Consider the following 135,829-nt stretch of genomic DNA (forward strand, 5'->3'; position numbering starts at 1 on the left):
GCCCCCGCCCCTGCCCCTGCCCCCTGCTCTAGCTCTGGAAGCGGCCCTGCTGCCCCCGCCGGCGTCAGCCCTCACCTCCCTCTCCTCCCTCTCTTCTCTCTGTCCCTCTGTGTCTCTGTCTCTCTGTCTGTGTCTCTGTCTCTCTGTCTCTCTGTCCCTCTCTGTCTCCCTCTGTGTCTCTGTTTCTCTCTGTGTCTGTCTCTGTCTGTGTCTCTGTCTCTCTGTCCCTCTCTGTCTCCCTCTGTGTCTCTGCCGCTTTCTGCTTCTCTGGCTCTCTCCTCCTGGGGGTCTCTGGCCCCGGCCCCCGCCACCCACCATGGACCACCTCCCTGTGCATCTCGGTTCCGGGCTGGCGTCCCGCTTCCCGCGCTCACCCGCAGCCATGGGTGAGCCCTTCTCCTCTGCTCTTCCTCCATCTGCCCTGGTCCCCCCGCAGCCCCTCTTGGTCCCTGACCCCCATCTTCTGAGCGTGCCCCAGGTCAGCGATTGTCCACGTGGCCGCAGCTGTCCCCAGCACTGAGAGTCCCCAGTGCCCTGGCCGTGGGGCCCTGTGGGGCATCCGGATGGGCAGTGGGCGGCAGCCGCCAGCAGGAACGGTCCTGCCCCCGGGCCCCCTGCGCGTGGATGGAAGCCGCAGCATCCCGAGAGGACAGCGCTCCCGCGCCCTCTGCATGGGTGTGTCCGTGCCACCCCCCTCAGCGTGGTGTCTGGACCTACGTTTGCACACTGCGTGTCCTCGGGTGTGCCCTGCTCTTGGCATTGGGGATGCAGAGGAGAAGACGGGGTCAAGCCCTGCCACGTGGGGCCAGCGCGATGGTGCGAGTGCACGAGTGTGAGCACCTGTGAGTGTGGGTGCATTTGAGTGAGTGCGCGTACAGACGTGCTCCTGCTGCTGCGGGTGTGTAGTTGTGCCTGGAACGTGCGGTGGATCTGCGTGCACACGTGTGTGTATGGGCCGGTTTCACGGCCTGCATGGGGTGGCTTCTCTTGCTTCTGGGGAGAGCAAAGACGCTGGCTGACCACGCCTGGCGAGATGGGCCCCCACTGGGTGCGGGAGGGAACCCTGAACCGCAGTGGCCGCCAGAAGTCTGGGCGTGGTCCTCGCCTCCAGCACCACGTCAGTAAAACGTCTCTCTGGACAGGCGCTCCTGCCCCCGGAAGGAGCCTGATTCCAGGTGTGGACGGAGTGATACCTTCCAACATTCATGATAGGCTTTAAATGCAGCCGCCAAGGACAATAGAAGCGTCTATTGGATGTAGAACTTCCAAGGCAGCATCAAGACAGAAAAGGGGAGTTCCCGTCGTGGCGCAGTGGTTAACCAACCCGACTAGGAACCATGAGGTTGCGGGTTTCATCCCTAGCCTTGCTCAGTGGATTAAGGATCTGGCCTGGCTGTGGCTGTGGTGTAGGCTGGTGGCTACCGCTCCAATTCGACCCCTAGCCTCCATATGCTGCGAGTGTGCCCCCCCCCAAAAAAAAACACAGAAAAAGGAACAACGAAAAGTCAATACAGTGAAAGGCTGGTAGGGGGAGAGGAGACAGTAAAAACCACAGGAAATAAGAAATACAAGACAGCCAGATAAGGAGTTCCTGTCGTGGCGCAGTGGTTAACGGATCCAGCTAGGAACCAGGAGGTTGTGGGTTCGATCCCTGGCCTTGCTCAGTGGGTTAAGCATCCAGCGTTGCCATGAGCTGTGGTGTAGGTTGCAGATGTGGCTCAGGTCCTGCATTGCTGTGGCTGTGGTGTAGGCCGGTGGCTATAGCTCCAATTAGACCTCTAGCCTGGGAACCTCCATATGCCGTGGGAGTGGCCCAAGAAGTGGCAAAAAGCCAAAAAAAAAACCAAACAAATCTGGAGGGAGGGATAGAGATTGAAGCAGCTGTGCCCACAGCAAACACCCGTGCCTCTGTGAAAATTAAAAACTGAAAGCCTTAAACTGGAAAAAGAAGAAGACTTTTGAAAAATAGTTTACAGATTTTTTTTTTTTTTTTTTTTTTTTTTTTGGTTTTTGGTTTTTGGCCATGCCCATGACCTGTGGAACTTCCTAGGCCCAGGGATCGAACCTGCGCCACAGCAGTGACCCGAGCCATTACAGTGACAACACCAGATCCTTAACCCACTGCACCACAAGGGAACTCCAAGAGGAAGAGTTTATATTGACTAAAGGGATAAAATCCCCCAAAAGGCGTCACAGGTATGAGCTGTGCTGCTAAATGCCCAGCTTTGGAAATTTTAGGGGAACCCTCCCTGACGGTGGGAGACCAGAGACCCTTTCCAGGAGCCAATGAGGTGGAAGGTGGGGCTGGAGTCACCCAGTCCGGGGGCCAGCTGAGCGTGGGGCCACCGTAACAGAGGAGACGGGGACAGGGAGGCCTGGCCTCACTCCGCGCCACGCAGAGGGGCCCCAATAACACGTGGCCTCCCTCCCTGGGACCTTTGGAGAGCCCCTCCTAAACAACATTCTGGTGAAAGAGGAGCTGCGGTCAGGGCGTGTCCCGGAGAACGGGGGTGCGGAGGCTGGGGGGCCAGGAGCTGATAAAACAGGATATTGATGAGACACCACCCACCCCGCCGAGAAACCCAGAGCCGGACTTTGGACAAACGGATGGATGTTAAAGAGAAAGGACAGCGTGTGTGGAGCCAAAAGCCTGAAGAATTAAAAGGGCTCTCGGCACAGGTTTCCCCCCAGCACGCCGGAGGTCTCTGCAGAACGGGTGCTTTTCCAGGAAATCTGAAGAGAAATGGACTCGTTTGCTCATCCTCCGATATTTGGGGGTGTCCCCTGTGAGCCAAGGACAGGGACACCTGCCCTGGGAGCCCCGACTCTCGAGGGGACCCACAGAGGCAGAAACCAGACCATGACGGCGGAGGCGTCGTGGTGGCCACATGCCGGCCAGTGACACTGGGGAGACCCGGGGGCCGGTCTGAAGGGCAGGCAGTGCCTCCCTCCGTGGTGCGGTCCCCACACGCAGCGGCCTCCCCTGTAGCCCCCACGTGTTTACACACTCACCATCACACCCACTCAGGAACACACGCAGACACACCAAGTACAGGGTCATGCACAGTCACACACACAGGCACACTCGGTAACACACTCGTCACACAGACACTGGCAATAGGCACAGACACACAAATACATGGCCTCGCACAATCATACCTGTAGACACACACAGGAATACACACAGCACACACCCAAACGCATGGCTGTGCACCATCACACACGGGCACACCCAGTAATATGCACGGATGTAAAACCACGGGCACCCACAACCAGACGTGCACACACAAGTGGTAATATGCACAGATGCACAAAAAATCCCGAGTCTTACAGACACACAAAGGGAAAAAGAACGTGAAGGAGAGAAGCACGGGGTCGCCCTGCGCGTCTCCATCTCACTGCCTCAGCTGCTCACGCCCCGCGGCAGGGCACCCGGCATCCGGCACCCGGCACAGCACACGGCGCGGCGCGGGCAGGGCCCGTGGGCCCCAGGCCTTCCCCGCCAGAGCTCGGCGCCCGCCCAAGTGGAGGTAGAGGTGTTCCCAGCTTGCACACAAAACACCAGCAAACGGAAGTAGGGGGGCAGGGTGAGGTGGGGCCGGGGGTCAAGAGTCTCCCCTGGAAGAAGGAACCTCCTCTCCACCCGCGAGGGTGCATCCCCGCCAGGGTGGCCATGACACCATTCCGTTCCTTACACGCTCACAAGCCACGGTGCCCTGTGGCTCAGTGGGTTAGGGATCCAGTGTTGTCACTGCGGTGGCTCAGGTCGCTGCCGTGGCGCAGGTTCAAGTCCTGGCCGGGGAACTTCCGCATGCAGCAGGCGTGGCCGAGAAAAGCGGGTAAGAGCTTGGAGCACAAACAAACACCCTTAAGGTCTTGGAGCTGGCGACCTGCAGCAGCTGTCCTCTTTCTTCCTTTTTTTCCCTTTTACCGCCGCACCTGCGGCACATGGAGGTTCCAGGCCAGGGGTCGAATCAGAGCCGCAGCTGCGGCAGTGCCAGATCCTTACCCCACTGAACAAGGCCAGGGACTGAACCCTCGTCCTCACAGAGGCAACGCTGGGCCCTTCACCCGCTGAGCCACGGCGGGAACTCCGAACCCAGTTTACTTCTCCAACATCAGAACCGTTCCGTGAAGCTCTGGTGGGAAAACACTGGGCGCAAATCTGGGGAACAGGACCGGGTCTTACAGTCCGTAAATACGTACAGTCCCCATTTTCAGTGATCTTTGAAGTCCCTCGAAATGTCATGATTTTCGCCCTCGTGGTCTCACACATCTTCTGTTAGAGTCACAGTTCTCTGACGCGCTTTTTTTTTTTTTTTTTTTTTGCCTTTTTGCTATTTCTTGGGCCGCTCCCGCGGCATATGGAGGTTCCCAGGCTAGGGGTCGAATGGAGCTGTAGCCACCAGCCTACACCAGAGCCACAGCAACGGGGGATCTGAGCCGCATCTGTGACCTACACCTCAGCTCACGGCAACGCTGGATCCTTAACCCACGGAGCGAGGCCAGGGATCGAACCTGCAACCTCGTGGTTCCTAGTCGGGTTCGTTAACCACTGCACCATGACAGGAAGTCCTTCTTTGATACTTTTGATGCTTATTATAAATAGCAGGTTCCAAATTTTACTTTCAACAGTTTGCCATAGGCATGTAAACAACTGATTTCTGTGTATCGACTTTTTTTTTACTGTGGTAAAATACACATCACAGAAAATACACATCACGTACCACTTCCATCGTTTCCAAGGGAAGCGTTCGGCGTCGTGAAGCACTGTTGTGCCCCCATCACCACCGTCATCTCCAGAACCCGTTTGTCCCCCAGATAGAAACTGTGTATATACCCTGAGTATTGACTTTGCATCAGTCAGTCCAGGAAGTATTACTTTGCCAGGACTGCCCCTCAAAAGGCCCACAGCCGGGGCAGCCCAGATAGCAGGCACTCACGGTCCCCAGGCCTGGAGGCTGAGGTCTGAGCCCCAGGGGCGGGCAGGGCTGGTCCCTCCGGAGACCGCTCTCCTGGGCGTGTGGACGCCCGTCTGCCCCCCGTGTCCTCGCAGGGCCATCCCTCTGTGCGTGTCTGTGTCCCGACCTCCTCTGCCTCTGAGGACCCCAGTCCTGTGGGATTAGGGCCTGTCCCCGGTACCTGGTCATTTTATGCTAATTGTCCCCTTAAAGGCCCCGTCTCCAAACCCAGTCCCGTTCTGAGCTGCTGGGGTTTGGGCTTCAGTCTAGGGACACAGTCCGGGCCGTGGCAGGGAGGAGGTCAGTGCCACACTGAGCCCTTTCCTGTCCCCGAGCTGCGATCGTTTCGTGACCTGGGCAGGGGCTGCTGCCCTGGCGGGGGTGGGCGCCCAGCCTCGCTCAGGCCAGCCCTCCTGGGGAGAAGCCCGCCTCTGTCGCCCAGGCCGGTCCCGAGACCGCGCTGCTCACAGGGCGGCAGCTCCTCCAACCCCCTCAATTGCTCATTCACAGAGGGGCCCAAGCCGGTGAGAGAAGGGCCAGGGTCCTGTCGGGAGGGACTGGGGCACAGCGTGGGATGGCACCTGGGAACTCGGTCGGTGTGGGCTCTTCACCTGGGGAGAGGGTGTTGTGGCCAGGAGACGGGATCAGAGACCTCCCAACACCGCAAGAGTGAGGGGGGCAGGTGGCTGAAGGGGAGCCATGAGGACACAGACAAAGGGAGAGAGCGGGGGGACAGGGGCCACGGGGCCAGCAGCGGGATGGGGTGGGAGCCCTGAGCCCAGGGAGGGCTGCGTGGGGTCAAGGCTGCCCAGAGGTGCAGCAGGTGTTGGGGCTGCCGGCCTTGGCAACGGGCAGCTCCCTGGGGTCGGGGAGGGGCTGACCGCTCTGGAGGGGGGGGGTCGCGGATCTTCAGCTGCCCCATGGTGGCCGCCTCACGTGACCGAACCGACCAGCAAATGCACACGGAGGGGATGGAAGACTCAGCCTGGCACCAGCTGGCCCCACAAAGGCGTCTCCCCCACCCGTGCCCCTGCAGCGCCCTGGGTCCCCTCCTCCCTCGGCTTAGAGCTGGGGCCCCTCCTGGGATGGGCAGGCTTGACCCGCTTCTGTCCAGCCACTGCGCTGCTGAGGCCCAGCCACACCAGAGTCGCATCCCTCGGGACGTGGCATCTGGTACTTCACAGGGGTCTCCAACTGCTGCGCCCAACCATGAAAGGCTCTACGCCCAGGGCCCCGAAGAGAGTTCCGGATCCTAACCGTGGTCCGAGACCCTCCTGGGCTCCCACCGCAGTGAGCCGCTCTGGGGAAGCCGGCCCCAGGCCGTGGCTTCTGGGAGTTCCACCCCTCTGAGCCGGGGGAGGGGCCGAGGACCAGGCGGGGCCAGGGACATGCAAAGCACCAGCCACAGGCAGGACTTGGGAAGCGGGTCGGGTCAAGACCAAAGGGAGGGGTCTTTAAAAACAAGGAGAGAAATCACACACTAAAGAGCCATTTCCCGGGAACCCGGGAACCCGGAACGTTGCAAAGAGGCGAATCCGTAAGCCATTCATGTGTGGAGAGCGATGGCCAGGCCCACCTTGTGACGAAAGAGGCAAACGCCAAGAAATATGGGCTCAATCCCCTGAGTTACAACTTTAACTATTAACATTCAACATAATTATTAGGTACTTGTCTCCTGTTCGCAGCCGAGCAAAGCCCTTTGCCTGCAGGTTGGAGACACGTGACTGGATACTGGGGACAAGACGATGTTTGATGTACTTCTCGAAGCCAATAACAACAATAATAAAAACCAAATTGAAAACATAAATAAATGGTCTCATTCCCTATGAGCCAGGAGCAGGCAGACCGCGAAGCCAGGCTGCGGCCCCTCGGTGCCCCCGCAGGGCTTCCGGGACTGGGGACGTCATTGAACAAGCAAATGCAAAGACAGGCTTATGGAAAATGCACCGAATACTAAGCCTCGATCCGCCGGAGTCTAAGCGTCATTATGACCTAATAAGCCCGTGATCAGTCGGGGGGTGGGGGGAGCCTCTGCGCGTGGAGCGGTTTCTGCCCTGGCGTTTCTTCCTACGTCACCTCTTTGGGGCCAGCTCGGGAGGACCTGGCGCACACCCCCGGCAACTTCGGCACCTGCATTCATTGCCTGAGAAGTGTCATTTCCCGCGCGGCCGGCTACCTCCTTCCTCCCTGGTGGCGCAGGGCGCGTGGGCTCCTGCACACTCCGCTCCGCTTCCCCCGCCTGGACGGAGGAGGGGGCGTGCGGCGGGGCTGTCTCTTGAGGAATGGGATTAATGCTCCAAATATAGAGAGAGCCGGCTTGGAAACAATGCCCTCCGTCCCACCTCCGTCCCCTCTCCCTCCGCCCTGCGCCCAGCGCCCGCGTGGAGCGTGGGGCCGGGCTCCCAGGCTTCCTGCACTGTCCCCGCGCCGGCACCTGGGGTGTCCCAGCGGCTGCAAGCTGCCCACACCACTCCCAAGTCCCCCGGAGGTGGAAGGAACAAAAGCCCAGCTTTTAAGAATAAGGCTCCCATCTTTTCTCAGCCTTAAAAAAAATTTTTTTTAATTGTGGTTAAAAATATGCATAAAATTTAATCTCTTAAGCATTTTTAAGCGCAGTTCCGCAGGGTTAAGAACGTGCTGCTCCAACAGCCTGTGTGTTTTAACTCCTTGTTTGCTGAGGGAAATACACGCCTGGGGCAAAGGGAGTCTGTGCACACTTTCACCCCCTTCCCACCCCAGCCAGGGAGCAGGGCCAGGACCTGGCAGCACTCTCCCACCAGCATGGGACCCCCGCCTCCCCAGACCAAGCTGGGGGCGGGCTCAGAACCTCCTGGGACCCAGGGTCGCCTACTTCCAAATTCCTCTGAATTACAGGAAAGTCCTTCTGGGTCCTTGGGCCAGATCCTTGTCCCTGGAATCTGTGCCCTTTGGTCTTGGGGGTCACTCGGAAACAGGGCTCCCCATTTTCCCCAGTCAGCCCTCGCTGATCAGAGGCACACGGACTCCTGAGCCCTCTTCACTCCCCAGAGTCCCTTTTCTGCTGTTCTCAGGTGCTGGAAGGCTGGAGGGGGCTTCATGCAGCAGGAGGCTGGACAGGGCCTGGAGAAGCCGCTGTCCTGGGGCAGCGAGGGCATGGCCCCTCCCCCAGCAGGCAGAGGTATGGGGGCAGGGCTGCATGGAGGAATTGTCACTGAGACCCCAGGGTCTCCACTTTGCTGGGACGGTAAAGGGTAAGATTCCAGGACCTGGGGACCCAGCGTGCCAGAGGGGAATGGCCCAGAGGAAGTGTGGCATGGGCCACACGGCTGGCACCTGCTGGGGAGGAGGAGACAGCAAGCAGGCGAGAGGGATGTGGCTGGGTCTCGTGGAGAAACGGACTGGTACGGGCTGAATTGTGTCCCCAAACTCACATGTTTGTCCCAGCACCTCAGAGTGTGCCTGCGTCTTTAGAGAGGTCGGTAAGGCAGTGACGCCACTAAGGTGGGCCCCACCCCACAGGAAGAGGAGATGAGGACACAGACCCAGGCAGACGGACCTCCCTGTGAGGACACGGGGAGGAGACTGCCGTCTGCACCCCAGGAGAGCGGCCTCAGCCCCGCCCACACCTAGGTCTTGGATTCCAGCCCCCAGGACCCGGAGTCAGCCGCCCCACATGTGGCACTTGTTATGGGCACCCTGGCAAAAGAGTAACCTGAGGCTTGATGAAAACCTTGCAAGCCCTTCCAGGCAGAGTGAAGGCGGGGGGTGCCTGGCACCCAGGGCCAGGGAGGAGATGGGTGGCTGGAGCTCTGTGGGGCAGGCCGGCGGATGGGAGAGGGGCCCAGAGACATGGGGCAGGGAGCCCACCTCGGCTTCCACACGGGGTGAGACGGACCCACGGAAGGGGGTGAGCAGAGGAGGGGTGGGATCTGATCGACTGTCTCAGAGGATCGCTTGATGCTGGTTTACCTGTGAGAGGTCGAGCGGAAAACCAGAGACGGCCAAGGACTCGACTCTGAATACACGTGTACCCCACAGACTGGGTCATGCCGGTGAGATGGACAAATTCCTGGAAAGACACAAATGGCCAAAACTGACACCAGAAGAAATAGAAAATCTGAATAGACGTGTAACAAGTAAAAAAGATTGAACGGGTAATTTAGATTCCCACAAGGACAAACCCTCGTCCAGACGGCTTCTCTGGTGAATTCTCCCAAACGCTGATGAAGAATCCATACCAAATCTTTCACAAACCCTTCCAGGGAGGGCACTTCCCAACTCGTTCTATGAGGCCAGCACCACGTTGATAGCAAAACCAAAGACAGCACAAGAAAACACACCAACATATCCCGTGAATGTAGACACGAAAGCCCTCGGCAAAATGGTAGCCAACTGGGCCCATCAACATGGTACCCCAGGACCAAGTGGGATGGGTCCCAGGGACGCGACGTTGGCTTAGTGTCAGAAAATCCATTAATAGAATACACCGCATCAATTGTATTTTTAAAAGCCGTACTGTCTCGGTAGACCTGAGGAAAGCATCTGACAAAAGACGACAACTCTGCATGAATAAAACATTTAACAGCTTAGGAGTTGAAGTGAATTTCTTCCATCTCACAAAGAGCGGTTCCAAAAAACCTGCCGCGGATCCCTTATTAACGGTGGAAGACCAGCGGCTTTCCTCCCGACGTCGGGAGCAAGACAAGGATGTCCCCTCTTTGCCATTCCTGGTCAACACTGTACTGGAGGTCCAGGACAGGGTCACGAGGCAAGAAGAAGAAACACAGTCGTCCAGACGGTAAAGGAAAAAGGAAACCGATCTTTACACGCAGACGGCATGAGCTCGAAAACTTAAGGAATCTCCTACATCTGCCAGAACTAGTACGCTTAGCAGATTCTCAGGACACAATGTGAAAACCATGTGTATTTATATACGCTAGCAAGAGCAAGCTAAAAGTGAAATTAAAGAACACTTATATTGGAGTTCCTGCTGTGGTTCAGCAGGTTAGGGTTCTGGCATTGTTGCTGTGCAGGTACCGGGTTTGATGCCCCACCCAGCATAGTGGGTTTAAGGATCCGGCACTGCTGCAGCTGCGGCGCGGATTCGCTCTCTGGCCTGGGAGTTTCCATATGCCATGGCTGTGGCTGAAAAAAAGAAAAAAGCATAAAAATAAGCTGTGTTTGTAAGAGCGTCCTAAAGAATAAAATACTCAGAAATAAATTGAGCTAAAGCATGCACTTGTAATGGAAAAACGCTCGCCAAGAGCACACATGGCTTGCCAATTAGGAGTCAGATAAGCAGCATTTTCCCAAGAGAGCCTTTCAAATGTCCTTGTCCCAGGCCTCCCTGCAAAGCTCCTCCTCCTCCTCCTCCTGCGCCCCCCTGCCCCGCCCCTCCCATCCTGGGTCCACAGAGCCCCTCCTGCCTTCTCGGCAGGCCCCCCCCTCAGACCGTGCGGTCCCTCCCTGTCCCTCTGGCCTGTCTTCTCAGCTGCACACCCTCCTGACACCCAGGGTCACCTCCCTCCCTGGGAGGGGCTACGCCAGCAGGTGCCGCCTCTGCTGAAGGGCGGGGCGATGGCCTCTCCTGACGAGTCAGAGGAGAGGCTGCAGGGATGGGGCCGACGCCTGCAGAGCACGTGGGCCTGACGCGCCCCAGGCCCTCCATCCCCTTGGCCTTTCCAAGGGTCCGAAGCTGGCTGCCTCCTTCCAAGGCTTCCTGGCCATTCGTGCACCGTGCCCCGTGCAGACACAGCGTTCTCGCCATACTGGCCCCTGCTCCCTTCGCCCACACACAAACGGCCACCGGAAAAGGATCCTCCAGGTGCTCGGACTGCCCCCAGCCCTCCGGTCCGGCCTCTCCCATGGGCTCCCAGGCCCCCACCCGGACGCCAGAGCAGAAGGCAGGATGCCCCAGGCCACCACAGGGGGCAGGAGAGCGAAGCTGGACCTGCGGGGCCAGTGGGCGGTGAGAGGAGCAGGAGCGTTGCCCGCCTCCCCCGCCCGAAAGCCTGTCCTCCTCAGCCTGAGACGCCCTCCGACAGGCTCGGGTAGGGACGGCGTTGAGCAGCTAATGTCCTCCCAGGGCGACAGGTGCTGCTCTCCACCAGGCGGGCTGGGGCGTGGGCTGCACAGGGGCCGCACGGCTGGGCCCAGAGACCCCTGCCCACTCACCGACCAGCCCCTGATGGGCAGCAGAGAGGGTGCTGTAGACCATGGCGGAGGGCGTCGTGTCCAGAACTGCCCCCTTCCAGGCTGAAGCTGACGTGTGGGTCAGGCCAGCTGTTTTCCAACAGCAGATGTGGGCCGGGTGGCGGTGGGGGGTGGGGCATCGGGAAGAGGAGGCGAGAACACACAGGAAGGAGGAGAGAGGCAGAGGGTGGCAGGGGGCCAGCCTGGGGGGCCCATCTCGCTCCCCAGGGGCCAGAGGTGGGGGGGGGCAGCATCAGAGACCCCAGCAGAGACACCTGGTTCAGCTGACACCCCCCCATTACCTTCTCCCCAGTTCATTGCGCAAGCTGAAGCTGTGGCTGTGGGTGGGCTGGCCCAGGGCCCCCAACCCAGCTCTTCCTTGGCTCTGAGCTCCCTTATGCCATCCACCCACGTAATCATGTAATCGTCTGTGTGATTCTCCGTCCAGGGCAGAGGGTGGGCAGCTGGGGGCGGGGGGTGGCCGCGCTGTCTTTAATCCCCAGTGCCCTGAAGCTCAGGTACCGCAGAAGGAGGGAAGACTCCGCCCATCCTCGGCCTCCGAAAACATGTGCAGGTGCAGGAGCCAGAACGGTTGCTCCTGGGCCTGGGATGCCAGTGGAGTGGGGGACGGTGGGAGCAGGGAGAGAACTCCTGCCGCCAGATGCAGCGCGAGGCGCCCAGAGCCCCTCCCCTGCCCTCTGGCCTGGCCTTGTGGTGTGGTGCGAGCCTTCTCTTTCCAGCACGGCCTCCGCAGGGCCAGGGCCTGGGCGCTGGGAACCCGCAGCATCGGCCCTGCCCCGGGAAACGTGGGGCTGCGGTGGAGATTCGACTCCGCTCCCTTCACTTTCTTTCTCTGCTCCCATCACGGCTCAGTGGTTAACGAACCCGACTAGTATCACTGAGGACGTGGATTCGATCCCTGGCCTTGCTCAGTGGGTCAAGGATCCAGCGTTGCCGTGAGCTGTGGTGTAGGTTGCAGACGCAGCTCAGATCCCGCATGGCTGTGGCGCAGGCCAGCAGCTGTAGCTCCGATTGGACCCCTAGCCTGGGAACCTCCATAAGCTGCAGGTGCAGCCCTAAAGAGACAAAAAAAGAAGAAAAAAAAAAAGCCAAAACATTTTGATAATGTCCAATATATTATTCTTTAAATTTTATGGTTTCTGCTTTTCACGTCGCATTTTAATAAATCTTTGCATCCCCAAGGACACAGAGAGGTTCTCCTAGACGTTTTATATTTATAGTGGGTGCATTTATGTCTGTATTATTGCTGATTAATGTTAATAAATATTATGCGTAGACCTACTAAGTGAAGTTAGACTGTGAAAGACAAACATCTCATGAGACTCTAGAAAAGGATGCAAATGAACTTACTTGCAGAACCAAAACAGACTCATGAACTTTGAAAACAAACTTATGGTTACCGAAGGGGACAGGCGGGGTTTGGGGTCTGGCATATGCGCAGCGAGGTGTCTGGAGTGACTGGCCACCTGGGACCGGCCGCACAGCACCGACACCTCTGCCCGGTGTTCCGTGACCATCTCCAGGGGCGAAGAACCCGAGAGAGAGTTGGCTGCACGGCCCCGTATCACCGACTCACGTGTGGTCCCGCAGGAATGATCGCAACCGCTAAATCCCCTCGGCTTCAACGAAACATGCAAAAAATGCAAAAATGTTCCCGAATAGTAATAATGTAGTTGCTATCTGCAGATAGCGCAAGGTAAGCTTTGAGGTTCTCTGTGAGCACGCGGATGGCCAATTATTTCAGTACCTTTGCTGGAGTGACTGTCTCTCTCCACGGCTTTACCTCTGCACCTCTGTTGAAAACCTGTTGTCATAAACGTAAGGATTGATTTCTGAACTATGGCCTCATTCTTTGACTTCTGTGTCTACCTTAAAGCCAACACCGTTCTGTCTTGACTCTGTAGCTTCGTAAGACTTGAAATCAGGGAACAAGAGCCTCCCAGGTTCTTTCTTCTTTGTTTGGACGAAACTTCGTCCTTTGTATTTCTTCACATATTTTAGAATCAGCTTGTCAATTTCTTTAAAAAAATCCTGAGTGGTTCTGTATGAGATTGCATTGAATTTATAGATCAGTTTGGGGAGAATCATCATTTTAATATTGAATCTTGGAATCAGTGAGCATGAAACCAAGTGGGACCCTGCAGGGGCTTCAGGGACAGGTCCCCTCCCCACGTGCCCCACCTCCTGTCTGTAGCAAGGCCTTCCCCAAGTTCCAAAGAGCAGACTGAATCAGAGAAGTGAGAAAATGCAGAAACAAAGGACGAGGGTCAAGCAAGACGCTGTCACAACTGCTGAGCCATCAGACAAAGCTGAGGACCTGGTCCCTCCTCCAGGGCCATAGGGCACTGCCGAGCCGTGGCCTTGGGCTGTTTTGCACAGACAGACGCCCCCACCTGGTGGAAGCCGTTGACTGCATGCTGACCCCCAGCCGGGAGACCCCAGACCAGCTGGAACCAGAAGGGGAGGACCGAGAGTCTCAAAACACCACCTGTGACCTCACCACCAACCAATCGGAGATTGGGCGCGAGCTGATCACCCCCCCACCCCACCTCACACGGTCTGTAGAGACCCCTCCTGGAAGCCGTGGGGGAGTTCGGGGCTGAACAGGAGCTGCCCGCGTGCCTTGCTTGATCCTGCCATAACCTGCACGTTTCTTCACCACAACCCAGTGGCAGTAGATGGGCAAACCCAAGTTGGGTTTGGAAGCCAATATGGAATGACTCTCCATTTATTCAGATCTCTTCATTTTGTTTTTTTAAAGTAAAGTATAGTTGATTTACAATGTGGTATCAATTTCTGCTCTACAGCCAAGATCCAGTCATATATTCGTATATATATGTGTATTAGGTATATACATATGACTTTTCCTTTTCTCACGTTCCTTTTATTACACCCTCGTCCGCCATGGTCTGTCACGAGAGCCTGCACAGGGTTCCCTGTGCTGTGCAGCATGACCTCATTGCTTGCCCATCCCCCGTGGATAGTTTGCACCTACCAACCCCAACTCCACGTCCGTCCCACCCCCCCTCCCCCCGCCTGGCAACCACAAGTTATTTAGGTCTGTTTAAGTCTCGGTGTTTTATAGTTTTCTGGGCACAGAGCTCTCATATGTTCCATTAAGTGTTCCTCTAAGTAATTCATGGTTTTTGATTATATCTTTGAATTGTAGTGTTTTTATAATTTCCATGTCTAATGGCCCACCGTTAGGACGCAGAGGTAGGATTTTTATCTTTGGGCTTTGTATCCTGTGATTTTGCCGAGCTCACTTGTTAGTTCTACTAGTGGGTGGCTGTAGACCCCTCTTACCCACAACCTTTAAAGAAACGAGCAGGAAGCAAGCACGGAACCCGCAAGGGCTCCGGGAGCCCTGTTTTGAGGTCGGGCTCCCTTTCCTGAGCTGAATAGGGGAGAAGGAACTGCAAACAGCCCCTCCCAGAAAGGGAAGGGGTGCGGGACGAGCTGGGAGTTTCCAGAGGTCACCCCCCATCCACGCCAGGCTGGGCAGGAGCAGAGGATTATGGGAGAGAGCTGGCTGTGGAGCCCCAGGAGGCTGCAGAAACCCTGCAGGTGAAAGTTAGCCGCCCCAGACCTGGCGGCAGACGCTGTGCCGCCTCAAGACACCCAGTGGCTCAAAGGGTGTGGGACGCCCCCACCTGCAGGGTTGGGGGCTCCCTGCTCTGGGCCCTCACCTCTCTTCTCCCACCGTTCTCTCCAGCACTAGCTTAAGGCAGCAAGCGTCTTTTCCGCAATAAACAGGGGCCCTCGAGGTCCAGCTGCCTCTGCAGACTCCTCCCGGGAGCCGTCGGTGGGCGCACCCTCCGCGTAAGCGTCCGGCCCAGAAGAGAGGCCCGCACAAAGGCCCGCTGTGTGACCTTGACTGAGTGCCTAACCCCGCTATGCCGGTCACCGTTATGCACACGGGAAAGCGGAGGAGGACAGCATCCTGGGCACAGCCTCGGGACACGCAAGGTCACGGCGGGGCCACAAGCCTGCAGCGCTCCCCCGAGGAAGGGGTGGGGAGGAGCTCGGAACTCCTCCCCACCCCTGGTGGTCGCAGCCAGCAGGGACCGTGCCGGGAGCCAGGGCGGCAGCCTACCCACTCCCACGGCCCGCTGCCGGCACTGTCCCGGGATGCGCTTTAAGGGAGGGCCGTGTGGCACCCGCAGCTCTGCGGCCGGGCGGGGCCGGCGGGCCGGGACTGCGGGCGGAGGGCCGGAGACGCCCGGGCCTCGACCTGCCCCGCCCCCCGGCCCGGCCCTGCCCGGCCTCGCCTGGACCCCGCCCGGACGCCTCCCAGGCCTCTCCTCGGGAGACCAACTCCCCCGAGCACGCGCCGCGGCGGGGCGGGGCGGGGCGGGATGGGGGAGGGTAGAGGGCGCCGCTGATTGGCCGGTAGCGCTGATTGGCTGGCGCGAGAGCCATTCGCTGCCGCCGCTGCGTCCGGCTGCGCTCGTCTGGGCTCGGCTGGCAGCTCGGCTGGGCTCGGCGGCTCGGCTCGGCTCGGCTGGGCTCGGCGGCTCGGCTCGATTCGGCTCGGCTCGGCTCAGCGGCTCGGCTCGGCTCGGCTGCGTGGCCGCGGACTGACTGACGGGCGTGCGTTGGGGGCGCGGGGCGCGGGCCTCGGCGGCGGCGGCGGCGGCGGCGGCGGCGGCGGCGGAAGCCTGGTGCCCCCGCCCGCCCGGTCCTCTCGGAGAGGCGGAGGCAGCGCAGGCGGGCGGCATCCGAGCGAGCGCAGGCGCGGGGGCGGCGGCGCGGGGGAGGCGCGGGGGCGCGGAGCGAGCGCGGCCCGCCGGGCGCCGCCGACCCGGCCCAGCGGACGGACGGACGGACGCGGACGGACGCGGCCCCTCCCTGCCGCCGCCCGCCCGCCCGGGGCGCCCACCTCGCCGGCGCCGGGCCCGGGAGCGATGACATCGACGGGGAAGGACGGCGGCGGGGCGCAGCACGCGCAGTATGTGGGGCCCTACCGGCTGGAGAAGACGCTGGGCAAGGGGCAGACAGGTGCGTGCGGGCCGGCGGGGGCTGGGGCCGAGGGGACCCGGCACATGGAGGGGCCAGGGGACCGGGGACACCGGTGGGAACTGGGGGCGTCAGGGGACCGGGAAGCACCGGGTGCGAACGGTCACGCCGCTGCGGAGGCTGGCGCTGGCGCGCCAAGCCGGGGCCCGGGACGGAGGCCGCCCCGAGCGGTGTGCTGCAGGCCCAGCCCGCCGCCCCGGCCCGCGGCCGCGAACAATGGGCGGCCAGGCGCCGGTTCCAGCCGCGGAGCCCCGCGAGGCGCGCGGCTGCGGTCCGCCGGGCGCGGCCCAAGGACACGCGGCGCGGACGGGGGCGCACGGGCCGGGCCAGCGCCCCTCGGCCGGGCTGCAGGTGCGCAGCCCCGGCCGCATTGTGCGCCCGAGCGGCGGGGCCCATTGTGCCGCGGGAGGAGGGGGCTGAGCGGGCGCCCATCTGCCGTCTGCCGCGGCCGTGCTAATAGGCGTGCTGCCCGAGCAGCTGCGCCCCGAGCCGCGCGCCCCCGGCCGCGACCCCCGAGTCCCGCGGCCTGCGGACCGAGAGGCCGCGCCGCGCGTCCTGCGGGGTAGCGGGCCGCTCTGGCCGGGCCGGGACCTCCCTCCACTGTGGGAGTGGGAGAGTGCCCGGGCCACCGAGAGGGCTGGACAGCGCCTCTCTCCTCCCAGCCATTGCTCGGAATGTCTGCGACACCGCACTCCCCCAGGGGAGGGAGAGGGAGGCTGCCCTGGGCCCAACCGCGGATCGCCTGCCGCGGATCCCACAGCGGCGGTGCGGCGGACCCCTGGCCGGCGGGAGGAGAGGGCTCCGGTTGGTCCTGGGCGACTGTCTTTCTGGCGAGCCCGTTAGATTGCAGCCCCTGCCAGCGCTCTCATCTGGCTGGCCAGGCGTGCCCAGAGTCGCTTTGTGGGAGGCTAGGCTCAGCCATTTTCTTTCTTCTCTCCGGATGGGCCGCTCTCGGCAGCCCAGAGGTCCGATCGCCACTGGCTCCTCGTCCCTGTGCAGCAGGGGACCTTCCTTCGACCTAGGGCAGCAGGGGAGCGGAGGCAGGGAGGAGGAGGGCTGGGCCGAAGGGCTGGGTCCTTCCCCTGGTGCAGGGTCGGGGCCGGGGGGGGGGGGGGGGTGCTTGAGCCTGGGATGCAGCAGGCCCTCCCCCAAGAGCCCCCAGGTGGGCCCAGAGGCGGAGCCTGGAGGTGGCAGAAAAGTGGGCCAAGCCTGGGGCTGGGGGGGTGGTGGGGGTGGCGGGCAGTGGCTGTGATGTAACTGAAGCCGGAACTCCTGAAGGGGTCTGGGCTGGAGGCCGTGGAAGCTCCCCTGCACCCCTTGCTGGGTCGACAGCCCTTGTGCCAACTGCTGAGGCACCCACGGGCCCTGGGCAGTGGTGCAGTGCCCTTGGGAGTGGGGGCGGCAGGGCCTGGGTTCGAGGAGGAGGTGGCAGACAGTGTGTGGCCACCTGAGTTCTAAGTACTCCTATTTCCTGGGAGAAGCAGCTGTAGTTGGTGGCGTCCTCAACGGGGGAGGAGGGGCTCGGGCGGCAGAAAGCGGGCGGCAGTGCAATAATCTCATCACCTTGCCAGGAAGATGTCATAAGGAAAGCCTGGCGTGTAAGTGGTGGCAGCAGTGAATTCTAGGAGCCGGTCTCCGTGGGCAGGGCCGGTCTCCCTACTCTTCATTGAGTCAGACTGTCGTGCACTTAATTACGGAGGTTTCACTGGGATTAACAGTCGTGAGCACAAAAGGATGTGGGCTGGGGGGCGACCTGCTGCCCTGGGAGGCTTAGAAGCAGCTCGGGGGGCCCCTCCCTTTGGAGTGGAACGGGCTCTCCGTCACGTCGAGGCCTCTCTGGGGGTCTGTCCGCCCTCTGTTCCTTCTGGCCTCACGGGTGAGCTGCCCCCCCACCCCAGATTCTGGCGGCGGGAGCGCTGCTTCCCGGGAAGGCTGGGGGGTGTCCCTTCCGCTGAGGGACCTTGTGGAGTCTGGTGGACGTGGGGCCTCCTGGTGTGTGCGCTGGGCCCGGCCACTTGGCCGGCCGGCCGGCCTTGGGCTCCAAATGCCAAGAAAGCTGTCATTTCCCAGGCCTGTCCCTTTGCTCCTGAGATAAACGTCGGACCTTACGTGGGGCTCGGCTCTCTGCCAGGCATCTTGGGGGAAGAATGTGCTGGCGCCACCCTCCTGGGCTGTCGGCTGCGGGCCACTGGCCTGGAGTGGTGCAGCCTCCAGGCCCGCGGCCTGGTGGGGCCCGTGGTTGACCCTCCTCGTCCCAGGGACACCTCTGTCCTCCCTGCTGTTGTCCCCCACCTCCGGTCCTGTAAAGGATTGCTGAGGGCAGCAGGCGTCTGTGGCTTTGGGCCACTTGGGGCAGTGGGGCCCGGGCACCCTGGCTGGCATGCTCCCAGCGGGGGGGCCTGCTGCTCTCCCCAGACGCTGCCTCTGGGGGATCCGACGCGGGGTGGGGGTGCTCCAAGGGTGGAGTGCAGCTGGGCAGGGCTGCCCCTTCTGGGGGCCCACAGGGGCCAGTTTGCGTTTCTGTTGCATCTTTTTAGCCACTGGCTGTTCGGCGTCGGGCTCAGGAAGCGGGTCCGTCACTTCTGCTGGTGTTGGCCCCACGTCGGGCCTGGCAAGGCTGTGATCAGAAGTCATCTCCTCTGCCCGGCTGTCCTTGGCGGCCTGGCGTCACCTCTGCAGGCAGCCCGGGGGAGGTGGTTTCTGGTCGGGGACGGGCCTTCTGGGCCTGCTGGGGGCCGGTGTCGCTGTGTGGGGTGGCGTTCACTGCCGAGGCTCCGCCTGGCCTCTCCTTGATCTGGGAGAGGCCTCTTCAGGTGGGGAGGGGCCCCTCTGGCGGGTCCAGTTGTGTAGGCTGTGCCATCTGCACCCCTCCAGCCCTCAGGAGAAGGAGCAGCGCAAACCAGGGCGTGGCCAACTTGGGGCCAGGAAGACCCCGCGGGAGGAGGGGGATGGGGAGCCGCGTCCCCCTCCTGGTGGGTGGCAGGTGGGGGGGGCCGAGGTGGGGCTTGCAGGCGAGGGGTCAGCTGAGGAGAGAAGGTGCGGGTCGGGGCCTCCCTGCCGCTTACCGGGCTGGGCTCGCAGACCGGTGGGAGGGCCGGGCGAGGAGCCCCTCCAGGCTCTCTCTTGGGAGAATAATGTGGGTGCTGGTGCAGGCAGGCTGGAGAGGCCTCCTAGGGAAGATGCGGCAGGTGAGAGAGGGAGGGACAGGTGAGCGGGGAGCAGAGGCAGGTGTGAGCAGAGAGAAGCAGGTGAGCTGGAGGGAGAGTCTGGCAGACCCTGGCATGACCCTTGGCTGGAGCTGGAGCAGGACGCAGAGCCGGAGGTGGAGGCGGGAGGCAGCCCCTGGGCATGGAGGACCAGGTCAGTTCAAGAAAGGTGAACGGGAGTTCCCGCCATGGCGCAGTGGTTACCGAACCCGACTGGGAACCATGAGGTTGCTCCCCGGCCTCGCTCAGTGGATTAAGGATCCGGTGTTGCCGTGAGCTGTGGGGTAGGTTGCAGATGCAGCTCGGATACCACGTTGCTGTGGCTCTGGTGTAGGCTGGGGGCTACAGCTCCAATTTGACCCCTAGTCTGGGACCTTCCATGTGTCGTGGGAGTGGCCCAGGAAAAGGCAAGAAGACAAAAAAAAAAAAAAAGTAAGTTGAACTGGAGGCAGCTTTCGAGCCAGTCAATGGCTACAGCTTGTGAGCCCTGGGATGGGGCGGGGGCAGGGGCTGGCCCAGGACCCGGCCTGAGGTGCCTGGGGTGCTGAGGCCTGGAGCAGGGGCCTCCCTGTGTGGCTGGAGGCATTGGACTTGGGTGCGCGGGGAAGGTGGACAGAGCAGGGTGGATGGGGCCAGGGCCACGCGTGGGCCACGCGTGGGCCACCTGTCGTGCAGTGAGCAGGGCACGCTGCCCTTGCTGTGAGCCCAGGGCCTGCCGCTCTGTGCCGCAGGGCAGCCTCTGTCTCCCTAACCTGTTGCGTAAGCGAGGAAGCGGGCTCAGAACTCGGGCTTTGGTCAAGGGTACCGGCTCCTGGGTTCAGTGGGGAAGCCCAGAGATGCTCGCTGCACCGGCCTGGTTAAAAGTTGGACCTTGTTCTTGAATAGCCTAGGGGCGTCCCCCCCGCCGCCCCGTCTCCCTGCCCCCTGGAGTGGCGGGACACCCCGTCAGTGGCTCTGAGAGGGACAGGTGCCCTGCGGCCGTCCTCCCGAGGCTTAGCCTCCCCCCCCAGGAAGCCCCCCGCCTGGCTGAGAGCCGGCCCTGGGTGGGCCGTGCATGGTGAGGGACCACAGCTCTGTGTGGGAGTCCCGGGGTCTCGCCACAAGGGCCGGGCCGTTTCGCGGAGGTAGGGATGGGGGGTCGGGGGTGGACAGAGACCTCGGACTCTGCTCCCAGAGTGGTCTCTGTGGCTCTGAGCACTTCAGGTTCCCTGTGTCCCACCTGCCTCTCCACTGGCCATGGCAGTGGGCGCTGTGGGGCTGGGGGAGCAGCTCTGTACCAGGGAGGCCCTGCAAGCAGGGGGCACGGCCCAGGCCAACCTGCCCGGGAGAGGAATGCCCTTGGCAGAGCTGGATGCTGCCTGATGCGGCTGCGGCCATGGGTTCCTCCACACTGGAGTTCCTCGCAGGGGTCGTTGAGGCCGGCGGCTCCCCACCCCCAGGGTCCCCAGCACAATGGAGGAAGAGGCATCTGTGGCCGGCCTCTGCCCACCGCGTGCCAGGGTGCAGAGGTGCCTCCAGAGCATGTGCTGGGAGTGCGGGTCTGGCTCTTTCCCTGGGAAGCCAGGCCGACGCTGGCCATGGCCCCGAGGGTACACCCTGCTGGACAGGGCAGAGGAGCAGAGGGGCCTCGGGGTCCGGGCGCTCCAGGCCCCCCACCCCGGCCTCTAGAGGGTGGCAAGGGGTACCTCAGGCCTCACGGGTGACCTCAGGCTTGGCTGGACAGGTTGGGGCGTGTGCAGACTGGGGCCTCCAGGGCTAGCTCCTTGTGCTCCCCCTGCCCCCCGGCCGTCCACAGCCAGTTGCCTTGTGGGATGCCGGGTGCCCTGCTGCCCAGCTGGCAGCCAGCACTGCCCTGAGCCTGCACCTTCCCCGGTTTCATCGCTGGGCTCATCTGTGGGGTGACCCCTGGGCCTGAGAATGTCAGAGCTGGGGGAGCAGCTGCTGGGGGGCTGTGCGGGGGGGGGAGGCTGGCGGCAGCGCCACCCGTGTCCTCTCCACCCGAGCTCAGGCCTGCTCGGTGCTGGCACCTTCTGCGGGTCTGGAGCAGACAGGCCGGCCCGGGCAGAGGCCCAGGCTGAGGATGGCCTGTGTCGCCGAGCTCCCCGCGTCAGCGGTGCTGTGGGAGGGCCTGTGGCAGGCGCTCACGAGGGCAACTTCGTGTCACTGGCACCTGCTTTGGAGAGTACCTGTGCCTTTGAGGCCAGTTTCTTCGGGGACTCGGAAGGGCCAGGCAGCTCTGAAGTTGGTGCCCAATTGGTGCCAAGAAGAGGCTGTGCCTGGAGCCCCGGGCCTGGGGCCCTTCCTGCCTGTGTCCACCCGCACCGTGTGGCCTCTAGGAGGGGCCACGCTTGTGCTCCCTGGAGGCCCCCTGTCACACACGGCATGAGTGTTGTCAGACCACCCGCGTGGTGGGAGCTCAAGGTCAGAGAGAGGCCTTGCCACCTGCCTGTGGCCCTGGGAGCTGGCCTCTCCGGTCATGCGGCTTGCACCCCAGGCCCTCGGGGCCACCTGGAGCTCTGTGCCGCTGTCCGGGGGCACATCCCAGGGACGGCCCGCCTGGGCTCTGGTGCCCAGCGGCTCAGGCTGCCGAGCGGCGTTTCCCAAGTTTCCGGGCGGCTCTGAGGCTGGGAAGAGCGTCGGGGCCCATCTGCGGTGCACGGAGTCCAGCAGGAGGACAGCAGGCCAGCGCCTGTCGGGCCATCCAGGGTCTCGGCGGGGAAGGACCCCCTTCATCCCTGCGAGTGGTCCCTTGTGCTGCCCTGCCTTTCGCAGGACGTGCTTCCGGGTTCGGGGGCGAGCTGGTGCCGCCGGACGACCTCTCCCGTGGAGCCCTCTCCGGTGCCAGGCCCGGCCCACCCTGATGGCCCCTGTGGGCCGGCTGACGTGCCCAGGCCACACGGCACTGGGGGGTGGGCCTCCCCGAGCCCCAGGTCCTGGCCAAGGGTGGCCGAGCTTCCCAGAGGCCTGCCCGAGGCTTCACCCCAGGGTGCCGGCCGGCCGAGCGGGGCTGCCCCCGGCCAGCTGCCCGGGCCTGGCCAAGGTGGAGGCTGGGCTGGGCAGAGGCCGCGGGGACAAAGCAGGGATTGTGTGGGCTGGGCCCTGAGAGGCGGCCTGGGCCTTGTTCCGCGGCCTCTGAGAGGCCAGTGTTCTGGAGCTGGGCAGCTGGGAGCCCCCGCCCAGCAGAAGGAGGCTCCCGTGGGCCCAGCGAGCTTGAGAACTCGGCCCTTGTCTTCCGGTGGCTTCTTCCTGTTCCTCTGCTTCCGTCCCTCGGGGCCCAGGGCCGCGGTTTCTTCTCTGTGCCCTGGGGTGATAGCACCTCTGGCTGCATTTCAGAGGTCGCTGAGGTCATGTGTGCGGAGTGCTGGCAGGTGTCCTGGGTCCACACCCTGGGGGTGCTCGCCCTTGAGGGCAGAGCCGTGTCCCCAGGTGGCTGCCACATCCTCGCCCACACAGGGGCTGGGGGCTGCACCCCCCGGGCTCCTGCAGGCCCTGCTCACGGGCCTGGCTGAGGGTGTGACTCTGGGCTGGCAGGGGAGGGAGGCCCAGGGCACTTGGGCCGTTGCTGCCCACCCTGGGCTCAGCAGGGCACCTGGCTCCCAGAGAGCAGGGCTGTCCTTCCCAGCCTCAGGGCAGAGGTGGGAGGGCAGCGTGAACCCCCGTGGCCTGAGTGACGTGGCTGGGGCAGGGGACGTGTCAGGTTGCCGCTCCATCTCGGGGCCGTGGGCGGGTTTTGGGGGCAGCAGGAGGCTGAACGGCCAGGAATGTGGCATCTGTGATGAGTGGCTTGGCCAGGGTACTCCCGGGCAACTCCGCGTTGCTGGCAGCTGCTAGCCTGGGTGGAAGGCCAGGATGAGTGGGGGCTGAGGAGGGAGCGCCTGGTTAGCCTTGGGGGCTGGAGGGGGCCCCCGGGCGCCCTCTGGGCCCCCCACCTGTGATTGACTTCGGCCTGGACCACAGGCCACAAGGCCCGAGTAGTCCCAGGGCGGGCTGGGTGCTTCCCTCACTGGACACTGCCAGTGTGTGTGTCCAGCCTCCTTGGGGTCGATGCTGCCCTGCACTAGGGCAGGGGGGCAGGGGGCCCAGGTCTACAGAGGCTGGGAGCAGCCTCTGCCTGGCAGGAACCGCGAGCTCTGCCACCCCCGTTGACCCAGAAGGCCTGCAGCTGAGCCCGGGTGGCCTTGAGGAGCAGGTCCCCTCCCCAGCAGGTGAGGGGCTGGTGCTTGGCTGGGCCCCGCAGGCACGTGAGGGTCCCCAGAGACCGAGTGTGGCTCTGATGCTTGCGGAGGGAGTGCACCTGCACTCCCCAGCCCCTGGCAGTCAGTGTGGGGGCGCTTGGCGTGTGTGCACCCCTGGTCCCATGGCGTCAGGACGGAGCTGGGCAAGCCGCCCGTCCCAGGGCCACTCCCGCCGCCCCAGGAGTCAGCTGGAAGGCACAGGGCACCCGGGGTCTCTGGGGTCAGCCCGTGGGCAGGGCCCCCAGTCCAGACTCGGTGGTGGGAGTGTCACGTGTCTCCGGGCGTCGGTCTCCCTGTTCTGCCTCGGGTGTGAGAGTGGGGGGCTCCTCCACGAGGGGGCTTGCTGGCCTGGGGCCGAGCACGGGCCCGGCACAGCTGCTGCAGCCGGTGGAACCCTTGGGCTGCGTGCCTGAGAGTGGGCTTGGGCTGGGCGGGGAGAAGCGAGGACGAGGCTGGACAGATGGACGTCGTGCGTGCTGATCCCTCTGAGGTGGTATTTCGGGCAGCGCTGGTTTGGGGGCAGCGAGTGGGCAGAGTGGATGGGGGGACCGTGGCAAAGCTGGCCGGCCAGCTGGGCCAGGCCGAGGGGCTTGTCTCGTTCCTTCCCTCTGCCCCGTGGCGCCCGCGAGGTAGCCTGCCCTGCTGTGTCCCCACCCCGCTGACCTCTTGTGCTCAGCCTGCTGCCATCTGGCTGGCAGATGCCCTGTCCTGGGGGTCCCCCCCGGGGTGCGGGCCCCACGTTCCTGGGCTGCCGTGGGCACCGCTTGTCTGCATACAGGCAATTCCAGACAGAGAAGTAGAGAAAGGAGTGCCCTGGACCCCGCGAGCCCACCCCAGCCTCAGTGACTAGTCTTTGCTTCACCCCCCACCCGACATCTTCTCTCTGTAAATATTTTAGCGCTGTGTCTGGAGAAGAGGGGCTCTTAAAAGGCACACACCCGTGGCACCCTGGGAAGGTGACACTCTTTTTCCGTGCTGGCAGAAATCCAGCCAGGGGCTGCGTTTGTAACATTTAAGGGCTGTTTCTTGGAGCCCGCGTCCCCGCCGTGGCCCCGCCCCCGGGGCTCCCCCACTTCCAGGGTCCTCATCTCAGCATCACCACTCAGCAGGTCTGTGGGGGTGCTGCTACCGGCAGGGGCTCCCCTGGGAGAGGACACTGCACCATGTGTGCCCGTCCCACCCTCTTTCCCACCCCTGCCCTTGGCGGGTGGCGGCAGGGAAGTAGGGACCTGGCCCTGTGGGGGTGGGGAGGGTGTGGCTCTGCCCAGCCTGGGAGCTTCACTCCTGCCGGCACGCAGAGTGCAGGCCCGTGATGGTTCATACCTGCAGGGAGCACCCTTTGGGCTCCATTGTGCGGGGTTGTGCGGGGCGTGGGCTTATGGCAGGTGAGGGTGGTGGCCCGTCATTCAGGGGTTGCTCCCCTGAGCTGCAGCCCTGGGCGGGTATGGGTAAGGACAGGCGCAGAGCTGGGGCCGCCCGGGGGGCATGGACCAGCTTCCCATGGACGTCTGGTCCCTCTGCCGTACTTTGGCTCCATGCACAGCCTCACCCTCGGCCCTGGCGGCCCTTTCTCTGGGGGCCCGTTTGAGTGCTCACTGCCCAAGGGAGGACGGCAGGTGCTCGAGGCAGTCAGCGCCCAGGTGGGGCAGCAGCGGCGGCCCTGCCCTCCTGCCACCCAGCCTTGGACTCTTCCTCCCTGAACGCCTGCGCCAGCAGCCTGGCCTGTGGCTCCCACAGCTGACCTCACGGGAGCAGCTGAGCTGGCCCCCTTGTGCAGGCTGTGCTTTGGGGTTTCCTGCTTCCGGCAGTGCCTTCCCCGGCGTGCCTGCTTCCTTGGGGGCCAAAGTGACCTAGAAGGGGTCTCCCAGCCAGCAGATCCGCACACGTCCAGGGCCAGCAGTGTCCAGGCGCCGGGGACCCTGCCCCCTGCGCTGCTCTCACCTCCTGTCTCCGCTCCACCCCCCAGGGTTGTGCGGTGGCAGGGGCAGCTCTCCAGCCCCGCCCCCAGCAGAGAGCACCCTGGGTCCCCTTCCAGTTCCAGGAGGGCTCGCGTGCGGCGCCCTGCAGCCTGGGGCCCGGCCTGGTCCTGGGGAGGCTGCGGGCGGGGAGCTGTCCGGCGCGGCAGTGCTGAAGTCTGCAGCTTCTGAGCCTCGGGAGGGCTGCGGTCGGCGGCTTGTCCTCAAACCTCCCCCGCGGCGCCAAGCAGACCTGCGGGAAGGGCTCGGCGTCTTGCAGACCTGCGGGAAGGGCTCGGCGTCTTTCCGAGTTCCCTCGCCTCCGGGTGCGGGCCGTGCTTCTGTGCTGAGGGGCAGGTGGAAGCTGCCTGGTGCTGCACGTGCGCAGTGGAGGCCCGAGCCCCCCAGCCCCCGCTGGTGTGCCCCCGCTGGAGACCCCAGCCCCCCGGTCCCCTCCTGGGGCAGAAGGGGCTGGTGGCCAGTTCTGGGGGTGCCACTGACCCGCTGGGGCGCGGGGCGGGCCAGGGCCCACAGAGCAGGACGTAGAGCTGCTCATGCCCTGGGGCTGCCGGCACCTCCTCTGGCTCGGGGTGACTCGAGGCGACGCCCCAGGGCAGGCCCTGGTGCCGCTGATGCTGGCTGGGTGTCTCCCGGTGGCAGGAGCTGCTGCAGTGAACCCTCCCGTCCAGAATCCCTGTGTGGCTGCTTTGGGGCACAGAGCAGCCCGGGAGGCATCGGCCACCAGCCCCATACCCTGCAGGCTGTGGGGGCGGTGCCGTCCAGGCTCACGGGGTGGGCAGGTGCACCGTGAGGGGGTCTGTGCCACACCTGCGGGTGCCTCCCCTGCCTCCTTATTTCGAGGTCTTCTGGCCCAGGGTGGATGAAAAGCTGGAGGGACCGCTGACCGCTGGGCATCAGTGATGGCCTTAGGAGGCGGAGGGGAAGGCCCGCTGACCCTCTGCGCCAGAGGCTGGCCTGCCTGGGCTCCTCGGGGGGCAGCGAGGTGGGCGTGAAGCACAGGTGTTACCCTCCCTCTGTGACACCTCCGGCCGACCCCCGGAACTGTCCGCATGCACAGGGTGGGTCCCCTGGGCCTCCGTCCATGCCTGCGGACCCCTCCCCAGGCCTGGGGCCCTGGAGGGAATTGGGCCTGGACTCAGGAAGCCGGGCGCCCCCAGCTCCAACCCCCAGGAACCCCCCATCTGAAGCACCGTCTTGGGCTGGCTGGGCGGGGGGCCTGCGGCAGGGCCGAGCCATGGGGGTGGAGGGACGTTTCCTGGGCGTGGGGGGCGGTGCTGGGCAGGGTCAGAGGCTGGCTTATCTCTGGAAGCAAGGGCCTGTCTCAGATTGGAGGCTTGCTGACTCTAAACCCCAAATCCCATGGGATTTATGACTAATCACGAAGTGGCACAGATAGGCCATTCTCCAGCAGATGCCACGGGGCCGCAGAGGGCATCTGTACACAGGCATGGGCCACGTCGGCAGGGCAGCCACGTTGGGGTCCGGGCGAGGGCTGCGGGGGGCACCTCGGGGTAACGCCCTGTGGCCCGCGGTCTATGGGCTGGGTTCCCAGAGTCACTTCAGCTTTGCTGCTGGCCCTGGGAGGGCACACGATGTCCTCAGGGTCCCAGAGAGCTTGGCCGTGCCGCCGCACATCCGTGCCTCCCCTCCTGGGTCCCTCTGCCTGAGAGGTGCTCAGACCCCTGTTCCACAGCCCGCCTTTGGGGACAGCTGGCCGTGGGGCCTCTGACTTGGGCCCTGCCTCACGCCGCCCCCTCTTCCGTGCACACCCTCCTCTGGGCATCTGTGCGCTGCCTTGTGCACGACGGCCTGGGGGCACCCCCTCTGTCGGGGGTAGGGCTGAAGGCCACGTCTGGGTGAGCACCTACGGGAGGAGCCTGCACCGGTCAGGGCTGTGAGGTCCAGAGAGGCTCGGGGCCTCTGCCCGCACGGTCTCACTCTGTCCTTTCTGTCCAGGGGGCTGTGCCATCCCGAGGCGCCCCAGGTGGGGGCTTCTGGGTGACAGTCCCGCCCAGCTGGTGCTGAGAGGGTCCCGTGCTGACCGAGGCCTAGAGGCAGCCGTCTTGGTGCTGCCGGGGGAGGCTCTGGTCTCCTGGCTGGTGAATGCCTGGGCCACCTCTGGGAAGCTGGCCGGCTCTGCTGGGGACAGTCCTGACCTGGGCCGAGAGACCCAATGGGCAGTGTCCAGGCTGGGTCTGTGGCCCCCTCCACCAGCCTGTGGCAGGAGCGCCCTGAGTGGGCCTTGGGGAGGAAGGAGGCCCCTCAGGAGCCTGCCTTGCCCTGTGCAGGACTGCGGGGCGGCAGGGGGTTCATTGGTGCTGTGGGCACGTGCCCGGGCACCATCTCGGGGCCCTGCAATTCCTTGCTGGGCCTCAGGAGTTCATCCCTGGGGTGGGCCCTGCTGAGCCTGGGGCTGCAGGCGAGGGTGTCCCCACGGAGCTGGCTCTGCTCTTGGATGCTCACGCTGGGGCAGCGTGGCGGGGGCCCTGCTCGGCAGGCTCGGAGCATCTGTCAGCGCCCTGCCCTTCTTTTCTCCCTGCTTGGGGTCCAGGGCGGGCGGCGGCAGGCCTGTTGGCAGGGTCAGCAGAGCAAGAGCCCGGGGGCCCCGTGCCGGCAGGATGATGTGGGGCTCCCTGGGGTGCGGCCTTCCCAAGCACTGGGTCTGGGACTTCACAAGCCAGGCCTGTGCCCTGTGGCCGGTGCTGATGCCAACTGCAGATCTGCAGGTGGGAGGGTGTGTGTGCGAGATCCAAGCTGCCTGTCCGTCCCTGGGGGTCGGGGGGCTGTGGGACAGGCTCCACTGCCCGGGTGGGAGGTCGAGGGTCAGGGATCAGGACTGTTTCCCGGGGAGAGCTGAGCACACGGGCTGGGCACCTGTCCTGAGACCTGTGCCCATTTGCACCGTAGGGTGGCAGGTTCCACTGCCCGGCCCTTCCAGCTGCTCTCCGCTGGCGCCGCAGGCTGGGCGTGCATCTGTATGTCTGTGTCTGAGACACCGGGCAGGGGATTTGCCTGGTACCTCAGCCAGGCCCTCCTGAATCGGGTGGGAGCGGCCTGCACACGGCCTGCCTGGCCCAGCGCCTTGGTGTCCCTCTCGTGTGCGGTGCCGGCTGGGCCCCTGGCCGGCCCCAGCAGCCAGCTCAGCCCCCAGCTCCCCCACGTGCTCCACGGTCAGGGCCAGCGCCTTCGTGGCCTGCCCCGGACCCCTGACCCAGGGACTTGGGGTGCTGGTCTCCTGGGAAAGTCCAGCACGGGCCTCCAGCTCCCCACCTGGTGAGCAGGCGTGGGCACAGGCTTGTCAGCCCGGGGAGGGCAGGACACAGGACCCTGTCTGAGAAACCGAGTCAGCAGACAGGTTTGGAAGTGCGAGATCCAAATTTGACCGTGCAGAGCCGTCCTGCGCCCCACTCCCCTCCCACGTGGGGACAGGAGGTGTCGGCCACGGGCCAGGAACGCGTGTCCGCCCCGCAGCTGTCCCTCCATCCCGCCCTCCTGTTCCCCTACGTGGCTTTTCCAGGCTGACCCTGACAGCCCTGCTAGTGTGCCTGGCAAAGGGCTGCTGGGTGGCCTGGTGCCCGCAGCTGGGGGTACTGTGCCTTCCTCTACTTGACCTCAGGCTGGCCGCCGGCAGATGGCGAGGGGGCAGGGGCTCCCCTGCACGAGGCCTCACCCTGTCCTGTGCGGGGACGGGGGCACAGCCAGGGTGCTGGGGGCAGCGGGGAAGCAGGACGGTCACTGGCGGCTCCTGGCCCTGGTTGGGGAGGCCTCCCACATCTGGCTTAGCTGCGCGCGCTGCTCCGGGCCTGGCTCCCTGCCGGAGGGTCCCCCATGCCTGGCAGGTGTGCATGGAGCTGCATGGGGTTGCGTCTGCTGCCAGAGGGGCTGCGGGTGTGTCTTGCTGTGTCTGTCTGGGGGTGTGGTGACAGGCGGGATCCCTTGGGGCTCCCGGGGCAGGCTTCCCCCGCCTCGTCACCACGGCAACCCTGTCACCATTCCTGGGGCCAGCGGGGGTGGAGCTGGAAAGAGGAGGGTCTGGGCAGATGGGCGGGGGTCCCTGTCTGCTGCCGAAGCCCCCTGAGGCCGGCCTGTAGGCCGCCTGCCTCCTCCTGGTGACCCCCTCCTTCCCCCACCAGGCCCTGGGTCGCTGACCCCGAATCCGTCCTGCCGGTCACCCCTGCTCCGTCTGTCCATACCCCCGGAGGCCTGCCAGCTGCCGGCCAGGACGCTGCCGCTGGCCGTGCCTGCTTCGGGTCGTACCACGGTGTCCACGCTGCGGGCGGGACCCTGGCCTCCTGGAGTGCAGCCTCCCCGTACAGGGGGCTCCTTGCGTGGTGCCCACGCCTGCTCCCCACGCGCCTCTGACCCTGCTCGTCCGGGGCCCCTCAGGCCAGCGCCCTTCTTCGTCCAGGCGCTTGGCAGCAGCCGCAGCCTCAGCCCCAGGCCTGAGACTGCCGAGACCAGGGCGCCCGCTCACAGAAAACAGGTGAACAGACTGAATTACTGAGCAGTCACTGAATTCAATCAGAATGTCTCATTGGACTAACTTTACAGTATTGAATTGATGAAACAGTTAATAAAAAAGCTAACGTGGTCACCTGCCACATTTGGAACTGGGCACGTGGTGCCCGCTGCCCGGCCCTGGGAAGACCTGCTCTCCCGAAGGGTTTCCCAGTGCCGGTAGGTGGGAGTTCCGGGCGGGGAGGGCAGAGAGAGGCCCAGCCAGCTGCTTGCTGTCTTTACCCAGTGCACCCCAGCACTGATGGATTCACAGTGCTTGTGCCGCCCCGACAAGGCCTCGGGGTCCCCTCGGGCACCCTGCCTTGTGTCTGCCTATGGCTGTGCCCAGAGAGCCGTGGGGTCCGTCTTGCTGGCCTCTGCCTCTGCCCCGCCCACAGGGGGCCGTGGCTCCCAGGTCGGGCCTCCGGGCGGCTGGGGGTCTTGCTTTTAGGAAGTGGGTGCTGCTGAGGCTGGGGGCGGTTCTTCGGGGTCAGAGGAGGCCTGCCCTGCCCCCTGCCAGTGTCCGGCTGGCTGGGCCCCTCCGCCCCAGAAGGAGGGATCTGGGCTTTCCCTGGCCTGTCCTGGCAGCCTGTGTGCGCCCCATACTCCGCCCACCTTGACCCCCGCCTCCCAGACCCACTGGGGAGCTGGCCCTCCGAGGTGGGGCCATAGGGCAGCCAGAGCAGGACCAGCACGCCTTGCTCCTTGGCCCCCACAACTCCGCCTCGAGCCTAGCCTGGCTCCCCTGCTCCCAGGCCCTGTGCCTGAGCCTGGGGGCTGTGGCTGCCCTGGGGTGGACGGTCCCAGCTGCGCTCTGTCGGCTCAGCCCCCGCGGCCTGGCTGCGCTGGGCGTTGCTGCTCCTGAGAACTGCCGTGGGCGGGTTTGCGGAGCTGTCAGAGCTCCAGTCGAGGGTGGGCTCTCCCCGCCTTTCCTCTGGGGGGTGGGCTGCTCTGAGTTGCCCTGGTTGCGGTTCTGCCAGTGACTCCGTGGACTCAGAGTCCCAGGGGAGGCGACCTGGAGGCGGGGCGGGGGGCATCGAGTCCCCGTCACGCTGCCCAGGGTGCAGCTGTCCAGCTCTTTAAATCTGAGTGTCGCTCCACCTCCCCGGAGCTGTGAGAAGCGGCCAGACAGGGAAGCAGGTTTTAGGGAGCAAACCAGGGCCCAAAACTCGAGAGGGCCCAAAACTCGGGCCGTGTGTGGCTCCTGAGCCTGGGGCCCTTGGGAGCAGGGCAGTCCTGGTGTCTGTCTGGCAGGGGTGCGAGAGCTGCCAGTGGTGGCCTGATGGCTGTCACCTCTGGGTGTCCTCGCCAGCCTGGCCGCAGAAAGTGCTGGGCTCTTTCATTCGGGTGCCTCTTTGGTCTGTTGGGGTTTGGGGGGCGGTGCGTGTGGGGGGGTGCTGCCTGCTGTCTCAGGGCCTGGTCACCTGTTGGGCACTTGCCCCTAGGTAGTCGGGACTGCTGGAGCTCTGGGGGAGGGGGGAGGGCTGACCTCCTTGGGGGGGGCACGGCGGGGGAGGTGGGTCAGGGGCCAGGCCGGTCACCAGCCGTGCCCAGCACCAGACAGGCCCTGCCCTGGGCGGGGCGGCATCGAGGTAGGGTCGGGGCGGAGGGGGCCCGGCCTTTTGTGCGGGAGGCAGTGTTAGCGGGGCGGGGCCAGGCCCGCTGGCTGGACAGCCGGGCTCTGCGGCCGGGGGGCCCAGCGGAAGGGCGCGGGGGAGGGGGAAGGGGGGTGGGGAGAGCGCTCAGGGCCCCAGCCCGGCTGCTCCCGTCGTCGTCATGGCGACAGATGGCGGCTTGGCAGCCGAGAGGAGGGGGAGGGCTTTGTATGAGGAGGCGCCGTTTTGGGAGACCAGCTGGGATCCTTCAGGGATGGGGTGGGGGCGCTGGCCAGGGTGAGCAGGCTCTTCCCCAGGGCCCCCAGAGCAGCCCCGGTTCCCCAGGGCAGGTTTTCGACACAAACCCACGACTGAGCTTCCCTTCTCCTGCGCGCCAGCCCCACCCTGCTCACATGATGGGGGGGGGGGCGGCTGCTCACCCCTCCCTCCCTCCTCTGGCTCCTGGGCTAGACCACACATTGGAGAGAGGCCGTGCCCCGCCCCGGACCCCCCCCAAGCCCAGGTCAGTGGGCAGAGTGGGTACCACAGCTGGGCAGTGCTGGGGCAGGCACCCCAGAGAGAAGGCCCAGGAGGAGCACAGCGGCCTCACCCCTGAACAGCCAGCGATGGCTGCGGCGCCCGCCATGGGGCACCATGCAGGATGCCCATGTCCAGCCAGTCTGGGGCCGCGGCCCCGCCTCTCTGGCCTGACGGGAGGTGGGAGGAGGAGGGCCCGGCTTTCCAGGTGATCAGCGGGCCTGCCCCCACCCCTGCAGGCCCCGCTCCCTCGCTCCCACCACACCTGCTGCCTCCTCGGTCTGGCTGGCCCTGCCCTGCATCCCCGTGCACAGGTGTGAGTCTGTGTGCCCGTGTGTGAGCCGAGAGGCGGGGGAAGGGCCCTGTGCACGCCTGTCCGTCAGCAACCACTAAGCCCCGCTGCGGGCTCCAGGTGGGAAGGGCCCACCCGCTGAACAAGGGACCCCCGCCTGGGCCACAGCAAGGGTAGGCTCACCTGCCAGTCTGGCATCCAGGGCCCTGAGTTGCACCCCCCAGTCCCCCAGCATGGCTCAGGATGGAGGGGGGCTCTGCCCTGCCCGTCCTCCTGTACCCCCCATGGCGCACCCACGACTCTGGCCCAACACGCTGGTGTCAAGGGCCAACCTGGTGTTGTGGCCGCGCCCAGGACGAGCCCGCCCTGCCCAGCCTGGTGGGGAAAGTTGGCCGGAGGGCGCTGGGGCTGGCGTCCTGTGACACCTCACAGCCCCCAGGGCTCTGGCCTGAGCCAGGGTCCCCAGCCAGAGCAGGTGGCAGGGCAGGGTCTGTGCCGAGTCGCTGGGCTGGCTCATCACCAGCCTGGCCTCGCTCTCCCACGCCTTCCACTCGACATCCTGTGGGAGCTTCCCCTGCGGTTGTGCCCTGACCCCCGACCCGCTCTCATCAGCCCTGCCCCTTCCTCCCTGCAGTCCCCGGCCCAGGGCTGGTCCCCAGAGAGAGACCCTCCGGGGGCACTTTTTCAGGATGGGATTCCCCGTTAGGGGCCTGGGTCGGTGCTGGCGGGGTGGCGCTGACCCCCTGGGAGGCCTGGGTTCCCACAGGTCAGGGCAGCTGGAGGCTGGGGGCCTGGGACGGGTCCCCTCACTGCAGAGGGTCTGGGGCCCAGGCTGCAGGCCAGCTCTCGAGCTTTCTGTGAAAATAAGGTGTTAGGTGTGTGGTGATGGGCAGGACATCAGCCACACGTGCACGCGCGCGTGCGCGCATGCGTGTGTGTGTGTGTGTGTGTGTGTGTGTGTGTGTCCTGCCCCCCTGACCAGCACTAAGCCAAAGGGGGCGGGGGGGAGGGGCAGCAGAGCTGGAGTGCGTGGTGGGCTTGGCCCCTGCCCAGCAGCCCAGGCAGCTTCTGGGCAGATGGCCCTACATGCGTGACCTGTCCCCAGGGTGGGGTGCTGGGAGCGCCTGCAGGCAGGCCCTTCTCTGCCTGGTGCCTGTTCCCGAGGCTGGGGTCCTGGGGTGGGGAGTGGTTGCCAGCCCATGGGCGGGGTCGGTGTGGCCGGAGGTGGGATGAGAGTGTGCCCCTGGCACTGCCCCCCACAGGCCTCAGGGGAGGTGGGGTAGGCGGAGCGGCCCCTGGGTCAGCCCCGGCCCTGGCAGGGGTGCAGCTTGCCAGCACTTCCCCGGTGTCCCCAGAGTCTGGGCAGCATGTGTGATGCTCCCGCCCCTGGAAAGTGGTCGGAGGTGAAGGGCAGCTGCTCGGCCAGAGCGGAAGCACCCCCTCTTCTGGGAGGACTTAATTGGGCTGTTTTCATTCAAGAAAGCTGCTCCCGGCCGGGCTGGGGGCGCAGAGCCAGCACAGCCCAGAGTTTGGGGTGAGGCCACTGTAGCCAGTGCATGACGAGTCACTGGGCAGCCGGGCTTGGGGGGTGCCTGGTGGGTGTGGTGGCGGGGCAAGCACTCCCCCCACCCTCCACACCCTCTCCTCCAGGCCCCCCACCTCTGTCCCCAGCCCAGCGTGCGGTCCCCACTCCCAGCTCCCAAACAGAGACCCCTGGGGTCAGCAGGGGCATGAGTGCAGGCGTCTGGGGCCTGTTGTGCCAGAAGCTGAGCCCTGTCTTGTGGGTCCCCGCACTGCCTGCCATCCCGTCCCCTGAGCCCACGAGCCAAGTGGGGGCCTTTCTGGGCAGGGCAGGTGAGGGCCGGGGCGGGGGTGGGGGGCGCCAGTGGGATCTGCTGGCTCCTTGCTCCCCCAGCCCCTCACACCGTCCTTGGGGACACCAGCGATCAGCGGGCAGCTGCGACCCTGGGAAGGCACAGGGACGCCCTGCCGGGCGCCTTTGCCGCAGGCCGGGAGAAGGATGTGACCGCCTGGGCTGGGCTTAGGGAGGGAGGCCCAGGCCAAGGGAGGCTGCAGGCTGAGGACCAGGGCCACCCTCGGGGCCAGAGGCTGGGATGTGGATGGGGCTGCCCCTGTCAGCTGTGCCTGGCCACCTGTGGGGACACATGGCAAGCCTGCCCCACCCCTGCTGGACCCCCTTGGACGACGCCCCCCTCCCCGGGGACCGGGCGCCCACCTCACATCCCGACTCTCAGAGCAGCCGCCGCCGAACAGGTCTCGGGACAGAAATGTGTGTGATAGAAACTGCCTTCTTGTTCTGTCCTTTAGATCAGTTCTCGCCGATTCCGTTCCTTTTGAAAGAAGACTTTGGGCGCTCCTGCTGTGGTGCCGCAGCAGCAAACCCGAGCAGGATCCACGCGGATGCGGGTTCCGTCCCTGGCCTCGCTCAGTGGGTTAAGGTCCGGCGTTGCCATCAGCTGCGGGGCAAGTCGCAGACGCAACTCAGACCCCGCGTGGCTGTGGCTGTGGCTGTGGTGTAGGCTGGCAGCTGTAGCTCTGATGTGACCCCTAGTCTGGGAGCCTCCATGTGCCGCAGGAGCAGGCCTAAAAGGGGAAAAAAAAAATAAAGATGCACGGAACAGAAAATGAGCCGTTTGAAAGCGTGCGCGCCGCAGTGTTCAGTGGGTTCCAGTCGCCGCCTCTGACTGGTTCCAGAACAGCCTCATCCGCAGAGGGACTCGGTGCCAGCGCCCCCCCGACCCTCCGCAGCCCTGGCTCCCGGCCCCTGGGGGTTTGTCTATCCCTGCGGCTGTTTGGTAGTGAAGGAATCACACGTGTGGCCTTCGGCGCCCATCTCCCACGGAGCAGCAGAGCCCCAGGGTTCGTCCAGATTGTGGGGGGTCAGAACTGCCCTCGTTTTTAAGGCTGAGTGATAACCCTTTGGGGGAACCACCTCTTTTATCCGCCCATCCGTCCGGGGCCCGTGGCTCGTCTCCGCCTTTGGCTGCTGTGGACACCGTGTGGACGTGCTTCAGTTCCTGCTTTTGCTTCTCAGGGGCGGCACCTCTGGTGCGCTGTTCAGTGTTTTGCAGGTGGCCCAGCGGCTTCACGGCCAGCCCAGTTTTAGTCTATTTTTGCTGTCAGGTCTTAGACAGGGCGTCCCTGCCCCTTGGGCTGGCCCCCCGCGCCCGCTTCCTCCTCTGCAGGGTCACCGGCTCCGCGAGGGGCTGACTCGCCCACGTCCGTGCGAGCTCATAGGTGGTCCTGGTCCCAGCAGGGGCTTCGGCCGCTGTCGCCTGGGAAAGCAGCTTGTGGGAGCCCCAGGTGCCCAACCTTGGGCTCTTGGCGGCTCTGTGTCTTGGTTTTTACAGATGTGGGCAATCGAGTTTTGAGGTCGTCGCCGTTGGGACCCAGAACAGTCTGGGCAGAGTTCAGCCCTGATTCCCGTGGCAGCTCTGGGCCTCGTCCCGTCCACAGGGCAGCTCCCATGGACGGGGCTTCGTGGCCCTGAGGGAGGGGGTGGCCGGGAAGCCCGGCTGCGGGGCTTGGGCGCTCCGTGCCGGAGAGCTGCGTGCTGGCGGGGCGGGCGGGGGCAGACGCTCGTCTTTGGCCGTGGGCGTGAAGTCCAACGAAGTCAGCGGGAGGACAAGCCCCGCAGCCTGCGCGGCACAAGCCCCCGTGCTTGCTCGTTCCTGGCTTCTCCAGACGTGGCATTATCGGGTCCAGGGGCTGGGAGGGGTCTGGGTGCGGTCCCCCTCTGTACCCGTCTTCTCCGGGTATTCACGAGGCTGCGTCCTGGTCCACTGGCCGTGCCCAGAGGGGCCAGGCACAGGTGCCACCCGAAGGCCACCCCTTCGAACTGGTTCCAGTTGCACTGTTTCTGGGGCTGAGCACACACCTCGGGCTCGAGGGTTGGGTCGGGCGGTCCCCGGGTCTCTGCACGTGCGCTGACACGGTCGGCTCCCACCGCCCCCTCCCCCTCACCTGCGGCCGGCGAGCGAGCGGAGGCCTCTCCTGTCTCAACCGTCCTAACAGCTGCCTTTCCCTTTTCCTTTTAAAGAGCAGTTTCCGTCTGTCCTTTGGCCACTGGGCCGCCTGGGGTTTGACTCTCGAAAGAATCTGCGGGGGTCATTGTCGTCGGTGGGGAACTGCTGTTGGGTGCCGGGCGGGTGGGGTGCCTGGGTCACCTGTCCTGGGCGTATGACCCCCCTGGAGGGGCAGAGCCACACACCTGCAGGGGCTGCTCTGAGAGCTGGCTTCTTAAGGAGGTGGGGAACCAGGGTTGAGGTCCAGGTGGGGCCTCTTTCCTGGCGCCCGGGGCGTTAATGCTCCGGACTCAGTCCATCTGCGCCCACCTGACCGTCGCGAGGGTCCTGGGATTTTCCTGGAGCTCCCGGCTGCCTTTTTTTCCCGTCTTTTCGGCTGCCCCTGCACACGTGGAGTTCCCGGGCCAGGGATCGGACCTGAGCCACAGTTGTGACCTACACCACAGCTGCGGCAATGCCGGATCCTGACCCACTGTGCCGGGTCAGGGATGGCACCTGTGCCCCAGTGCTCCCATTGCGTCACAGCGGGAACGCCTGCCTTTTTTTTTTTTTTTGGTTGGAATATTTCTTATAAACTCTTTCACTTAGATATTTTACTGCGCGATCTTCTATAAATTCATCACACGTGCATGTTTCAACGCACGATTTACTAGATTGACTGTAAACGCGTCGCACGAGTTTGTTTTCATGGCTCTGTTTGCACTCGCACGTGTACTCAGGCCGGCAGGCCAGTCGGTCAAGCCCCTCTTTCTCGTGGCCGCCCCTCCCAGAGCCCCTGTCCTGCTCCAGACCCCTGCGTTTCCGAGAGGCCTCTTTGGGGGACTTGCCGGGACCCTCGGGACGGGATGGAGGGTTCCTTCTGGTCTACACCGCCCCCCCCGTCATGCCTTCCGCGAAGAGGGATGTGGAGGCCCCTTCTGTGGGCCCTCACGCTGCCCCCGAACCCCTGACCTTGGGGCCCACAGGAGGTCAGACGCCGCTCTGCTCCGCCTGCCCCCGTGCCCCCAGAGCTCCTCTGAAATGCTATTTGGGCGGAACCCACACCCTCCGGCGCCTGCCGCCCAGTCGCACAGCCCCCGGGGTCACGGGCAGAGCCTGCCCCGCCAGCCGCCGCAGCCCTACCAGACTCCTGCCTTCGCTTGGCTCTGAACCCGGTTTGCCCTGCTCTCCCTCCTGCCCAGCTGGCCTGAGTGATGGAAGCCAGGCCGGCCTGGCCCTTCCCTGCTGGCGGTCACCCCAGGTCACCCCGTTCCCGCGTGGGTAGGGCTCGTGGGCCCGGCTGTAGCATCCTCTCCTTTCAACGCCCATGCGTCCTGGACGACACACGGTCAGGTCTGGGTCCCCCCGACCCGGGCTGCGCCTCTGAGGCGGAGGGTCCAGACCACTTACGTTTTGCGGGGGGCTGAGGCGGTTTGGGGTAACGCTGCCGTCTCTCTGTTTATTTTCTGTTTGTCTCATCTGTTCTTTGGACACTTGTTCCTCCGTTCCTGGCTTTTTCTGTATCAACGAGGTATATAAATATATTTTTAAATTATTCCACTTTCTGGAGTTCCCTCTGTGGCTCAGTGGTTCACGAACCCGACTGGTATCCATGAGGACGTGGCTTCAATTCCTGGCCTCACTCAGTGGGTTAAGGATCTGGTGTGGCCACGAGCTGTGGTGTAGGTGGCAGACGCGGCTCGGATCCCACATGACTGTGGCCCTGGTGTAGGCCGGCAGCTGCAGCTCCCATTCGACCCTTAGCCTGGGAACCTCCATATACCACAGGTGTGGCCCTAAAAAGACTAAAAATAAAAATAAAGAATAAATTATTCGACTTTTTTTTTTTTTTTTGTCTTTTAGTGTTTTAGCTGTATTTCTTTTATTTCTTCAGCGGTTACTCTAGAACCTTCTCGAAATCTTAGGGAGGTGCCCTTTGGGGAGAGTCTTACAGGGGGAGGGAGAAGCCCGAACTATTTTCATACATTAAAGGATGTCATTATAGCATTTGCCTCAACACAGACACGTTTCCAGAGCTCACTGTGTACCCTCTGTGATGGCAGATGTTAAAGAGATTTGCAGAGGTGTGAAACAGCCTTCTCACAGGCTCTTTTTAGTTTCGAAGCAAGCATGGTTATCTTTAATGAAGAGTTTATTTATGTTTGTGTGTCTTGGGTTTATCATACTTAATGAGTTAATAAACACTCGTGAGGTTTCTCAGCTTTAGTTGCTAATACAGGGAACATCAGGAGATGTGGCCACATAAAAGTTTTTTGGTGTCTTTGGTGATTTTTTTTTCTTTTTAGTGTCACACCTGCAGCCGACAAAGGGTTCCAGGCCAGAGGGCCAATCAGAGCTGCAGCCGCCGGCCTGCACCGCAGCCACAGCAACATGCGATCCGAGCCGCATCTGTGACCTGCACCACAGCTCATGGCAACGCCAGAGCCGTGACCCACTGGGTGAGGCCAGGGATCAAACCTGCGTCCTCCCAGAGCCAATGTCAGGTCCTTAACCTGCTGAGCCACAACGGGAACTCCTTCAGTAATTTTTAAGTATAAAAGGATCCTGAGACCACAGAGGTTGACTTTCTGATACCGGGGTTGGCGCTCGCCTGCCCCAGGCCGCCTGGAGCCAGCATGGCCCACATCACAAAGAGAAGGGACCTCTTGACACGGCTGGCACCTGGCATCTCTCCATTTCCGGGCCCCTGCTGTGGGTGGCTTCTGCCTGGTGCCCACCCAAGGGTGCTGTGCTGCTGCCCCGCAGAGCCTGCTCTTTAAAGTGCTCCTTCCAGGGTGGGGTCTCAGGTCTCCTTGGGGGTCCCTCCGCGGTGCCCTCTCCTGCCTGGGGATCGGGGCTCTGTCTGGCGTCACCTCCCCTCAGCCCGAGGGTGTCCTTTGGTCTTTGCGGTGCTCACAGCACACCTCTCAGTTTTTGCCGAACCACCGTGTCTTCACTTCGCCTTGGTTTCGAAAGATGTTTCTGCCGTCACGGGGTCCAGGCTGCCTTTTAGCACAAGCGGGTGTTGAGCCGTTGCCTCCTGGTCGAGCTGTTTCTGGTGAGAAGTCAGGCACTTCTGATGCTGCCCATGGGGTGATGGGCACTTCTTCTCCGACTGCTTTTGGGATTTCCTCTTTCTCTCAGTCTCGTCCACCTGGTGTGGTTCTGTTCCTGTCCCACCTTAGGTTCTGTGGGCCTCTCGGGTCTGTGGGCCGATACGTCTCAGACATTTGGGGAAATGCATGGCTGTTACCCCAGTGTGCGTCCTCTGCCTTGTCCACCCCCCACCTTTGTCTGGGACTCAGTCACGTGAGACGGTCGGGCGCTGTCCCCGGGTCTCTGCTGTGCTGTTCGTTTGCTCCCTTCTTGTCTTTTGCTCTTTCTGTTCTGTGCCCTGTGCTCCAGCTCGGGTGTTTTACGCTGACCTGTCTCAGAGTCCACCGTTCTTTCTTCTGTTGTGTCTCGTCTGCCGTTACTTCTCTTCAGTGACTTCTCTTTGTCTGTCATTTCCTCTAATTTAAATATAAATATGTAACATTATCGTAAAATCCTTTTCTGAAAACCCCCCTGTCTGGGTCAGGGGCAGCCTGCTTCTGTTGGCTGTTTTTCCTCTTGCGGGCAGGTCACATTTCCTCCGTCTTTGTGTATGTCTTCGTCTTTGTTGGATGCTGGGCATTATTTATTCAGAAGGTCTGTTCAGACGGTGGTGGGTAGCATTTCCCCGGAAAGAGCTCATCTTTCTCTCTGTCAGACATTTAGGGTGGGCTGCTCAGTCTGACCCATGCACACAGGACTTTCGCTGGGTCAGGACCGAGTGGCCACTTCGGCAGTTTCTGTTCATGTCCAGCCAAGCATCTCGAGGGTGGGAGGCCCACGGTGTGGACACCTCATTTTGCTGGTGCTTTGAGTACCTGTCCCTGGAGAAGCCCAGCGAGCACTTGCTGAATGGATGAAGCAGGTCCTGGGGCGTCACCTTGGAAGCTGTGCCCGGATGGGTCAGCTTGCAGCCAGTGGGCGGGCAGACCAAAGGCCTTCTGCTCCGGCAGGTCCGTCTGCTCTGGGTATGGGTTCTGTCCACTCTCAGCTGCCCCTTTGACAGCCACTGGGCTTCCTGCGTTGATCCCTCTGACCGTTTCACCTTTTCCTTGTGTCTTTTTGCTTCGTTGGGTGTTTCCTCATGTTTCATTCCTTGTTTCAGTGCTTTCTTCCTCTGGCCATTATTAGCGCATCGATACCTTCGAGTCTTGTTTGCTCATCCTTTTTCTGGATTTCTCGTTTTCTAGATGTAGCAGCGTAACTCCTGGTAAGTCAGTGCAGTACACAGTAAAACAATGTTTAAACTCCCAGACTCCCTTCAGTGACACGGGGTTGCTCTCTACCTTCTGTGTGAGCAGCAGGAGTGGTTTCTTGGCTGGGGGAGGCGGGATCTCCCCCCGGGGGGGGGGGCAGCTCCTGCCCAGAGTTCAGAGTGTGGTGTGTCTGGGGAGGGCTTTTGCTGACGGCAGGGCTGGGCACCCAGCCTTTCAGGTTGAGGACAAGCAGGGCAGCCTCCTGGCCCCTGTGTGCTGGACTTTGTCCCTGGTCGTGTCTCGGTCTTGGCACGGAGGGAGGGGTGCTGCCCAGGCTGTTTTGGCCACCTTGCCCTGGGCCTGGCTGTGCCCCTGGCTGAGGCTGGCACCGGGAGCCTGGCGGGCCCGGCCCTTGCCCTTTCCCGGTCACCTGCCCCTGCCCTCTTTCCTGGAGGTTGCTGGATGTTGTGTTTCTCCTCTTCCACCAGCAGGCACCCCCTTTTTTAATTCAGAGGGTGGGGTCAGTCGGAGGCAAACACAAGGGTTTTCTGCGTCTGCCTGGCCCCCAGCCCAGACCCCCCCCCCGGGGTGCCCCGCCCTCGGCACCTGTCCCGGCCCCCCTCGCACAGAACTCCGCCCAGCTCTGCCGTCACCCCCGCCTGGGCTGCGGAGTCCCCTGGGCTCAGGCCTCCCACCTCCAGCTCCCTCTCCTGAGTCACTGTCTCCACTGGAGACGCCTTCCGAGCACGCGCCTCCGGGCACCTCCCGGCCACGGGTGCTCCAGCTGTGCTCTCAGCCACGCCAGCCTCTGCTGGGGGTGGGATCTGCCCGTTACCAAGCCTCAGGCCTGGGCATTTGGCATCCCTCTCGTGTCCAGCAGGGGCCCAGCATCTTGCCCCTTCCCAGCTTTGACCTCGGGAGCCTGGCCTGCATGTCTCGGGGGAGGGGGGCTCTGTCCCCAGGATTCTCGAGGGAAAGTGGACTGTGTCCCCAGGATTCTTGGGGGGGGGCTCTGTCCCCAAGCCCCCAGAACAGGCAGGAGTGCCCATAGCTGGTCAGAGAAGGGCCCAGGTCCTAGAACAGTGCCCAGCACTAGTTGAGGGGTGCAGATGGCCGTGGAGGCAGGAAGGACTCGTGGGGAGGTGGGATGTGCCCCTCCTCCCTTTCCTCCCTTGAGTCCAGGGCTGCCCGGGATTCGGGTCTGTCCCACAGAGGGGGGAAGCTGCCCCCGCCATCATTTGGGTGCTGTGGGTGGAGGGCAGGGAGCCCCCCAGAGGCGGCTGAGCAGCTGCAGTACGTGTGAACTATTTCAGAGCTTAATTAATTTAATTTGAGAGGTTCCTTTTCGGAGCGTGAACAGTTGTCTCCCAAGAGACGGTGCCGCCTCCCCCTCCAGCCTGCCTGGCGCGGGTGGGCGAAGGAAACGGTGGAGTCTATATTGAGAGTGAGCCGTGGCAGGGTGTGCTGCCGCGCCCGTGTCCCCTTCCCTGTCCCCTGCTCGAGTCCTCCCACCCGGGCCTCCTTCCCAAGCCCCGGAGCAGGTGGTGGGGGGTGTCACTGAGAGCCCGGAAGCGTGGGCGGGCCTGGGGTGGGTGCACGGAGCCGGCGCCACGCAAAGCTGCGGTGCGAGGATCCGGGCATCCCCACCCGGCAGGGGGAGGAGGAAAGAGGGAGGGGGGCCGGAGGAGCTCGGACCCCAGGAAGAGAGGCTGAGAGAACCAGGGCTCCGGGCACGGGACGCGGGCTGGGAAAGGAGGGGCGCGGCAAGAATGGGGGGACCGCTGATGAGGGAGCGAGTGCGCTTTGATGTCTGCGTGGCATCAAAGAGGCCGCCCCTCCCGCGAGGGGCCGAGGCTGCCAGGCTGCGGCGTGTTTGAAGTGCGGAGCGAGCCCCCTGGGCCTCGGCACCCCCTGGGCTGGGACCCGTGGGGCCTGGGGCGGGCGGGGGTGCTCCCTGGCCCAGCGCTCCTGCGTTTCCAGGGTTCTCAGGCTGGGAGCCCCAGGGGAACGGCTGCTGGGGGCCACAACCCGACGTCTTCCTGGCCGGCTGTCCCGTCCAGTGCCAGGGGGCTCCTGGGGTCGTGGTGGGGACACGGGGAGAGCTGGGCCCTGCTGCTGGCCTTAGGAGGACTGGGGCCTGTGGCCATCCTTCTCTCATTCTTAGGGGTCCCTGCCCACCAAAGGCTGAACCTTTTTTTTGCTTTTTGCTTTTTAGGGCTGCAAGTCATGGCATGTGGAGGTTCCCAGACTAGGGGTTGAGTCAGAGCTACAGCTGCCGGCCTCCACCACAGCCACAGCAGAAGGGGATCCGAGCCACACCTGGGACCCACACCACAGCTCATGACAGTGCCAGGCCCTTAACCCCTGAGCGAGGCCAGGGATGGAACCTGCACCCTTATGGGTACTAGTTGGCTTTGTCTCTGTCCAAGGCTGAGCCTAAAGCCCCGGGAGCTCCCAGCCTGATCAGGGGGCCCTGGCTCTCAGGGGGCACATGGTGGCTCTCAGGGGGCACATGTGGGAGGGAACTGAAGTCGGGCAGGAGAGGGTGCCTGGGCTGCCACTGGGGGGAAGGCAGCTGCAGCTGGGGTGTTTGGCCTCAGCACAACCCCCACACCTCCCACCCGTGCCCAGCCCAGAGCAACGTGGACCCTCTCCCAGCATAGCCTCCCACTCAGCCTCGGAGGTCCGGTGAGCAGCCCCCAACCCCGCTGAGCCACGCCCCCAGGGTGTGGTGCCACCGGCCTCCTTCTGGGCCCAGGGAAGGGTTGGAGTGTGGCCGGTGGAAGCGCCCCAGGAGCCCTGACAACGGGCTGCCAAGGTTGCTCTGGCGTCCTCTCAGCTCCAGTGTGGCCCGAAGTCACTGAGCAGAGGCAGCACTGGCCTGCCTGGGGGCGGGGCGGGGGGGGCTGTGCCGGCCTCCAAAAGGAGCTGTGGGGGGGCCCGGCTCGGCCGCCATTGGGTCAAGGGGCCCCATGGATGGTCGGGCACTGCTGGCAGCCGCCGTCCTGGCCGGGCACGGAGGCCGTGCTGGGGTGGGGACGGGGGGCGGAGAGAAGCTCATGCCGCAGCGAGGGGCGGAAGATGCAGGCTCACGTGGAGTCCTCTGGGATGAATGAGGACCCTCCGACGGGTACCAGGAGTGTGATGAGAGGAGGCCCGAGATGCGAGCTGAAGGCACCCACCACATGCTGCCACAAGCCTGGCGGCTGAACCACGGACTCTTCCTCTCAACTCTGGGGCCCGGGGCCTGCAGGTTGGCTCTCCTGAGGGCCGAGGCCCCTCCCGCAGCTTCTGGTGGTTTGCTGGCTCTACAGACGCGTCACCCTGGCCTCTGCCTTCGTGTCCACGTGGCTTCTCCCTATATCTGTGTCCAGTCGCCCTCTGCCTTCCGCTCTGAGAACTCTGTCTCTGGGTTCGGGGCCGTCTCTTAAGATCGGTCACTCAGTACCTCTGCAAAGGCCCTTTTTCCAAACAGTGTCACAGTCATGGCTTCCAGGCGTCTGAGTGTAGACGCATCTTCCGGGGGCCACCATCAGCCTCTGCTCACTCGGGTTTGGGGCCCCCAGCAGACCCCATCGTGCTCCGCGGCTCCCTGGCTGTGGGCTCAGGCCCTGCTCAAGGCAGCCCTTGGCCGTCGCCTGGAGCACACGCTGGCCCTGGTGCTCTTCCCGAGAGCCGTAAGTGGGGCACCATCAGGGCTCCTCCCCACACCTGGGTACCCCGAGTGTGGGCCAGTCGGGGAGAGCCAGGTGGGCATGAAGATGTCCTAACTCCCACCCTAGTGGGGTCGCCTCCAGCCTGCCCTTAGGATCCCCCACCCTCCCATGGACAGTGGAGGGGCTGTGTCGGGAAGAGCTGGGTCACTGTGGACACGGCAGACACGGTGGGGAGTCCCCGTTTTTCAGTGGACACCGGCGGCAGTCTCCCCGATGTTTAAAAAAGGCTACAGGCCCCTCCCCCCGGGAGCAGGGGCATCCATGCCTCGTCTGCCTCAAGCCACCACTGGCATCCATGCAGCTCACTCTCCCTCAGGCTCCCAGCCTGGCTGCTCTGGGAGGACTTTGTCCTGGGAGCTGGGCAATTGGTGGGAGCTGCCCACAGGCTGGAGGCAGGTCAGATGTGGGGTGAGGCAGCCCCGCTCTGGTCCCAGCGTCTCACAGGCAGCTCTTGCTGTCGATGGGGCAGGGCTGGGGTTCTTAGCCAAGAGCACGGCCGGGAACCCCTGACTTGTCTGCCGCTGCAGCCGTGGGTCCCCAGATGTTTTCGGCTCACACCAGCTGCCAGTCCTGGACGGTCCTTGGAAGCCTGGTGGCTGGAGGCTGAGTGGATTTGATCTCTTGCTGCATAATAAGCTGCCCCCAAATGCAGTGGCACAGACGGTCTCCCCCTGTCCCAAGGGGCAGGCGTCCGGGGCAGCCGGGCTGGCGTTTTGGGGCGCAGGGGTCTCAGGAGATGAAGCTGCAGGCGGGAGCTGCTTGGGGGAGGCTGGCCTGGGCCTGCCTCTGCTGTCGGCGGGATGCCTCTGTTTCTTGCTGTGCAGTCTGGCTCCAAGGGCTTTGCCTGGAGATGAGGCCGCTAGGCTCCTCAGAGTAGTGACTCCCCGGAATGGCACCCCAGGGAAACGGTGCCTCTGTTACCCGCTGACCTTGGAGAGATGGCGCGCTCCATTCTCCGCCTTCCTCTGCAAACACAGACCAGCCCCGGTGCAGCGTGTGGGGACGGCACTGCCAGCGGGCCGGCTTTTGGGAGGCAGAGGTCACTGGGGGTCCTTGTGAGGCTCCCATGCCCCGAGGTGGCTGCCTGGAGTGTTTCCCGGCAGCCGGTGACAAGGTGGCAGGGAGACCCAGCACCAGGAGGCCAGGTGCCCCAGGAGCACTGCAGACACACGTGGTCCAGCGAGTGAGGCCTCTGCCTCCTTCCTCACGGCTCCCGTGCAGGGTGGTGCCCTGGGGAGGGGCCTTTGCGGCCCCAGGCAGGCTCTGCTGGGGCTCAGCTTCTTGGGAAGCTTCCCAGGCCAGCTGGTCCTGTGGCCCCACTGCCTGTGGCTGCCCCTGGGTCGCATGTGGCTGCACAGGCTCCCGTCAGGGTCTGGGCCTGTGGAGAACTGTGCTCCTGCCTTCGCTCTGCCTTCAGAACCACCCACCGTCTCTTGGCATCGCGAGGGTGTGTGTAAGCTCCCCTGAGGGCGGGCTGGGCCCCGGGTTGGCCTGTGGATTGAGGCGTGGTGTGGGGTTGTGGTGCCTGTGGGGACAGCAGCCAGGGCAGGGCCGCGAGGCTGCAGGAGCAGCTGAGACCACCCTTGGTGGCAGGAGCTTTCCCCAGGGAGGCCACTGAGCTGGCCCCTGGGTGCAGAGGCTGAGAAGCTCCGGCCCTGGTCCTGGCCAAGGGCGGCCTGCAGGCTCTGAGCAGCAACCCGGGCCTGCTCTCTCAGCAGGACACTGCACTGATGCCGGAAAACCTGACCCCTCCTAGGCGGGGGACTCCGTCCCGTTTGTGCCCCCGCACCCTCTTGTTACGGCTGCTGAGCCCTGACTGCCTGCGAGGCTTCCCCTGGTGCCCGCTGCGGGCAGTGGGGCCGAGAGGCAGGGCCAGCTCAGGGCGGCCAGTTTTGCTGATGCGTTTTTTCAAGAGCCAGGGTGGTGTGTCGCCCCCACCATCCAAGGAGAGCCCAGCAGGAGGGGTGACGAGGGGCTGCTCCACTCTGTCACCCCAGGAAGCCCGTGGGCCTCAGCCCCCGCGGCGAGGTGTGTCGGGTGGGGGAGGAGGGTCGTCGTAGCTGTGCTGGGAGGGGGGGGCATGCGGTCCGGAAGCGCAGTGGCTGGTCATGGGGAGGAGGTCGGGGCTGCCCAGGCATTGGTAACCCTCCAAGTGGTTCTGTGGGCAGTGGCGCCTGGACACCCGTGGCTCTGGGGGAGCTGGGGGCTCCAGGGGGTCCGGGCAGGCCCCCGCCCCGCCCGCCCGCAGAGCTGCTTCCCCTGGTCCATCCCTTCCCCCTCCGGAACCCGCAGAGGGTGCTGCGTCGGGTCCCCTGCGCCCGTGGCCCCCGCGCTCTGCACCTGGAGTAAGCCACTGTGGTCACGGTGACAGGGCTTCGCGTGGGCGGGTGGCCCGTCCCTTCCCCTCAGGGTCTCTTTCCGTCTCCCAGACCCTGCGGCCACGGCGCTGGCTGTCAGCACCACGGCCAGCACCTTCCCCTGTCCCTGGTTTACAGGCCCCTGCTTGTCCCTCCTGCTGCGCCACTTGGGTCCCCACCTCCCCCAGAGTCTCCTGACCCCCCTCTGGCTGGGCCTTGTGGGGGACAAACTGAATCCCACCCCTTCTCTGAGCTTCCACCCTCTTCGGGGGGCGCATGGCAGAAGCCACAGGAGCGGAGTCTCCGAGGTGGCCCTTGCCGCGACGACTCCCTGCCAGGTGGGGCAGGAGCCAGGGCGAGGGGGACGCACAGGCAAGAAGGCCTTTTAGGCAGGAAGTGCAGGGCCCCCCCGGAGGGGCGCGGCCGCCGAGGGGGGGCAGGGACCACCGCTTGCGGCTGGGGGGGCGCCGGGAGGGCTCGTGGCAGGTCCTCCTCCTGGGGGGCCACAGAGGACCGTGCGGGGGGCCAGTCCGCCCCAGGAGGTGGAGGGGTTCCCTGAAGCCCCAGACGGAGGGGCCGGGCCGTCTCTTCCTCCAGCTGGCTCCACTCCCCGCGGATGGGGCTCCGGGTGGCAACGTGAGCTGGATTCGGTATCTTAAGTGAGAAATGGCGAAAACTGTCTTTTTGCCTTTTCCCTTCTGTGGGAGCTGCAGGCACCCCGCACACCTCACTCTGCGGGACGCTGCCAGCAGGGCAGGGGCGTGTGCAGAGCCCTGGGGGCTGTGTCGCTGAGGTCACATGGCCTGTCAGCAGTGTAGGGGCACAGGCTGGGAAGACGCCGCTCGGCCCCGGCCCCCACGTGCAGAGAGAGGACTTCCAGGCCCGCAAGTGGTGGGTGTGAAGGTGGCCCCTGGGCGCTGGTGCCCCTGAGCGCTGGGCCGGGGGCCGGGGGGGGGCTCACAGTCACACTGGGTTCGACTTCCAGGCCTCTCCTGGTGGTAGGACACAGGTCAGCGCAGAGGGAGGTGCCTGAGGGCCACGGGCTGCCGAGCTGGGAGCCCCCTCCATCCTCAGGGCCAGAGGTGTTGGAGCTTTTGACCCCGCTGTGCCTGTAGGGAGGGGAGTCCCCAGGCTGCCCCCTGCCCACCCCCGCCACTGTCCTTCAGCCCTGACTGCCCTGCTCGGCTCCAGGCATCAGTGCCTGGGGCCCCTTGACTCTCAGCTGGGCTCTGGAGACCCGGGCGGCAGGCACTCCGTCAGTGAACGTGGACTTGTGCCTGAGCCTGGGATGCAGCGGGAGCCAGTGGGTGGGCCGGGGCCTCGGGGCGTCCTGCAGCTCTGCAGTGCGGGCAGCCCAGCGCCCCGGGGCACCTGTGGCTGCACTGCCCCTCCCGCCGTGGTCTGTGACACTACTTTCCCTCGTGCCTGTGTTTGCTGTAAAGACAGTAATTAGAGAGAAAATCACAATTGGAAAATGAGCCTGAGCAGTTGGAGGGCTGGGCAACCAAGCGGGCCGTGCACTTCCCTTGCAGAGGGAGCACTCCCTGCTGCCCGCCTCCTGGGCGTGGCCCCCAAACAGCCCACCCCAGGGGCCCTGGGGCTGCAGGGGACCAGCACACCCAGGGTGGCCGGAAGCCTCACCAAGGAGGCGCACCTCTGCACTGGGCTTTGAGGAGTGTGTAGGAGTCTGCGGGCAGAAACCTTTCAAGGGGAGAAGCAGCAAGCAGAGGAAAGCGAAGGCAGGGAGGGAGCCACCAGAGTTCTAGGACGTGGCCCAGGGCAGCCCCTGCAGCCCGCAGGCCCACAGGCAGCTCTGCGGGTGGGGCAGGCTCACGCGCTGACGGCACGGGACTCATCCAGGGCGCCTGGTCCCCTGGTCCTTTGTCCTCCCGGCCTTTCTGTGCACCAGGCGGAGGTGGAGCCGTTTCCTCATCTGTGAAGTGGGCGCGGTAACGGCCCCCCAGGTCACACATTCCGGGTGCAGAGTCCGCAGGCTGGCTGTTGTGACTCCGATGGGGGCAGCGGCCATTTCGTCTTCCACTTCCGGAGCGTGGTCCTGCTTGACTGTCCAGCCCCGTCGCGTTCAGGCGCACGTCCTCTCATTTGTGGAAGCAGGCCTGCGTTCCTCCCCACGTGTCTGGCTCCTGCCTCCCACGGACACGCGTGGGGTGTGTGCACAGGTGGGGCGGCTCCTCTCTGGGGCTTTTCTGGGCCACTGGCATCTCCCCGGGAGCCCTTGCCGGTTCTGTCCGCGGCTTGTCCAGGTCTTTGCTGGGCGTTGGGGACCTGGAGGGGCTCCCCCAGCGGCGCTTACTGCTGTTCTTGCTTCCTTGTGTCCGCCTTGCTGGGGGGCTCGCGGACAGAAGGCTGCTCCATTCTGCGTCTGGGCCCACTTGTTTGGAGGGAGGGGTCGTGCCAGGCCCAGTACCCTTCCTGGAGGCCGTCCTGGGGCCGTGGAGTCCCTGGGCCTCTGCTCTGAACCGCAGGCACTGGCACCGCCCCCCCCCCCCCCTGCTCCTGGCTCTGCTTCTCCTGACCTGGAACCCCCGGGCTCACGCACTAGATCAAGGGCAGCTGCTGAGAGGCCCCAGGAGCCCGCAGTCCTTCCAGGGCCGCAGCCCAGGCTCAGCCGCACCCCTGCGGGGCCGCTGCAGGGGCTTGTGCCAGGGCTCGGGCCCCCCAGCTGCTGCCCCCGCCCCTGGTGACAGCGTCTGCCCTGCCGAGCTCGCCGCCCGGGGCCAGGCTGGGGGTGTGGGGCAGCCGGCCAGGAGGACACAAAGTTGCTGGAAGGCGTGACGCTGGCGAATCCACCCAGAAGGCCAGAGGGAGGGCTTGGAGCCGTTAGGGGACGTGTTTTCTGCACATGAGGCGACGGGTCACATGCTGGAAAGAGCAGAGAGCTTGACAGACTGGTGAGACCCACTGCCAGAGCAGCGTGACAGGGCCACGGACCAGTCCCGGGGTCGGAACTGCTGTCTAGGTCGCAGTTAAAGCAGCAGCCGAGTGTGGGTGAAACGGCTGTCTCTCATTCCATGTCCCCAAAGCTGGCAGAAGTCGTGGATAGGCTGCGGGGCGGCGTGGCGGAAGGGCTGCATCCAGGCCGCCAGATGCTGGATGCAGCCTGACCACGGTGATGCCCCCATGCCCAGAGGGACACGGTCACCGCCGAGGACCTTGGGGTCTGGCCAGGCTGGGGCAGGGCAGGGCGTCTGGGTCTGAGGCTGCAGGGCGGCCAGCGGAGGGCGGAGGGCGGCCGGCATGGGCCGCACAGGGAGAGGCTGCTCAGGGCTTTGGCAGCGAGTCTCAGCCTGGGGGCGGCGCGGGTGCCCAGCTGTGCCCACGTGGCCAGGGCGCAGCGACCAGGACCTCAGGCCCCTGCAGCGTGGAGGTGACAGCAGAGGGCAACTGGCGGAGCATCCTTCCTCAGGGGCCCAGGGAGTGGCCTGTGTGCTGGTGTCCTGCAGAGAGCCGTGGGGGGGGCACGAGTGCGGAGGGGGGGGCACATCTGCCCCGGGGGAGGTGGGGGCCACAGGCCGAAAGGAGGGTGATGAGTGGGGGCAGCAGGCCTGAATGTACGGGGGCAGGGGCCCGTGGGCTTTGAGAGGCCGGGCAGTGCTGGCCCTGGACCCCAGGGCAGCCCGGCTCTCCTGCTGAGAGTCTAGGCGGCCGGGGTTGGAGGGAGTGTAGGTGTCGCTGGCTGGGGAGGAGGGCCTGACGGAGACCCAGGCTGGAGGGGCAGAGGGCCTGCGGGAGGGGCCGTGGTGTGGGGCCGTGACGCTGGGCACAGCCTCCAGGCAGACAGTGGCCACGGGGTCTGGCTGGGCCGGCGCAGGCCTGGCGGGGTCTGAGGGCTGCTCTTCCCCCCGCCACAGGCCTCGTGAAGCTGGGGATACACTGTGTCACGTGCCAGAAGGTGGCCGTCAAGATCGTCAACCGGGAGAAGCTCAGCGAGTCTGTGCTGATGAAGGTGAGCCGAGGGGGCGGGGCTGGGCGCCTGTTTCCAGGGTCGGAATCGGGATGAGGGCGGAGGGCCTGGCCCCAGGAGGCCTCCAGCCCCTCCTCCTCGCCGTTCCTGCCGCCCTGGGAGCCCGGGGGTGGGGGAGCCTGGGCCCCTTAGCGCCGGAGGCAGAGCCCGCACGGCTGGAGGACCCCGTCTGGCCTGCACCCACGTCTGTGTCAGCTCTGAGCAGGCCCGGCCCCACCCCGCCCTCCAGGCACCTGAGGGCAGGAAACCTGGAGGGCGGTGGGTGCCCTGCTCGGGTGGGTGGAGACTGGGGGGCTGCGACATCGGTGAGGACACTCTGGCTGGGGGGGGCAGGTTTTAAGGGGTGGCTGTCATTGGGCAAGTGGAGGGGACCTTCTGGCTCGGTGGGGGGAGAGGTGGGGCTGGTTTTTAAGGGGTGGCTGTTACCTGGACAGGGGAGGCAGGCGGATTCCCTGCCTTGGCCAGCGCCCAGCAGGAGGTGGGGGGCTGGGTCTCTTGTGTGAGTTGGGGGCGCTAAGTCCAAGTCGCTGTGAGATATCGAGTGGGGAGGCAGGGGCTCAGTGGGAGGGGACCTGGCAGTGTCTCCAGCCCACAGCTCCCTTAAGACCCGGCAGGGACCTGGGCGCAGCAGGGGAGGGCTCCCGGTGTGGAGAACCCCACACGAGGCTGGCCCTGCTCCAAATCCAGTGCTGCCCCGCCCCAGCCCACGCGGCATCCCCAGGGGCTCAGTGCCCCCACCCGGCCCCACCCGCAGCCTGGACGGGTGGGTGGCGGGTTGCGTGGGCGCAGCGGCCGGCTCACCACGAGGGCGCCCCCTGCAGGTGGAGCGGGAGATCGCCATTCTGAAGCTCATCGAGCACCCCCACGTCCTCAAGCTGCACGACGTCTACGAAAACAAAAAATATTTGTAGGTATTGCTGGGTCCGGAGAGCTGGGGGGCAGGGGACTGGGGTCCGTCCCCAGAGGGTTCGACCCCGGGCCGGTCAGAGGGGACAACAAACCGGGACGGGGGTTCCTGGGGAAGGGAGCTAGGGGCAGAGGTCAAGGGGCAGGGGCGACTTGTGCCTTTTCTCCCAGGCCTGGTGAGTCCCAGGACCCTGCCGCTCTGCTGGCGGCTCGCATGGACTCCCCCCCACTCCCATGAACCCCCATCTGCGCCCTCATGGACATGGGGGCCCCAGGCCAGCCCCCCAGCCTGCTGTCCTGCCACTGAGTGTGGCCGTCGTGTCATAACCTCGGCCACCAAGGCCAGTAGAACTCCGGCCCTGAGGGCAGCCCTGGATTGGAACCCCCCCCACACACACACATCCCCAGCTGTCTGGCCTCAGTGAGGTCACCTGGGGGCCACTCACAGGGTCACTGGAGCACAGCTGTGTGTGTGCCCGCGGGAAGGGCCAGGCCTCTTGTGCCTCGTCCCTGGGGCGGGGCGGGGAGCTCTGCCAGAGCTTTCCTTGGGTCTTGGCTGGGTGGGGGGGGGGCTGGCCTGGCACGCCCCCGCATCCCCTGGCTCAGTGTCCCAGGGGCCCCTCCGGCACAGCCCCGACTGGGCCCCTGATGCGGGCAGGCTGGCCCAGGTGGCCATCCTCAGCCCCTCGGCCCTGTGCTGGGCAGTGGAGGAGGGGCAGAAGCTGGCTGCCAAAGGCTCCCTGGCCCCTCTGACAAGAGGCTTCTGCTCTCTGGCCTCCCTTTGCTCCTCCTGGCATCATCCCTGTGCCAGCTGGGGACCCAGCACCACAGAGACAGCCAACTCTGAGAGTTTAACTGCAGATGGGGTGACGAGAGCTGCCCCGTGGACACTGGTGAGGTGGGGGAACCCAGGCACCACCAGGACCACGATGGCCCACAGGGCTCTCCTCCCGGCCACCCGCTGCTGGCCTGATGGGGACCCAGCCCCAGCAGCGTGATGAGCGTGGAGTGGGGGCCTTGCCCATCCCCACGCAGGAGGCCGGGCACACCTCCTCCCGTTCAGATACTTGCAGGGACGACAGGCAGGGTGAGGGGCTCCGAGGCCACTGAGCAGGGGGCAGGAAGCAGAGGGGGTGGCAGGCCAGGCCCGGTGACAGGAACAGGATGTCGGGAGGAAGGCGGACAGGCAGCCGGCCTGGGTGCTGCTGGGCCCAGTGCCTGCCCTTTGCAGAGTCCCAAGTCCCAAGGCGGCCCTGGGAGCCTGGAGGTGGAGGAGCAGGCAGGGGCCTCACCACCCCTTGGCCTGGACGGCAGTCGGGCCTCCCACCCGGGAGCAGGGCAGGACCCCTGGAACCAGCCCCCCTGCTCAAACCCCACCCTGTGTCTCCAGCCCCTTCCTCCCCCCAAACCCCACCTGCCACAGACAGGCTGCCCCCATCCCTGCTGGTCCCTTTGTTCCTGCCACACCAGCTCCTGGCACCACTAGTGTCTCCACTTCTGCCCCTGAGGCCACCCTCGTCCTTGCCAGCCCTGGTCCCACCGGCCCCTCTCACCCACCTCCCCTCCCCAAGTCACCGCAGCCCACAGAATCCCCTCCGCTCCCACCAGGGGCTGCTCCGGGCCTGTGCCCAGCCCCAAGTTCAAGCTCCCCTGCACCCCGCAGACATCAATGTCCACAAGTCCTGGCCACCCCCAGGCTCCACCCCAGGGGGCTCAGCTGGGACACAAGCCACGTCTCACAGGCCGCCTTCAGTGATGCGAGGGGCCCCCCAGCCAGAGCCTGGATGCCTTCCTCCCCCAACCTCCCCATCTCTCCCCTCCCCCCGCAGCCCCGCACAGCAGCCCCACGTGTCCTTGGTCCCTGGAAGCCCTGCCTGGTGGTGGGATGCCCCTGGGTGCCAGACTAGCTGGCCGCTCCTCCCTGGCGCTCGTGCGCTTGGAACCTGGAGGCGCCATGGGAATCCACTCCTCCAAAAGCCCCCCCATGTCATTTCAGCCAAGTTGGCGCAGTCACCACGTGCGATCTGGCCACTCCCCCCCAGCCAGGCCCCCCACCTGCCCCACCCACTCTCTTCCGAGACCAGCTTTACCCTGCCCTGTACCCTGCGGGTCAGGACTCCCTGAGGGCCTGGAAGGGCCAAGCCTTGGGCTCACACAAGGGGCAGTGTCCCTCTCCCCTTGGAGCCACTGTGGCCCTGCTCCTGGGCCCCTGGCTGCAGAGGGCTCCCTGGACTCCGCTGCCCTGGAGGTGGGCCTGCCAGGAGGCAGGCGGGCTGGGGGTGGGTGGTGCACAAGCTGAGGGGGCCTGATGCCCCGCCGGGATGCTGTCCCACTGCCTTTGGCTGGAGGTGCTCCGGATGGGTGGCCCAGAGGGGCGGGCACGCTGTGTGTGCCCGCCCGACGCCCGGCCGTCCCCACAGATACCTGGTGCTAGAACACGTGTCTGGTGGGGAGCTGTTCGACTACCTTGTCAAGAAAGGGAGGCTGACGCCCAAAGAGGCCCGCAAGTTCTTCCGGCAGATCATCTCGGCGCTGGACTTCTGCCACAGCCACTCCATCTGGTGCGTCGTCGTCCCCGTCCCCCCCCACCCCCGGCGCCGCCCGCAGGTCCGCCCCCCCCTTGCACTCCCCCGCCGCCCCATCAGGCAGGATATCCTCTTCCGACCCCTCGGGGCAGCAGAAAGCCTTCTGCCAGGCGCCCACCCAGCCTCCCAGGTTTTTCCGGGGTCTGGGGGCCCCAGAGCAGGTGGGGGCGGGCACGAATGGGGTGGGACGTCAAGGAGAAGAGCAGCGCCGTCCGTCGCCTACGGAGACCCGGTCCTGCCCTCCGGCCGCCCTGCAGCCCCCCGCCCTGTGGAGACGTCACCGGTTGGCTGCGGGTGACGTCACCAGGCGCCGCCGCCATTGGCCTGGAGCTGGGAGGGCGGGGCTTCAGGCGGGCGGCCGGCCCCGTCTCGGGCCGCCTCAATCCCGCCCTCCTCCTCAGCCACAGGGATCTGAAGCCAGAAAACCTTCTGCTGGACGAGAAGAATAACATCCGGATCGCAGACTTCGGCATGGCATCGCTGCAGGTTGGCGACAGCCTGCTGGAGACCAGCTGCGGGTGAGCCAGGCTCTGTACCAGCCGCCGGTTCTCCGTGGGCCGGGCGCTGTCCCAGAGGCCACCCCCGCCCACAGCCCGGGCTGGAGGCAGGGCCCCTGTGCCGTCAGTGAGGAGCCATTACACCCCGTGGCTTGTGGCCCGGCCCTGGAAGGCCGGTCTTACCCTGCGAGCTGCCTGCCCTGCTCGGGCGTGAGGCCGGTGTGCCGGCTTCCTGCTCTGGCACCTTCGTGGTCGTGCTGCGCTGGGACGTGCCGCACGGTCCTTCCTCTGGCCGTCTGTGTGCGCCTGGATGGACGGGCAGACAGCAGAGTGGGTCCCTGGCTCCCAGGCCTGGGTCTCCCCCAGGAGCTGGCAGGACGGGCTCAGCTGTGCGCATCCCATGCCCGGTGGCCTCCTGGTGGGCCTGAGGGCCCCACAGTGGGGCACCCATCCCAGGCAGCGTATGGGGGGGGCACCCCTCCCTGTCTCCACCTGCCGGGGTCCTGCGGCTCAGAGGTCCGAGGGCGGGATGGCTGGGTGCCCCGGGGGTCCTGAGCCGCCTGCCCTGACAGCCGCTTTTGCCTTCAGATCCCCCCACTATGCCTGCCCGGAGGTGATCCGGGTAAGTAGCCACCTCCCTACGCCCCCACCCCGTCCCTGTCCGTCCAAGGAGCCTCCCTGTCCCTGGCACCGCCCACGGGCAGCTCCTCCCAGACTCTCCCATCCCCGTCCGCGCGAGGACCCCGGCCCTGCGCCCCCGGCAACCGCAGTGCTGTCCGCAGGGGGAGAAGTACGACGGCCGCAAGGCAGACGTGTGGAGCTGCGGCGTGATCCTGTTCGCGCTGCTGGTGGTGAGCCCGCGCCCCGCCCGCCCGCCCGCCCCTCCGTCCCCGCCCCTCCCCCGTCGGCCCGCCCCGCGGTGACGCGGTCCCGCCCGCAGGGGCGCTGCCCTTCGACGACGACAACCTGCGGCAGCTGCTGGAGAAGGTGAAGCGGGGCGTGTTCCACATGCCGCACTTCATCCCGCCCGACTGCCAGAGCCTGCTGCGCGGCATGATCGAGGTGGACGCGGCGCGGCGCCTCACGGTGCGTCCCTCCAGCCGGGGCGCAGAGCGCGCGCCGGTGGCCGCGGGGCAGGGGCCGGGGCCGCGGGCGCAGGGGCGGGCGCGGGCGCGAGCCTGCGCAGCTCATGGGGGCGCGGGCGCGCACAGCCCACCTGCACCCGATGGCCGCACCAGTCCGGTGGCGCCGTGCGCCTGCGGCTGGTGGCCACTTCTCTGGATCCCTGTCTCTGAGGCCAGCCCCATCTGCGTGACCCTCTCCGGCGGCGGCGGCGGCGGCGGAGGAGGGGGGCGGGGTTAGCCAGGGTCTGAGGGAAGCCCCCCTTGTGGGGGCAGCCCCAGCCAGCCAGGGGTCTCTGGCCTCGTCTGGGCTCCGTTGGTACTGGGATGGCAGGTCCCCAGGGCAGGGGCAGCAGGTCGCCCCTGGACTGGCCTCACCATGACGAGGGTGGCCAGCAGTCCAAGAGGCCACCTTCCCCAGCCAAGCTCCCGCTCAGGGATGGAGAGCCGGAGCTCCGAGCCTCCTGCTCGTGCCTGCACCCAGCCCCTCCTGCACAGGCAGGCCGGGTCCCTGGCTGCTTCTCCCCTGCTCACTTCCCTCAGGCCTTGGCCCTGAGCCTCTGGGGGCTCCTGTTTCCCAACCTCCACCTGCTGCCTCACCCCTGCCTGCAGCCCCCTTCTCCCCAACTCCCTGCTGTCTCTGTCTGGCATCTCCTCTTCCGCTCGGGATAGTCGGGACCAGCCTGGAGCCTCTGGGAATGCAGCCCCGCCCCCACCCGGTCGACCCCCTTCCCTCCCCGTCCTGCTCCTGGCCTCCGCCCCCCCACCCCCCGCCCCCGCCGCTTCTGCTCTGCTTCCTCTGGCCTCCTAACGTGGCCTCCGCGCCTTCCTGGCACTAACTCCCTGTTTCTCTTTCCTTGTAGCTAGAGCACATTCAGAAACACACATGGTACATGTAAGTAGCTTTTGCTGCCCTCGTTGCCTGCTTCGCCTGCCGCTGTGGCCTGGAGGGCCTGCTAGGGAAGGCAGGGGGAGGGCCCGGCCCAGGGCAGGCCTGCCTCCAGCCTTGGGCTGCCCGGACAGCTCTCGGGCCCCGGGCCGGCCGGCGCTGGGCACAGGCAGGAGGTGTGCAGGGGCTGGGCGCAGGGAGAGCAGCAGGACTCAGGGGCCCCGGGAAGGGGCGGGGGCGGCGGAGCCTCGGGCTGGGCCAGAGGTGAGTGACCTGTGGCCGTACCCTGTCGCCCACAGAGGCGGCAAGAATGAGCCGGAGCCGGAGCAGCCCGTCCCCCGCAAGGTGCAGATCCGCTCGCTGCCCAGCCTGGAGGACATCGACCCCGACGTGCTGGACAGCATGCACTCGCTGGGCTGCTTCCGGGACCGCAACAAGCTGCTGCAGGACCTGCTGTCGGAGGAGTGCGTCCCGGGCTGCACTGGGGGGGGGGGCACGGGGACACCGCCCTTCTCGGGAACCGCCACCCACCCTTCTTGGCGCCTCTCACCCCCGGCAGGGAAAACCAGGAGAAGATGATTTATTTCCTCCTACTGGACCGGAAAGAAAGGTACCCCAGCCACGAGGACGAGGACCTGCCGCCCAGGAACGAGATAGGTACGAGGCCCCGCGCGGCCCGGCCCGAGCTGCCCCCTCCGGGCTGCCTGGCTCTGACCCCCCTCTGCATGCAGACCCTCCCCGGAAGCGCGTGGACTCCCCGATGCTGAACCGGCACGGCAAGCGGCGGCCCGAGCGCAAGTCCATGGAGGTGCTGAGCGTGACGGACGGCGGCTCCCCGGTGCCTGCACGGCGGGCCATTGAGATGGCCCAGCACGGCCAGAGGTGCGTGCCTCCCGGGAGGAACCAGCGCCCTGCCTCGCGGTGCCTCGGTCTGGTCGGCGTCGGCGCCCCTCTCGGGCTGTGCTGGGCCTCGCCTGGCTCTTCTCTGCCCCCCCGCCGCGCCCTGGGGCTGTGCGAAGGCCGCCGGGCAGGGCTGGACCATGCTGTGTCAGGGGCTGGGCTGCACTGGCTGCGCGGGGCTGCGCGGGGCTGGGCTGCACTGAGCTGGGCTGGGCTCATCTGGATGGGGCTGGACTGAGCTGAACTGGGTCGATCTGGGCCAGGCGGAGCTGGGCTGAGCTGGGCTGGACTGGCTGAGCTGGGGTGGACTGGAGTAGACTGGGCTGGGCTGGACTGAGCGGGGCAGGGCTTTGCTTCGTTGGCCTGGGTTAAACTGGGCTGGGCCATGCCTGACGGCACTGGGCTGAGCTGGGCTGGCTTGGATTAGACTGAGCAGATCAGAGCTGGGCTGAGCTGGGCTGAGCTGAGCTGGACTCGCGGGGCGGGGCGGGGCGGGGTGGGGCTGAGGTCACGCTGTGTGCTGAGCCGCAGCCTGTCAGGCTGACCCTGCTTGATGCTGGCCCTACGTTTGGGGTCAGCTGCGGGGGTCGGGGACATGGAACTTGGGGGTGGAGGGTGACGAGCAGGTCTGGGCTATCCTGACGGACCTCCCTGGAGGAAGGGAGGGCATCGTGGCCCTCGGCGGATTCGGGCTGCCTGGCTGAGGCCAAGCATTCCCACCCGGGCAGGGTCAGCCGTCTGAGGTCAGCCCTGGAGCCTGGGGGCACGGCTGGAGGCCAGCAGCCCTGGCTGCCCCTGGTCCGCTGGGCGCTGGGTGCTAGGGCCGGCCAGGCCCTGAGGAGCTGCAGGGCTCTGGGCCACCGTCAGGATTCAACGGGGCTGGCCCACTGAGGCCACAGCCCCCCAGTGGTCCCTGTTCCCCGCCCTGGAGCCAGGCTGGCTCAGCCTCTGACCCAGGCTCCCCCGCCTCTGGGGCCTCCTTCCAGGGGGTGGGGAGGGGACGGTGTAGTAGCAGGTGCCACCGTCCTGCCTGCTTGTGTCACGTCCTGCTTGCTGTGGGCGCACCTTTCCTGGGGTCCCAGAGCAACGTGGCCCCCTCCGGGGACCCAGGAGAGAGGTCGCCTCTCCGCAGCCCACCTTTCCCACACCTGGCCCCCCGGCCCCTGGTCAACACCTGCAGGGCAGGCTGAGGGCAGGCCGGCCCTTGCTGCACCAGCCACCCCCATCCCCACCCCCACCGCTCGCCTGCCTGGAGCCGGCCTCTCGAGCGGGGCCACCTGTCGTGGCTTCTGCTCCACCTTCCAAGCCTGATGCCTTGGGGGCCAGGGGCCCTGGGATGGGGCCAGGCGTGAGCTGTCCCAGTAGCCACCAGAAAGCCCCTCCCCCTGGCCCTTCCCCCCTCGCTGCTGCTGCTCCTTGAGCTCCGCTTCCTCTCTGACTTGGTCCTCCAAGGTCTGGCCGGGCCACCCTGGTCAGCCGGTCACCAGGGCTGGGTGTGCTGTGGCCCTGGCGCCGTCCTGCAGACTGACCTTAACCCCCATGTCCACATGCCCTGGCCTGGGGCCTGGGCCCGTGCCCAGCTCAGAGCTGTCTGGAGGTCTGGCCTCCTGGACTGCCTGGTGGGGCTGCGTCAGTAACTCTGTTTTCTCGCTTTGTTCCCGCTGTAGTAAAGCAATGTTCAGTAAAAGCCTGGATATCGCTGAAGCCCACCCCCAATTCAGCAAAGAAGACAGGTATACACCCGCCCACCCACCCCCCGCCCCCCAGCCCCAGAGACCACGCGGGCCTGGTGGCAGGGCTGGGCCTGAGGCACATCTGGCCCCCCTCTGGCGGGGGCGGGCCCGGGCCAGGCTAGGCTGACACCCAGGAGGAATGGGGCTGTGGGGAGGCCAGCGGTGCCCGGGGAACCCCTGGCAACAGGCCGCGAGGCCCCTTCCGTCCTGCCCGGGCCCTGCGGTCCGTGGGCCTCGGTGGCCCTGGTGAAGCTCCCCCCATCCCACGTGGCCTGTGGCCCGGGGCTGCCTTACTGCCCACGCCTTACTGGCCAGAGTGGAAGTGCAGGCTCCCCAGGAAGGGGCAGGAGGCGGGACGGTCTCGGGCTGGCCTTCCTGAGCCCCAGCCCCGTGCTGGAAGGCTCTTCAGCCCAGGGGCAGCAGGGGCCGGGCGTGGCCCCAGGGCCCCTCTGGCCCGGCCTGCGCCCTGCCCCGCGCCCTGCCCTGGCTGCTCTTGTGCTGGCGCGTTCTTGGTTCCCAGGGGCTGCCTGGTCAGACAGGGGTGCGTGGGCACCCCCACTCCCCCGCGCTGCTGCTTTTCTGCTTTCCTTGTGCCGAGCGCCATGCTCGTGGCCGCTGCCCCTGCCGGCTGTGGCTGCGGGGGTGGGCCCTGGCTGCCCCCCCCCCCGCCCCCTCCTCGGCATCTGAAGGCTTCCGGCCCGGGCCTGGCTCCGGGTGTGGTCCTGGACGCGGGCAGGCTGGGCCGGGGGGCTGAGAGCAGGCTGAGCACCACTGCCTGTTCTGTGGCTGTGTCAGGCGGGGGGGTCACTGCCACGGGGCCCGGGGCCGGCTGTGGCGGGCAGGCGAGGCCCCGTGCGGCCGGGCCGCGGGCCGCGTGGCCGCCCTTCACTCCTTTCTGTCCTCCTCTCTCCTGCGGCTCCAGTCCTCTAAGGATGGGCGGTGCCGGCGCCCAGGGGTGAGCGGCCGTTTGCTTTCCCTCGGGCCCATGCGGCGTGGTGGAGCGAGGCCCTACAGGCCTGGCCCTGCCCTGGGAGGTGTCCGGTTCCCGCCCCGAGAGGGCGGTGGCTGCCTGCGTCTCAGCCGGGCACGCGGGCCCAGTGGCTTCCTCCAGCCGCGCCCAGGCCAGGCCTGCAGGCCGAGTGGGGCCAGGGGCGGACCAGGTCCGCGTCCCTGCTGGCGCCCGTCCAGGACCTTGTGGTGTGAGCGGGGGGTGGGGGAGGGCCATGGGCGGCTCTGGGCCAGGCGGGTGGCCGTGGCCGTGGCCGTGGAAGGCTGGGCCAGTGCCAGCTGGTGGCCTGCACGCCAGGTGTGAGGTTGTCAGGCGGGTGCCGGACTCGGGGCCTTCGACGGCTCAGCCTCGGGGGCCAGCTGGGCTCAGGGCAGCCGAACGCGGCGAGCGGACCCGGCCCTGGGCTTGAGCTGGCTCACAGGAAAAGCTCTGTCTCCCCTTGGCCCTTCGTTCAGCTGAGCCCCTGAGCAGTCCTTGCCGAGGGTGCCTCTGTGCCATCCTGGGCCAGAGGCCTTGGACCTGGGGCACCTTCTTCGTGGGGGGAGGAGCCCCAAGGCCACTGGCTGCACCACCAGGGCTCCGCTGAGGTCCCCAAGGGGCCATGGGCCCTCCTGGGCCTGGTGAGAGGGGGTGTGGGGACAGCAGACTGGGGTGGCCTCGGGGCTCCCGCCAGGGCTCCGGGCCTCCCGGAGGGACCGCCCGAGGGAGAGGAGCTGAGAGCCTGCAGGCCCTTCGCAGTCTGAGCCGCTCTCTGCACCTGCACCCCCAGGTCCAGGTCCATCAGTGGCGCCTCCTCCGGCCTTTCCACCAGCCCCCTCAGCAGCCCCCGGGTGAGTGACGCCCCCCGTGGCCAGTGTGCACCAGGGTGGGGGGGCGGCCGGGCGGACCCCCACCCCGCCTGCTGCTGGGGCCGCCCGCGTGGTGGTGGCTGCTGCTCTGTGGTCTCCGGCTGCTCTCGCTAACTGCACGTTTTTTTGTTTTGTTTTGTTTGTTTTCTCGTGTGTTGTTTCCTTTCGTGGCAAACGCTCCCACCCCGCGCCCGCCTGCCCCCGCTGGTCCTCCTGGGGTCCTCCTGCTGCTGTGTGTGCATGTGGGCGGGTGGGGCGTGGACTGCGGCCGCCTGGCTCGTGGGGTCCCCTTGCTCTCCCCATCCTGCCCCGGGCGCTGCCCTGTAGCCTGTTAGAAAGTTTGTCCTGCCTCCCCTGCCCCCTGAGCTCCCCTCCCTGGCCTGTCCCCCGGCCACCTCTGCCGAGCCCGAAGCTTACCGGAGCGCCTCCCGGCCCGGACACGGCCTCCCTCCACAGGCCGCCCCGCGGCCCAACCCCAAGACTCAGACCTTGCCGAGCAAGGCCAAGCTGACCGACAAGCCGCTGCAGGGCACCAAGTCCAACCCATTCCCCGCTGGCACCCAGGCCAGGCCCCCTGTCCCCGGGAGCCTCAGCCCCCAGCTGGCACTGTCCCCAGGCTCACCGGCCCTGCCGGCCCCTGCCCGGCTCCCACCCACCGGGACTGAACCAAACACCAAATCTGTCCCCACCATACAGGTGACCCCTCACCCCTCTCCGAGGGGCAGTCCCCTCCCTACCCCCAAGGGGACGCCCGTGCACACGCCTAAGGAGAGCCCGGCTGGCACGCCCAACCCCACACCACCGTCCAGCCCCAGCGTGGGAGGGGTGCCCTGGAGGACGCGGCTCAACTCCATCAAGAACAGCTTCCTGGGGTCACCTCGCTTCCACCGCCGGAAACTGCAAGGTGAGGGCGGAGGGCTCTGGGGGCCACGGGGGAGCACGGGTAGCCGGGCCCGTGGCGCAGGCAGGGGCCAGCTTTGGAGGAGCTGGCCCTTCACCCTTGGGGGTTCATCCTACCAAAAGCTCTGGGGGGCAGTGCCTCCAGTGTCCCCGTGTCCACGCTGCCCGCTTTGTGTCGAGGACCCGTGCTGCAGACGCCAGCCTGCTGGGCGTGCTCCTGAGACCCCGCCGGCTCTGTTGCTCCCTGTAGCCGCGGGGGGGGTGGGGGGGCGGGGGCAGGTGGGTGTGGATGGTCAGGATGGGCGTGGACCTGGGGCAGAGGTGGGCACGGACCCCAGGCACCCACCTGCATGCCGGGTGCCTGGGGCCCATGGGTAGCCCCTGCCCCAGGGCCCACTGCTGCAGAGTGGGGTCCACAGGCGGGATGTGGGCGGCGGGGGCCGTGTCCCGGGACGGCCAGGCTGGTTGGAGGCCAGGCCTGGTTTCAGCACCAGGAGGCCGGACAGCTCCCTGGGGCCCGGGCTCCCGTGGCCGTGCTGCGGCCAAAGGCAGGGGTGGACCTGGGCTTCTGGGCAGTCGTCGGTGAGGGGGCCCTGGGGGGGCAGGGTGGAGTGGTCACCATGTCGTCCCCTTGTCCTTCCTGTGTGCAGTTCCAACGCCTGAGGAGATGTCCAACCTGACCCCGGAGTCCTCCCCAGAGTAAGTGGCCCTGCCCGAGGTGGAGGGCGAATGTCACCTCCATCCTGGTGCCCGGACACCAGCAGGGGGCCCGCTGAGGGCTCGCCGGCCGAGCACCCCAGCCCCTGCGGGTCCTCCTGCTTGTGGCCATCCCCTGTCCCCGGGCCCCTCAGCACCGGTGGCTCTGCGTCTCCTCCACCTTCAGCGCCAGGTGGGGGCAGGGCCCGGGCAGTGGGGGAGCCGCTCTGCCGGTTTTGCTCGGAAGCCACAGCCTGGGCTGGGGGGCGGCGGGAACAGCACAGCCAAGCCTCGGAGGGACCGTCCATCCTGCCGAGAGCCCTGGCCTCCACACGAGGGAAGGCGGCTGGGCACGTGGTGCCTGCAGGGGGCGCCTCTGCCAGGAAGGGGCACTGGGCTGTGTGGCCGGGCACTTCCCAGGACAGTGAGGCCGGAGTGCGGCCGGACACCGGAGGGCCTCATGGAGGAGGCCTGGGAGGAGGAGGAATATGCAGTTGTCCAGCAGCTGGCAGGAGCACGCGTCCAGGGAGGGGGCCTCGGCCAAGGCCAGGACGGGCGGAGCCCTCGGCTCACCGTCTTGCTGGCGGAGAAGGCGGGGCCTCGAGGTGGCACTGCGGCCCCGCCCAGGCGTCTGGACATGAGCCAAGACCCCAGAGAGGCCCTGCCCGTGCACTCTCCTCTTGCGGACATGAGATGCGGGGTGGACGCAGGGCAGGGCCGCCGGGGCCTCATAAACAGCCTTCTGGGAGGCACTCGGGCCAGCAGCCAGCCTCGCAGAAGCTGTTGGTACCACGTCGAGCCCCCTCGTGGGGCCTGTGGACGCAGAACCCCCACCAGGTGGCTCGCGTGGGCAGCCAGCCCGAGGGGTGGGGCTCCAGGACTTCTGTGGTCCTGCTCTTAGGGTCATTTTCCTGCTGTCACCAAAAGCTCACAGCCGTACCTGTAACGATCCTTCCTTTCCCAGAAAAGTCTGGAAACCGCCGCGAGCAGCCTGCCCCTGCAGTGCAGGTGGCCTGCAGCCTCTCCTGGTCCCCGAGGCCTTTGGAGGCCTCGGCCCCTCCCAAGGGTCCTGGCTGGCGCCTGCCACCCATTGGGTTTGGCTGATGGGCTGGAGCTGGGGGGGCGGCGGGGAGGGTGCACCTGCTCCTGCCGAGGATGGGCGTGCCCGCCCAGACACCCCCTCTGCAGAGTGTCTGCGCCTCCACGTGCGTCCGTGCGCATGCGTCACGTGTGGACACATGGCACAGCATTCCGGAGCTGGCGCACCTGAGACTGGGCTCTGCGGGCGGGGACGCGGGCGGTCTCTCGTCCGGTCTTGAGTGCTCTGCCTGCAAGGCCTTTGCGCTCACCAGAGCCCCGCCACGAGCCGAGCGGTCGAGGCCGGCCACGTCGTGGGGGGGTGAAGGCTTAGCTCTCGGTCTGCTGGCCCCCATTGTCTCAGAGCCGTTCTCAGGAAGCAACACGCAGCACTCGAACACAGGCCCAGGGAGGCCCAGCGCGCCGCCCGCCTCCCAGGCTGCTTTTAGGCCACTGCCAAGCTGCCAGTGTCCCTGAGTCCCGTTACTCTGTCTCGTCATCGAGGGGTCGGGGGCAGGAGACCCCGCCTGTTGGCTCCAGAGCCGCCTCCCAGACCAGCTGCTGGGCCTCAGGCCCCTGGGCGGTGCTGGGGTGGGCGGGGGAACAGCCTGCACCCCAGCATTCTGAACACACCCAAGGCCCAGGGGCTGCAGGACGTGGGGAAGGAGGGGAGGCGGCCAAGCAGCCGTGAGGGGTCGGAATGGACACGGCTCCTTGGTCAGGGCTCCGGGCCACACGCAGAGGCCACTCTAGCTGCGACCCTGCAGCACTGCCAGGCTGGAGAGCCCACCCTGGACACTGGGCAAAGGGAAGCTGGCAGCCGAGCCTCAGAACTGCCGGCGGGCGCCACTGTGCGGGAGACCCCGTGGCTCGTGCTGCCCGAGTGGGTGCCCGGGACCGCGGAGCCTGCCGCGTCCACACGGGAGCCACCCGGGTGTGAGAGTCCGAGGTCCCCTGCACGCGCCCACCACCCGGCCTCCGAGCGGAAGGCCCCTGCACGCGGCCGCACCGGGCCCTGCCGGGGTGTTGGCCGCGGACGGTCGTCTCCAGGCTGGACTGTGGCCAGGTCCCCGCCGCGATCCTGAGCCGCTGGCAGGATGCAGGCCTCTTGGCCCACGGCCTCCGTGCCGGTCCGTCCACCTCCAGCACGTCGGTCCGCTTCTTCGAAACACGGTGGAGGCCCGCGCGCCGAGGCAGGGCGGCCTCTTGTAGATTAAGCTCAGGCCTGGCGCCGGCACTGTCCCCACAGGCCTCCGGTCGGGGCGAGTCCCGGGAGGTGGCGGGCTGGGGGGCCGGCAGGTTCACCGCACACTGGTGTGCGCCGTGGGGGCGGCCCCACGCCCGAGAGGGTGGCCCTAGACGCAGGGCAGGGGGACGGGACCGGAGGCTGGAGTACAGGGGGCCTTGGGTCCACGGCGGCTGGGCCCCCGGGGTTCAACGCGACCTCCGTGTTCCAGGGTGACTGGGCCTGGGGTGGCCTGCCAGGGGGGAGGGGCAGGTGGCCCCTGGGCCTCAGCCCCGTCCTCTGCGGCGGCCGTCCCGTCCCCGGTGCACACGCACCCGTGCGGGATCCGTGGCTGCTCTGGCCCCACCCGCCACACTCCTCCCCACGCGGCCCCAAGGCGGGGGCGCTTTTTTCCCGGAAGCCGCGGGACAGCCGCTTATAGCCAACTGCCCCCAGACGTGGTGGCCTAAACGGAGGAGCAGATGGGAGGCCACCCCGCCCCCGCCCCCCTTCCTCCCTGGGGGGGGTGGTTCTAGGGGGTGCTGCCCGGGCCCAGCAGGTGGAGGGGTGGCTCTGAGGCTCAGGCTGTGGAGCGGCCGTAGGGCTGCTGAGCCAGGGTCCGGGTGGGGGCCAAGTTGGGGCAGCGCGCTGGCGCCCAGCCTGGGGTGCGGGCGAGCCCGTCCTGGGGCTCTACCTGTGGGAGCCCGCCCTGAGCCCCGGCCTCACCGGCCCCGCCCCGCCCCCAGGCTGGCCAAGAAGTCCTGGTTCGGGAACTTCATCAGCCTGGAGAAGGAGGAGCAGATCTTCGTGGTCATCAAGGACAAGCCGCTGAGCTCCATCAAGGCCGACGTCGTCCACGCCTTCCTGTCGGTGAGCCCGGCCCCAGGACCCCGCCTGGCGGGGCGGGGCGCCACCTCCTGGGCAGCGCTGGTGTGGGCCAGGCAGGGCGACGGGGAGCTGGCAGCCGCGCAGTGTGCGGGCCTGGGCGGGGCCGGCTGGGCGGGGGCGCGGGGGCAGGGCGGAGGCGGGAGGGCAGGGGTGCGGCACGGGCGGCGGGCTGCGCTCTCTGAGGAGGGAACGCCGGGCCTGGTGGAGGTGCCGGAGGCCGCCTGCCCTCCTCTGCCCCCCACTGCTGCCCCCCGCCTCCCGCTGGCGGCTCTGGGAGGGTGGGCGATGCTCAGGCCGGGTGGGGGGTGGGGTCCATTTGTCTTCACTGGGACCTTTGGGCACGTGGCGCAGGACACCCTGGCGGTTTGCTTCCCGAGTCCCGAGTCCCGTTTGGCTCCTCGGCCTCCCGGCCATGTGCTGACCCTTACAGTGGGCGGGGCCTGCCCCGGTCCCTCTGGAACCAGCCCCTCCAGGCGCTCCGCCACGCCTGCCACCCTGGCTGCAGCCCAGTTTCCCTTAGGGCCTTGGGGACAGCTTGGCGCTCCTCCCCGAGGCCTTGAGAAACCAGGAGAGCTGAGCACCAGGCAGGGGGCCGTGGCCTTGTGCCGCCTGTGGGCACCCTGGCCCTGCCGAGTGGCCCCGAGTCCCCATGCAGCCTGCCCTCCCCAGGGCCCTGGGTCTGGGCCTCCCCCGAGGCCCCCAGGCCCATCCCCAGGGGTGTCCTCTTCAGCCTCCTGCCACAGGCCGGCCTTTCCACCCAGAAGGCCAGCGAGGTGCTCTCCCGAGCGCCACCCGGAGGGAGGGCACCTCCCGGCTTTGTTCTGATCCCCTCGCTGGGAAAACACACGCGTGCACACACACACACACACACACACACACACACGCAGGCACGTGGGCCCCTGGGCTGAGCGGCCGACCCCAGAACCAGCAGAGCAGGGGGCGCTGTCGTCTGCAGTGCGGGGGGGCCGGGGGGGGCACTTGCTCAGTGGGATGCCGGGTCTCCGGGACGCCCAGCCCTCCTGCTCGCTCCCGCGCCCTCCAGCCCCCGCAGCCCTGCTTCCTGGCTCCCGCCTCGCGGTCCCGGTGGAGACCCTGGGGCGAGGCTCTGGCGGGGGCTCCCTCCCCCGGGTTCTCTGGGCGGGGGGCGCTGGCTGGGGCCGGGCTCCCCGCACTCAGGCCTCCGCCGCCGCCCGCCCGCCCGCAGATCCCCAGCCTCAGCCACAGCGTCATCTCCCAGACGAGCTTCCGGGCCGAGTACAAGGCGACGGGGGGCCCCGCCGTGTTCCAGAAGCCGGTCAGGTTCCAGGTGGACATCACCTACACGGAGGGCGGGGCGGCGCAGAAGGAGAACGGCGTCTACTCGGTCACCTTCACGCTGCTGTCAGGTGAGCTGCGGCCCCGGCCCAGGGCGCGGGCTCCGGCGGCCCTGCCCGGCCTGAGCCCCCGCCCCCGCGTCTCCCCAGGCCCGAGCCGCCGCTTCAAGAGGGTGGTGGAGACCATCCAGGCCCAGCTGCTGAGCACACACGACCAGCACTCGTCAGGTGAGGCGGGGGCTCGGCTCGGGCCGCCCTGAGGGCCGGCGAGCGGGTGCGGCCCCGCCACGCGCCCACCTTCCTGCCCAGCTGCGTGCGGGCCCCCAGGGAGCAGGGCCGTCCCGGCCGCCTCTGCACACCAGGGTGGTAGGCCCAGCACCCCACACTGAAAGGCGCCTCTTGTCCACTGTAGAACCCCCCCGCCAGCTCCAGGACTAAGCTGGGGTGCTGGGCTTAAGGGCCAGAAGGTGGCCACCAGCTACGAGAGTAGCCTCTGACACTGGCAGGTAAGGTGTCCGGCCCCGCCGCTGGGGCAGGGAGGGGGCTGCGGGCAGGTCCTCTGCGAGAGCCAGGCTGGCCCCGAGAAGGGCACCTGTGCCCACTCTCAGGCCCAGCGGCCATCTCCCGGCCCTGGGCAGGCCGTGGGCCCAGCACCCGCTGCCCCAGGCCAGCAAGAGTAGGTCTGCGGACAGCTGTGACCCAGGTCCTGACTGGGAGCCCGCCGCCCTCGGGGTCCCCCCGCCACGGCACCTCCCAGGACCATGGGCCTGGTGGCCGCGTTTGATGACACACGAGGCGCTGCCCGCCACCCACCCTCCCCGTGACGGGCAGGACAGAGGGGCCCGGTCCAAGCAGGGGCTCCCCAGCGAGCTCAAGGGGACACACAGGGCACAGGGCTGCCCGGGGCCTAGAAGCCTGAGGGCCTGCACGCCCGGTGAAAGGGGGAGTGGGCTGCAGCGGGCCCCCGGGGCGTGTGCATGAGCTGTGCGTGAGCAAGGGCGAGCGGCACGTGTTCCCACGGTGGCGGGGGCCAGCTCACCACAAGGCCAGTGTTAGGGCTTGGGGTCCGGGAACACGGTGTCCAGCCCAAGCCCCACCTCTCAGAGCCCCCTGCGGCCGCCTTCTGTCTTCCACGTGGGGTCCCAGAGGCCAGACTGGCCCCAGCCGCCCACCTCTGCCCGCCATTCTCATTCCATCGTCTGTGTGCCACCTGCCCCCACTCCAGCGTGTGTCTCATCTCCCTGTGGCCGGGATGGGCCTGGAGGGCCCCTGACACCCTGGCCCCAGCCGCACGCTGTGGGCCTGCTGTCGGGGCCTGGGAGCCGGGCGGGCGGGCGGGGTGAGCAGCACAGGGCGCGCAGAGCGAAGCCGAGGCTGGGGAACAGCAGAGCTTGTTCAGGGAGGCCGGCCAAGGGCCTGCTGTGCTGCCAGAGGACAGCCGTGCCTGCGCCACAGCCCTGGTCCTTCTCTGCTCCTGGCCAGGCAGAGTCCCACCCTGGAAGGCATCCTTCTGGCAGCGAATGTCCCCCGCGCTAGGCCCCGGGCACAGCAGTAAGCAGGGTGCACCCGGCTCTGACGCCCTTTTAGCCCTGTGCCCAAACCCATGTCCCTGGAGACAGCTGGGTGCCCATTTCTGGGTCGTACCCATCCCCCCTGCCTTCCTTCAGGGGGCCCTGGACCTGGGGGACCAGGCTGGGAGGCCAGCCCAACCCGAGGCCGTGTCCCCAGGCCTTCCCGAGGGGTCAGCCTTCCCTGACACCCCCCGCCCCTTCCCACACTGGACACTGTTGTCCAGCAAGCTCAGTCCCAGAGCCGCTGCAGGAGAGGGCCGGGATCTGGGAGGCCTTAGGGCCACTCCCACAGGGCCCCGGGCCCAGCCCAGGCGGGAGAGGCTGAGAGGACCCGTCTCCCAGGAAGTGAGGGCCACGAGGGAGCCGCCCCCACCGGGGCCTGCAGCCCTCCCCACCCCCAACACGCCCAAGACCAGCCGAGGGTGGGAGAGGGTCAGGGTAGGGGTGCCACCCTGAGTTGAGGGGCTCATGGGAGCCGTGCAGCCAGATCAGGAGTGCCAGGGTGAGGACGTGGAGGTGGCCAGAGGCGACCACAGCCAGAGGGCCTCTCAGCTCCAAAACCTGTGTCCTGGGCTCAGAGGTAGAGGGGACGGAGAGCCAGGCAGGCTTACAGTGGGCAGGGCTCTGCTCGCGTCCAGGAGAGGGTCCCCCACACCCTCTGCCGAGCCCCACCCCACTCCAGGCCCCACCCTCCGAGCCCCACTCCTGACCACAGCCCCGCCCACCCCACTCCAAGCTCCACCCACCCCTGACCACAGCCCCACCCACCCCAGTCCGAGCCCCACCCCCTGGCCGCAGCCCCGCCCACCCCACACCAGGCTCCACCCACCCCTGGCCACACACCCCCCACCCCACTACAGGCCCCCCTCCTCCGAGCCCCACCCCTGACCACAGCCACGCCCACCCTACTCCAAGCTCCACCCACCCCTGACCACAGCCCCACCCCCCCACTCCGAGCCGCAGCCCCGTCCACCCTCGTCTGAGCCCCACCCCCCTGGCCGCAGCCCCGCCCGCCCCACTCCAGGCTCCACCCACCCCTGGCCGCAGCCCCGCCCACCCCACTCCAGGCTGCCGCACTCAGCCTGAGGCCTGAGCCGGAAGCCTTTTTCACACGTGTCCCCCTCCTCTCTCTGTGCTCCAGACACCACTAACTGTATGGAAATGATGACGGGGAGGCTTTCCAAATGTGGTAAGAACCCCTCACGCTCACCGGGGGCCCCCCAGCCTGTCACCCCCACTGCTCACCCGCACCTGCAGCCTGCTCCTGGCCGGTGCTGCCCCGCCCCCCCGGGGTGTCCGCGAGGGGCTCGACAGACTCACGTGCCTCGCTGGCCCCCAGCCTCTGTCAGAGCAGCCTGGGTCACTCACCCTCCAGGGCGGCCCCAGGATCAGGGCAGGCTCCTCACAGGGCGACCCCAAGGCTCAGAGCAGGAAGGGGTCCCCAAGGCCAGCCGGGGTCCCACGTGCGGGCTCCAGCCTGGCGGCGTCAGGCACCCTGTCTGTCGGAGAGGCCGGGAGCCCCCGGGCGGCCCCCGCCGCCCTTCTCGCCGCGCCTGGCGGAAAAGGGACCCTGCGCATGGGGTTGGGGCGCAGGTTCAGGAGGCGGAGCTGGAGCTGAGGTGTCCCTGCTGGTGCTCTGCCCCCGGACAGCGAGCACAGGGCCGCAGGCGGGGCGGGCGCGTCTCTGCCCCTTCTTCCTGCGCTCAGGCTGCCGGCCACGCCCTCCCACACCCCCGCTCCATGCCTGTCCACCCCTCCATCCATCCGTCTGTCTGCTGCGACCTGTGTCCACACTGCGCCACCTGGGCTGGCCAGGGGCCGGGCTCCAGGCCTCCTGGGGGACGTGTGGCGGGTGCGCCGGCCCCCGCCTCCCGGTCCCGCTGGGCCCTGGCCTACGCCTCTGCCCCCAGCCGGCGAGGCCGAGGCGGCGGGAGGGGGGGCGGGCCTTCGGGGGAGGCCTGGCCGTGGGGGGAGGGCCCCGCAGCCCCGAGGCCTCGAGCCCGCCCCGGCCGCCCGGCCGCCCGCTTGCTCCGCGGCCCCGCCCCCGCCCGCAGGCCCCGCGTTCATCGGTCTGTTCTCTCTCTCCCTCCCCCCTCTTCTCTCCTCTTCTGTGCACTCAGGCGGCCCATTGAGTAGCTTCTTTGACGTAATTAAACAACTTTTTTCAGACGAGAAGAACGGGCAGGCGGCCCAGGCCCCCAGCACGCCCGCCAAGCGGAGTGCCCACGGCCCACTCGGGGACTCCGCGGCCGCTGGCCCCGGCCCTGGAGGGGACACCGAGTACCCAGCGGGCAAGGATACGGCCAGGACGGGGCCGCCCGCCGCCCGCCGCGAGCAGCCTTAGACACATAGCCCCCTGCCCCGCGCGGCCCCGACCGTGGCCCCGGGCCGCCTCGCCGCCCGCCCGCCCCTGTGGACCCGGGGCCGCGCCCATCTGCCCGTCTAGACTGTTGTGAAGCCGGGCAGGAGAGCAAAGCGGGCACGGGCCGCGGCTGCCCCCCCACCCCGCGCCCCGCCCCGGGCGCTCTCTCTCTCTCTCTCGCTGTCTCTCTCTCTGCCTGTCTCTGACAACGCCACTGTTTCCGCTCTGATACCAGGAATTATCCCGAAAAGTTAACATGTCACCTCCACGAGGCCGTCCTCTGTGCTCTGCACCGGACACCGGCTGACCGAAGGCCGCTGCCGTGGACCCGCCCTCTCTCCTCCTGCTGCTGCTGCCTGCTGGGCGGCGGGGCCCTGCCCGCCCGCCACCGCCGCCGCCGCCGCCGCCGCTGCCCACCTGCCCACGCGGCAGCTCTGCCCGGTCTCAGCTCCGCATGGCCAAGGGGAGGAGGCCCCGGCCTGAGGGGAAGCCGCCTCGGGCCCACCTGACTGGACACGCAGTGACCCGAGCCCTCGGCGGGTCCGGCCAGGGCGAGCGAGGGGGCCAGGCAGCCGTCGGGCCCGGCCACCGCGCGGCCTCTCCTCCGCACCCCCCCACCGCAGCTCCCTCCTGTGCCTCCCCCCACCGCCCCCCGACCCCGCGCCCCGGGCTGCAGACGGCTCCCCTTCCTGGAGACCCCGGAGCGCCCGCCCCGGGGCTGGCCCAGATCAGTGTTATTTATTTGCTGTTTTAACTTATTGAGTTTCTTCTCTGTTCAGGGAAGGGGCAGCAGCAGCGCCGTCCTGCCGTCTGTCTGTCTGTCTGTGTGTACGTCTTGGGCAGGGTGGGGTCTGGGCCCAGGTGCCCGGTGGATGGCGCCGTCGGGGTGCGGGGGCTGCCAGTGGATGCAGTGCCCGGCAAGCTACTGTAAACTTTAAAGAATTCCTGCAAGATATTTTTATAAACTTTTTTTCTTGGTTGTTTTTGGAGAAGGGTGCTGGGGGAGCCGCGGGGCAGGGTGAGGTTGCAGTTCGGTTCGTTCTATACACACACACACACACACACACATATATATATATTTAGAGAACGGCGGGGTTCGCTCTGTCCCTGGTTCTGTCCCGTTACTGTGGAGAAGGGACTCCGGTCCTCTGGGGGCCAGGCATCCCCGGGGCCCCTCCGCCAGGCCTGGGCTGGGGCCGCCTTGGTTTTGTGTCTGCGTGGGGGCGGGGGAGGCCCCCCAACATGGCAGGGGCACCGCCGGGTTTTTTTTTTTTACTAAAATGACAAAAAATTAAAAAAAAACAGAAACAAAAACAAAACCCCACCGAGGACAGGAAGAAGGGCAGCAGCGCCCTCTGCGGCGTGCTCGCGGTCCGCCGGGGTGGCCAGCACAGGCCCAGGCGCGGCGGGCGCAGGAGGCGGGTGTGGCAGCGTGCCCTGGCTGTGACGAGCCCATTTTGCATCTGGCGTCTCTCCTGCCCGCCCCAGCGCCTCTCCCGTCGTCGCGGATGGGTTTTTGCCACTCTGCCCACGGGCCCCTCGCCCCAGGCTGGATTTCAGCACATGACACAGGTGACACCAAGAGCAGAGCCGCGCGGTGCGGGCGGAGGGACTGCGCAGAGCCGGCCAGACGACGGGAAGCAATATCTCGCGCGCGCCTCCTCTTTTGTACTCGGGACACAGACGTCACGGAAACGGACAAGCCCCCCACCCATGTACCCCTGTCAAATAACTGTGAGCGACTTTAGTTCCAAACAATAAATTCCTTCAGTGACGACACCAACGCCAGTCTCCGTGCGGGCGGGCTGGAGGGCGCCGATGGGGGCCCACCCGGGAGTGGCCCCCCCGAGGGGTGGCCGGCACTGCTTCTGCCCAGTGAAGAGGACAGGCCCCTGTGCAGGGCGCCCGAGTGGGCACCGCAGGCTGGGCCGGGCGGCGAGCAGAGGCCAACTTGGCGCTCTGCTGGGGACGGGGGTGCCGGGGGAGCTTGGCCCCTGCCTCTCTGCTGCCCCCTGACCTCGCCCTGAGGCCACACCTGAGCTGCTTCTTGGAGGATGAACCTTCCTTCCGAGGAGGCGGCAGAGGGGCAGGTGGCCCAGCCCCGGCGGTGACGGGCCGAGGCTGGCAGGCGGCCCCTGGAGACAGCGGGCTGGCAGAGCACTATGGTCCCAGCTGGACCCACCACGCCTGCCAGCCAGGAATGGAGGCACCGGGCCGCTGCCCCTCTGCCGCTGCAGCCCAAGGACAGGTCCACTCCTGAGAGCCCGGGCCACCCAGCCCTATGTCCCGAGGGCAGCTCCGGGGAGTCCACGCACACAGCCTTGAGGATGGACGAGGGGCCCACCCGAGGCCCTGGGAGGCCTCCCCCGGCTTCTCCACCTGCAGGGTGTCAGGGGCGGCCCAGCTGCCCAGCACCCAGCCATCTACGCCACGGCAGTGCTGCGACATTGGGGCTGGGGGCTGTCCGTGGCAGGAGCCAGCCTGCCCGCCGCAGAATGCCTGCACCGCCCTGGTCTCCACACACCCCAGCCCCGCGAGCCCAACTCTTCCCAGGCCTCACCATCCGCCCCGGGGGCCCACCCAGAAGGCACGCTCTTCCTTCCCTGCTGAGCGCCCAGCCGGAAGAGAGTGCCCCGAGCGGGCCTGCGTCCCGGGCTCAGCTATGAGCTCGGGGCTCTGCTGGAACCAGGATGCAGGAGGGTCTGCCTGGAGCCTCTGAGGGAGGCCAGTGCCCAGAAGGCACCTGGGACCGGGCCTGGCGTGCTCCCCGGGCTGCACGGTGTCCCGCTGACCTCAGCTTCAAAGGCAGGTGGAAGGAGGGGAGTTGGCTGCTGCCTTTCGGCCAAGGGGCACGTGATTTTCCGGCTGTGGGGCCCCTGCTGAGCCCCCAGAGCCCCCTGCACGCTTCGCAGGAAGCAGCTGGTACACAGGCCTCTCTTCTCCCACGCGTGACGTCTGCGGTGTGACGTGTCAGCCTGTCGCCCGTGGCTGGAGCCCCAGCAGGAGAGGTCACGGTCTTCCCGGCAGAGCGCCAGCCTGCCGCCTGCCCACCGCAGCCCCTGGGGGCAGGGCCCCTCGCCTGCCGTCCCACTTCCGACACCACGCGCGCTCTTGGCTGGAAGTGACAGACACCGAGAGCAGCCGGGCAACAACTGTCCCCGTTCCATCCACGAACGTGAGCTACAGCCCAGCGCCCCGGGACGGCTGCGTGCCAGACACTCCGCCGCACTCCGCCCTGGGCGCTTAGCCCAGGGCCCTCACACCACTGCTGGGCCTTAGACATTGAACCCAAAGGATCAGCACCTGAGGCCTGAGCTCCTAGGCCACCCGCAGTTCTCCGCCTGGGGCCGGGTCACCGGTGAACAAGGCGACCGTGGTGCGTCCACCCACCTGGCCAGGGACAAGGCGGGGAGGCAGCCTGACCTGTGTCCCCAAGGTGGCTCCGAGTGCCGTCAGGTGGCAGAGCTCGAGCGGGGCGTGCACGTGGGAGGGGACGGCAGCCCAGTCCTCACTCTGCTCTGCCAGGAGCCTGCCCACACGCTCCCGGCGGACTGTGGAGGCCAAGGGCCCACCGCTCCCAGGCTCAGAACTGGGGACTCCTCGTGCTCTGACAGGCCGGCCTGGGCAGGGTGCGGCAACAGCAGGGACCCCGCCCGGGGGTGACCTGCCCCTTGCCTGCCTGCCCTCCCTCGGGCTCAGGCCCCACGGGGCTGTCACTCTGCGCCAACAGCAGGCTGAGCCTCCCGGTGAGACCCCGCACGGGTGGAGGCCCGCAGGGAGCAGAGGGGGGGCGGGCAACAGGGAGGGGAGACGGGCGTGAAGGTCAGGGCGGGGATGCCCACGGAGACACCAGCCCGAGCACTGGCGACTGCCCCACGCTTCCTTGGAGTCAGGCCCCTGGCCCAAGAAACGCCCCCATGCGAGTCCCATGGCCCGCTGCACAGGATGAGCTTCCTGCTGCTGCTCTTCCAAGTTACCAAAAACCTAGCGGCTTAAAAGCACACACGTGCGCGGTCTCGGGAGGAGCTGGGTCTCACTGGCTACCTTCCCGGGCGGGGCTGCGTCGCCGCTGCAGGCGCTGGGGAAGAGCCCTTCCTTGCTCTCGGCCTTGGCTCCCGGCCCCTCCCCCGCCCCGAGCCTGGAGCCCCAGGCTGAGTCCTCGTGCCTCTCTGGCGGCTGTGAGGACCCTTGACTCTGGGCCCAGACCCTCTCTCCGCCTCAGGTTCAGCGGCTGAGCAGCCCTGATTCCACCCGCAGCTCCGCGTGCCCTCTGCTGCGGAAGGAAGCAGGCAGGCAGCTTCGGGCGCCGGGGCGGGCTCCTCGGGGGGCGGCACGCTGCGGTGGGCAGACGGCCCCTGCAAGCGTCACAGCACCTGACACGGAAAACACACCCCTCCTGAGGCCTCCAAACGTCTCAGCAGCGTCCAGTCCAGCCCCAGGTCTCGCCTAAGTCATCTGACTCAGGTCAAAGTGAGACTTGGAACTCGATCCATCCCACAGCACAACAGGCCTGCCCTCCCGCCCTGGACCGCTGCAACCGGAAGTTACCTGCATCCAAACCCGGCAGAGCGGGCGCTGGCTGCCAGTTACAGATGCTGCCACCCGGCCGGGGAGGAGGCAGAACGAGGCGGGCCAGGTCACGGCCCAGCAGGGCAGCCTCCACGAGGCCCGGCCGGGCTGGCGCCTGGGGCCCCGGGCTCGGTCCTCGGGATGCACCCCCCCCACCCCCCGTCGGATCCCTTCCGTTTGAAGAAAGGCAGCCAGTCCCTGGGCGGCGCTGCATCCTGGCTTCCCCGCCCACAGGGCGCGAGTCCACCCGCCTTCGCCGCCTCCCCTCTGCGCAGGCCGCCAGGGTTCCTGATGGAACAAAGCTCTCAAGAGCCGTGGGGGTCCCACGGGGCATCTCCCCTGAGACCCGACGCTCCTCCAGGCCCTTCTGAGGAGACCCTTCCTCTGTCCCCGGCCTGGGCTGCAGCGGCTCAAAGGCACCCGTGGGCGCGGCCCCCCTGACTCGCCCGTCTTGCGGAGCCGTCGGCAGAAGGCCGGCCGGCTCCCCTCGACGCGGCCCTGACAGCGAGCCCCGTGAGGTCAGGCCCTCCGCGGGCCGGCCCGGCCGAGGCCTTCTCGCATCAGCTGCTCCCTCCGCCCGTCCCTCCCGCCCTCCCGGCGCGACGTTTACTGGAAGCAGCGAGAAGCAGCCAGGCTGCGCTTCGGCCCTTTGGCTGGAGGGCTCCTCGGCTAAACTCCCACGTCCTGCCGTCCGTCCGCAGAGCCGCAGGCCGGAATCCAGCTGAGCTGTCCTTGCCTCCAATTTCCAGTGGCGCAGTCTTCCTGCCTCTGAGCCCCGGCCGACGGGGGGGCCCGCGACGTTTCTGTTTCTTTCTCTTTTTTTTTGCTTTTTAGGGCTGAAGCCGCGGCATCTGGAGGTTCCCAGGTTAGGGGTCCCATCGGAGCTGCAGCCGCCGGCCTGCGCCACAGCCACACCAGATCCGAACCGCATCTGCGGAGCGAGGCCGGGCATGGAACCCGCGTCCTCACGGATGCCGGGCCGGTTCGTCACCGCGAACTGCCACCTTCCTGTCTCTACCGCAGATGCTTCCTGACGATGCCACACTCTTCAAGGTGGGTCCGGCCTCCTCCCCGAGCCTGCAGCGGCTGCGCTGTTAACAGCCTCACCTCCGTCACTGACCGGCTGAAGAATGTCCAGGCCCCCAGTCACACTTCACGATGTTTCCAGCCTCTCCCGCTGCCACACCCCAAAGCCAGTTCCACATCTGCAGACACGACAGGGGCACCTGCTCCGGAAACCAAAGCCCGCACGCGCTTCCTGCCGCGTGTACCAAGTCGGCGCGCGCCTACTGGCTTAATTAGGCCAAGACGAGAGCCCTTCCCCACAGTCCTTGAAGCCAGAAGTCCGAAACGGGTCTCGCCGGAACGATGTCAGGAGGTCAGCAGGGCGGGCTTCTTTCCGGAGGCTGCAGAGAGAGGCCCCTTCCCCTCCACTTCCAGCCGCTGAGGCGCCCGCACCCCTCGACCCTGGCCCCTGACCCCACCTCCATCAGGACACAACAGCTGGAAGTGAGTGAACCACACCTGAAGGGCAGGTGAGGGAAGGGCCGTCCCACCAACAGCCCGGCTCGGCTCTGCTCTGCTCTGCCCAGCTCTGCCCTGCCCTGCCGTTTGCTCCCCCCAGGGGTCCTCCCTGGGCCTTGGCACCAGCCCACGGTCAACTTCCATGGGCTTCCTGAGGTCTCTGCTTAAGAGCTCGGTACCTGGAGGGCAGGGACACACCTGGAGAAGGCCCGTGTGGCCTGAGGGCCACAGGTTCAGGAGGCCAGGAGGCAAGGGAGGAGGGCGTGGCAGAGAGGTGGGTGCCCGGGAGGCGCTGTGGCCTCCCAAAGGTCAGCCAGGAGCCCATCCTTCTGGCTAAGCCCCGGGGGGTTGGTGATGTGCCAGGAAAGCAGAGAAGGGGCATCTGCTGGCCACAGCTGTGCTCGGGCAGGTGAGGGGCAGGAGGGCAGGCCATTGAGGACCCGGCAGGGCACAGGCCGGTGGGAGGGTGCATGAGCCCCAGGGAGCTGGGAGACGGGGACCAGGGCTCTGCAGGAGTCCCCTCTTCTCTGCCCCAGGCGGTGCTGTCTGTTCTAAGCCCTGCGATGCCCAGCCCCCTGCAGGCACACGCCCCTCTCCCGAGCTCTCCCTAAGCCTACCCCTGAGGGCCCCTGTGACCAGCAAGCCAGGAAGCCCCCCAGCCGACTCCAGCCCCCAACTCCAGGGTCCCTGCCACCTGCATGGAGAGGGCACAACTCAGGGACAGTGGTCCAGGGCCCCCGGAGACTCATGACACAAAGCACAGCCCCGCCCGCAGCCTTCCGCCCTCTGTGGACGCGTTCCACACCCGGCAGGACCGGCGGCACCTGCCGTTGGCTAGCACAGCATCGGTCAGTGAGGCCTCCAGGCCCCAGGCGTGCGGAGGGGTGGGGGGAGGGAGCAAAGCAGCTGCGGGCCACCGGGGTGTGGCCAGGCCAGCCTCCCCAAGGGTCACTGAGACGCTGAGGACACACAGAGGCGCTGACCTGAGAGAATTCTTTTTATTACACCCGAGCAGGGAAGCGACGTGCTCCTTGTACCCACGGCCGAGGCTCGGCCCAGGCCGGCCGCCCAGGCACCTGGGCCCTGAGCAGCCAGCCCGGACCCCTGCAGGGCAGACCCAGCCGGGGCTGGCGCGCCCGCCCGCCCGCTCAGCCGCCCACAGCCAAGGTCCACCCGAGGCCCTAGAGGAGCGAGAAACCGGGGCGGGATCTCGAACACCAGCCCCACCCGATAAACAAAAGGAAACGAAGTGGAAGCGAGGCCTGCAGCGGCGGCCTGTGCGGGGCAGCCCCGCGGTCGCAGCGCCCGGGAGCGCGCGGGGCCGCAGCACAGACCGGCCCACGGAGGAAACTCAGTCCCGGAAGAGTGTGCCGAGCGACCCCACGGAGTCCGAGCTTCTCGGTGACAGCGGCGCGCAGACGTCCGACGGGAGGGCCGCGCGGGCCCCGGCTCTGTGCCCACTCCTCGGCCGGGCCGGGGGGGCGCCCTCGGACCCCCCCGTCCGAGGGCCCGGCCCGTGCGCGCGCGCCCGGACGCGCGCCACCGTCTCTGCGCTGGTGCCCGCGGCGCGGGGCTCACCTCTCCTTGACGTGGTTCTGTGCGCCCGCGGCCCCGCCGGCCGCGTCCCCGCCGCCCCCGCCGCGGCCCCCGCCGCTGCACAGCACCTCGGTGAGGTCGTCCATGACGGCCGTCTCTTTGGGGTCGAGCAGGTTGAACTCCCGGGCGAAGAGGATGAAGTGGACGTAGAGCGTGTTCAAGTGTCCGTGCAGCTCGAGCGCCAGGGTCTCCTTGAAGTGGGACGAGTAGATGTGCGCCAGCACGTGGAACAGGTACTTGCAGATCTTCTTCACCAGCGACTCGAAGGAGCTGGGGAACTCCCGGCCTGCGGGCCAGGCCCGTCAGCGCCCGCGCCCCCGCGCGCCCGCCCCCCCCCCGCCCGCCCCGCCGCCCCGGGCCCCGCCCCCGCCGCCCCGGGCCCCGCCCCCGAACCCGGCCCCGCCCCCCTGCGACTCCCTGCGGCCCCGCCCCCGCGGGGCTCGGGGGACAGGCCACGCACCGTATTTGGTGGGGAACACGTCCTCGTCGGTCACCAGCTTCTGCACGGAGCTCATGACGAAGTCCACGTACTGGGGGGCCGTGCACTTCACCTTCTTGCCCCGCTCGTCGTACCAGTAGTACTGTCTGTGGGGACAGGGCCCGTGAGCGCCGCCGCCCCGCCGCCCCGCCGCCCCGCCCCGGGCTTCCTCAAGCAACAGCCGCAGCTGCCAGCCACTTATTTTCGGAGGCAGGGACGGTGTGTTCCTAAGGGGACAAACCCGCTTCCCCATGTCTCCCAGAGAGCCGTCTGTGCCCTGCCAGCCTGGCCACCGCCCTCGGGAGTCTCCCTGCCGCCGCCACCACTGGAAGCCAGCCTCCCCGGGTGGGGTGCGGGGCCTGTACGCAGGAACCTGCCCCACCCAGGGGGCGGGCGGTCCTCAGGGCAGAGTGGGCCAGTGTCTGGGGACACGGAGGCCCTGGCTTTTCTTCTCGCTGCGCCTGAGCCACGAGGTTCAGGTAAACACAACAAGCCACCCTTCAGCAGAGCAAACACGAGCATCTGGTGGGCGCTCGGCAGCCCCCACCCCGCCCCGCCCACTCCCCAGCCCCCGGGCCTCTTCCCAGCCGAAGGCCCCTCTGTCAGTGAGCGAGGGAGTGACCAGAGCACCTCCTCTGAGGCCGGGGGACGCAGGGCCGTCACACGGGCTTCCGTCTGCCTCCCTCTAGCAGGAACCAGGACCAGCACCCTAAGCTCATTTGTACCCCAGGCAGGACACAAGACAAGGAGAGCGGCCCTACACAAATGGGCAGGCCACCAGGCAAAGGCCAACCCTAGCGCAGGAGGACACGGCCCCGCCTGCCAGGTGGCACCAGGCCCCAGCCCACCCACTTGAAGGTGGGAGGTGAGAGGGCGACAGAAAAAGATGCAGGAGAAGGCAGATTACACCTGCGATGCCACCTCGGCAGTGCCCCACTCTGCCCCCAGGCTGCCCCTGGGCACTGCTGGCCCCACAGCGAGGCTGGGCTGCATGCAGAGCCCCACCCACGTGCCCCACAAGGCCTGGAGCCGCTCAGACAAAAGCCCCAAGCACCTGCCGAGCTCCCTGCTGGCCCCTAGGAAGCAGAGACCCAGCAAGGGCCCGGTGCCCTCCCCAGCACAGGGTGGCCCTCCTTCTGGCCCAGACACGGCACGGACGTGGCAGGCCCCCTGAGCACGCGCTTCGTGGGAGATGAATGGATCCCGGGCCCAGGCAGGGGCCAGACACCCGCCCCAGCAATTCCCCAGCCCTGCCCATAAGGGAGGCACGTGGCCACAGGTGCCAGGGTCAGAAAAAACCAGCACAGTAGAAACCCAGAGACGTCTCCATGACGTCAGGCCTTTCGCTTGTGAGTTTTCATTCTACTTTTGAATTGCAGCAAGGTGAGGCTGCCCCGCCTGCGTGCAGTCTTAAGTACTTCAGCCCAAGTGGAGGCCCCGGCACAGCACGTGCTGCCCTCCCAGCTGCAGCCTCCGCCCTGGCCCCGGGCGTGCTGGGCGGTCCCCAGCACACTAGTGACGTGTCCTCAGGATCGCACGTTCTCCTGTCTCCAGGGTGGATGCCCAGGAGTGGGGCCACGGCAGGGGTGCTCGTTCTCGGAGAACCCCCACGCCCTCTCAGGCTCTCCCAGCGCTGGGGTGAGAGCAGCGTCCTAACCGCGTCTGAGTCCCCGCCCCACCTGCTCTGGGTGGGGAGCCCGGTGGCCTCTTCGGTGACCCGCCCACGTCCCCTGCCCCGTCCCAGCCGGAGGCTCCAGCGGACGAGGTCTCAGAGCTTTGGCACGTTTCAGTCCTAGCCCCTCTCCCACATGTCCTGCGTCTGCAGTTTGTCTTTCCTCTCTCTCTTGTCGCCTTTGAGGGCCGCACCCATGGCATATGGAGGTGCCCAGGCTAGGGGTTTAATTGGAGCTACAGCCGTCGGCCTACGCCAGAGCCACAGCCACAAGGGATCCGAGCCGCATCTGCAACCTACACCACAGCTCATGGCAACACTGGATCCTTAACCCACTGAGCGAGGCCAGGGATCGAACCCTCGACCTCATGGATGCTGGTAGGGTTCTTAACCCACTGAGCCACAGCAGGAGCTCTTGTCTTTCTCGGAGCGAAAGGCCGAGGTTTTGATCGAGTCGTTTACTGGCTCCTCTTCAGCAGGGGCTGTGCCCGTGTTGGGCCAAGAGCCCGCCCCCGCCTAACGCGGGGTCACGGGAGTTCCTCCTGCGTTTTCTCTCAGTGTCGCAGGTGTTACACCTGGATTTAGAATCCACTTCGTGTTAATCCTGGCAGAAGGCGTGAGGTTTAGGTCAAGGCTTGTTTTCTTGTGCTGGGGGTTGCGGGGGGGACGACTGGGTGTTTTTCCGACAGGTCAGTTGAGAAGGCTGCCCTGCCGCCACTCGGCGTCTTGCACACCCTGGTCCAGGGTCCGGGGGCTGCGCCTGTGGCTCCACCTTTGGACTCCCCTCCGCCCACCCGTCTGGGGCGCTTCCTTCACCAAGCCCAGCCGTCGTGATGACCAGTTTGAGGACTGGACGCTGGGCTGCGGGCTCTCCCAACATTGCTGTTCTTTCTCGGAATCGCTGTGGCTGCTCCGGGGACCCTGTCTGTCCACGCAGCCTTCGGTCCGCGTGCGTCCATCTCCAAGAACTGCCGGGGCCTGACCTGACCCGCACGGACGAAGCCGCGCCCAGGGGTGCCTGCTCTCCCGAACGAGAGGGGCGGCGCAGCGCACCTCCGCCCCCGCGCAGTCCGCGCCTCCTCCAACGCCCCGCCCTCCGTCTGAACCCCGCAGCAGACCTGCCGCCTGTCCTTATCCCTCCCGCGCTCTCTTCACCTGAGAAACGTGCCCACTTTGCCGTCACGCCTTTTTTTTTTTTCCTAGGGCCGCACCCGCAGCACATGGAGGTTCCCAGACGAGGGGTCGAATCAGCGCTGCAGCTACCAGCCTACACCACAGCCACAGCAACGCCGGATCCAAGCCACATCTGTGACCTACACCACAGCTCACAGCCATGCTGGATCCTTGACCCCCTGAGCGAGGCCAGGGATTGAACCCGCATCCTCATGGATCCTAGTCGGGCTTGTTTCTGCAGAGCCATAAAGGGAACTCCGAGCTTCCACTCCTTGACCTCAAGCAGTTCCTAGGAAGGCGTTTACATGCGTGGCAATTCATACACATCTAAAAAAGCCCTACAGAGTAGGTTACGGATGAGGCGAATACACAGCAGACGTCTCAGGACCCCCCAAGATCGATCTGGCAGAGCCCATGTCTAGACATGTCTGGCGGACTCTGACCCCTGAGCCCTCTCAGGAAGCCCCCTCTCCAGCACACGGGTACTCGAAGGGCACGCGGGAGCAGAGCTGCGGGGGAGCCCCCAGGTGCGCGGCAGGGAGGCGTCCACCCGGCCCTACAGCACTGCCCTCGCCACTGCCAGCTTCTGCGGCCACACCTGCTCTACGGAGGCCACTCGGCCACACGATGTCCTCCCGCCCCCGGCTCACCTCAGGCCTGAGCCCAGCACTGCCCACCCAACACTGCCACACCCTGGGCCAGGCCAGGCTGTGGCCAGCTGGGGACACATGTGACACCTGGCACGACCCTGGAGGCTCTCGCTGGGCAAGCAAGGAGCAGAGAACGGGCTGTTGTCTGCACGTGCTCCCTGCGACCCAGCCCTGAGCCGTGGCCATCAGGGCCCCGGGCGGAGGATCCGGCGGTCCCGCCCCGCCAGCCAGTGTCTCCTGTTGCTGCTGCGGCTCAGGCTGGTGCAGGGGCGGCCCCTCCACACACATGGCCCTTGAGAGCCGTGGTGAAAAGGGATGCCCGCTTACGCAGGAAGCGAATGCGCCCACGCTTCCAGGAGAGGGCGAAGCACCCCAGGCCTTGGTGAAAGACCCCTGGGCCGCCCCACAGACCAGCCACGGGCAAAGGCCCTTCCAGGCAGAGCGAGAGCCTCCACGCGGGGACAAGGAGCCCTGGCAGAGAAGCACCTGCAGCTGCACACTCCCCGCCGTCCCGGGAAACCCAGCAGGTGTGTCCTGCGGAAATGGCCCTGACCCCAGGAGCGCAGCCTGTCAGCCTGGCCCCAGGGAGACCCTGGGGATGGGAGCCCCGGGGGCAGCCTGCAGAGGAAGGCCGGGCCCTGCTGGGGGCCGTGCACAGGACGGTGAGGGGCTCTGAGAAGGCGGGGCGCAGTGGCGGGGCCGCGGGGGCACTCACGTGTTGCAGACGGCCATGGTCTGGCAGGCCTCTCCTGTGCAGAATTCTGAGATGGTGCTATACTGGAGGTTGACGTGGTGGAAAAACGTCGTGGCTGGAAGGGAAGAGGGAGGCCAGGCATGAAAACCACGTCATGGACTCAGACGGCACGGCATGGCCCTGGGTGGCGCCGAGCAGGGCAGAGTGCTGAGGCTGTCCACGTGGCGTCCCCGCCAGGAGGGAGGGCTGGGCAGCACCATCCGGCCCCGGCCCAGGAACTCACACCCCGCCAGCGGTCACTAGCTGACCAGGGACCCCCGCCTCAGCATCCAGGTGGCAGTGCCAGCCCTGCGGCAGAGCCTACTGCTGCTCAGAGGGGCTGGCTCCTTGCCCTCCGTGTGGCATATCCTGTGAGTCCCAAGCCCTGTGCCTGTCCAGGGGGAGGGGGGAGTGTGTCTGTGTCTGTGTGTGTGTCTGTGTGTGTCAATGAGTGTGCGTGTTTGTAAGTGTGTGTGTGTCAATGTGTGTGTCTGTGTGCGCCAATGTGTGTGTCTGGGTGTACGTGTGTGTGTGTCAATGAGTGTGTCTGGGTGTGCCAATGAGCGTGGGTGCCAATGAGGGTGTGTGCGTGTGTGCCAATGAGTGTGTCTGAGAGTGTGTGTGTGCGCGCGCGTCATTGAGCATGTGTGTGTGCGTCCACCCCCCGCCCACGGGCCATGGCCTTCCTGTGACCCCGGCACTGCAGGCCTCACGGCCAGGCTCCCCTCCCACAGGCTCCGCCGGGCACTGGGTCCCACCCCCAGGGACCCCCTGAACACCCCGCGTGTGCGGCACCCCACGTGCCCTGCACGGCCGGCCGCCCTGCGCCTCAGCTTCCCGCCTCCCGGGGCCGCCCGCCCGCCCGCCCGCCTGCCCGCCTGCCCGCCGCCCGTGCGCACTGTTGCTGGCCAGCCACTCGTTGAGGTCGATCTCCCGGGGCAGCACCACCAGCTCCTTGAAGCCGAAGTCGGTGATCCTGGACTTGGTGTACTCCGGCTCCAGGTACACCTTCTTCTCCTCGGCGGCGGGCTTCTTCCCGTTGGGCTTGGCTTTAGACTTCCTGCGGGGAGAAGGCAGCGCGGGGTCGCGGGGGGCCGGGGGCCGCGGGGAGGAAGCTGCCCCCCTGTGCCCGGGGCAGGCGGGGCGCACCCGGCCCACGCTAGCCGGCTCGGCCCCCACGGGTGACCCCATGGCCTCGCAGCCACTGTGGCCCCCGCCTGGGGCCGGGCGCCCGCCCTACGACCGGCCGGGGACACGGGATGATCGCCACCCACCAGGCCCCCGACGCCCGGGCGCACCCGCCCCAGGCTGCGGCCTCGCGAGCTGCTGGCTCAGCCCGTGCCACCGGCCCTGCCTGCTCTCCCCTAAGGGCAGCGTGCAGGCTCCGGGCAGGGGCAACAGTGGGTGCGAGCAGACGTTCTAAGACTGGACGAAACGGCCACTTTTCACTAACGGTTTTCTTAGGAAAACAGGTCTCTTCCACGAAAGCGGCGCTGTCACGTCACACGGAACGGGCCCGCCGTGGCCACGTGCACACGAATGAACGTTTTCCGTGACTTCGAAGACCGCGACGACGTCAGCAGTTAAACCCGAGACGCCCCCCGGCTGCCCCCGGCCGCCCCCGGCCGGAGCGTGGCCACGGTGCCGCGGCCCAGAGCCTGCGGCTGGACGCCGGGCCAGGCGGGCTTTGATGCCAGTCCCCGGGGCCCGGGCCGGAGCCTGAGCTGGGTGAACGGGGCGGCCCGAGGGCGGGGGCGGGGGCCGGCGGGCCTCCCTCCTCCCACCCTGCAGGGACCCTGCCACCTCTGCGGGCTGAAGACTGGGTTCTGGGGGGCTGGGGTGGCGAGGCACCGAAGGAAACCCCCTAAACCGCACGCGTTAGTCTCGTGCTTCTTCCACCTGAGCGACGCAATTCTTGGTGGGAAAGACGTCGACGTTCAGAAAACAAGCAGCCAGTCACCACCGCCGTGAGCCTTACTGCCCAGAAAGGCCGCCTGCGCCGGAAACGCCCCAGGACGGCTCGTCTGCGAGGCCCCTCCTCCTCAGGACGGGGGTGACCACGGGCAGGCCCGCAGGCCCAGGGCGCACGAGGTCCGTAGCGCCGGCGGGACAGACCCGCCACGGCCCCTGGTGTCCGCTGCTGCCCCGGCCGCCTGGGCGAAAACACCCCGCGGGCCTCGCACGGGGCGCGAACTGGCCGCTGCCGCCCTCCGTCCTGAGACGGCTGTGCGTCCCCGTCCCCGCAGCCCCGCGGACGCCCGCGCGCGCGCGTCGCCTGGGGACGAGAGGTCTGCAGCTCCTGACCTTGTCCTTTTTCTCCTTCTGTTTTGAAAAGTCGCTCGTGGTTTGTTTAGGAGGAACAGGAAGGAAAAATGCTCCCTGAGCGCCAGGGAAGTGTTTTCCCTGCAGCTTCTCACAGCAGATCTTGGCCTTAAAAGGGAATGTGTTCTCGGCCTCGGGGGCAGCGCCGGGAGCGGCCAGGGCCGGGCAGGGGCCACAACATCCCGGGCCAGCCCGGGCGGCTGGGGCAGGTGTGGATACCGCACGTGCACGTGCGCACACACACGCAGCACAGTGAGCATTTCAGGGGTCCCCACGGCAGGTGGCGTAGGGCTGCTCACTGGGGACAAGTGTGGACACGAGCCTTCGGGGGCCCTGCGGCGTCCCCAGAGAGCACAGACCGCCGCTGGAGAGGGGCAGGGGTTGCTGCAGCCCCCCCCACCAGGCCTCTTCCCGACCCCGGGTCTGTGCCGAGCTGCATGCCACCCGCCAGAGAGCCTGCACGTGTCTGGAAGGTCCCCGTGTCCCCAGCCCCAGGAACAAAGGCCTGGCCCACAGGAGGCACCCAACCCCAAGCCAACCTTGGCGCTAGTCACCCCGCAGACTCTATCCACTGGACAGACCCCCAGCTGTGCGCCCAGCCCAGGCTGACCACCCCCGCCCCCCGTGCTCCAAGCGTGCAGCCGCCTGTGCCCTGGCCCCAGGCACACCCAGGCCAGCCCAGCATCCAGGGGAGGGATGGAGGGGCGGGGGCCTGGGCTCCGACCACCCCCTCGCTCCCCTTCACAGGCTCGGCTGCCAGGAGGGCACCTTCACACAAGCGACTGTGGGCAGAGCAGCAGCAGCCTGGCCGTCATCCCGGGCATCGGGGGGGCTGACACACAGGCCTGCTCACTGAGAGCGGGGCGCCTCGGCCCGCCTTCCACTTCCAGGGGAGACGGTGAGCCTACGGCCAAGGGTGCCCTCTGTCTGTGGCTCCTCCGCCAGCCAGCTGGTCCTGACCTGTCTGCACTGTCACCTGTCTCCACTGTTGCCATGTCTCCATGGCGCACCCACCGAGCAGACGGCGGGCACTGGCCGGGAGGTGGCAGGGCGGGGACAAGCCTGACCAGGGCCTGTCTGGGGATGCGACGGGTGGCGGGTGGCCCCGCAGCCCGCCCTCCCCCAGCAGGACAGGCGCCTCAATAGGACGCTTGGCCCCTGCGGGCACAGGTGACCCTGGCCCAGCCCCTTCCTGTGTGGCTGGCAGCAGCCAACCTGGCACTTGAGAAAATAAATACACAGAATTGACACCTGTGCCGTGTCGCGACGCACAGGCAGAACAGGGCTCTGCAGTCACAGGCGGGCCCCGTCCACCCCAGGCCCATGGCCGTCCCCTCCCACGGGCGCCCCAATGGGTGTGACGGGATGACAGCGGATGCCTTGGCTGCGGGCGGGCAGGTCGGCTGCCCTGATGGGGCCGGAGGGGGAGGCCAGGCCTCAGCCCAGCGGAGGGCCTGGAAGGAAGGCCGCACCTGCCCTGTGAGCAAAGGCCTAGAATCCAGACAGGCCGGCGGCCGGCGCCTCACTCGACGCCCCAGGCTGCATCCGCCTGGCGGACACAGGACGTCTGCGAGAGGCCTGGCCTCCTGGAAACACCCTGCAACGGTCTCCCCTGGGAACGCCCACCCGGCTGCCCCTCAGCGTCCCCTGCTCCTGATGCCTTTACTGTGGCGAGGGTCCCCACGCCCCAGGAACGGGCCCAGCCGGGTCCCTCTGCCGACACGCCTGGCCCGGTGCGTTGCTGTCCACACAACCTCAGTGTCGCTCCGCTCAGCCCCCACGACTGTCGGGTGTGACCCCAGCATCAACACACGCCCCAGCAGCCACCCTGCCAAGAGACCCTGCAGTGCCCACAGAACAGGCCCGGGAGGCACCATGGGGATTGCCTGCTTCATCAGCTCCACAAGCACCCGGGCCCAAGGAAGGCAGACATGCCCAGGGGGCAGCCACCTGCCACGAGGGGCGGGTGGGCAGCAGCCGAGGGAACTCAATGACTGTCAGACGCCAAGGCCGCGGCTCGGCTCATCGTTTCCATCACAAGGCTGGTCACCTGGCCCAGGCCCGCTGCCCACCACCCACAGGCCCCCGTGGTCCCCAGGCACGGACGCCCCCAGGGCACTGCAAGGATGCCCTGGCTCATGTGGACCTGCTCTCGGAGTGGCATCCAGGTTTTAAAAACAAATGACTCCTCCAGGCACAATGGGTGCTGGGCTGGGGGCTGGAGGGCCCCAGGCACAGGGCTGGTGGTGGGGGGAAGCATTGCAGCCGCAGGCAGCGCTGGGCCCGACTTCAAGAAAGGTGGGCGGAGGCAGCCCCCCTCCTCACCAGGAGGGGCACCTGGGGGGCATTGGGGGTGTGGGGGCCATGGGGACCCTGAAGGAGGGCGGGCAAGGTGTGCAGGTGGGGCTGCTTGGAGGCGCCTCGGGAAGGAGAGGGCGAAAGTCGGGATGGGGGAGCAGGGTCCCCGGGCTCCTGCAGATGTGTGCACATGGCCCCAAAATAAAACACGGGTGCCGGGCAGGCCCCACAGGACGTGCCCTGGGAGGGCTCCCTGCCATGGGTGGTCACGGGGAGGGACGCCTGCCCTCCCGAGTCCGCAGCCTGAGCCTCCGGGCTGGTGAAACGCGAGGCCTTGCCGCCCCCAAACCCCAAGTTCCGCCCCGCGGGCTGGGGTGGGGCCTGAAAACCGAGGCCCCGCCCGACCCCAGCCACGTGCTCAGGGGTCTTAACGCAGCCGCCGCCCGGAGCAGAGACTGGGAGGTCGAGAGCTGGGGAGACCCCCACGGGACCCCTGCCGACCCCGCAGGCTGCGCGGTGGAGACAGCTCCCCTTCCCGGGTTAAGGGCCTGGTATCAGTGCCCCCAACAAAGCCTGCCCTCCGGAGCCTGTGGCCTCTACAGGATTAAGGGGCCCTCGGGCAGACGAGCGAGGCTGCAGATCTGCTCGCCCCGCCGTCCATGCACGGGCGCCGCCCCGCCGGGACTTGCAGCCTCAGCTTCGTCACGCCACCCTGCTCGGGGCGCTCGGCCCCTCTGACCTCCCCTTGCCAGCTGAGACGGCCGCTCCGCTAACACCTACCCGGCGCCACCCTCGCCGCCACCCCCCAGGGGACGGCCTCGGCCCCTCCCCCAGAGCGCGGCCGGGACCTGCACGATCCTCCTGTCTTGGGGGGGCCGTTTCCTCGGTCCCTGCTCAGCACGTGTGCACACAGGTGGGCCCAGGGCCCCGCACGGCGTGGGGCCGGCACCGTTCCTGGCAGAACCAGACCTGGAGGAGCGCCCGGCCAGCGCGCCCTGCCCTCCAAGCCCGGCTCCTGAACGTGGCAGGGCAGCTGGGCTGTGAGTCCCCTGAGTCCCGCTGTGGGGCAGGGGACAGCCCCCCAGGGAGAGGAAACCCAGGGGGCCAGAGATGTGGGCCAGAGAACCGTCATGGTCCATGAGGCGCCGGCCCGCCTCAGCCGCTGGCCGGGGCCGCCGAGCTGGGTTGTGGTTAAAGACAGAAGGAGAAGAGCCAGACAGGCCCTCCCGGAGGAGCTGAGATGACCGCACAGACGGGAACCGGGTCAGCGCAGCTGCGCCTCGTCCTGCGTGAGCGCCCCCCACCCCCCCGCAGGCCGAGCCCCGCGACGTGCCCGGAGCCGCCCTCCTGGGGGCAGAGGGCCTGCTCCCCAGCCCCCCAGGCGCCCAACTGCCCGAGAGACCCCTGGACCCTGGAGCCCAGAGTGGCGCCGGGCTCTGTCCAAACCCCTCTGGGCGGACCCTGAGGCCCAGGGCGGCGGCTCAGAGAGAGGTGCGAAGCCGGTCGGGAGGGCTTCTCTGGGCTGTCCTACAGCAGCTGCGGCCCCGGCACCTCCCCAGACCCGGCCGCTGGTGGACAACCTGGTCCCCCTGCCCGGGACATTAGGCCAAACACCTGCCGCTGGTGAAGGCGCTGTCCCACGGGCTCGGGAGGGGGCAGGCAGGTCTGCTGCGGGCCAAGACGGGGCACAGGGACCTCGGTGCTGCCCCAGAGTCTCTCTGGGGCTCCATCCACCCCTCCACGAGCGCAGGAAGCCAGGATTCCAGGGAGAACATCGCTTCGAACAGAGCCCCCATCCGGCCGGTTCCGGGCAGCCCAAGGGTGGGCCCGGGTCGCCCTGAGCCCCCAGTCACCCAGGCCACGGCGGCATGACCTGGGGGGTGGCGGCAGACAGGCAGAGGGAGCCCTAGGGAGGGACGGGGGACCATCAGGCACCCCCCACCCCGCGATCACCTCAAAACTTTGCCGACCGCCTGGAGCACCATTTTGCAGCTGAGTCCGGTTTTGGGGGGCTGGCCGAGCAGCGCCCGGTCTGCGGGGAGGCCGCCGTGACCTGCGAGCATGATGGGGCAGCTCAGAATGGGCGGCGGGAAAGCGGGAGCCTGGGCACTGCTCCCCGCTCCAGTCCCGCCCTCCCTCCCGGCAGCCCTGACCGGGAGCCAGGAGCCGGAAGGCAGCCAATGGGGACGGGCAGGGGGAGAAGAAGGGCCCAGGCCGGGCAGAGACAAACAGCTGCTCCTTTTACAGGCCTGGCCGCAAAGCCTGGGCAGAGAGGGAGTGTCCTGACTGCCTTTTCAAAGGGGCACCGCGCAGGCGCTGCAAGGGCCGAGGCCACTGCCGTGGGGACAGGCACAGCCCGCCAGAGGGCCATCAGCGAGGCCAGGACAGCGCTCCAAGCAGGTGGTGGCTCTGTCCCGCGAGCTCCTGTCTGGGCACCTGCAGAGCGGGGCCGGGTGTGCGGCGTCCCCACTGGGAGAGCCTCGGAAAGACACAGCGGCCAGTTTCCGGTCCCCAGCGAGCAGGTGCCGAGCTGGCTTGAGGCAGAGGCTGCGCCTGTAGCCACTGAGGGCAGAAGAGACTGACGGACACAGCCAGGGTGCTGCCCCCGGGGCGGGAGGCACTCGGCAGCCAAGGCCTTCTCCGCGACTGGTCCACCAAGTTCTGGAAAAGCGTCTCAAAGAGGACGACGCTCTGCGTGGCCTGAGCCTCCGTCTGACCACAGGGACGCCTGCTGTCCACACGGGGCAGCAGGGTCACGCCCGCCACGAGGCCCCATCCAGCAGGCAGGGCCCTAGGTCTGCCAGGCCCACACTCCCATCTCTGCCACCCCTTCTGCAGGCCCTGGCCTCTGCCCTGCCCTCTGCCCCAAGGCCACGTCCCACAAAAAGCCCTAATGACCACCTGCCAAGTTGAAGCCAGCTCTGTGCAGGGGCAACTCGAAAGCCCCTGGGGACAGCCAGCATGCAATGGGGACAGGTGACCACTGGGGACGCCACCAGAGCTGGCTGCACGCGAGAACGTGGGCAGGACGGTGCCCCCACACACCGCGCTCAGGCTGACAGTGAGCACAGAGGCCCTGGGGCGGGAGGACACAGCCGGCCGGGCAGCTGGAATCGCAGAGCTCCAGGAAGCGCCCCAGGCTCTTGTTACACTCCCTGCCCTGGCCCTAGGACCAGGTGCCCGGGGCTCCCATCAGAAAAGAGCAAAGACCGAGACCCGAGCTGGTCACCCACGTGGTGGCTGCTGCTCTTCCAGGCCCTCTCAGCCGATGGCACAAGGGGATGGGTGCGCGTGGCCCCGTCCAAGTGCGCACAGCCACACTGAGCCGTCCAGAGACTGGCCTGAGGACTGCATCTCTGAGCAGCCCCGGACGTGACTCCGACCTCTGTCCTTTGTCTGTGACCGCCCCCCCTCCCAGTGGTGACATATCTGGAGGTTGTCAGTGGCTCTGTGAGACGACGGGAGAGGAGGCGCCTGTTCGGTGAGCCCAGAACCCTCGCCGAAGGTGCAGAAAATGTGGTTCACTCAAAAGCAAGGGGGAGGAGTTCCCAGCGTGGCGCAGTGGTGAACGAATCCAGCTAGGAATCATGAGGTTGTGGGTTCGATCCCTGGGCTCGCTCAGTGGGTTAAGGATCCCGCGTTGCCATGAGCTGTGGTGTAGGTCGCAGACGCAGCTCGGATCCTGTGCTGCTGTGGCTGTGGTGGAGGGTGGTGGCTACAGCTCCGATTAGACCCCTAGCCTGGGAACCTCCATATGCCACAGGAGCAGCCCTAAAAATGACAAAAAGACAAAAAGACAAAAAAAAAAAAAAAAAGGCAAGTGCGAAAAGGGAGTTCCCGCCGTGGTGCAGCGGAAACGAACCTGACCAGCATCCGTGAGGACGCAGGTTCCATCCCTGGCCTTGCTGCTCAGTGGGTTAAGGATCGGGTGTTGCCGTGAGCTGTGGTGTAGGTCGCAGACACGGCTCGGATCCCGCGTGGCTGTGGCTGTGGTGCAGGCCGGCAGCTGCAGCTCCAACTGGACCCCTAGCCTGGGAACCCCCAAATGCCGCGGGTGCGGCCCTAAGAAGACAAAAGACATAAAAAAGTACTTTCCCAACAGCAGTAACTACGGCCGAAGGCTCGAGGATTTAGAGGAACGCGTGAACACAGAGGCAAGAAGACAGCCTGACGCCCCCACCGGAGCCCGAGAGCCCCGAGTGGGGCTCTGTTTCTGAGCCCCCGGGTCAGTGGGTCTGCTGAGGCCCTGCGGCCACACAGTGCCTTGACCTCCCCGGCTTGAAGGTGAGCACTGCAACGAACCAGTCCTCCACCTCGGGACGCCTTGGGCGAGACTCCGGTCGTCCGCTACGTCGCGCGCAGCGCACGTCCGTGTCCCTGCGAAACTCTTCCGGGCAGTCTCCGCGCCGCGCTGCGCAGCGACTGCCACCGACTGGTGCTAAGTCTGCGTTAAACCGGGGGAACTGACATCTTAACAACACAAGCCTTCTAATCTATGCCCGCCATCAGTTTCTTCACTTCTCTCTTTATCTCAGTAACATCCTGCACTTTTCCGTTTTTCCTTTTCTATCTTTTATGTTATTTTTTTATCTTGTACTTTTCAATGAGAGGCTTTGTCAATTTTTTAATTTATTTCTAAGCTTTAAAAACTATACTGTAACACTTTTTATAAACTGTATTTCCCACGTGTTTGTTGCTAGTATACATTAATTCCTGTACATTGACCTTGTATCCTGTGATGTTGCTGAATTTACTTTTCAGTTTTCAGCTCTCCCAGACTTTCTACAGCGTGGTGTAACCACACACAACTGTACACACAAACTGTACACACACGCATATAACGTATACACAGACAAACATAACTCCACACACACGACTGTACCCACACACATGCGCCGGCGCGCGCGCGGCCACGTGACTTCCCAGACCACCTCTGCTCCCCTTCCCCTTCCAGCATTTCTTTCTTTCATTTCCTTTCTGTGCCCCTGGCGCAGCGACCCCTGCCCGCGCAGGGCCGAGCGGGACGGCGGACAGGGCGGCCGTGCCTGGTCCCGAGCGCAGGGAAAGCCGTCCGGTCCGGCCCCTCGCTGAGCGACAGGCGGTCCGGGGCGTCTTCTGGGGCCCGCGGTCAGTCGAGAACATTCCCGCCTCTTCCTGGCCTGCTGAGCGCGTACAGGAACATTCTGCCCTGCGCTGCGGCACCATCGGGCTGAGGTTGGTTCTCTTTCCGCCGTTCCTGGGCTGAGCTGTGCTGACTGACGAGCAAGTGTCCGCTGGCCTTGCATTCCCGGGGGAAGGCTCCGGGTCATGATCTGGCATCCTTCTCTCAGGCCGCTGGATTCACCTCGCAAGCACAAACGTTCCACGTCTGCGTGCCTGGCGGACACGGGTCAGCAGGCCCGGACCTGCAGCAAGGGGAGCAGAGCCGGCCTCGGGGCCCCCCTGCCCCCCGCCCCCGCCTGCTTTCCTGTGAGAAGGCGGCGGGGCCCACGCTCAGCGCCCGGCTGGGCTCCTGTGCGGACTCTGGGGAGGAAAGACCCTCCTCGCTGAGGAAGCGCCCTGGGAGCCGAGGGACTGCGTTCTTGTTCTCTGTTTTGCACCTGCGACAGCGGGCACGGAGCCGGGCCCGGGAGGAGCCCCGGCCAAGACGCTGGCGGCAGGTCAGAAGGCTGTGCACAGCCCCGCGGTCGCGGTCCCGCAGGTCCTCCCAGCCCGCGAGGCGGCACAGCAGGTCCTCTCAGACCCTCTCAAGCCCAGGAAGGCACCGCCCTGGTCCTGCTGCACCTGCCGGCTGCCACCTAACAGCCCAGGAACAAACCTCCCACCAAGGGCAAAGAGCTCTCCAGGCAACAGCAAAAGGGGTGAGGGACCCCCCCAGGGCCACCAACACGGGGCGGGCGAGGCGGTTGGGCGGATCGGAGGCCTTCTCTGTCGGCGAGGGTTTGCAAGGATGCAGTTAGAAACTGCTGAACCCTGAGCAGCTACACGGCACGGCCCCCAACCTGCCTCTGTGCTTTGTGAGGCCATGGATTAGGTCTGAGGGGCAAACCCGGGTCCCCAGACGGCATCTGCCCGGCATTTCCCTGGCCGTGCTGGGCAGCAGCGGGAGGCGGGATCACGGTTCCCAGACCAGGGATTGAACCTGTGCAGCAGCGGGGAAGGTGCTGACCGCGAGGCCACAGGCGGTGCCGGGATGCAAGCCCACGGCCGCCGAGGGAGAGCCGTCAAAAGGCAGGCCCGGAGCAGGCCACCACTGGGTCAAAGGCCTCTGAGGCCCCCGGGGCCCCAGTGTCTCCGGACGGGGATCCAGAAGGGACGTCTCGGGCCCCCTGCACCCCCGGCTCCCATCAGGACTGCTCCCGGCCCGAGACCCCTTTCCTCCGCCCGACGGTTCCTGAAAGGGCGTGGGCGGGAGCTGGGCCCTTCCCAAAGGTGCGCTGAAAGGGTCAGTCTCCCGCCCGAGGGCCCGGCCGCGGCCGCGCTCCTCTTCTGGCAGCCCCGCCTGCCGTTTTCGTCTCCAGGCTGGATTCCGGCAGGAGCCCTGCTTCGGGTTGTTTGGTTCCTTCCTCTGGAGGGTTCTGAAGCCCTGCCTTGGCCCCGGTGCCCTGAAATGTCACAACCGGCTCCCTGCTCTGGGAGCTCTGGGGGAGCCCGTTCAGCCTGAACTCGCTTCCTGGGGCTCTGGACCGGTCTCGAGTCGCTTCAAACTCCCTTGGTCTCCTGCGCGCTCTGGAGTCGCTCTGGGGCCGAGAGTCCCGCCCTCCTGGGGTCTGTTTCTGACCCCGGTCCACCTGCCGGGACACGCACCCCGTGTTGCCACCTCTGCCCTCCACCAGCTGCCTAAGCTGCTGTGGCGCCTCCAAGCTCCGAGGGCCCGTGTCACGTCTCGGCTGCCCCCTGTTCGCGGGTCAGCCCGCCCTGCGGGGGCTCCGCCGGCCCCGAGGAAGCCAAGGACAGTCCGTCTTCTGCGGCGCCCGGCCCGCGCCCTCTCCCTCTGCACGTCCACAGGCGCCTGCGGACCCCGGCGTCCGCTCACATGGCAAAGTGGCGCCGAGGAGCCCCCGACACGCTCGCTGGCGGCCCCGGGTGACGGGGGCGGCTTCAGGGCAGGGCACTGGGGACACCCGCCCTCCACTGTGAGTGTCCGGCGGCCTTTCCCCTGGTGCTGGTCAGCCGCCCCCTCCTCTGCCTGGAGCGGGGACCACAGCGGCCAGGGGCTCGGCCCGGAACTGGGACGGGCAACCTCACCGTCGTGGCCGCGGGAGCCGCGCGCGCATGATGGGGGCCCCGGGGCAGTCCTGGGACTCGGCTCTCCAGACGGTAACACTCAGATTCGAGGCCGCCAGGGGAGCTGGCGGGGGTGTCTAGCTGCCTCTTACAGGCACCTCTAGAACTCCAACAGCCCCTCCAAAGGCTCCTGGGGCCTCAGAGAAGCTTCTCCAGCTCGCTCCGGGTTCAGCTTCCACAAACCTGCATTCCACCTGCCACCCGCTTGCCAGCACCCGACTCTGCTGCCTCGTCCTTCCGGAACCCTCAGCCCTCATCCCAGGGGGACTGGGGAGGGGGCAGGTTCTGAGCACAAGTCCAGGCCACTCTCTGGAAGCATCAGGCCGAGTGGGGCACGGGATGTGGGCGGGCGGCCCCCAGCTCTCCTTCCCCTTCCTGACCCCCGACGGCCCCCCAGCACTTGGCTACCAGCTGAGGCCCACCCCCTCCTCTCTGTCCCGGGCAGGACTTCCCAGCCAGCTCCGGCAGGCTCACAGAGGCAGGCCCTGCCTACGGTGGTGGCTAGCTGCAGAGGGAGCTCCTCCTACAGTGACAGCCTCGCCCACAGCTCAGCCCCTGCCTGCTTCCCAGGCAGCACAGCAGGAAGACCCCTCCGCCTGGCCCCTATCCTCAAACGCCAGAGTCGAAAAACCCCTTGACCCAACCCTGAGGGTAAGCTGCATCCCGTCCAAGGCCATGGGCCATAACCCGAGTTCCAGCCCCAGGCTTCCAGCAGACACCCCTGTCTCCATGGAGATGTGCCCAGAGGCCAAGGACAAAGCACAGACCTGCTGCCCAGTGGACTCCACCCGGCCCAGCAGAGGCTGCCAACCCGGGCTCCTGGCCGCACAGGAAGGGCAGGGCCCGCAGGAGGCAGGCGCGCCCTGGCCTGCCCAGAACAGGCACCCTGACAGCCCTGGCTCACTCCGCATCTCGCACTCAGGGCTGTCCGAGCCTCTCTGGAAATTCTGAAGCACGTGGAGAAGGCCTGTGGCTCAGAGAGGTCCCCATCCCCTCTGCAGGGGCTGCAGGCAGAGCCCCAGATCCTGCAGGGGTGCTGCCCCAGCTTCAGGCCTCTGTGGAGAACGGGCCCCCGGGGACACAAGAAGCAAACACTTAACTCGAGTTCACTGGTGGGCAAAATACAGCCTCTCCCCTTGGGGGCCCCTGGGAAAGGTGGGCAACACTGGCACTTTTTACAGCCAGCCGGGGGGTCCCCAGAGCGCAGGGCTCAGCAGGAAACCAAACACGGGCACAAGCACAAGACGGACACGATGCCCAGAGGCCAGCACCCTGGGGTGCAGCAGGACAAGGGTGGTCACAGGCCGCCTAGAATCCCTCAAACAAAATCCCAGCAAGCGGGGTGGGGGTGGGGGCAAGGGGACGAGGGCAGCCCTGGAGCGCTGGAGAGGATGCCCACCTTCCCGCCCTCCCGGCCGCCCAGCAGCTGGCAGCCCAGGTGCGGCCTCCTGCGCGCTCGGGGCGCCCTCTGCTGGACGCAGGGCCCTTGGGCGGCGACTGGCCGCTCCCGCGACCCTCCTGGGCCCCAAGCCCGAGGCCCCAAAGCCCACCTCAAGCTCACGGCCCCCTGCAGCTGGGCGCCGTCACCACCCCACCCACGGGAGGCCTCGGGTGGCGCCCCCTCAGTGTCTGCAGTGAGCAGAGGGTGCGGGCGCGGGGAGGGAGCCGGCCCCCCGCAGGCTGAGGCCCGGGCAGCCCGGCAGATCAGTCACCTGCGTTGCGATGAGCGCCACAAACACAGCGCCCGGCCCCGCTCGGTGCCAGGAACACAGCCACCTGGGGCCAGGTGATGCCATGCCGCCCAAACCCCTGCCTCCAGAAACCGACGTGCCCATGCACGGAGCCCCTCTGGTCCCTCAGGAGAGCGAGTGCCGTGGACAGCGGTGGAGGGGGCGGCGGAGAGCAGGGAAGGGAGGTCGGGGACAAGCCCTCTGGAGCGGGGACATCGGCACCCAGACCCGAGCCACACGAAGGACAAGCCGGGCAAGATGCGGAGGGCGTTCCCAGTGTGGCTCCGGGGCAGCGAACCCGACTCGCACTCGTGAGGACACAGGTTCGATCCCCGGCCTGGCTCAGTGGGTTAAGGATCCGGCGTTGCCGTGAGCTGTGGTGTAGGTCACAGATGCGGCTCGGATCTGGTGTTGCTGTGGCTGTGGTGTAGGCTGGCGGTGGCTGCAGCTCTGATTAGACCCCTAGCCCGGGCACCTCCAAACGCCACAAGTGCAGCCCTGAAAAAACAAAAAGACCAAAATAAAAATGTGGAGGGAACAGCACGTGCAAAGACCCTGGGGCACAGAGAAGACTGTGACACAGTCGGGAGAGGGGCAGGAGGCTGCAGCTGGCAGGCGGAGCCCCAGGGCAGAGAGAGGGGTGGCCAGGGCACGAGAGTCCAGCCCAAGGGAGAGCGACACCCACGGCAGCGGGCACGTGGTGGGAGGGGTGCAGCCCACCGAGGACCCGCCAAAGGCTTCCTGCACCCCCCAGCGCTCCAGCCACACCCCTGCCAGGCAAGGCCAGAGCCTGGGCAGAGCGGGGTGGAAGCTGGGGCTGCTATACAAGAAGATGGCCCTGGCACTGTGGCCACTGCTGGGACCCTGCGCGGCAGTCCCGGAGATGCCTCAGGCGGGTGGGCGCCACAAATGCTCGGTGGGGAGGGCTCAGACCTGAGGAGGGCGGGGCTTTGCCTGTGTCGAGAAAGACTCTCTTCATTGTTTAAACCGGGGCCGCGTCTGCCCAAAGGGGTCTCGGTGCTGACCCACGGCCGCGAGCTCCCCACGCTGGGCCCCCGGAGCAGAGGAAGGGAAAGGCAAGAGGCAGGCCCCGGGCAGGTGGGGAGCCAGGCCCGGGAGGGGGACAGAGAGCAGAAGCAGCGCCTGAGCTCCCGCCCCGCCTCCCACCTGCTCCGCAGCAGCGGCCAGGGACTGCGGGAGGCCCAGGTCCTAGTGCCCCAACCCGGGTGAGGCTGTGCTCGGCTCACACCCCTTCCACCAGCACTGGCTCCAGGGCCCGGTCACCTGTGTCTGGGCTCCAGCCCAACCAGCAGGCTGGCACAAAGCACTAGCGTGGCACCCTTTCCAAGAGGCGGTGCCCACTGCACATGGCAGGTGCATGGCCCACGCGCCCCACGCGTCCACACATTCACCCGCACACACACTGTGCCCTGGGTCACATTACACAGTGGATCTCTTACTAGGGTGATGACCACAGCTGGACTAGAGACTGTTCTGGAACAGACGACTGCCGTCCTCGGCCCTTCATCTTAGACAGTCCACACAGGGCACAGGGCCTGGACAAGCCCGCCGGCTGAGGTGTCCACTAAGGGGCCTTCCTGCACGGCCCCGGGCCCAGGTGACACCCTGTGGAGACACCTGAAGCTCTTCTCTGCTCAAGAGTCCAGTCCAGGCGGGGAGGGCTACAGGCCCCGGGGTCTCCCACAAAGCCGAGGAGAGAGCGCTGGGCTGGGAGACACCGAACCGAGCGTCCGAACAGAAGCAACGGGAAACGCCTTCCAGGCGCAGGGCACGCGGTGTGCTGAGCGAGTCAGCGTCTGGCCGCTGGCGTGGACGTTCCGTGGGGGCTGCTGTTTTCAGAGCTGCCTCTCAAGCGCTGCCCGACAGGGAAGCCCCTGCGCAATGCCCTGACAGAACCGACCCCGGCGCCCACGCCTGGCCAGCTCGCTGTGGGTTCCGTCCTGCTTCCGTGGCAGGCCGGCCTCCAGCTCGATGCCGTGACTACACTTCCGTGCCTGCGGCCCTCGGATCCAGGGGGTTCTGGCGGCTGACCGCCGACAGGTCGATGGGGGCCTGGCACATTCAAGGCCCGGGACCTTCCTGTCCCTCGCTCAGGAGCCTCGGCTCAGCGGCAAGGCTGGGGTCGGCCCCTCAGCGCTTCGGCACCTGCCCCGGGCCAGGCTCCCTGCCTCTGGTCTCCTTGGATCCAAAGCCCTTCTGACAACCACACCTGCCCCACTCAGTGGGTTAAGGATCCAGCGTTGCCGTGAGCTGTGCTGTAGGCTGCAGACGCGGCGTGGGTCTGGCGTGGCTGTGGCTGTGGCGGAGGCCGGCGGCAACAGCTCCGATTCGACCCCAGCCTGGGAAGCTCCATATGCCGCAGGTGCGGCCCAAAAAAAAAAAAAAAAAGCAAAAACCCAAGCTTTCCTGACCCAAGGAAAAAGAAGGGTGCTGTCCCAGAGCTACAGCACAGGCCACAAACACAAGCCACGCACCTCAGTGCGTTTAGGAGCCACACTTAACAAGTGAAAGGAGGCGTTCCTGCTGTGGCTCTGCAGGCTATGAACCCGACTAGTGTCCATAAGGATTCTGGTTCAATTCCTGGCCTCCCTCGGGGGTGAAGGACCCGGTGTTGCCGTGTGCTGTGGTGTAGGTCACAGATGCAGCTCGGATCTGGCGTTGCTGTGGCTGTGCTGCAGACCTGCAGCTGCAGCTCCAATTCCACCCCTAGCCTGGGAGCTTCCATATGCTGTAGGTGTGGCCCTAAAAAGCAAAAACAAAATACAAAGTAAAAGGACACAGGTCGAGTTCATTTAATGATACGGTTTAACCCCATATACCATCACTTCGGCACAGAACAAACGCACAGCCTTCCACGGGGCACAGTCTTCAAGGCATTAGCCTGGCAAAGCGATGAAGCTTCTTCCTCTTTTACACAAAAGAAAACCAAAAAAAGCACCTTAATAACACTCTCCACTGTTTGTTCAAGGTCCCGGGCACTGCAGGCTTTAGCGCACGGCCAGGGCTCTGGGACCACACGTGGCCAGAGGCCGCTGGACTCTAAAAGCTGCTGCATGGCCTGCCTTCTTCCTGGCTCAGATTTTTTTCTGAATGGTGTGAGGTATGGGCCACGATTCATACACATGTACACAGACACACACGTGTACACACACCCACACGGGGACGGCATGAGCCAGCACGGGCTGCCTGCACCTGCACGCTGCTCTGCAGTCTCCCTCCACAGGTCCTCACGGCAGCCCCACGCCCAGGGCATCACGCTCGGCCTGGCAGACCCCGCCCAGCGCCGCCGCCACGCCCGCCCCCCACCCAGCTCGGGCCTGGCAGGCGGCACCTGACTTGTGCCCCAGGGCCCTGCCCCAAGTCACGCGCGGATGGGTCTGCATCCCTGGGGGCCCCACTCGGGGCGCTGTCACTCTCCACGGCTGCTATTTCCCAACGTCCACGGTGAACCCCCCTCTCCCTTCGAGACTCGGGGGCCACGACCGTACTTGGGGCGGGGTCCCTTCTGGGACCGGGTCGAGGAGCCCATCCCTGTCCCCGAGTGAGTGCTCAGCACGGGATGGGGCCCGCGCAGCCGGGCAGCTCTCTCGCCGGCAGGCCCCGCGGGCAGTGCTGCTTGGCGCCCTTGGCAGGCGGGTGTGTGGCGCAGGTACGGCTGAGCTGGGTGCTGTGCCCAGGGCTGTCTGGGGACCCCAGGAAGGCGGCAACAGAGGAAGGGCGGCCAGGATGAGCGGGGGTTACTTTCTGAGCGCTCGCCCCCTTCCGCCAGCCTCCCACCCCCGTCCCCCGCGACCTCTTTCTGCTTCGACGACTCCGCGTGACATGTTTCAGACGCCACATGTGACCGCACGCGCTGCTCTCTTTCTCGGCCGGGCTCACTCTCCCCAGCGCCGGGAGCGTGCTTTCCCGAGGCTGGCCTCCACGGTGTGTGGGGCATCCAGGGACGCGCCGTCTGTCCACTCGCCAGCGAGGGACGCTTGGGCCGTTCCCACACCGTGGCGAGGGTGACAGGGAGGCCCAGGAGCCTCGCCAAGAGAGTGATTTTCTTTCCTTCGGACGGACTCTCAGAAGTGGGCCTGCTGGGTCATGTGGTAGTTAGCTTTGCAATTTTCTTTTCTTTTTACGGCCACCCCCGCGACACCTGGGAGTTACATCTGAAGCCTACACTGCAGCCGCGGCGAGCCGGGGCTGAGCCTCACCAGCCCCTACACCGCAGCTTGGGACAACACCCGATCCTCCCCTCTGAGGGAGGCCAGGGATCGAACCCGCACCCTCAAGGAGACAACATCAGGGCCTGAGCCCACAGAGCCACAACAGGACCTCCAACCACTTTTCACTTCTTGAGTAACCTCCATGCTGTGTGCACACCTGGCGGCACCAACTTACCACCCCACCAGCAGTGAACGGGGCTGCTTTTCTCCACGCCCCTCGCCAGCACTTGCAACCTGCAGACTTTCCGACGCTGGCCATTCTGACGGGGCAGGTGTCTCCCTGCGGCTGTGGTTTGCGCCGCCTGACGAGGAGGGATGCTGGCACCCCGCCACGCGCCCGAGGGCCAGCTGAGCGTCTTCTTCGGAAAAACGTCTTTTTAGGTCTTTCGCCCGTTTTAACTCCTTCTATAGTTTGGATACTAATCTCTCATCGGGGGAGTGGTTTGCCAGCAGCCTCTCCCATCCTGCAGGCTCTCTCGTTTGCTGACGGTCTCCTTGGCTGTGCGCGAAGTTTGAGTTTGGTGCGTCCCACTGGCTGATTTTTGCTTTGCTGTCTTTGCTTTTGGTGTCCGATTCAAAACACCGTCATCACGACCAGGTCGAGGGCTCACGGCCCGCGTGGTCTTCCAGGAGTGTCGCGGCTTCAGGTCTCCTGCCTAGGTTTTCTTCCAGGAGTTGAACGGTTTCAGAGCTTATACCCAAACCTTCGTCCATCTCGAGGTCACTCTTGGGTGTGGCGGGAGGCGGTGGTCCAGTTTCTTCTCTGCCTGTGCCTGTGCGCTTTCCCCAGCACCGCTTCCCAAGGAGGCCATCCACTCCACGGCTCATTCCTGGCTCCTCCGTCGTAAATTAACTGACCGGATAAGCACAGGTGAATTTCTGGGCTCCGTATTCTTTCTGTGTCTGGTTTTAAGCCAGTACCATGCTGTTCTGTAGCTTTAAAACGTAGCTTGAGGGAGTTCCTGCTGTAGCACAGCAAAAACAAAACCAACTAGTATCCCTGAGGATGTGTGTTCAACCCCTGGCCTCGCTCAGTGGACTGGGGGCAGGAGAGAGTGGGCAGGGGCAGCTGCCCCCCCCCCAATGGGGCCGTGTGGACGGCCAGGGCCTCAGGGCGGGAATCCAGCCCAGTGGCCGGCAGGGCCCTGGATCCTGTATGAGTGGAACCGGAGCACCATGGAGGCCCCTGGGTCACCAGCTCTGTCATCAGGGTGGCAGGGCTGCACCCCTGCCCAGAGCCATCTTAGGACAGCAGTGCAGCAGGCGCCCTGTGCCTTCCTGGTGACAGCTCAGACCCCAGCACCCACAGAGCCACAAATGCTCCTACTGAGAACCACGAGTCCACCAAGGAGGTGACACCTGGGGAACAAGGCACAGCGCACAAACCTCACCAGGGGCCGGCCCAGGCCCCCCACTCCGTGCGGCCCCGGCGGGGGAGTGACAGACCAGCCCTGCACATCATTAAAAGCCCGCTGCATGAGCTCGCTGGAGGGAATGCACAAATGCTGGCAAGGTCACAACAGGACAGCCCGGCTATTTCTGCACGAATCACGAATGCCAGCGGCTCTCAACAGACCCCAGCCGAGCCCAGCACTTCCGCAGCCAGACAGGTGGGAGGCCTTCCAGCAGGAACAAGGGAATGTGCTTGAAAACCAGGGTTTGAATCATAGCGCGTTTCTCAACCTCTGCTGCCGTGCCCACGTCCAGAGAAGCAGCCAGGGCATGATGCCCTCCGAGAGCACAGAGCGGAAGTCGGGCTGCACGGCACCCTGCCAACGGCGCCCCAAGACCCAGCGCCCTCTGCACATGGCATCCCAGCCGTACACGGCAGGCCCTGCTTCCAGGAAAGGGCAGGGGCAGCAGGGGCAGCCCGTCTGATTACAGACGTCACCACGACACCACCGCCACGAGGGGCTTAAGCACATCCGCGTCCCTGCAGCCGGTAAACCTGAGCACAGTGACGGGGACACCTGCCACGCACCAGGCACCTGCCGGAAAGCCCATCTCGCCAAAACCAGTGTGTGGGGCAGGGGCCCCTCACGCGCACAGGGGGCGGGTGATGGCAAAGCCATGAGAGGAAACGGAGCGATGCAAAGGTGGGTGCCCCGCACCCACGCCCGTGCCCGCACAGGCACCGCCAGGAAGGAAAAGGGCAGGGCACGCAAGCCGCGGCCCCACCCAGGCACAGCCCCGGAGCCATGAGCACAGGCCCCGGGGCTCTCTCGGTCCAGACACACACCTGCCACACGGGCTGTCCCCTGGCGCACAGCCGGCCCCGCCCTCGGGGCTCCCGGCTCTGGCTCCCGGCGCGGCCGCACCCCCGCCTGCGGAAGCGGGCAGGAGGGGAGGGCCCGGGAGACGCCCGTGGCGGCTTCTAGTGCCTCCCAGCTTGTCTGGCTCTCACCCGTCTCTTCCAGAACAAGGCCTGAGATCCTAACACTTGGGATTTAACACCCTTAAGACAGAAAGGACTCAGGGCGGGCACGAGGAGCTGGAGCACCCAGCCAAGGCCAGACGGACCACCCGCCCGCCCGCAGCGGACCCCGACCCACCGGCGCCGCGGGCAGCCCTCCCGGCCAGGTGGGCACGGCGACGCCCCCGGGGGAACGTGCAGCACCTCACGGCCGGGCACACCCAGGGGCCGGCCACCGAAAGCCCCTGCTCGGGGTCACGCTGCGCGGGCAGGTCTGCACGGGGCGCCGGCAGGTCTGCGTCTCCGGGAGGGGGTGCCTCCTCCGCGGCCTGCGCGGGGTCCCCAGGATGGAGCCCCGAGGCCCAGTGCCCGGGGAGCGGGACGCAAAGGGCAGCGGGCAGAGGGCAGCAGAGGAAGCGCTTTTCCCCGAGGCTGGAGGGGCATCGCCGCCTCGAGCCCTGCCCCGGCCCCCGCAGGCCCTCGGCTCCCTCGGCAAGGCTCAACGGAAGTCAATCTGACGAGGATCCATGAGGACGCAGGTTTGATCCCCGGCCTCGCTCAGCAGCTTAAGGATCCGGTGTTGCTGTGAGCTGTGGTGTAGGTGGCCGACGAGGCTTGGATCTGGCGTGGCTGTGGCTGTGGCTGTGGGGCAGGCCGGCAGCCGCAGCTCCGACTCGACCCCTGGCCTGGGAACCTTCAGATGCCGCGGATGCAGCCCTCAAAAGACAAAAAAGAAAAAAAAAAGAAATGACAAGCACCACCTGTGCCGGCTCTGGGCTCTGGGCTCAGCCCAGAAGGGTGCCAGGGCCTCTGCCTGTCCCGGGCCCCTCTGGCCTGGTTCCGTAGCTTCCTCTGCCGTGACCCACGGGCAGGACGACGACCACCAGCACACAGAGACCACGAGCACGTCCGGGCCCAGGTAAGCGGTCTCGGCCTGGCCCCGGGCTGGCTCTGGGCAGGGTCGTTCCCGCAGAGGGCGCCGAGCGGCACCCCTGGGCTGCTCCCACCCCACCCCTGCCACGGCTCTGGCCCAAACTGCCTCCGGCCTGCCCGGCATCCCTGGAAGGTGTGGTCAGCTGGGCTGAGACCCGCTGGCCGGCAGCCTGCTCCTCGGATTCGGCCAGGATGACAGGAGGGCCCGTCCCCTCCCTCAGGACCAGGCCCTGGGCACCAGGTCCTGGGGAGCCAGAAACAGGCACGAGTTAGTGACGGCCCTTCAGGGCGGGGACACCACTTGGTGCCTCCAGGCTCGGCCTGTCCGGTCCCTTCGCAGCGCTGACGGGCAGAGGCACCGGTACAGGAGAGACCTGAGTCCAGGGCAACCGACCCTCCAGCCTCCCTCTCTGGCTGAGCCGCCACAGAGGCTCAGCTTCCAGCGGGCTGATGATGCCCCTCCGAGCGCCTGCCGTGTCCTTCCTGCCCGCGAGGCCGGCCGGGGGCAGGGACCGAGGGGCCCGTCTCACGCCCACCTCACCTTTATGTCGCAAACAGCGCTACCCCGACAGAAGAAAACTGCCAGCCTCGCCTGCCCTCCCGGGCTGTCCCCGCGCCAGGGGCCTCTCCGCAGGCTAACCGGATCACGGCGAGGACAGGGAAGCGCTCCCTGCCACTCCTACGCGGAGAGACCAGGCGGGGACGAGGGGCTTCACGGAGGCCCCGTGCTGGGCCAGCGCCAGCCGCGCACCCCGCCCACCCGGTTCCCGCACCTCCGTCCAGCCCCCAGCAGCTGTCAGGAAGCCCCCCCGGAGGAAGCTGCAGCAATGGGGTGTCCAGCTGTCTCCCGCCTGCCTGCTTTGATAACTCTCTTTCAACAAATCGAGGATTTTTTTTTTTTGGCCGCCTCGTGGCGCATGGAGTTCCCAGGGCCAGGGATCGGACCGACCTGCAGTTGCGACCCAAGCCGCAGCCGTGGCAACGCTGGAGCCTCGACTCGCTGTGCCAGGCCAGGGATCAAACCTGCCCCCAGCGCTCCCAAGACGCAGCTGACCCCACTGCACCCCAGTGGGAACTCCGGGGAGGAATACTTTTTTAAGTTTCTTCATGTTAACCTCTGACATGGTAAAACCTTGAGCAGCCACAACCCTCCAGGGCAGCAATTCTGAGAGATGCGAAGGGGGAGTTCCCTGATATCTCAGCGGGTTAAGGACCCAGCGCTGTCTCTGGAGCGGTGTCCCTGGAGCGTGCGTGAGCCTCAGGCACAGCTAAAACCAAAGAGAACATGACGGGCTCCAGACCAGTGAGCGTCCAGGCGAGGAGCGGCCACGTGAGGAAGCCGAGACCCCACCTGCCACCCGCGGCCACAGCGTCAGGGTGCTGGCAGGCCTCTCTGGAGCCTCGGCCCCGGGGCTGACCTCGCAGCGCAGGCTCCTCCCAGGGTCCACGGCGGGAACCCAAGACAGGCCCTGGGTCACAGGGGACACACCCGCACGCTGCCAAGGGCTGCGCTCTGCTGGGGGTCCAAGCGGCCAGCGGCCAGCCCTGCGGGGACACGGCCCCTTCCACAGGCTCCACGCGCCCAGAGCGTCCAGGAACAGAGCCGGGAGATACGTACAAAGTTCTGAGTGTGTGCGAATTCCCAGCCTCACGCCGCAGCGTGTTCTCGCCCCTGCCTCTCTCTCGGCAGCGTCAGAGCCTCGGGCACCAACCACACGGACGTACCTGTCCGCGTGAACGGAGCCCCCCGCAGAACAGCTCCCGGCGGGAGACCGCCGCCCCGGGCATCGGCTGCCCCGCATGGCCCAGGCCCTGGCTGGAGCCGGGCTTCTTCTCGGTGGTCTGCACCACACCCGTGAGGCTTTCAGGGCCTGCGTCCCCGCGTCTCCTGTTCAGGTGGCAGAGAAGCCAATTCCAAGGCTCTCCTGCTGCTGACGTGTGCGGAAGTCCCCCCACCCAAAAGAATAGAGACTAACAGAGGGCAAAACGTTGCCTGAATAAAAAGCCACCAAGAAGCCTCTGGGGTGTGGGGAGGGGCAGGGCCCCGCTCTTTCTCCAACACAACCAGCCCACCCCCCACCCAGCCACGTGGTGAGTTCCGTCACCTCCCTGGGTCTAGCAGCTCAAAGGCCCCCAGGCCCCCACTAACACGGCTTGGGCCCCCCCACCAGGTCCCTGCCCCCCCACCTGCATGCTCAGAGGAGCAACCGTGCCCACCCCTCCAGTCGGAGGTCACACTTCAGGGCACCAGTTATGACAAAGTGCCTCGTCACACGTGGCACTCAGGGAGCGCTGGGAGGAAACCCCGGGGCCTCTGACGCACAAGGCTCACCCAAGCCTGTCCCAGCCCGGAACCCACGCATGGCCGCCTGTGCTGCCAGGTCCCTCTGTGGTCCGCGGCCCAGCCCCAGCAGAGCAGGTGACGCAGGCCAAACCATAGAGGTCGGAGAGGGGGCGGGACGGCCCCTCTTCCCACCATCGCCCGCGTCTGTCCTGGGAGCGCCGAGCCTGCACGCCACCCTGAAACGCTCCACGAGCAGCGACCCAAAGTCGCCGGCAGCAACGGCTCAAAGGAACTAAGCCATGCCCCAGCCGCCACATCAGCCCTGGACAGATGCGCACAACCGCAGGGGCGGAACGAACGTGCCACCCCGGGCAAGTGCACGGCGGCTCCTGCGCCAGCAAAGGAAACGTCCTCAAAGCACAGAAAACCTGGCGACAAGGGGAACGTGGCCACGGCCCACAGCCACGCGGCTCCACGCAAACAGTACCACGTTTACACGTGGCCAGGACACCCGCCAACCACCTCCTCTTCTCCCTAAGCTTCCACACTTTATTTTATTTTTCGTCTTTTTGCCTTTTCTAGGGCCGCTCCCACGACATACGGAGAGTCCCAGGCTAGGGGTCGAATCGGAGCTGTAGCCACCGGCCTACCCCACAGCCACAGCGATGCGGGATCCAAGCCGCGCCTGCAACCTACACCACAGCTCATGGCCACGCCGGATCCTTAACCCATGGAGTGAGGCCAGGGATTGAACCCACAACCTCATGGTTCCTAGTTGGATTTGTTAACCACTGCGCCACGATGGGAACCCCAGCTTCCATGTTTTAATTTCCAGCTGCAACTGTTCCTGCTCGGCACTCCCAGGCTCCGTCCCTGGGAACAGCCTGGACACCGCGGGTGCGCCCCGGCTGGGAGAAATCCTGGGCAGAAAAGAAAACAAACCCAAGGAAGACAAAGAATGGCAGGCCCTCCAGCCAAGTCAGTCGGGAACAGCACGCGCCACCCGCTCTTCCGGACCGGACCCGGCGGCTACCAGCAGGGGCCACACGCCGAAGTCGCGCTTGGGAAGGAGACCGGCCCCAGGGCTGAGGCAGCCCACCAAAGGAGGACATCCCGACCAGCACGCGGTGCCGGGGCTCAGCCCCCGCAGGCACGGCCACGGCAAGAGCAGGATGTGGTTTCCAGTGTCCTCGTCAGCTGCAAAGACACTGACGGGGGTGTTCCCTCGGAGTGGCTCCAGCACCCAGCTTTCCAAGCCAGATGGCCCGGCAGCGGCCTCAACCCCCCTCGAAGGCTTCAGAGCTGATCCCAGCCCTCATGTACGGAGCGAACAGCACCCCCCAAACCATCAAAAGTTCCGGACACCAGTCCAGCTTTCCCAGCATCCGGAGAAGAGGCCGTGGTGGGCAGCCACTGGCGGCGGCGGCGGCGGCCGGGAACAGCTCCTCTGCTCGCGCCTCTGTGCCTTTGCACATGCCGTTCCTCCTTCCTGAGCCACCACCTCCCCTCCTTTCTCCTTGGAAACTCCTATGCACCCTCCCAACGACCCTGCTGAGCCCCCTCACTCTGGCCTCCGTCGCAGGGCCTGGCCCACGACAGTCAGGGAAGGCAGGCGGGACAGGGGCAGAAAGGGGCCGCTCCCTGCTGGAAAAGGCTGGGTCACGGCAGCACCTCCCAGGATCAGTGAAAAGCAGGAAGGAGCCAGAGGTCACGAGAGAGGACGGGGACATCACACGACAGACCATCAAGGCACCAAGGAACCGCAGATACAAGGGGCAGCCCGGGTGGACCAGCCACGAAAGACCACGTGCGGTGATCCCACTCGGGTGCCGCGAGAAATGCCCACAACAGGCACATCCGCAGAGGCAGAGAACAAATCAGGGGTCACCCGCGGAGGGGTGGGAACAGGGTGAAAACGGCACGAGGGTCCCTTCCAGGATGACGGCCACGTTCCCACCTAAGCCGCAGGGACGGTCACGCAACCCTGTAATTTTGCTAAAAAAAATCACTTAATTGGACGCTTGAAGCACGGCGGCTTTACAGCACGGAACGTACACCTCGACGAGGCCGTTAAAAGGAAGCCCAGGACGCAGGCGAGCTCAGGCCAAGCGCTCGGGGTCGGGTCCCCAGGTGAGACCGAGCGAGGGCGAGAGCGAGGGGTCGGGCCGGGCCGGCGCCCGCGGGGGCAGTGACCACGGCCGCTCAGCCCTTCCGAGTGCTGGCCTCCGTATGGCAGCGCTGCCAGGCCGGATGTTCGTCTCCGCCGCCAGGGCTGCAAAGTTCCAGCCAACAGCTCAGGCCGCCTCATCCGCCCGCCGGGCAGGGGGCTCTGGGAGGGTCCCGGGCCCAGGCCCCTGCACGCTTGACCTGCGGCCCCACCCGGGCCGGCGGCTTCCTCTCCGCTGCCCGGATGCCCGCAGAGGAAACGGAGCACAGGCCGCACCGCGCACCCTTAAGGACGACCTTCCCCCTAAAGGCCCGCGCTCCCCGGCTCCGGGGCTCACGTCCTTCCCGGCGTCAAGGGTGCCAGGGCCACTCTGTCATCCGCTGTCCAGAGGGAGAGCCGAGGACAAAAGAGGCGACCCGCACGTGGCGTGGAAACCTCTTCCGAGTCAGAGTGACTTTTGCAAAAGGTCACACGCCTCCTCCGGCAGCCAGCGCAACGCCCACCCGAGGCCCGGCCGGCGAGAGGGCGCAGGCGGCCGCGAGCTGCCCCCGCCAGACTCTCCCCCAGGAAGGCGGCGGAGGCCGGCAGCAGGCTGAGACCTGCTGGCTTACTTCCGGCTTCCCGAGCAGGTTTCCTGCAGGAGCTCCCCTCCCTCGGACCCAGCAGGCCCGGCCCAAGATAAGGCGGCCAGCATTACTCAGCAGAGCCCTTTCGGGGGCAGGGAAGATGGGGCTTTGCTGGCACATCTGTAAACCGTTCTCAGTTCTCCGGGTGTGACAGGGATCAGAGGAGGAGGGGAGGGAGCACCCTTTGCCACTACAGCTGAGTCCATGCTTTGCCACCTGAGATGAACTGATGCAAAGAAACTTTTTCTTTGAAAAAAAAAAACAAAAAACGTTTAAAAGAGGAATATACTCCAGACAACCTTAATAAAAATCTCAAGAAACAGTAAAAAAAAAAAAAAAAAAAAAAAGAGGCATTTCCTCAATTCTTCCAGGCTGAAACCTGGCTAAAAGGTGAACGGGCATCTGAGGCCCAGCACTGAGCAGGTCAAAGGCGGCCGGCAGGTGCAAGCGCCTTCCCACGCCCCTGGCTGGCTCCGTGCCCCTCTCGGGGGCCGGGTGGGGTGAGGGGTGAGCCAGAGTGGGAGGCCCGGCCTCTGCCGCTCACTCCCTCTGCAGCCGTGCAGTCTGGGCCTCGAGATCCTCATCCTTCACTGCAGATGCTCAGCAAACACGGGAGGGACAGAGGGACACCTGGGCCTTCCCAGCTCTAGGGTCCCGCGACACCACCCTGGAAACGAGGTCTCGAGAAGATGAGAACCCGACTGCTGAGATTACACCACTTCGGGGGCGTTAAAGAACTCATGACTCACAGAGTCCACTATGCAACCTCACTACATTTAAAAACACATGCCCAGAGACGACCAAACGCCAGCCTAACCCTTCTGGGACCCCCAGATCCTCTGGGGACTGCCCACATCACAGCCGGGCAGCGGGGACGGCTCTTGCCTCCCAGAGGCCACAGCGGCCACTCCCAGCCTTGCCCCTTTCAAGCTGCCTTCCTCCAACACCAGGAGCAGCCTCCACAGCACGGGGAAGTCAGGGCTCCGCTGACCTTGCCCAGACGACTGCCTGGTTGCCAAAGTCTTGACAAGGGCCTCAAGAATCAGACCCTTGGAAGCCAGGCTGAGCTCATCACCGGTTGTTCACAGGGACGACAGTAAAAGTCCACAGCACAGACCTCGGTCGCTTTAAAAACCTACTGCCGGGCAGTTTCCAGGGACAGGGTACCCACTCCATGTGGACAAGAGCACATAAGCATCCCATGCAGACAAAAGAGGCTGCTCCCTCAGCCACCCAGCTCATCAGGCTGGTCCTTCTGGCTGGTCCTCCCGACACAAAGCCCTGCGAATTCAACATGGCCAGTCAACAGTCGGCTCCTCTGAAAGACTCGCAAGAAGGCCAGGCTGTCCCCAGCTCACTCCCTCCTGATAAAGGCAGAAAGCAAGTGTCTGCGACTCAAAAGAAGGCAAACGCTGCTCTCTGCCCTCAACTCTGGGTGCCTGTGGGTTACAAAGGCCTACAAACACCTCTCCTTACTGGCCGCAGCCACACCCACCACTGCCGAGCACCGGGCCAAACGCCCTTCTCTGTCGCTTCAGTGTATCCTTCCCGGCGCCAGCTGCAGGGACCAGAACTTCCGCCTCCCAGACGACTTCTGAAAAGCAGGTCTGGTGAAGCACGGACCACCTAAAGTCACACAGCGAATGTGATAAGGCTGGGATGGCCCTACAAGAAGCGAGAGGAGCGGTGCTGCGCCTTGCTGGCCCCTGCATCACCCACACGCTGCCCTGACCCCGCGCTCTGGCTCTAGGCCCGCCCCACCACACTCAGCGCCTTTCTCTGGCCTCCTGATTCTCCCCCCATGCTGCTTCCACACCCCTCCCGGACTGAACCTGCAGGCGGGGGTGGGTTCATTCACCTCCCTGGCTCTCCTGACAGCACCCTCCACTCCGTCTACACCTGCAAGGGCCGGACAGAGGCAGAAACACACCCCGGACCTTTCACCTCCCTTCCAGGACTTCAGGGTCTAGACAAGCCCTTGCACCTGCCCGAAGACCACAAAACAGCCACCTCGGGCCACTGGAGGAACGAACCTGACTCCAGCACTCCCCAGGGTGCTGTTCGAGTCGGAGCTAGCTACCGATGGAGACGGCCCACGCTGCTGGTGAACAGCGCCGGCCCTTTCCCATCCGCGAAAAGTTTAAAAAAACAAAAAGGATCGTTTTAGGCAGAACGACTATTGGAAGACGACGTGACGTTTTACATGTTTACCTAACTCCCAGCCAGCGAAACACAAAAGCCGACGGAGAGAGAGCCCAGCCCGGGCTCCGGTGCTGATGCTTCCTTCCTACTCCGCCCTGCGGCCGGCCGCCCGCGGGGGACACCAACCTCGCCCTGGCCGACGCGTCGACACAGCTGGGTTGTTGCGCCGCTTTTCCTCGCTCTTACGGAACTGTTCTGCGCCAACGTCAAAGTTATTTCTTCCAGAAGCTCGTTCCCCGCAGCGCCCGGCGAGAGCAGCCCCGTCCGACCTCCCCCGCCGCCCGACACCCAGCGGCGAGGTGTGGCCGCCTGCCCTGCGCCGGCTCCGGACCGGCGGCTCCGCGCGCCGCCCGAGCTGCAGGCCGGACGCGGTCCCGCTCCTGGCCCGGCCCCCGGCCCCGCTCCCAGGAGCCGCGGCCCCGCGCCCGACCCCCGGACGCCCCTCGCCGGCCCAGCCCGCTCCGCCCGGCCCAATGCCCTTGACCCGGGCCGCCCGCGGCGCGCCCCGCAGCCCCTCCCGCGGCCCGGCCCGCCCGGCCGCCCGGCCGCCCGACTCACCCCATGAGCCAGTCCATGGCTGCGCGGGGCCCGCCGCGCCCGCCGCCCGACTCGCTCGGCCCTCAGCCCGCGGCGGCGGCGGCGGCGGCGGCCGGAAGTAAACACTCGCTCACTCACTCCCACACGCGCGCCGCGGACGCCGCCGGAAGTGACGTGAGGCGCGCGGCCTGCTGGGAAATGTAGTCCCGGCGGCCCCGGCAGCCCTGCCGCCTCGTCGGGCCGCCCCCGGCCCCGCCTGCCCGCCGGAGCCCGAATGTGGCTGGCCCGTCACCACGGGGGATGTTCCCCCTGCACTCTGGCTGTCCGCCCACACCCAGACTGCCCCCCCCAAAACACACACACCGCGGCTGTCCCCTCCGGCCTGGCTGCCCCATCTCTCCAGAGGGAAGCAGCCCCTCCCCTCTCCTCGGGGTCCCCTCCTGCCACCTGGCCTGCTCTCCAGGCCCGGGAAGGCTGAGCTGTCCGTGCCCAGCACAGAAAGGTTCAGGTGAAAGGAACGCAGGACAGTACTGGGGTGCTCCCAGCACGGCCTGCAGAACTGGAGAACCTCCCAGGCCGGCAGCCTTCCCAGTGGCCTCTCCCGTGACCCGAGAGCCCCGCTGTCCTGCTCCCTCGGTGGTGGAGACCAGCAGGTGACACCTCGTCATCCAGCCTCCCCGACAGCAACCAGGGCCGGAGGTGGTGACGGCCAGTGAGGCAAACAGAAATCTGCCAGGGCAGCTTCCTTCCCGAAAGAAAGGGCTGAGCCTCTGCTGCCTCTGCAGGGAAGCACAGGAGCCATCTCCATCCGCCGGCAGGAGCCGCAGGCTGAGAACGAGGATCCGGGATCCAGAGCTTGGAATGCAATGACATGCTGCCATCGTGGGGCCCTTGGCCTGCCCCTCCAAGGCCCACCCTGAGTCTCTTCGGCCAGTGCCAGAGGCAGAGAGAGCTCCTTGCCCCCTTTACTGCCCCTGTGATTGGGAAGCTCACGGTGGGGGGGGGACACTGCACACTGGACCACCTGAGATAAAACAGTGAGGAAAGACAAAGAACGAGGGGACTCATTTCACATGTACTAATTCAGACAGGAACGGCACGCAGACGCAGGCCAGGGGCCTTACCTCTAGAACTGGGCAGGTGGCCGGGGCTGAGATGCATGCCTTTGCCTGTAACCACCCACTCCTCACTCCTTGGCTTGTATTTCTCCCCGGGACAATGGCCCTAACCATCCCCCCGAGGAATGCGAGCCCTGGGGGACCCCGCCTGCATCCAGCTGCTGTCCCCCAGGTGCACCATCCTTCTCTGCCCCACCACCAGTGATCCCACGTCCCCTTGGTGGCCTGGGCTTCAGGTCCCTGCTCCTCCACGTACTCACTGTCCCTGTGACTCGGGTGCTTTGTTCGTGTCACGGGAATAATAATGTCATAAGAAACTTCAGGAGGTCACAGGTTGAGGCTGGAGATGGGGAAGCAGGGAGCTGTGACTCGGCATGTTGGGAGGGCGACGCACCAGCTCAGGCAACTTACCTGTGCTCAAGGTCCATCCGCCTTCCCCTCGGTGGCGGTTTACTGCGGGGCACACCCCACTTTATGGCTGCGTGTCAGCCAGTCCACAATGGGCAGTTCGGATCACATAGACAGGAGATGGCCCCTGGTCTCGTGTATGGTCTGAGGTGGAGCCCAGGGGCAAGCCGACACTCGCATCTTCAAGAATCATGATTTATTTTGTAAGAGGATGTGGCTTTGCTCCAAAAGCCTGGGGCCTCCTGTCTCGCCGTCTGTTAGAGCTGCCACAGCCTCCGCCAAGCACCCCTGGATCCGCTGAGTTGTAAGTGCCAAGTGATAGCACGGCTTGTAGTGCAGCCTCGGCTAAATCTTCTTTTCCATCTGGGGCACGTTCAGAGCTGGCATGGCCGCGGGTCTCTTGCTCTCTGGATGAGACCAGTCCATCCCGTGCACACTGCTCAGAGGTGACAAGTCACCTACCCGGTGCTCAGAGCTTTTCTTCCTGCATCTTCCTCCTCCTCCTTCTCCCCAGCTCCCCATGTAGACCGTGGCCAACAAGGTGTACATAGAAGTGGTCCAGCGGCTTCCAGGAAATCGTTTCGGTCCTTGCTCCCAGCCTGCCCCCGGCCTGGTCTTCTGGTTCCTGCTGATAAAGGAAAAACCATACCTAGAGTTTCTGCAGCTGTCTCGGACCACGAGACGTAGTAGCGACGGCAGAGCAGAAAGAGGGAAAGAATGTCAGATCCTGCTGGAAACTCTGGAACCTCCACGGCAGTCCTGAACGACTTACCTCTGGACTTCTTTTAATGGAAGATTTTTTTTTTTTTGCCATGCCTACAGCATATGGAAATTCTGGGACCAGGGATTGAACCTGCGCTGCAAGAGCCACCTGAGCCACCGCAGTGACAATGCTGCTGGTGGCTTACCCTGCTGGACTTCCCTCCAAATGGAAGAAATCTGAAGTCGCTGCCTTTCCAGTTTCTATTACTTAATTGATACGCCCATCAAAACGTAGGTGATCTGCCTCATGGGAGGCGCTCCAGGTATAATAACTTGTCCTTCGCGCGGAGGGAGGTCTGGACACTCCCGGGTGACTGAGGCCCCAAAGTCTCACCTGGTTGTGGCAAGTTCCTAAAGTGTCCCAGCGTCTACCCCTTTGACAAGCGTGGATGTGATTTTAGTGTCTAGAGCATCACGGGTCCCGGGCCCCACGGCCTCTCAGTGGGACGTCGTCTGCGTAATGGAACGGGGTGATACCCTAAGAAAATCAGATTCTGCCTGGACAGCCACGGTGGAGGCACCCCCCCTGCCCTTGGCAAGGGCAGCCTGCTGCTCCTGGTCTTCTCGGTCTCTGGGGTGTGGGGAGGAGCAGTTGCCTGCTCTCAGCTGAGGAACAGCTGCCCCGAAGGGCACCACATCTGGAAAGGCAGCTGCGGTTGGACTCCCCGTGGCCTTAAACTTGAGATCACCCACTGCCATTCGCCGACACGCCTCTGTCTCCTGCCCAGAGAACAAGTGTGGGTGAAATGGAACGTGGCAAGAACCCTGCCCTCTGCACCTTTCAGGTCCCTGGCGGGGGCACCAACCGCTGTGACTTCCCTGGAGAGTCAGTTCTGCTTGCGGTCGGCTGCTTTGGCAAGGAGGCGGAACTGTGGTCTTCCACGTGGGCCTTCCTTCTTTCCACTCATCCATCCGCTTGGCAAATAAGGATCGAGCGCCAGCTGTGTGCTAGGACTCTGTAGGTGCTGGCGATGCAGCAGTGGACAGAACAGATGAGTGGGAGCAGATAGTCAATGAAATAAAGACACAATGCGTGAGAAAGTGGTAAGCGGAGTTCCGTCGTGGCGCAGCGGAAGTGAATCCGACTAGGAACCATGAGGTTTCGCGTTCGATCCCTGGCCTCGCTCAGTGGGTTAAGGATCTGGCGTTGCCATGAGTTGTAATGTAGGTCGCAGATGCAGCTCAGATCCCGTGTTGCTGTGGCTGTGGTGTAGGCCGGCGGCTGTAGCTCTGATTTGACCCCTAGCCTGGAAATTTCCATGTGCTGCTGGTAAGGCCCTAAAAAGACCAAAAGACCAAAAAAAAAAAAAAAAAAAAGGAAGAAAGAAAGAAAGTGGTAAGCACTCAGGAGAATGACACCAACGAGGGCGATGAGGAATTCGGGATGTTATGGGTGGGATTGTGTCCCCTCTGTCCCCCAAAAGAGGTATGTTGAAGCCATAACCCCCAGCACCTCAGAACCTGGCCTCTTTGGAAGTAGAGAAATTGCAGATTGAGTTAGTTCAGGTGGAGTCGTGGACCCACCGGATCCAGTATTGCCAGCATCCTTACCAAAGGGCTGCTTTGGGAGTTCCCGTCATGGCTCAGCAGGTTAAGAACCCAACTAGTATACACGAGGTTGCGGGTTCAATCCCGAGCCTCACTCAGTAGGTTGAGGATCCGGCGCTGCCATGAGCTGTGGCGTAGGTCGCGGACACAGACGTGGCTCAGATCCCGCATTGCCGTGAGCTGTGGTGTAGGCCGGCAGCTGTAGCTCTGATTAGATCCCTAGCCTGGGAACCTCCATTTGCTGCAGGTGTGGCCCTAAAAAGCAAAAATGGGGGTGGGCTTCAAGCACAGAGGGAAGATGGTGTGAAGAGACGAGGAGAGGGGAAAGCCTGGGCCAGAGCCTCCCCTCACAGCCCTCAGAAGGAACCGCCCCCCACACACACCAGGGACTTGGGGTTTCTGGCTCCAGAACTGTGAGATGAGACATTTCTGTTGTTCTAGGCCACTCAGTTTGTGGTCCTTTGTTGGAGCAGCCCCAGGACACAGGCCACGCCAGCCCTTATCCTCTCCACCAGGCACCTGCCTTCTGCCCAGATTTTATGGGGCACTGGGAGCCGCGTGCCAGGGTGTGTGTGGGGGGGGTGCTGGGCAGGGAGAGGGGGGCTTGGCTGCGCCCCAGACTGGGGCCTCCTTGGAGGCGGGACCTGTGCGGGTCCCCCCAGGAAGCTGTCCCGTGTCCGGGGGGCAGAGGGTGAGGCCTCCTGGATAAGGTGACCACACGGACCAGTCTCAGCGGAAAAAGCTGGCTCTCGACGGTGACTCCGGCTCGAGCTGAGCCCGGCTGCGTCCCCGCGGCTGGTCCAGAGCAAACGCCTGCCCCGGGCCTGGCTGCCTTGTCATGGGGCGGCCTCCTGATGCTCGTCTCCTGCCCTCTGGAGACTGGAGCAGCGGTGCCTTCTCGCCTCCTGAGCTCAGGACCATCCCCGTGGGGCCGCGAGTGGGTGGCAGCAGCCTCTTCTGTCCCCGCCACCACAGAGGGTCCGAGCCGCTGGTCTCCCAGAGGCCTGGGGGTCTGCTGGGGGGAGGATGCCCTGGAAGCCTGTCCCCTGGGGGCTGCAAGATCTCCCCCCTCCCCCGCCAGGGCCTCGGCACCCTCCCTCCCACAGAGCCGCGCTGGGCGCTCCTGCAGCCCCCTCAGGCCCTCCGGGCAGCCACGCCAGGTAGAAGACAGGGCTGGAGAGGGCCAGGCCGCGTCCAAGGCCCCTCGGCGAGCTCGTGGCCAGGATTCCAGAGCCATCCGTTCCCGCTGCCTCCAGAAGGGCCCTCCTCCCTGGGTCTCGAGAAAACAGGAGCAGCCCCACAGTGGCCTCTGTCTGGCAGCGGCAGGAGGACTGAGCTGCCCCGAGGGAGCTTCCGGCTCCAGCGCCCTCCCCCGGCAGAGCCCCTCTTGTGGGCATTAGGCTTAGGCTCTGAGGGCTGGGGGCTGCCGGTCAGGGCCAGGTGACCCGGGATTACTTCCGGGCACTGACCACCAGCCAGGCGCCATGCTAGCGCTTAATGCCAACACCCACAGCCTCTCCCCTCCCCTCCCCGCAGCCTCTGCCCAGCTCGAGTCCCTGGGTTGGCTGGGGCAGGACAAGCCCGCTCTGGCTCATCCCTATCCCCCCATTCCACAGGCAGGGGCTACTAGATTGGGGTCCCCAAATGCTCGCTCTCCTAGTCTGCAGACACAGCAGGCTCCGCGGAGAAACTGTGGGAGTACAGATTCCTGGGCCCGGCCCCTCCTTAGCATCAGACACTATAGGTCTGGGTGGGGCCCTAGGCTCTGCCATTGAAGATGCTCCCAGGAGATCCTGCGTTGCAGATGGGCGAGGAGCCCCGGGCCAGACGGCCCTACCGGCTTTTCCCTATCGACCTGGGGCCTGCCCTGGCCCGTGAAGACCCCAGTCAGTCAACCCGGGAGGCCAGCTCTGTAGCCACAAAGCCTTTTTCCCAGGACAGGTTGTGGGGTCTGAGGGGCTTCACCTGGTCATCCTGAAGTGTGTGTGCCCCCCTGCCGACACCTGCTGTGGGCTGCCCGGTGTCCCCCCAAGTGGAATGTCAAGTCCTGACCCCCAGCGCCCTGGTGTGGGACCTTACCTGGACAGAGGGTCTCTGCCCATGAAATGAGCTAAGGTAAGGTCATGAGAGTGGGCCCCTATGCAGTGTGACCAGCGTCCTTGTAAACAGGGGCCATTTGGACACAGACACACAGAAGAATGTTCACGTGAACCTGAAGGCAGAGATCGGGACTCAGTGCCAGCCAGGCCTTGCTGGGCAGGGCGGGCAGGGGCAGACCCCGAAGGAGGGGGCCCGTGGGTAGGTCTGCTCAGGCATGGGGGGATTTGGGGCCCGGCACCCAAGGCTGGGGGAGCCACGGAGGAGCGTGGAGTACCTTACAGACTGGGGCAGGGGAAGCTTCAGGAGGAGGAAAGGGCTGGCAGCAGGAGGGTGCCCTGCGGGAGGCTCAGTGGAGGTACGTGGGGGTGGGGCCGAAGGCGGAGGCCAGAGACTGGAGGCCTGGTGTCCCTGGTGGGGTGAGCCCTGCAGGCTGTGGAGAGAACCACGGCAGGTGCTGCACCCGGGGGCAGCGGGGTGGAGCGAGGAGGGGTAGAGGGGAGCTGGAGGTGCCGAGATGCCCGTACGTGGCACCCGGCGGCTTGGTCTTTCCTGGGCTGAAGGCCATGGGCGAAATCCGGCTGGAGAGACAGCTGCGGCGGTTGACTGCGTCGGTGTCCCTGAGGCTTTGGGTGTGGCGATCGGGTGCGGAGGCCCAGAGCAGGTGCAGGCTATGGGCAGCGGAGGCTGCAGACCGGCCAAGGGGAGGCCTCAGAAAGAGGGTGGGAGAGAGTGTGCCCTCGGGGCTGGAGACCGCCGAAGCCTCCAACTCCCAGGCTTCCTCCCAGCCTGCGGGGCCCTTGGGACCGGCGGACGCTGGGGGTCGCGGCCGGCGACCCGGCTGTCCCTCCGGGGCGCGGGCAGCAGGTGGCGCTGCCGGGCTGCTCTCCCGGCTCCGGGGGCGGGAGGGTGGGAGCCCGAGGCCGGCGAGGAGCTCGCAGTCGACCCTCCCGCCCCCCGTCCCCCCGGCCCACGGACCTAATCTGGGGAAGCGCGGCCTGGGGCTCCCCGAGGGGCCCTCGCTGCGTCCCCGCGCCGCAGGTGTTCGCCCACTGGGGCCGGGACGCGATGCCCTCGGGCTGGGCGCGGAGCAGGTGCTCACCACGCCCTCCGCTCCCGGCCCCGGACCTGTGAGGGCGCGCGGGGGGCCGGGAGCCCCGGGGGCTGCGGCGCTTTGAGGATGAAGGGCGCCGCGGCGGGCCCGGCAGGCTGCGGCCGGGAGTGGGCGCCGCCTTCCCGGCGTGAGCTCAGCGAGGGCGGCCGGCGCCCCCACCGCGCCCAGCCTCCCAGCCCTCGGAGCCTGAGGCCGGCCCGGCTGTGCGCGCCCGAAGGGCGGGGTCGGGGCTCCCAGGAGAGAGACCCCAGGGGCCGGAGAGATGGGAGTGTTTCCCGAGGGCCCCGAGGCCGGCTGCTCCTGCCCCCGCCCAGACCCTCCGGGCGCCCCTCCACCCGGGCTGACGCCGCCCGCCAGGGGGACGGCCCCGCCTCTGCCCGTGGGACCGCGCCCACTGCCCCTTCCGGCGGGGCAGCCTCAGCCTTTCTCTGCTGGGCCCTTGGCCTCGGGGAGGGGCAGGGCAGCCCGCAACCCGCGGGGAGAGGGGAGGGCCCCTTCCGACGGCCGCAAATCCGGCCCCTCCTGCAGTGTGCGGTTCGGTCGACTCACGGGGAAGGGACTTATCAGCTGCTCCCGCGCCGTCTCCTGGTTCTTTATCCACCCTCTGCCCAGCCACCAGCTTACCATCTCCCCTCCCACACCTGACCACCAGCAGAGGCCAGGAGCAGAGAGGGGCGGCCCTGGGCCGGGGAACTTCAGAAAGGGTAAGGTCCCCGTGGGGGCCAGATCTGAAATCACGGGAGGAGGAGCTCAGAGAGGGAGCCCTGGGATTCTCTCCCCCACCTCTGGGCCCCACGTGAGATTTCAGTCCTGCAGGCCTGTGGTTGCCCAGTCTTGGCCCAGATGTCCAGCGGCCAGAGCAGTGGGACCCCACTAGCTACAGTGTGTCCAGAGGCGGGTGGGCGATCGGCTGAGCTGGGGGTCCTGGGAGATGATGCAGCAACGTAGTGCAGGGTGGAGCCTCCTTAGGCCAGGCCTGGACTCCCTCGGTCTGGGGCCTGTGCACCTGGGGGGCAGGGAGGGGGCTGGAGGGGTCTCAGTGCCAGGGCCTGACTGGGAAAGAGGCAGAGAGGAAATCTCATTTCTGCCTCTCCTGGGAGGCATCAGGAGGTGGGGCATCCTGCCCTCAAGTCACCTGGGAGCCACAGAGGTCGCCAACCTGTGTCCCCCCCACTCTGGCACCGGGATGGCTGGACTTCATCCTGCTTCCCCAAACGTTTCCGGGTGTGAAAACCCTTTGGAGGGCGGGGTGAGGGTGGGGCGCTCTAGGATGGGGCTTTGTTTCCTCTGCTGGCGTCAGGCGCTCAGGCCCTGCTCCTCTGGGCAGACTCCAGGACTCTGGCCCCCCCCCCCCACTGCTATTTCAAGCTCTCCTTGGTTATTTATAGCTATGACCCACAGCCAATTGCATCAGGCTGAGTCTGGCTTCGGAGGCCCGATGCCAATGGTGCCACCAGCCCATGCTGGGCCAGTCACCTGCCCTGTTGGGTCTGGGCAGAGGCCCCAGGTGTGTGCGCGGAGGAGCGCCCTGGCTGGACTGGGACGCCTGCGAGCCCTAGGAGCGCAGGAGCAGGGGGCGGGATGGGGCCGCCTCGCCTCATCCAAGGCCGGGAGAGGGCTTGCCCTCCGTTCCCAGACATGCCCCGCTGGACTGTCCTGAGGGCAGGCCTTCACTGCTCTGGTGTCACTTGGCAAGGCCAAAAAAAAAGAGAGAGAATACCTTCTTTGGTCCAGTCCGCAGGGCAGCCCCTCCCTCCTTGCCCCCTAGCCCTTCTCCATAAAGCTATCATCGTGTCACCACTCTTTTTTTTTTTTTTTTTTTTTTTGGTCTTTTTAGGGCCACACCTGCTCACCATATGGAAGTTCCCAGGCTAGGGGTCTAAACAGAGCTGCAGCTGCCGGCAATGCCAGACCCAAGCCGCGTCTGCGACCTACACCACAGCTCACGGCAATGCCGGATCCTTAACCCCCCAAGCGAGCCCAGGAATCAAACCCGCAACCTCACGGTTCCTGGTTGGATTCATTTCCACTGCGCCACGACGGGAACTCCACCACTCCTTCTTAAAGACACCTGATCTGGAGACCCCTAAGCCCTGGGAGCGCCTTCCTAGTCTGGACACCCACCCCCTGCCAAAAAGAGTGGAGTGTCTCTGGGGGCTTTGGTCTGGTGAGCCCACTGACTGGGCTGGGGCTCAGCCCCGCCCTCGCCTGTCTGTGTGTCTGTCTGTGTGTGTATGTGGGGGGCAGCCAGTCTGTGTGTGGGAAGATGGGACACCAGCTGCCCACTTGCAGTCTTCAGACACCCAGGGGCTCCGTGGCGTCCCCTGGGTAAGGCAGAGGGCCTCTCCCCTGCTCAGGACAGGCCACTTCCTGCAGAATGGAAGACACCCTCCCACAACCAGCCATCCGGCGCCACACAGAGCCGCGCCTCCTTTCTCATCGGCCGGCACCTTGGCCAGAGGAGGTCAGCTGCCACATGGCCCCAGCGGGGCTCCCTCCCACCTCTGCCCTCTCTACACGCCCCGGGATCTCCACACCCAGCCTGGCCTGCCGAGGCCGGACCACCAGCCACGGCCTTGGTGAGAAGGGCTGTCTTCACGCTTCCCTGCTCCAAAGCCCCGCAGGTCTGAGCCTCCGAAGCCTCTTGACAGATCCTGTTCCAGGAGCAAGGTCCGAGCTGCGAGGGGCCTGAGACGCCGCTGAGCCTGGCCCCTCCGGGGTTCATCCAGGGGCTGCTCTGCCTGGCGGGGTGGATCTGGCAGCGCAGGGGACTGAGTCACTCCCCAGCCCTGACTCCCTGGGGGACCCGCTGTGGGCCTGGGTCTCTGCGGTGGAGTCCAGCCCCGAGACTGGTGGTTGCGGGTAATTCATTGAACGTTCCCGGGCATCTTCTCTGAGCTGAGACTGGATGCCTGTGGGGGGTGGGGGTAAGACGCGGTTTACTAGGCTGACTCGTGGCGGGCACTAGGTGTGGGACGGAAGGTTACCACTGGCCCGGCTTCCCTCCCTCCCTCCCTGCTGTCTCCCAATTACCGTCCATCCCTCTGCTAGCACCCTCCCGTTTACCCATCCGTCCATCCATCTAGGGGTCCCGTGTGCTCAGTGATAAGGAGCCCAAAGGGATCCATGAGGCTGTGGGTTCGATCCCTGACCTCGCTCGGTGGGTGAAGGATCCGGCGTTACCGTGAGCTGTGGTCTAGGTCGCAGACACGGCTGGGATCTGGCGTGGCTGTGGCTGTGGTGCAGGCCAGCAGCTGCAGCTGCAATTGGACCCCTAGGCTGGGAACTCCATATGCTGCAGGTGCAGCCCTTAAAAAGAGAAAGAAAAAAAAATTCAATCTACACACTCAACTAGACACCCACCCATCCACCTTCGCATCTGCCCATCCATAGACCCCTGTTCACCCGTCACCCACCCATCCGTCTGCCCTCTCACCCTCCCGTGCCGTCTTCTCACCCCTCCACCTACCTGCCCACCCATCCGTGCACCCCTGCAGCGTAAGTGCCTGGTAATCAGCCCTTTTGATTGGAAGGCTGGTGACGGACGCTAAGCTGTTGATTCTCGAGGCGTCCGTTGCAAAGACACCATCCGGCACAAACACACTGCCAGCCACACAACTAAAGAGCCGGCTGCCCCCCCGCCCCCGAGGGTCCCCACTCAGAAAAGCCCCGGCTGGCCTGGACCCCTGACCTTTCGTGTGACTTCACCTTTCCCTTCTTGAACCTTGATTCCCACTCTTCGGTCTTAATTCAGCAAAAAGCACGCAACCCGAGAACCCCTAGGCCCCCTGCCCCCGACCTCAGCAAGCGGGGCGCCCCAGGCCTGCGCTTCCGTGCACCTTCGGGCCCTGTGAGGGGAGTACGTAGGGTTTGCCCACGTTCCCCGAGGGCTATGGCTGAGCTGGGGGGTGGGCAAGGCTCTGTGGGCCTCCACCAGCAGTAGAGGCCGGGCGAGGACCGCGGGCCTTCCCAGCAGAAAACTGCCAATAGGCTGAGGTCAGCCGCAAGCAACCCACGCCACCCATCCATCCGCCCATCCCACACCCCCCTAGAGACTAAAGCTCTTGGCCTGGGGCTGGGGAGACAGGCAGAAGCCAGGAGTGCCCAGCTTCCAGGGGCCAGGCTGGTGGTGGAGGCAGGTGGAGGCCAGCCTGTCAGAGTCCAGATCTAGCTTCACGACCTGCCCTGCTCGGCCCTGGGCAGACCTCTGGGAACTGGGGGACTCGGTGAATGGCCCCCTGGACGCCAGTGCCACTGGCCACTCAGAGTCTTCCACTGGCCCCAGGGTCCTGAGGCCCTCAGTCCTGCACTGGTCAGCCCATCTCCTGCTGCGTTAGGGGCGGGGGGACGCCCGGCTCTGTGCTATTTGAACAACCATCAGCTTTTCCAGTCCTCCTCTGGTTTATTGACTCCAAGGGGCTGCTGGAGTTATAAATAGATGTTCCTGGGCTAAAAATAGCCTCGTAGAGCCACTGCTGCTGCTCCCAGCTTTCCGCTAGGATTTTCAGCAGGATTTAAGGACCCCCTGCTTCCCCACAGCCCCCCAAGAGGAGCGGGCCTAGCCCTTTCTGTCTCGATTCCTGTAACACATATGGATCACACATGCACGTGTGTGCTCACACACACACACACACACGGGTGTGGTCACACATTTGCACAGACACACGTCTGGCTGGTGTCACTGGTGGGCCACCTGCCTGCGTGCAAAGGGGGAGGGTCCTTTGGATGAGCCGGCCAGACCTCTGAGAAGGGTCAGCCCCCTGTGGGGGACCCGCACTGCCTCGGCCAGAGGGCCGTGGGCTGAGGGCACCGCCCTGGTGGGGAGACCGTGGGAGACGAGAGGGTCCCAGGAAGCCGGGAGCGTGGCGCCTGGCCCGTCGCAGAGCCGCCGTGGTCGTCACAGCTGGCCAGCTGGGGAGTGAAGAGGAGAGAGGTCTAAATCTGTTTCTTTTTTTTTGGTCTTTTCTCTTTTTAGGGCTGCATCTGCGGCATACAGAGGTTCCCAGGTGAGGGGTTCAATCGGAGCTGTTGCCACTGACCTACACTGCAGCCACAGCAACACCAGATCCAAGCCGTGTCTGTGACCTACACCACAGCTCATGGCAACACTGGATCCTTAACCCACTGAGTGAGGCCAGGGTTCGAACCTGCATCCTCATGGATCCGAGTTGGGTTTGTAAACCTCTGACCACGATGGGGCCTCCAGTTTCATGAGTGAGCTCCCTGGTGGCCTAGTGGTTAGGATTTGGCACTTTCACTGCTGTGGCCTGGGTTCAGTCCCTGGTCTGGGAACTGAGATCGCACATCAAGGTGCTACATATGGTGGCCAAAAATAAATAAAAATAAAATAAAAGCTGCTGCTCTGCGCCGACGCTCAGAGCTGCAGCTGTAGACACGCACACCAACCCCCTGAACCCCGCCGCTGCCGCACTCCCGCCCCCCACAGCCTGGCCGGGAAGGAGCCGGCCTGCAGGAGGTGCTGCCTCCAGGGAGAGGAGCCTGGTGGCTGCGTGCCAGCCGGGCAGACACATGGGTGCTTCCCGGCCTGTGGCCCTCGGAGCCTTGTACCTTCAATAGGTGGTGGAAACAATAGTTACAAAGCCAGTTGCAGACACTCTCTGGCTTAGACTCCCATCTCTGTCCAACAGGAGGTGCTCTGGTGTGGTGTGCACCCCCCACACACACACGGAGGTCTGCGGGGCAGCGTGGAACCATCCACAGTGGTTATTCTGGAGGGGCGTGGGGGGAGTTGAGGGGGCAAAGCTGAGTTTCTGTCGCACGTGGCTCTAAGCTGGCAGCAGCCTCACAACAGAGGCTGTTCTACACACCCCCCCCCGCCGCCCTGGCCGACCTGCCCGCTGGGTTCTGGGTGGCGGGCAGTGGGTGGAGTTCCAGGCCCCACAGCCCAGCGTCCTGGCCCTGGGAAGACACCCCCCCACCCCGTCACCCCCCAACACCAACCTGAAGAAAGAGGCAGCCAGAGGCCTGGAGAAAACATCCATCTCAGGTTTATTACAACACGTTGTTTCCAAATACAAAAGAAGGGGACGGGATGGGGGTGCGGGGGGAGGGGTGGCGCTGGGGGCGGGGCTCTGAGGGGGGCGGGCAGGTGGGTGGGCTGCCCGGTCCAGAGAGACCGGGAGCCCTGCGGGGGGACCAGCCACCTCTCCTCCGCTGGACTTTCCAGCAAATAATAGGAGGGGGCTGGGTCCATTCTGGGGGACCCCCCCCCATGCCAGGGCCCAGGGGCCGGAGGGGCGGGAGGGCTGAGAGACTGGGAGGGGACTGGCTGGCGCCTTGGACGGTGTGCGGAGGTGACCAGGGAGGGCTCTGGCCCAGTGCCTGGCCGTCCCCCCAGCACAGGAGGGCAGCTGGGTCAGGACGCAGAGCAAGAGCCTCCACGCGCCCCAGGACAGAAGCCCCAGGACGGCTGCAGCCCTGGGGAAGGACGGGGGCAGGGGCGGCTGCAGCACCTGCCCCCAGAGAGCTGGGGCCCAGCCAGTGGCCCCCCGGGGGGGGGCGTGAGGGGGGCAGTGCATCTTGCGCACCCAGGGTCACCTCAGAAACCCGCCGCGACAGACAGACGGACGGGAGGCAGATTACATATTCGACCATCAGAATCATTAACCAATAATAATAAATACTTAAACCTCTCATCCATAGATTGCAAATACAACAATGATAGCTTATTTTCTCGGGGAACGGGGTGGGGACAGAGGGGACAGGGACAGGACTTCTGCTCAAAGGAGGGGGGACAGGGACACAGGGCTGGGAGCCAAAAGAACAAACAGAAGAAACAGCCGAGGGCAGCTGGGGGCAGACCCCCCTCCCCCGCCGGCTGGGGACTGTCCTGCCCCGGCCGGCCTTCCCCCCTCCCGCCAAGCCCCTGGCCTCTTCCCAAGGTGACCAGCCCCTGCCCCTAGACGGAGGTCAGGGGACACCTACTCCTGCCTCCAGAAGCCTCGGGTCCCCTTGACCCGAGAGGGCAGGGGCGGTGGGGCATTTTCTCCCGCCCGCACCCCCAGGCTGCCCCACCCGGACCGACCGGGCATGTCACCTGGAAGACAGCTGGAGACTCCGCAGGGGCGGGCTCCCCGGGGACCCTGTGGGGGCTGGGGCGGACAGGGGACAGGACGCCTCCTGCACCTGCTCCCACAGGGATCTTCCCCTGCCTGCAGGAGGCCCTCCCAACTAAGGCCCCCACCCCCACCCCCAAGCCTAAGGGTCTGGGAGTGCCAACGGCCCCTCCCTCTGCAAGGCAGCCGGTCCTCAGGGACATTCCTGCACTGGCTGGGAGCCTGGGGGGCAAGAGCCCAGAACAAGACCCTAAATGCACCTGCCCCCAGACCAGCGAAGCCAGCACTGGCTTGCCCAGCGGGTCCCTCCGGCCTCCCCTGGGGCCAAGGTCCTCCTCTTGGCAGCTGGCGCTAAGGGGCACCCACAAAGCTGAGGAGAGGGGGACAGCCTCCTCTGAGCCCTGGACCCTGGACCCAGGCTCTGGCAGGAGTGGGGGCCCCCGGTCACCTGACACTCTTCACCTGGCCCCAACCCTCTGAACACCCTGGTCCCTCAACACCTGCCAGGCCACAGGCCCGGGGGATGGGCAGTGGGGGTGCTCTCTGTGGCACCAAGACCTGGCGCCTCCAGCAGCCAGGGGGCTGGCAGCGCCTCCCCGGCCACACCCACTGGGGTGGGGGGGGCACCTCCTCCCACCTATGGCTTTGGTGCCGAGCCTGGGAAAGCAGAGAACAGGAAGAGGTGGGGGCGGGCAGGGCGGCTCTGCGGCTCAGTTTGTGGCAAAGTTTTTTTTATCCTTTTTCCCCTTTTCTTATGTAAAAAGTGCAGAAAAAGCTCAGCAGCCTCTTTGCAACGGTCAGCAGTGTTTCCTGGGGGAGGGGGTGGGGAGGGGACCCCAGGCCTGGCACCCCAGCTTGCAACCGAGGGTGGCCTCATATTGCTTAGAAACATGGGTTTCGGTTTAAATACCAGACAGTAAAAATAGAGCTCCGGGGACCGCCCGCACTGTTGCCAAATCATTGCCAGAATGAACAGCTTAAATAAATAAAAAATCGAAATATTTACTTCTCGATAAAAATCGCAGTAAAACCATTTACCTTTCTTTGCATTATATAGAATATAGATTTCGGGGGGGGGGGCCGCGGTCAGGACACCTCGATGACCTCCACGCTGCCCGAGAAGCTGGCCTGCTTGCCCAGGGCGGCCAGCTCCTCGCCGCGCGCGCGCCCCTCCACCATGCCCTCCTCGAACTCCATCTGGCAGCTCCGGCGCTTGAACTGCGTCTCGGGGGCCGGCTCGTCCGGCCAGCCGGTCCTCGCTTCTCGGGACTCGGCCCTTGCCTCCCGCCGCCGCAGGTCGCCGCCGCCCGCGCCCTGCCCGCCGGCGCGGCCGAAGGGGACGAACCGCGCACCGCCCGCGCCCTGCGCGCCCTCGGGGCGGAAGCACCAGGGCCCGTCGGGCGACGGCGTGCCCGGCGAGTCGAGCGGCGGCGCCCAGCCCCCGGGCCGGCCGGCTGGCCGGGGCCGGGCAGCCCGGGCGCCGACAGGGCCGAGAGGCCGTGCCGCGGAGTCTGCCGGGCGGCGTCGCCAAAGTTCAGGCCCAGGCCGTGCGCGGGGGAGCGCGCCGGGGAGCCGGCTGGAGGCCGGGGCCGCCGGCGCAGCCGCGGGCGCGTCTCGGGCGCCGGGTCCGGGCTGTCGGGGCTGGGCGAGGGCAGGCCGAGCGCGCCCCCCGACGGGCTGTCCAGCTTGCAGAGCTTGGGGGCCTCCGCGGGGGCGGGGGCCCGGGGTCGTCGGGCCGCTGGCTGGGAGCATAGGCCGACTTGATGTCCAGCGAGAAGGAGCGCTTGAGGCGGTTGGTGTCCTGGAGGCGGTCGGAGGAGAGGTGCAGGCCGCGCAGGCCCTGCTGCAGCGCGCTGGTGGCCGGTGCGGCGGCGCCAGCGGGCGTGGGGGTCTCCCCGCCTGCAATCTGTGCGCCCTCCCTGGAGGCAGTGGCCGCGGCGCTCCCGGCGGCGGCGGCCCTCTCTGAGGTAGGTGGTGGCAGCGGCGGCAGTGTGGCTGCAGGGCCCGGGAGGGGCTCTGGCGTCCCGGGGTGGGAGGCGCCCTCCCCCTGCAGGGCGGCCAGCAGCTTCAGGCTGCGCTCGTACTCCAGCAGCTGGCCCAGGAAATTGAAGTTGGGCGAGATGGACGGGCGCCGGTCCTTCACGAACCTGGCGGGAGAGGCAGCTGCATGGGGCGCGGGCCTGGGCACTCCTGCCAAGCCGCACTGCCCACCTGCCTCTTCCCCGCACCCACCGCGTCCTCTGCTCCGTGTGCTGGGGCTCCGCTCGGGCTGCGAGCCGCTTTCGTGACCAGAGGCAGGTGCCCGGAAAGGCGGGCGGGGGTGGGGGGAAGAGGCGAGGCGAGGCGGCCGGCCGGGGCCGGGCGGGAGGGGCTACCTGTAGGCGTCGTCGGAGGACATGCCCATTGTCTTCATGATGTAAGCGATGGCGATGGTGGCGGAGCGGGAGATGCCGGCCAGACAGTGCACGATGACCTGGCAGCTGGACAGCTTGGCTTTATCTGGGGACAGGGGCCCAGGTGAGGGCTGGGGCCGCCGGCCTTCCCCGACCCACCCTGGCGTGGGGAGCCCCTGTGCCACCCCGCTTCGCCCGCCCGGCCCCTTCCCCGGGCCGGGGCGGGCGGATGCCAGGCCGGGCGCCTCACCGATGAACTCGATAGACTTGTCCAGCCAGGGCAGCAGCTTTTCACAGTAGTTGTCGTTGATGGGAACGCGCAGGAAGCGGCTCTCACAGATGAAGTCAGGCTTGGGGCAGGAGTTGCTGGCATTGAGGACGTAGCTTATTCCGTTTTGGGTCATCAGATCCTGGGAGGGGGGAGAACAGGCTGGAAGCGGGCGGGGCTGGCGGGAGGTCCAGTACCTGCCAGGCTCTCGGGCAGGAGCCTTAGGATCTGGACCCAGAGCCCCTTCTGCCCCCTCCGCTGCCGCTGTGGAGCAAGGGTCCCAGTGCCCGGGCGGGGGGCTGGCGGCCTGCGAGCCCCGGCCTCTGCTTGCGGTAGGCTCCCAGGAATTTGACGGCTGCCTGGGCGGCGGCTTTACTCTCGTCCCTCGTCACCATTTTTCAAACACGGGGTTCTTTCAGGGCTGGCCAGGGGCCCAGTGACATCAGCAGTGTGGCATGTGGGCTGCGCTGCCAAAGGGGCAGGGAGCAGCCTCTCCAGCCAGCGCTGCCAGGCCCTGCCCTGAGCCCTGCTCTGGTGCTCCTGAGCGCCCGGCCCGTGCTTCTCCCACATCCAGCCCCCGTGGGTGTCAGCGTCTTCCTCCCCAGGCCCACCCGGGGGCTGCCTCCAGCTCTGGGGGGTGCATACCTTGTTCAGGACGTCCTTCTGAGAGCCCAGGTAGAGGTGGGGCAGGATGCGGGTCAGGCCCACGCTGGGCGCGGGCAGGCAGGGCTGGGAGAGGCTCATGGGCAGCAGGGCAGCCGGCTTGCCCTCACATAGGCCAGGGAAGCAGGAGGAGAAGGTGGCGAAACCCCCTGCAGGAGTGGAGAAGGCCCATGTCAGCGGGTGGGCGGGCTGGGGCGGGAGAGAGCTGGGCCGCCCACCTACCACGTGTCCCAGCCCCACTCGGTGGGACCCCCCCACACCTGGTGCCTCTGGCCTGAGCACCTGGTCTTGGTGCTGTTCCTGGAGGGCAGCCCTCATGACGGTGACAGTGACGACGGTGGCACGTGCCATGCACCTCTACAGCCGGCCTCTATGCCTGCGCACGCTAATTAGGGGCTGGCCTCACGGAGGACGCGGCTGTGATGCCCGTAAAAGTGGGGGTGGGGTGGCTGACCAGCACGGCGCCCACAGGGCCCAGGCAGGGACGGGCTCCAAGGCCTTCCTGGAGGGTCCGTATCACCAGCCCCTTCACCCCCGGGGCCGCGGCCGGGGGCCAGGCCGGGCCAGGCCTTCCCGCCTCTCCCCCTGGGCTGATGCAATCCCTCCCTGCTTGCAGTTGGCCGGGAGCCCTGGGCAGGCCTTGGATGCCAGGACCAGAAGGCAAGGTTCTGAGGAGCCCTCCCCTGCCCTGGGCATGACATCACCCCCTGGAGCTGGCACAACCCGCAGGGGCACTGGCGTGCGGCTCCATTCCACCCAGCAGGGGACGACGGAGGAGCAGAGGCTGCCTGAGAGCTGGGAACCCTGCAGACTGGGAGCTCGCAGACCACACGCTCTGCACGTGGCTGGCGTGTGTCCCGCCACCAGTCCCGCACCGCCAGACCCAGGGTGGGCGGAGGGAGCGCCTTTGCCGGTAGGGGTAGGAGAGGCCTGAGGGGGCATGCAGGCACACATCCAACTCAGCCAGTGACCGCAGCCTCAGGGTCCTCCCCGCCCTGGGCGCTGCCACGAGGCACGCAGGAGGTGACCTAGAAGCAGCTGGACCAAGGCCTACCCACCCGCGGAGCAGGCAGGGGAGCGGGGCGGGTCCCTGCCCTGGTCCACAGCTGGCACCAGACACCTGGCTGATTCTGGAGGACAGAGATGCCTAGTGGCCTCAGCTCACCCCTGGTCCAGCTCAGGGGTCAGTCTGTCCAGACACCCAGCCAGAATGCCTGCTGGGTGTGCTCCTAGGTCCCAGGAAAGGCATGACTTTCGGGGGCCGTGGAGGTGGGAGATCTCAGGCTGGGGGAGTAGAAGCATCAGCTTGGAGGGGCAGGGGTCCCTTCCTTGGGAACCCGCTGTCCGGATGGGGAGAAGCAGGTGACTGTTAGCATGGCTGATGCCCTGCTCCCCGGTCCCCGGAAGAGGAGGCTGGGCTGGGGCTGGGGGTCAGGCCCTGCTCAGTCCGGAGCCAGGCACCCCGATGCCCCTGCTGGAGGACAGCACCTGCCCAGGAGGAGCAGGGTCTGCACCTGCCGCAGGCCCCTTACTCCCTGCCATCTCAGCCACGAAGCTGGCAAGTGGGGGGCAGGGGAGTGAATTCCATCAGGAGCCCCCCCCCACACACTAAAGGACAGTCTGGGGAGACCTGCTAGCCTTTGCTGCAATTCCCCGGGGTAAGGCCCCCAGGAAACCTCTTCAGGCAGAGCCAGGCAGCTTGGGATGCCCCCTACAACCCCCCCATGGACGCCAGGGCCTCAGATTCCAGTCCTTCCGCGATTTCAGAGCCGCCCCAGGCTCTGGGGATGGGTGACAAGGGAGGGACACGTGGGCCGCATCAGTGCCGGCAGCCCGGCACTCTGCAGGTCCCCGCACTCTCAGGGCCTGGGAATGCGCCCCTGTCCCCCAGGGCTCTCAAGGGCACCTTCCTTCAGGAGGGACCCCCACGCCCCCACGCCCCCACCCTGCTCTGCGCTGGGCAGGTCAGAGGAGCCGGCCGCAGCGCCCAGAGCCTCACAATGAAATCCCCGACTCGGACAAAAGCGCGTGGTCTGGGCGGCACTCCCCCCCCGCCCCCCCCCCCCCGCAATGGGAGCCCGGAGCCCCGCCGTCCCCGCACCCACCCTCCGAGCGGGGGCCGCTCCCGCCTCGGTCTCCGGCCAGGGTCCGGGGACGTCGCGCGCGGGCTGGGGTGCCTGCGGGGACATCGCCGGCCCGCATTCCGCAGCGACGACGCGCACCGGGGCGCAGCCGGCTCCGGGCAGGGCCGCCCGCTGCTTAAAGGGCCAGGCGTCCTTTCCCATCTCCGCCCCCACAGGGCGTCACGGGCGGAGCAGCTGGGGAGGGGGCGTGGCAGTGGTCACAGCAGCCAGGTCTGGACCCCAGCAGGGCCTGCCCGCACCGCCCCCGCAACGAACCTCCTGCCCACTGCGCCCCTCTCCCCCGCTGAGCCAGCGCATCGCCCTGGCTCTCCTCTGTGCCCCCGCCCCAGGGGTCTGGTGCTCCCTTCTGGCCTCTGCTGAGCGCCCACCTCCTTGCTGGGCATCCCCCAGAGTCACTTCCCCATTCTGGGCATCCAGCAGCCCTCTCCGCACTCGCCCCCCCATTCCGACTGGGCCAGGCGGGAGTGTGGGCAAGGCCCGGGGGCTGTCCCCAAGTCTGGGTCCCAGTCTGGCATTGCTCTGAGCATTACTCCCAGCCCCCCATACCATGCAGGGGCCACGACTTTTCCTTGCTGGGCCCTCAGAGGAATGGGGGCAAGTACGCTAACCTTGCCGGGTGAGGCAGCACCCAGGGCTGAGCGAGCCAGCTGGGCACAGCCAGGTCCCTGGGGAGCCCTCCACATCGCGCCCAGCTCGGGGACCCGCCTCTCAGACTCCCAAAGGGCTCTGCTCCCACCTGTGGCCAAGGCATGTTCGGGTGTACACACACACACACAGATACACAAACACACAGACATATGGATACAGAGACAAATACACACACGCACACGCACACACACGCACACGCATCCCCAGCTGGGCCCTGGAGGGTTCCTGTGAACGCCCACACCCGCACGCGTGTAGACGGCGGCTCGCACACCCACACACGACGTCCACCCACACCAAACGTCCTGCATGCCTTCAGGGCTGGCTCGTAGGACACCTCCTCCCAGAGGCCTGCCCAGAGCCCCTGCCAAGCAGATGCTGGGTCCCTACAATCTCTCTCCGGCTGTGCTCCCATGAAACGCCTGCACGAGAGGGCCAGCCAGGCGCCCGTCGGCCACCCCTGCTGACTAGGCTCAGAGGCGTCCCAAGCTGTGTGACGAGGGGGTGACACTGGCACATCCCTGGGACAGGCCAGCTCCACCTGGCCCCGGGACCTGGACCACCGGGAGGGCTGGGGTGGATTCTGGAAGATGTCAGTCGCTGCCCACAGGAGGGAGGGAGCAGTGGGGACCACAGTGCAGCCTGCGCGCGCGTGCGTGTGTAGGGGGCCAGGCTGCTTCTGGGGAACAGGAAGCCCTGTGGGGACCTCCGCTGGCCCCCCAGACAGCGGTCGTGACCACGCAGGCTGTTGCGGGGCACCCGTGCAGCTGGAGTGCTGCATCTACCGCCTGTGTGTAACAGCTCTGCTCAGACGGGGGGTTCTCTGGGGTGGGGCCTGTGCCTCCTCCCCAGCCAGGGAGCTCTGGGCAGTGTGAGTGTGAGTGTGTTTGCACGCATGGGGAGTTTCCAAGGCAGACCACATCTTCGCTTAGATTCCCTGTCCCCCCCACCCCCCGTCTATACCAGGGTTTCCTCCTGTCCACCTGCTCGTGGCAGGAGTGGCCTCTATTGGTGGGGGCTCGGGGGGAGGGGGAGCTCCCAAGAATTCCAGAGCTACAGGGGTTTGCCCCCCACCGGGCCCCCACTGCCCAGACAGCCCCTGGTCCCTGGGCTTCCGGCGGAGAGCAGAGGCGCGTCCAGAACCGTGACTCCCGGGCCAGCCCCGCCCCCGCCCAGCCGCCAGGGGCCGAGAGGCAGGGGGCAGCCCCGGACGCACCTGTGAGGATGGCCACGCTGTCGAAGCAGCCGTCCAGCTTGCTGAGCAGGATGGACAGGAAGCTGTCTGCGGCCAGCACGCTGGCATCCCGCGTGCTCTGGTCATAGACCACCACGTGCTGCGGCTCCGTGGCCTCCACCTGGGAGCCGGAGGCAGAGGTCAGGCCACTGCCAGGCACCTGCCGGCCTCCCCACCCCCTGCTGCCACCACCTTGCTGTCTCCAGGGGAGGGAGGGCAGGCAGGCACCCAGCCGTGCACACCTGCACAGGTCTCCATGCCCACGGCCACCAGGCAGAGCCTCGGAGCAGGGTGGGCCAGGGGGACACCCACTGCCCCTGCAGCTGTGCCCACGTGGGTCAAGGTACCAGACACCACGGGCTGGGCCGTGTGGAGGGACGTGGGTGAAGGCAGCGGGGCTCCCCAGGTGTGCGAGGCTGGACCTGGGAGGCACCCTTTGGGGGTTTTGAGGTGGGGGACTCTCCTTCCCTCTCCAGCCAGTGATGGGGGGAACTGGGGGCTGCGGCAAGACGCCCCCTCCTCAGGCGCAACAACTCAGGCGGCAGCAGCTGGGAGCTGGGGTTCCGCCGGCCCCCGCCCCCGTGCCCAGGCCCAGACGTTGAGTGGCTCTTGCTCAGCGACCAGCGGACGCCCCCGCCCCCCGCGCACACTCAGCCCTTAAGCCAGCTGAGCTGCCAACCCCGGGCCGGGTGATGTCACCGGCAGCCAATGGGAGGGCGCTCTGGGGGGAGACCTCGCTGGGGGGTGTTAATCACCAGGATCCCCTCACTGGAGGCTGCAGGGAGCCGGCTCCTGCCTGGGGGGTGGGGGGGTGGGGGGACGCCCATCTGGGCCCTCTCCCCCCGGCTCTGCGACCAGGACCCTCCCTCAGCCTCCGGGCTGCTGGCGTGCCACACCGCCCCCACTGGAGGTGCCCCTGCCTTCCCTGGTCACCGGCCCAGCTGTCCCTCCCCCAGGCGGGACTCCACGCTCCTGGGCCTCAGAGATAGGACTGTCCACCGCGGGTGACCGGAGACGTTCTTGGGGGCCCCTGAGAGCACTCGGGTCCCTCAAGAGTCCAAGGGGGAAAGGACTGGGGGCTGGGGACACGGACTGCTGGCCTGAGCCCCTGGGCCACCCGTCCCGTCCTCAGAGGGTGCCTGACCCGCCGCCACCCCAAGGTCCCTCTGCCGCCAGCGTCCCCTCCTCAGGCCCCTGTGCATGGTCGCCACGCTCGTCCTTTCAAGGCCTCTCGCCGAGCCTCTGGCTGGGTCCCTGCCCTGTCGCGCTTGGGGAGACGGCTGCGTGGGGACCCCGGGCAGACAGAGGCTCCGGTGGCCGCGGAGGCCTCCCCAGGAGGGCGCCGAGGCCCCAGGGCGGAGGGGGGTCGGCAGCCCGGGCGGGTGGTACCTGGCTGCGGGCGGCGGGCTGGATGAGCTCCGCGATGGTGACCTTGCCCTGCTGCAGCCGCCGCTTCACCAGCTTGGAGCAGCAGATGTTGACGGAGCTGAGCACGTGCCAGCTGTTGTACTCCACGAAGGAGCGGCTGTCA

At 66.2% G+C, this 135,829-nt stretch overlaps 3 protein-coding genes across 17 annotated transcripts in view; 1 reads left to right on the top strand and 2 right to left on the bottom strand.

Moving 5' to 3' along the window:
- BRSK2 (BR serine/threonine kinase 2) lies at positions 15,997-73,185 on the top strand. 14 transcript variants are annotated; one of them, XR_002341376.1, is made up of 23 exons: positions 15,999-16,154; positions 50,770-50,864; positions 51,704-51,789; positions 54,209-54,349; positions 54,775-54,891; positions 55,459-55,492; positions 55,653-55,721; positions 55,810-55,956; positions 56,855-56,886; positions 57,180-57,344; positions 57,440-57,537; positions 57,612-57,762; positions 59,448-59,513; positions 60,436-60,468; positions 61,292-61,352; positions 62,067-62,274; positions 62,921-62,969; positions 66,015-66,138; positions 67,361-67,541; positions 67,620-67,697; positions 67,882-67,975; positions 70,182-70,229; positions 71,638-73,185. XR_002341376.1 is itself a non-coding variant. In XM_021082585.1 (22 exons), the coding sequence occupies exons 1-22, from the start codon at positions 16,061-16,063 to the stop codon at positions 71,382-71,384; spliced, it is 2,301 nt and encodes a 766-aa protein (XP_020938244.1). In that variant the 5' UTR covers positions 15,997-16,060; the 3' UTR covers positions 71,385-73,185. The 14 variants fall into 14 exon arrangements, 9 of the variants coding, with proteins under 9 accessions (XP_020938244.1, XP_020938246.1, XP_020938247.1 ...); XR_002341377.1 differs by lacking the exon at positions 71,638-73,185 and adding an exon at positions 71,161-71,248; XR_002341378.1 differs by lacking the exon at positions 71,638-73,185 and adding an exon at positions 71,209-71,229.
- On the bottom strand, positions 78,480-112,951 carry MOB2 (MOB kinase activator 2). Of its 2 annotated transcripts, none has more exons than XM_021082597.1 (5): positions 112,850-112,951; positions 84,697-84,857; positions 83,780-83,873; positions 79,552-79,676; positions 78,480-79,377 (listed from the first exon to the last, which is right to left on the bottom strand). In XM_021082597.1, the coding sequence occupies exons 1-5, from the start codon at positions 112,864-112,866 to the stop codon at positions 79,070-79,072; spliced, it is 705 nt and encodes a 234-aa protein (XP_020938256.1). In that variant the 5' UTR covers positions 112,867-112,951; the 3' UTR covers positions 78,480-79,069. The 2 variants fall into 2 exon arrangements, with proteins under 2 accessions (XP_020938256.1, XP_020938255.1); XM_021082596.1 differs by lacking the exon at positions 112,850-112,951 and adding an exon at positions 90,371-90,495.
- DUSP8 (dual specificity phosphatase 8) overlaps positions 125,866-135,829 on the bottom strand; it is a 15,856-nt gene continuing 5,892 nt past the window's right edge. The window contains 8 exon segments of the mRNA XM_021082598.1: positions 125,866-128,390; positions 128,393-128,665; positions 128,668-129,098; positions 129,327-129,450; positions 129,595-129,754; positions 130,258-130,424; positions 134,281-134,419; positions 135,688-135,829. The exon segment at positions 135,688-135,829 is cut by the window's right edge and continues 179 nt beyond it. Coding sequence (XP_020938257.1) covers positions 128,038-128,390; positions 128,393-128,665; positions 128,668-129,098; positions 129,327-129,450; positions 129,595-129,754; positions 130,258-130,424; positions 134,281-134,419; positions 135,688-135,829 — 1,789 coding nt within the window. The 3' untranslated portion in view covers positions 125,866-128,037.

The sequence above is a fragment of the Sus scrofa genome, chromosome 2, assembly GCF_000003025.6.
Source record: "Sus scrofa isolate TJ Tabasco breed Duroc chromosome 2, Sscrofa11.1, whole genome shotgun sequence".
Taxonomy (NCBI): domain Eukaryota; kingdom Metazoa; phylum Chordata; class Mammalia; order Artiodactyla; family Suidae; genus Sus; species Sus scrofa.

What these genes read in the sequence shown, in the direction of transcription:
- BRSK2 (XM_021082585.1), top strand. Translation starts at nt 16,061, where the DNA reads ATGACATCGACGGGGAAGGACGGCGGCGGGGCGCAGCACGCGCAGTAT. An exon ending in GGCGGTGCCGGCGCCCAGGG is followed by an intron (nt 60,469 to 61,291) that starts GTGAGCGGCCGT and finishes CTGCACCCCCAG; the next exon opens with GTCCAGGTCCATCAGTGGCG. An exon ending in GGGGAGGCTTTCCAAATGTG is followed by an intron (nt 70,230 to 71,160) that starts GTAAGAACCCCT and finishes CTGTGCACTCAG; the next exon opens with GCGGCCCATTGAGTAGCTTC.
- MOB2 (XM_021082596.1), bottom strand. Translation starts at nt 90,480, where the DNA reads ATGCTCGCAGGTCACGGCGGCCTCCCCGCAGACCGGGCGCTGCTCGGC. An exon ending in GCGGTCGGCAAAGTTTTGAG is followed by an intron (nt 84,858 to 90,370) that starts GTGATCGCGGGG and finishes TTCTCCCCGCAG; the next exon opens with GAAGTCTAAAGCCAAGCCCA. An exon ending in ACCATGGCCGTCTGCAACAC is followed by an intron (nt 79,677 to 83,779) that starts GTGAGTGCCCCC and finishes CTGTCCCCACAG; the next exon opens with ACAGTACTACTGGTACGACG.